Genomic DNA, 113,203 nt, shown 5'->3' with positions numbered 1-113,203 from the left:
ATAACACTGGTTTAAAATGAACAAAATTAGCTATTAATAAAGCCCACAGTTCTTGAAATGCTAAATCCAGTAATACAGTCCTGTTTACTAGAACTGGATAGTTTGTGTTACCCCGGCTTAGCGGTTGATGAGAATTCCATTTTAAAGCATTGCTTTCAAAAGCTACAAAAAACATGGCATATAGATTTGACAGACTGCTTTTGAATTTTAAAAATGCAAAAAAGTAAGAAAAAAACCTTTCAAATGTGTTCTCTTAAAACTTCTTTTACAAGCCATAATTTGCCATAATGATTACAAAATACTGAAAATTGAGAAACATTGTCTAATTTCACTTGCTGATGAACTCCCTTATTTCAAAGTTCTGAATATCCACATGCGACAAGGTTTTTGCTATTCATCTTCACACCATCACTCACGGATTTCACCATAACCTCACTTAAGCTTCCTAACACCAAGAAATAGGCACAAACAAAAAGTTAAAGCAGTAGGTTCCTGTGAGACTGTAAGACGTTATGCAGAGGATTCATTCTTTTCTCCAGGATTTCAGGGAGAAACATTGAAAGCACATATCTAGAATCCTTTAACACAAGCAACTAGAGAGAGATGTGCAACTGAAAACAACCTTTTCTTTAGAGCTGCTGAGAAGTCTGCAGGAGGGCTGTTGGGGCATTTGGAACCTTTTGGAACCACGTATCATACAACAGCAAAACACCTGTAATCCCACCTGTTCTGAGAGTCCCCTTATTTTCACCCGTTTGATGGTCCTGGGGTAGTTTATTATAACTGCTGAGTCTGATCATAGATTAACTGAATAAGCCACACCATTACTAGTATCTTAACCTACATCATCAGTGGGTAAAATCATAAGAATGTTTTTTACTTGGGTTTTTTTTTACAGCAAAAATGCTGTACATGGCACCCTTAAAAGCATACACTCTGTGTTTAACTGTTTCAGCTTGGACTGTTATTCTAGTACATAAAATCAATTGTTAGCTCTCAAAATGATAATCCTTTATAAGTCTCATCAGAATAGAGCATCTTCTTTTGTAGTTCTCCTGTACGCGCCAGGCATAACAGAAATTCAAGATCAAAGACAAATTGCTGGCTAGACCATATTGTAGAGGATTGGAGGCCGGGAAGCAGAACTCACCCCACAAGGTGTGTGTTCAAATTTCAGGGACTCCAAAGGCTTGAAAAGCAGGCATCAAACTGCTGATGAGAACAAAGGGAGTTACACCTGTGTTTTCAAAAGCATCGTAAATGGAATTGCACGCTGCCAGATGACTGCTTTGGGTTTCCCATCTTTCCCAAAGATCCTTCTGAATCCTGTTCCACTGTATTTTTCTGAGTTCATGCACAAAGCAAGTCTAATTGTCAAATGTCTTCTTTTATTAATAAAGCAAATTACATACAAATGGAGCAAAAACATAGCAGTATGGTTTGGAGTCCTGTACATTCTGCCTTCCACCACTCCTTTCTGTGAAGGTGGTGGCTTCTGGGCCAACATATCCAAAACCTTTGTAAGTGATCAAACAAGACAATTGCTCTGTCAGAGCTTCTGCAGGTGTTGGGAACACAGATGATTCCCTCCTAAACCCACAACATGCTGATGTTCAAAGTAAGAGTGGTGGTATGGCTTGCTGCCACATATTATCCCACTTCAAGCACCAGTTTAATGTCTTCTGCTGTCTCTTCACCAGCTGGCTGCCAACAAGGACATCTGTTAGTGGATCAAAACAACTGATGTGATGCTGTGTGATATGTTTTGGACCATTTTCATTCAAGAGAATGATGAGCATAGAATCTGTTGTGATCTCACACATGGCTTACTGATGCCCATATTTTAGTCAATAGAACTCAGAACCTGGACCATAAAGATGCATAACAGACATTTAGACATTCAGAACTCCACTGTACTATGTTTAAAGAAAAAAAGAAATTAAGAAGCTGAAATGCATCACAGATGAAATCTACTTTTTGCTAAGCAATGAACACCCAGCCTGCAGAGTTGGTAAGACAAGCAATACTGATGATGAAAAACAGTTGGGACAATTATCCTTCAAAAGCAAAAAAGCAGAGATTTCTTTACCACTCAATTAGTTTCAAGAATCTTAACCCCAATACAGGGTTTGGAATTAAATCTGGTTGATAGCCAACAAGGAAAACTATTGATACTGCTGAGTCAGGGATATTTGAAGATGCCATCTTCTCCTTGGAACTTCGATGTCTGGTAACATCCTTTTGCTTCCCTTAGCCTAGTTCTCTTGTTCTCACTTTACCCATTCATTGCGTAGCATGCAAAGGGCCCAGAGATCAAATACTTAGCAAATACATGCAAATCTAAGTGAACAAAGTAATGCAGTATTTCTGTCGCTTTACATATCGTCATAGCACAGTACAAACATTAGTTTCTGCTGATTAGATGTACATTAGGGTGATTTTCTTATTAAACAAACCTCCAGGACATTAGCTTTTCTTTTGCTGTAGACATTACAACACCGGTACATTCACAATTACCTGTTTTGAAAGTGTTCATTAGAAAATGTTCTCTGCTTATTCTTTATAAGTAAACTGTGATGCACTGCTTAATTGATACTTTGGTAACTGTCCATAGTTATTCACATGTATCTGTTACTTTATTTTTCTCTACTGTGGAACTTAAATAACGACGGTATAGTCTTCAACGTAACAGGTTTTTTAAGCAGTAGGCGATGTGTCTACTGCTCAGGCATGAGATCGCACTTTTGGGATTTAGCATGCAATGATGGGAACAAGTCCTGTGTGATAGTCCCAGCTTTTGGCACGAATCCATTCCGTGGCCTTTGGCCTTTACTACGCTATGGCATGATTCCCTTATTTGTACAATGTGATATAGTATCTCCAGCTTTGCAGAAGTGCACAGCACTTATTTGTTAATATTTCTTTAAACACTAAAAGAATCATGTAGGAAAGCCCATGCATTTCTGTGCGAGCTATGATTCATAGTTACAGCTAGGAAGGTTATGCAGTGCAGAAATGAGGGCTGCAAAGGTGTCTTTGGAATTCTTCTGATTCACAACCAGGCTCAGATGTGGGCCAATTTCCTAGCTGCTGGCAGGTATATGGGGCTGACAGTGTAGCCAGGAAGTAATGGGACCCCCAGAAGTTCCCCAGGTCATGCTGGTGGGTCACGGTCTATGCTGGCAGCAAGAAGGAGAGTGCTCTGCAGACCCTGGGCCCGATTCGGAGACAGGTGGGCCAGGACACTCTCACTGACCTCAGTTCTGGAGAATTAACAGATTTCTCAACAGGCATATTCAGATGACACACGATTAAGAATCCTAAAGTTAATTCCCAAATAAGAATAGGGACAATGTGAGAAACAAAATTGGCAGTTACTTGGCCAAGGTCTTTAAAATCATTTGAGTAGAGGAACCAAGTATTAAAAATGGGCAAAAATCTGCCTTTGTCCTGAAGAACTAGTACTGTTTTAGACCATCCTTAGAGAATTCCAGATTGGGCATCCAAGTCAAGGTGTGACACACTGAAGAAAGACTACAGATCTCAGTGGCCCAGGCACCAGCCAACGTTAAGCTGTGGTCTTCATCTCAGGATCCTACCTTTTAGCTACATTTTTTTCTGCTTAGTGTCTGCAGAGCTGAAAGAAATACAAATCAGGTGTGATAGTAGCTTGTTTCCAGGAGTCTGCAAACAGTTATTTATTTTGCTCTTCATGACTTATGTCCTTAGCTATTCAGCCCTGAGCCTGCCACCCTCTTCAGTAAGAGAACGTCCCCTCCTTGGAAAGAGGGGTATTGTATATGTTCAATTAGCATGAATCAAGACTCCTTTCTTTTTGATCAAGCACTGTTTCATGTTTTGATATTTAACCTAGGCTTAGGGATATCTTGGCCATCAGCGATTATCCATTTAACCAAGGACAAACGTTCCTTTAAGAAGAAAATTAAGGAGAGTTGGCAAGAGAAAATAGCCTTAAATTGTCCTTGGGTGACATGCATATGGATAAAAAGGGTTAGGGTACTTCATCTGTAAAGACCACCAAAGACCCCTGAAGAGAAGAAGGCATGCACAGAAGAATCTGAAGTGGAGCACAGAAGAGTGACTTTATGCGATTATGTGACCTATGTAGATTAGAATTAATATGTATTACATAGGTAGAATATGTATGGACTTATTGTATAAATATAATGAGGTAGCCACCTTTGGTGTGCTTGATTTGTGGAAAATCACCGAACACCCAGGCTTGCACAACTCTGACATTAATTCACAATCTCTCTCCTGTCTGTTATTATCTACTCATTGCACACTGGGCAACGAATCCACTTTGGACAAAACTTCCGGTATTTCCTATCTTTTCTAGTTACAGCCTAAACTTACTATTTCCCTTACTCCTCAGTTTGATGTTCTCCAAGTTTCCACATCCCATAGGTACTGATAAACTCTTCCCACCCCAACAAGAACAGCTGAACTTTCAACAGCAGTTGGCTTGTATTTCCAGGTATTTCCAGGCTCCTGTGCACCTCACTGGAAACGAGTTCCCAAGTATGGCCACTATGAAAACTAAAGAGAGACGTTTCTCTAGCCCTTATCTGATCCTGGATTTGACCTCCTCTTGCAGAATGGAACTCACCTTCTAGAAGACATGTAAATTTTGCCCAATTATGCGTTCTTTCTCACCACATCAAAACCAGAAAGACCTCAATAATTTTGCTTTCTCTCATGAAGTAGATGCTTTTGAACTGTATTTTGGTGTGCACTGTACCAGTGTCACAGCATGATTTTTTGCCTTGATTGTATCAGCAATACAAAATCAATACAAACATCATCAATTCATTTCTGAGACTATTGTCCTTTCCAATCTTGATTGTTTAGAGGAAGCTCTGAATTCTTGCCACTTGTGCAGGTAAAATCAAACATACTGGATCCTTACAGCTGGGGACTGTCATCACTACTTTAATATGTCAACATTTTCAAATTATTTAGTCCACTGATCCCATGCAAAGGCAATACTCCTGTAAAATCCCCAGAAGTCCTTCCCAGTGACCTGAACTAACTGGATTAGCTATAGCAGAAGGCACATATACTGAGGTAAGAATACACAAACTGTGAGGAAATCTTGCTTTCCTGTCTAGCTTGCAATCCTCTGCAGCAGCAGGCGAGATAAGCCCAGGATGAGGGAGCATTTAACCCAGGAGCTGTGGACCAATGACCTAAGAAGTACTTAGTTGATTACAAGTACTCTAGTTGATTAGAGTGCTCCTTCTCATTATGTCACAAGATAAGCACAGTCTGCGAAAAGCTGATGTAACTGCTGCTACTGTTACTAAGGGAATTATGTTCACGCTGAATGTTCAGCCCTATGTGGTTCACAATTCTCCTTTTCAGGTATAAGCATGATTCTCCGCAAACTAGGTGTGGTCCTCAGGCTTCCATCAACATGCCACTCACATTTTTTCATTGGCCAGATGTCAGCGTTGTTGGACAAGCACAGTCAGATGTTATGCTCACAACTTCAGAAGATACTTTTCTATCCCTTGTTTTCCAATTGCTCTGGTTCCCACTGCTGAATAAGTAAACACAAACTAACATTCTGTCCTTTTTATGAACCTCCCAAGATCTTGTTAAAATTTTACCATCCTAGAATTTGACAAATATGTGCCTACAGATAAGCTGGGGATTTCCATGTGTACAGTAATAGATTTTGGCTGGTGAAAGGGCAGCCAACTGCCAATAGCCAACCCTCTGACCTTTGGATGGTCTTTTAGCATGGCAATGTCTGTGCAGAACATAAATGGTGTAGATGAGTAGCTAAAAAAAGATCAAGGCCAAGTCAAAGTCATGATTAGACAGCGAGTCCCAAATAATTCCCGATTATAACAAAGAGGTGTTTTAGTGATAGTTTATACAGATTAATGTAGATATATGTATATTGTGTATATTCATAATCACAAACATACACACGTATTTTAGCTTTAGCGGTATTCTGGCTTTAAAAAATGTAGGTAGCATAAGCTTCAATATAGGCACTGTACCAGCAGGGCAGTTCCAGAAATATCTGAAGATAGCAAAAGGCAGCACTGCCACAGAGAGGCTGCTGCCCTGCCTCCCTTCATGCCTCCTTGTGCCAGCCCAAGGCTTTGCACAGCCATGTAGTGAGCAGGAAAGCTGAAAGCTGGCCAGGCTTCTTTTGGGTCAGTCTTATTGCAGATCAGTTGTCTACTCTGGTTCATCGCATGGGTGCACAAATGTTTGGGAAGAGGCGATTTGAGAGAAGGGGAAGGAGAATGCAGAGGTGAAACAAGCAGCCAGAGATGGGACTGTCTTTGTGGCCAATGTCCTTGCTTAAAATACTGGACCTGGAATGTGGAATCATTGAGCAACAGTACCTTTATGACTCTGCGATATTACGAGTAGAAGCAAACATGGGTAAATTTACTTCTCCAAGCAAAAGCAACACTTAGGAAGAAGCCTAAACTGGAGTAAACTGGACAGCTGAAGCACTGAATAAGAAGAGTTGATTCTCTCATCCCCTAGTTGCTTATTTTACTCAAGCAGAGTTGACCTAACTAGAAGCGTCATGCAATGCTGCGATGGTTAGTGTTGGCCTGAGTGAGCTGACTTTGCTTTTTGCTGTAGTTCCAACATTATGCAAGCTACATTTCCTGTATATAATCACTTGAGAGACTAATTAAATAACACTATTTTAATTATTGAAGACTCAGAAAGGGAATGTCACCTTCCTGGTAGGATGAATGCCCACAAGGTTAACATGCCACATTGCCGGGCAATAACAACCCTTGATTTAATTTCTGAGCTAGCATTTACTAAGGTTCTGACAAAGCGAGTACTTTGGAGAGGCCATCCTTGAAAAAGCAGAGAACACAGTTCAGAAGTTTTGAAAAGATAAATATTCAGCCTTTCTTTTAGGGAGAGGTTATAATGAATGTGAACTTGAGAAGTGTTTTTAATAGTAAAGTCCTGTGTCTTTAGCATCCTACATACTATTGCCTTGATTCCACTGGTATTTCTCTTGGTGAAAATCAAGGAAGGAGAATAATACCAATGTATACCAGTCAGCTCAGAAACATTTTTTAATACAAGTCAATACTGTTTGGGACATGATAATTTAAGTCTAGGTCAGCAATCAACTTAGGCAGTGATGGAATCCCAGGAAAAGAGCCATGGACTTCCTGGGTGAAGACTGCAAAATTTCTAGGAAGACATTTCAGCATTTAACCGTTCTGTTTCCTAACTGGAAAAAAGGTATTCATAGAATCGTAGAATCATTAAGGTTGGAAAAGACCTCTAGGATCATCAAGTCCAACTGTCAGCCCAACACCCCCATGGCTCCTAAACCATGTCCCCAAGTGCCACATCTACACATTTTTTGAATGCTTCCAGGGATGGTGACTCCACCACCTCCCTGGGCAGCCTGTGCCAATGCCTGACCACTCTTTCAGTAAAGACATTTTTCCTAATATCCAATCTAAAGCTCCCCTGATGCAACTTGAGGCCATTTCCTCTCGTCCTATCCCTAGTAACTTCTAACTAGCAACTTCACGTTAAGTCCTGCAACAATGACGTAGCTACATCCAGATGATGGTAATGAGAATGTAAAATATACAGCAATAAAGTGACAAAACTTTTAAGGGTGGATAAATCACTAGAGACTTGCCTGAGGTCATGCAGGATATTACTCACAGAGAGCTGAAATGCATCCTGCAGTTACTGATCAGCAGGCTAACCCCCTGAACCGTCTTTCCTCTCTGCCCTAAAAAGAATGGTTCTGACTAGAATGCATTCAACTATTGATATAATGCCTGTGACTTTGTGCTCATGACTGTGAAAAGTCATCTGCATTGACTTAGGAGTAAGTACCTCCTCTGATCTCTGTGGCTAAAAATAGATAACAGAAGTTACTTTATAGAATACAGTTTCCGGTATCTTGGTTGTAGAACAGGATGAACATTTCCTTCTTTCCTAGCTGCACCATGGTACAGATACATTGGAAGAGAGAAGAAAGGGATAAATGGACTTACGCCCCCTATGCCAAACCCTAGCACTTCCTTTTGGAAGTGCCCACGCTCCTTGGTCACGATAGTCAGGGCTGAATAGGTTCCCTCTTCTGCTTCAAGTGGCATCTGCCACTAAGTACTTCTAGCAAAACTGCATACAGATTTTTTGCAGCTCATTCATGGGGTGCTTTATGTAGTTTTGCTTTCTATCACCACTCCTTTTTACACTGCCATGATGTGTTACAGGTTAAACCAGACTGAATTTTAAGAATTATAGGATGGTTAAAGTAACCCAAGTGTTTCCTCTAGAGGTTGCTTAAGCAACACATATCAAGTGATTTAATTAACCTTACAGGTGGCCTATCTGTGCTACAGAGGTGGACCAACTCAGTCTCTGTTGAGCTACAGGCTCAGATATGTGGCCTAAACGCAGCAGTAGTATTTCTAAGGCCTTTTAGTTCTCATCTTGAAAGAGTATGTTTGATTTTGTGTGGCACAGAAGCAAAGTTAAAAAGACTTATCAAACCTAAAGCAACTCCATACAGAAGCAGTCCAACTGTCTCCTGGATGGACCTCTGTGGCTTGCAGAGATGCCAAGGTGAGCCTCCAAAGTAATATTCAGCATGTCCTGTAGCACGCATATTACTTAGGATTACCCTGGATAATGAGTACTTGACAAATCTTCCTGCCAGTACATTTCGATTCCATTTGAACAAGTCAGGTATGTACTGAGCCAAATATGTGCCTGCAGTCTGCCAAGTTTTATGACCATATTTTGCCATCAATTGCAATGAAGGGTCTTAATTGTCTCTGGGACACGTATCACTAAATGTACTAAGAGAAATGCCTGGGAGACAGTATGCTGAACTCAACAGTGAAAGAAAGACTCTGAAGGAGCCAACATCAGCCACTGCCAATACTGTGCGTCACTTTACCACATAGACAATGATTCCTAGGGAAGAAAACCACCACTCACCACCCCAACAAAAAGAGGTAGTGAGTTGCACATAGCACAATGAACCAAGCAACGCTACCTTACCTATTTCAGAAAAAAATGAACTGGGGTTCTTTTCCTATTAAATAAATGACATAAATGTTACATAACTACTGTAGAAGTGTGATGAACTACCGTCTTTGGTTGGTTTCATTTACCTAAAGCAAAACAGACAGGTCAAGCCAGTCATCCCTCCAGTCATCCCATCTAGACAAACTGGAAAGCTGGGCAATCACCAACCGTATGAAGTTTAATGAGGGCAAGGACTGGACTGTGCACATGAGGCATGGCAACGCTGGCTGTACATACAGACTGGGGCATGAGAGGCTGGAGAGCAGCTCTGCAGAGAGGGACCTGGGGGTTCTGGTCGACAGCTAGTTGAACATGAGCCAACAGTGAGCCCTGGCAGCCGAGAGGGCCAACCGTGCCCTCGGGTGCACCAAGCCCTGCATTGCAGCCGGTCGAGGGAGGGGATTGTCCCGCCCTGCTCTGCGCTGGTGCGGCCTCACCTCGAGTGCTGGGTGCAGTGTTGGGCGCCACAGTACATGAAGGATATAAAGCTATTAGGGAGCGAGCGTCCAGAGGAGGGCCACGAAGTTGGTGAAGGGTTTAGAGGAGAAGCCGTACAAGGAGCAGCTGAAGTCACTTGGTTTGTCCAGCCTGGAGGAGGCTGAGGGCAGACCTCATCGCGGCCTGCAGCTTCCTCCCAAGGGGAGGGGGAGGGGCAGGCGCTGAGCCCTTCTCTCTGGTGACCAACGACGGGACCCGAGGGAATGGCAGGAAGATGTGCCAGGGGAGGGTTGGGTTGGGCATGAGGAAAAGGTTCTTCCCCCAGAGGGTGGTGGAGCACTGGAACAGGCTCCCCAGGGAGGCAGTCACGGCGCCAACCCTGATGACATTCAAGAAGCACTTGGACAAGGCCCTCAGAGACAGGTTGTGAATTTGGGGCTGTCTCGTGCAGGGACAGGAGCTGGACTCGATGATCCTTGTCAGGACATTCTGTGATTCTATGAAGTTAGCTGCCTGTACGTGCTACCCGTTCTACCAATGCTCATTCCCTGTCAGGGACTCGGAGGCCTTTTCCCCGCGGGCAGGCTGCCTGCGAGCCGGGGTTCTGGCGGGCTCGGCCGGCGCTGCCAGGGCAGAAAGATGTCAGGCGGGGCGGTGCCCTCCGGACGGGTCTCTCCGGAGAGCCCTCGGGCCGCGGGGCAACGGCTCCGCCGCAGCAAACAGCCGCCGCCTGAGCGCCACCCACCGCCGGCTCGGCGGCGAAGCAGCAAACGCCGCTCTGCCGCCCGACGGCTCCCCGCGCCCCGCCCCGCCATCGACCTTCCCCGGGAGCGGCTCGTCCTGCCTGCCGGCAGCCCGGCTGCCCGCTGCGCCTGCGCCCGCCATCGCTCCCGTCGTCCCCGGCGCACGGCGGTGTCTGGCAGGAGCGGCGCGGCGTGGCCCGGAGCGGAGATGGCGCTGCACGTCCCCAAGGCCCCGGGCTTCGCCCAGATGCTCAAGGAGGGGGCGAAGGTGAGAGCGGCGCCGGGCAGGGGCTGTTCCCTCAGGAGGATGCCGGGGGTGTTGGCGGCGGGGAAGGGGGGCAGTCTCAGCCTGGCGGCGCGGGGAAGGTTCTGGAAGGCCGGCGGGGCTTCGCGGCTCCGCGTGCCCGCCGGGACTGGGCGGGGGCTTGAGGGGCTCCGCGGCCCTCGGCTGGGGTCCCTCGGCGGGGCGGGGATGGGCCGCGGGCACGGGGCGGTGGATGAGGAGGGCGGTGCCTGGCGCACGCGGCCTTCCAGAAAGCTCTGCCAAGGCCGGCAGCCTCTGCCCCCTCCTCCCCGCTTTCAGCTGCCCTCTCCCGCCCGGGGCCCGGCTGCCACCTCCCACCGCCTCGGGGGTCCCGCTCTGGGGGCTCCCGCCGCTGCGCGGGGCGGCGGCGGCCGGCGGTATTCGCGGCGCCGGTGCTCGCTCCCGAGCCGTGCGCCCGCCCCGTGCCCGCGCTGGGGGAGCGGCGGTCGGTGGGGGTCGGCGAAATTACACCGGGCCCTGCCGATTTAGCCGCTCAGAAGCGTCCCGCTCGCTGTGTGTGTGCTGTTGACGCTTCTCTGCTGCCCTGCCTGTAAGAAAAGTACCTTTGCCGGCACTTCTGAGTGGCGTATTATCTGTGTATGTTCCCTTTACGTAAATCCATTTTCATTGTGTTTAACGCAGTGCACATCTTGGCAGTCGTCAAGGACTGTGCCTGATAAATCAGAAGTTTTCTTTGAAAAAGTGGACAGAAAGCAAGCAGGGTTGGGTTGGGGTTTTTTAGTTTGTTTTTTTTTAGAGGAAAATAAATAAAAGAAAGTTTCTGGTTGCTGCTACTTAATAGAAAGTGACTTAATAGAAGTTAGTGACTCGGGAGGCCCTTTGTTTTTCCTTTCAGCATCTTCCTTGGAGACAAAGAATGGCATATGTCAAGGGCAGGGGGAGAGCAGGGGAACCAAGTGGCTTAGATGCTGGTTCTCTGATGGAGAATTCAAGGCCAGAATAGGGAGGGCTGTCTTTCACAGAGCAAGGGGGCAGCTGGCATTCTGAGGTGTTTGTTTTCTGTTTACTGAGTAAATATTGTGAGAGAGTATCTTTTTCTCTTCACTTGTGGGCCACGCAGTACATTTTACCCTGCTCCTAGTTAAGGCCCTTTCTGGGGATCATTCCTTTTCTTATGGCTTGCAAACCGAAGCCAGGCTGATCAGCTTCTCAAACACAAATATTCTATGAATTATTCTGCCTCTGAATTTTCAAACTGCACATGTTCAAACATAGAACTGAGTTAAATTATTTTTGTGGAATATAGAGTTGTGAGTAAAGAAGCATGTACAAAAACGCATGCTTACTAAATCCTTGCCTCTCTCCAGTCTGATATTGGTTACATTGTGTTTCCCTTTGGTATGCTACTGACTTTTTGAGTCACTGCTCAAATTTTCTGTTCAGAAACTTACTGTGCCTGCTGAGCTGCCTAGCTGAGAAGGAGTACACAGTAGTTCTTTACTGACTGTCTTTGAGTAACCTTTCATTTCTGTTTAAACTTTTAAGTGAAATACTGAATGTAAATTAATCAAAAACTTCCATGGACTCAGTAGGTTGTTGCTGCTTTGATGAGAAAGGACTGCTTCATCCTTTTCCTTTTTTTGTTAGAAAGCCTAATTCTGAGCAGAACGTTTTTTCCTTTTAGCATTATTCAGGACTCGAAGAAGCTGTCTATAGGAACATCCAGGCATGCAAAGAACTTGCTCAGACCACCCGTACAGCTTATGGACCAAATGGTAAGTAAATCCTAAAATTATTGTAATGGTTTTGGGCAAAATGTTATGTTTGAAGCCTAAACCTACCTTGACAAAGGAACAACTGTTTGTTTCTTGAAGAGACATGTTGGACTTGCTCTAGAATGCTTGTGGTTATACAGGTCAGACTTTGTTTGGTTAGCTTTTTAAGTTATGCACAATGTACCTGCCTTTGCCAGGTTTTTTAACTAGTTGCTGTGTCCTTTTTGCTGTCTTAGCGCTATATGGAAGACCGGCAAAAATTAAAGGAAAGGCAATAACTTGGTAGACAGTCATAATGAACATAAGCGCACCATGTCTGGTCAGATATACCAAAACAAAAGGTGTTCTCCAGTATTGATTAATTAAACGATGTACTAATATTTCTGAAGAGAGAACTGCTTCTTCAGAAATTATTGATTCCTCCTTAATGTAACACACTCCCAATTGTTATTTTGCAAAAATCTTTTAGGTTCTTAAATTATCAATAGGGCTAATGTTTTCATGTGTAAGATATACCTGAAAGTTATGAAAGAGTACCTGTGTACAACATTATGTTTGCCAAATGGATGATTTAAAATTTTTTTCCCCTGTTAGGAATGAACAAAATGGTTATCAATCATTTGGAGAAGCTTTTTGTTACAAATGATGCTGCTACTATCTTGAGAGAGCTAGAGGTAAGTTTTCTTGCTTCAGATGTCAGTTGTGAAATAGTGTTTCTGTTCATGAGCTGCTATGGTTCTGAATGTTAATAAGGAAATACATGTCACCCTGCCAGATGATTTACATGTGTCATTTTGTAAATCATTTCTATTTTTCACTGAATTAGAGTAAAGTCAATGGGCTGTTTCCACAGTGAGGGTGGTGAAGCAGCGTCAAGTAGTTGCAGGAGATGCTTAATTGCCTACTTTTTTTCCCCCCAAACCAGCGTAGATTTAGAAGAGGATACACCTAGAGAATAAATTGTTTGGAAAACTGAATGAAATAGCTGTTGTGTTAATATCCCAGTGTTGGTGGTTGCCATGTTCTCCCATCTGCTTAGAGTATGTTACTTGGATTTAGAAGCTGAGGATATAGCCACATCCTCCTGTGAATACAGTAAAAGTGTGGAGAGACTGACCTGTCCTAACTTTTACTATCAAATTCAAATTTGTGTCACAACACAACTAATATTTTATGGAATTCTATACTTACTGATAGAAATAATGTAAGTATTAAGTATTTATTTACTCAGTGCATTGTAGTAGTGTTCGATATAAGTAGAATAACTGGAAGTCTCAGTTATGTGTTCAAAAAATAATCTGCGGACAACTTTAATGAGTCTTGCATGTTACTTGGACAAAATGACAGCTGCTCTAATTATATTCAAGAATACAGCCTTTATTTGAAAGAAAATGAAAGTAGTACAATCTTTAAGCAGAAAACCACTAGAATTAAACTGTAATTTAGATACCTACTTTGTGTGGTACACACGAATTCAGCTTGAAGGTCTAAACTGCTTTCCTGTTGCAGAGCTTGATTGTGAAGCCACTGCACCCTGTAAAAATAGGATAGAACCAATGTCAAGGATGTCTAATTCATGTTGTAGGGGGAATGTTCAGTTCTCTTATTATTTTTTTTTCCACATGTGTTTGTACTTTTGCTTAATAGGAAAGTTAGCCAATTAAGATAATCTGTGCTGCTTCCTTTTCTTATTTTGTGCATTCTTAGTATCTTTAGATACAATTTGAAATGAGAGAGCTTATACTGGATGAACAGAAAAACCTGGAGCTGTAGTCTGTGTGGGATTTTAGTAACTGAGATGTGTAATCTCTTTTAAAGGTTCAGCATCCAGCTGCAAAAATGCTTGTGATGGCTTCCCACATGCAAGAGCAAGAAGTTGGAGATGGAACAAACTTTGTCCTTGTTTTTGCTGGAGTTCTTCTGGAGTTAGCAGAAGACCTTCTGAGAATGGGGTTATCAGTGTCAGAGGCGAGTTATGTTGTTATTACAATTCAGGTGGCTTGAATTCAGATTGCTGTTGGTCAGTATTCTTCGGTCGCAATATTGTGAATTGTCTGCTTCCTTCTGAACTAGTTCTTTAGATAGAGATGTATGAAGAAGAACAGTATGTGTTTTGATGCTTGTGATTGCTTGTTTTCCTTGTAAGCTTTTGCGTTTGTTAATGTTCTGTGACCTGTTGAAAAGGAGATATAAGCAGCATGAATGCATAGTGAAGTGGTGTAGTGAATATTTTGTTTGCTGCACAGGTGATTGAAGGATATGAAAAGGCTTGCAAAAAAGCGCTAGAAATTCTTCCAGACTTGGTGTGCTGCTCTGCAAAGAACCTTCGAGATGTTGAAGAAGTGGCATCTTTGTTGCACACTTCAGTGATGAGCAAACAATATGGCAACGAACGTTTTTTGGCAAAGCTTATTGCTCAGGCCTGTGGTAAGTGGACAGATGTGTGCATGCATCTAAAAAACTGAGTAGGTTTGCTTATGATCATTACTAATGTCTTCATGTAAGACAAGAGGTACGGTCAGTTTATCAGGTTGAATTAGATGGGATGCTTTGGCCTCTGAAATGAGTATAACTTTTTTCCTGTTGAACTCTTCATTGGCATTGTGGCTCAGAAAAGGTCTATGTTTTCTACTAAATGTTTATAGAAATAGCTTTCTAGTCTTTTTAAAGCAGAAACCCCATATTTCTTCCTCTTTTTCTTTCTTTTCTATTTCTTCCTCATTAGCACGATACATATATTACACTTCAGATAAGCTGTTACTAGTCTCAGCCACAGAACAATGGAAGCAAGACTGTAGTTGTGTTGAGTTGTTGTTTTCTCCCTTTAGGTTTCCAAGAAGAAACTTTCATGTCTAGTTTAAGTGTTTTCTCAGAATATTCTGGATCAGACTTTGCCCTTGAATTTACATGTGTAAATGGATATTTGGACTTTATTTAACCAAGCAGCCTGATAGATGTTGATTTCTGATTGTAAAAACAACATTTCAGTTTCTCTTGGTGCAGATTATAATTGCCTTGAATTTAGGCAGGCATCTTAAACCATTGAATTTTGGTACTTCAGAAAAACTCCAGGCATTATTTATGTGTTCATTGTTCTACTTTATTTATTAAGCAGCAAACTTTTTTTCCCCCCCCCTCCAAACAGTTTCTATTCTTCCTGATTCTGGTCATTTCAACGTCGATAACATCAGAGTGTGCAAAATTGTGGTAAGTTGGAAGTAGCTAGCTTTACTGTATTGTTAAGGTACATAGTTTAATGACAGTTCATTTTTAGATCTTTGAACTTTGAAAGTGCCTTTTCTGTTCTAATCTCTGTTGTATCGTGGCATGATAATAAGTTTTGGAAATTGGTCTTTACATTCCTTGTTTAATGCCCAGTAGCAGCTTTCAGAAACAGAAGTCATTAATACTGAAAGTTTATGCTATTTTAGATACATCTATTATCTATTTTAGATACGTTAACTTGATTATACACAGGGATATGGATTGCATCCTTGTTGTAGAAGCCGTCACGAGATTAGGCTAAGATGCAGGCTGGCAGAAATGGAGCGGTCTAATCTTGCATGCTTTTTGTCAGGCCTCAGTATGGTATGTAGGATTGGAACAAGTTTATATCTGCTACGAATTTCGCCCTGTGGTTTTTCCCTGCTAATAAATAAAGAACAAGTTGAGCATGGAAAATTAATGTTATGGGCCTTAACCTGGACCACCAACTAATCTGCAAGACAATGTTTGATGTTGCTAAATCAGTTTAAGTCTTACTTCTTTGTGCTGCAGTGAAAACTTACCTCTGTTTCAATGTGCCAACCTAAGGACTGATTCTTATAAAGGGTAGTGCAGCTTTCTGGCAATAAATGATCAATAATATGACTTTCCCCCTTCCACTTCTTTCCTTTCAGGGTGCTGGTATCTCTGCTTCCTCAGTACTGCATGGAATGGTTTTTAAAAAAGAAACTGAAGGAGATGTTACTTCTGTCAAAGATGCAAAAATAGCTGTGTATTCCTGCCCTTTTGATAGTATGATAACTGAAACTAAGGTATGTAGAAGCTCAAAATAAGTTTTATATCTATTTATGCTCATGTGCTCTTATTTTTAGACTTAACTATAAATATTCTTGACACTTGGTGATTGAGATATTTTTGTTGATATTGAGTTCATTAGTTTAAAAAAGTTAATGGAAAATGTCTGAACCTAATTTTGCTTTACAGGGGTTTTGGGGTTGGGGGGGTGTCGGTTTTGTTGGGTCTACGTGCTAGAATTAAAGGTTGTCTAGAAGTGCTAGAATTGCCCTTTTTTTACTTGTTTTACCCCATTGCCTGGGAGAGGTGGCAGTATTATAAAACAGGATGGCTTGGGCTTTATGGATAGGTTAGGAGGCAAAATGGTTTGTCAAAACTTTCAGGCATGTAGTTAACAGGGAATTGATAATAGTGTATGTGTTCTACTAGGGCACCGTACTTATAAAGAATGCTGAAGAACTGATGAATTTCAGTAAGGGAGAAGAAAATCTAATGGATCTGCAAGTCAAAGCTATTGCTGATAGTGGTGCAAATGTAGTAGTAACAGGTGGCAAAGTGGCAGACATGGCACTTCATTATGCCAACAAATACAATATTATGCTAGTCAGGTAAGTACTAGAAGAGCATAAAAATGTTTGATCTACCACATTTATGAACTGTACTTGCCATATTGTCTCTTGTCTCTCAAACAAATTAGAAACAAAATATTGCAGACTATTTGGTTTTCTATTGGACCAAAACCTGAGTTGCAGTTTGGTTGCTTTGTAGCCTATGTTTCTTGGTAGTATTTCATCTCTGTATGACAGGTAATTGGGGAGTAGCTTATGTGTATGGTACTGTAACTACAGTTTAAGTGCCTTTATAGCACAACTGAAATCAAGACTATCAAAATTTGTGGATCTAGTAAAGAGGGATGTGACATCAAAGGCATATAAGACTATACGTAACGGTTCCTCCTGGTCACGGTCCTGATGTGATGCTCTATCAATGATGAGATATACTTCCATGCATCACTAATGGATTGGTGGATGGAAGAACTAATTATTCGTACTTCTCTGTCATTTGTGTGGGCCTTAAATCTTCTTATCAATAAATAAAGCATGTTTGTATGTCCTTGAAATACATTCTGCAAAACAAAGCCCTCTGTGTGTGCAGCAGCACTCACCTCTCACACAAATAAATGGTCCTTTGTTGAAGGCTGTAACTTTATTGGTGGCATCCAAAAAGATTGAACTTCTGGAAATGGGGCATGATACTGTATCCCTTGTGTAACAAAGGAGGACTGTTACAGAGGTGTTGTAAAGATCAGTTCAAGTCTTAAGTACTAGAAGATGAAGTTTGATAATTTTCATGTATTTGAACTACCTACTTGTTTTTAGATTCTGAGAAACCAGTCTTTCTGTAGCATCCCTGAAAATAAATAATTACAACTGGAAAAATAGATGAGTGGATTTTATAACTTGATGCAGTAAATTTTGATAGATGTCATTAGTTTAGAAAAAGCTGCTGAGTTAAGAGCGTACTTACACAAGTGTGTGTTAACACTTGTTCTGGAAACTTGTTATTAGAAAGACTGTTTTTGTTTTTAAAGGTTGAACTCAAAGTGGGATCTGAGAAGACTCTGCAAAACTGTTGGTGCAACAGCCCTACCCAGACTGGTATGGACTTTTCAAATGAGGAGCAGAAGGGAGAGTACTGATGAGCAGGTTCACCTCTTAACTTCTGTTTTTTCTTTCCAGACTCCCCCTACTCTAGAAGAAATGGGTCACTGTGATAGTGTATATTTATCGGAGGTTGGAGATACTCAAGTTGTTGTGTTTAAGCACGGTGTGTATGTTCTGTAGAACCCTTAATGCTACAGTTCTAAAAGTACAATGTTGGTGTGTGTTTTACATCTAACAAACTGAATTCAGTAATGCGCGTGTCTGTCTGAACAGAAAAGGAGGATGGTGCCATTTCTACTATACTGATTCGTGGATCTACAGACAACCTGATGGATGACATAGAGAGAGCAGTGGATGATGGTGTAAATACTTTCAAAGTACTCACAAGGGTGAGTAACCAGAACACTTCCGTTATCAAAGCTGAGCTACGGATCAGTTTGAGGCAAGACTGGTGCTTGCTTTGTGCTCATTTGCTACAAAGGCTGTAGGAGATATTTACAGATATGAGCAGATATATGAGATTAGGAGCCTTCTTGAGATGTAGAGAAAGCTGTGTAGTATTGAGGTGTAGGGGCTGTGCAGAGAAGAGTTCTGCTGACATAAAAGATGGTGCTCAGCATGTACTGCACGCAGTTTTCCAGAAACCAGTGAGTTCTTGAAGATGGGTTAGTTTTACCACTTTCTAATGGCAGTCAGCTCGCTCTTGACTATTTCCCTAAAGGTTTTGTGGTGTTCCTTGGAAACCAGGCACAGAAGAAAAGCTAGATAGCTTTGTGTGTCACTGGGGATTGGGAGGAGCTGACTGGTTGCAAACTAAATTCTAGTTCGTCGGTGACAAGGCATGCTTCCTCCATATGCTACAGATACGCTTTATAGATGGAAGAACTCAGTTCTTCGGACTTTTTCTGAGCAGCTTTTGTGGACTTGAACACTTGAATATTTATTTTTCCTTTAATACAAAAGGAAATGTTTTTGTATTTACTTGGAAGGTAGCATGCAAAAAATGTTAAACTTCTGTTTGATGCTTAATGTCCTGCGCATGTCTTGGTGTGTACATTGGTTTGGAGTACAGAAACAGCCACAGACTCTGCGTTCATGATTGTCCCCAGGAGTGGTCATGACATAGAATTTATGATGATTACTCTTCTGTTTAAAAGACTGGGAGTTTTTAAGTGAATGCTGGTTGGCCAAAGGATACACAAAATGCTTAATCTAAAACAAAATAAAAGGCCCAACACCTTGTGATACTTGCTGACATGTTAAACATAGTGTACAGTAGATTGGTTTCCTGCATGATATTTCCTGATGAGTTAATGGAAAAAATGAGAAAATCTAGATATTCTAGTATTAGTTAGCCAAGAGCTGATTTTGTTTTAATAAACAAACCAAAAAAAAAAGGCTGAAAAAAACCCAGACTTAAACCCCACTGTATTATTATTTTGGCTTTTACAAAAGAAGCTATTTTTCTTCAAAGCCATTTGGAATGAATGAGTAAATTCTGCTAAATTTCTCTTATAGTCCATGTTTGATCTGAAGCGGATTCTTGATAAGTCTGTGTGGGATAAAGTCTGTTGCATTCTTGATAGAGGATATACATTCTAAAAAGTGAACATTAATACGATGCTTTAAGCAAAACGTGTTTTGGGATGGTCTGTTCACAGGATAAACGTCTTGTTCCTGGAGGTGGTGCAACAGAGATTGAATTAGCCAAGCAGATCACGTCTTACGGAGAGGTACAGCAAAGGGGCTTTCTGACTTTTTTTTTTTCTATACACACGCACACACGTGTATGTACTTACACATGTATTTGTGACTTATAAAAATATATTTTGGTATAAAATAATACTTATATTTGTATTAATGTATATAAATAAAAAAAAGTGAGGGGGAAAATGCCTCCCTATGTTATGGTTTTTTGAAATGCTGACATGGTTTGCATCTTCACTTTAGACTTGTCCTGGGCTTGACCAATATGCCATCAAGAAGTTTGCTGAGGCATTTGAAGCCATTCCTCGAGCACTGGCAGAAAACTCTGGAGTAAAGGCTAATGAGGTCATCTCCAAACTTTACGCTGTGCATCAGGAAGGGAACAAAAATGTTGGATTTGATATTGAGGTAAGTAGTCTCTCATATTACTTGGTGCTCTGCAGTAGAGGGTTGTGTTTAAAAGTACTTCTATCAGGGTGAAGTATTTATAGATTAATTTAAATCACTGAAGCTCTGTGTTGCGCAGTCTAGAAGTAGAACTTCTTAGAAACCACTTACTGAAGTGGTTCCATCAGCAAGTGGTTAAATTCAGCGTGGTGGAGTGGCCTTATGTAAGAGGTAAAGTGAGGTACTGAACTAATGTGATGGAGGGTAAGTCTTCAGTAATTACTTACTTTGTCTTCCTGCTAATGGATTAGGAATGAAGGTTTTCTGAAGAGAGAAGATGAGCTTAGAAAAGTGATAACTTATTCTAAACCTGTAACTTTGAAAACCCAGTAACTTGCTAGGTAGAAGCCTGAGAGAGTTTTGAATAATGGTTTGGGTTTTTTTTCCCCTGTCTGATAGGCTGAAGCTGCTGCTGTGAAGGATATGTTGGAAGCTGGGGTATTAGACACGTACCTTGGGAAATCCTGGGGTATCAAGCTAGCTACAAATGCAGCAGTAACTGTCCTAAGGGTAGATCAGGTGAGTTTACAAGTAATTTTGAGGCTGAGCTGAAACCTTTAACTCGGTGTGCAGAACACTAATGCAGAATATGTGAATCTTTTGGAAATGCAAGGCATAAAAATATTATACTTGAAAATGTGGTTTACTTCTGAAAGACAGGAAGTAGCTTGTTCAGGAGCTCTTAGTTTGGGACGTAACAGTGTTGCTGCTTCCATAGGAGCACTATTAATGTTTCTTTTTAAGATTTGACAGCTGATATTTGTATCCAGAAAGTTACCCTAACTTTTGTAGGAACAAGATTTAACACAAGAAACGTTCTATCATATATTGTTTGTACACAAAAATCCAACTTTTAGGAAAAATGGAGGTTATAATATTAATGATTTAAAAACTTCATATATATGGTGGAACTTCAGCAAAAACATATTTGCATGTAAATTTCTGTAGATTATTATGGCAAAAGCAGCAGGAGGTCCAAAAGCCCCTAAGCAGCAAGGACATTGGGATAAGGATGACTGGAAAGATGAGCCTGAAAATTAGTATGCAGTAAGCTCTGTTTCTCTAGCAGAGAGGTATCTGTGTGTGAGCGCATGCATGAGTATATTGACAAGCACATGGCAGACGGTATCTTTCTTGAGGACACAACACTGCTGTCTTCTGCGTGCTGATTGCTACATTTTGTATTTGTGCCTTTGCAAATGAATTTTACTCCTAAAACCAAATTTTCATTGGAGGGACGACAAGCGGAGTTTTAGTTTTACCTTCCTTGTCACAATAGCAAGTGCAGAAATGAGCCTTTATCGTGGTAGGACTAGTGGGCTTTACGCTTTTTAAACAGTGATGTTTAGACTCAGTAATTCAGAACAACAGCTCTGATAATTCTGCTTTCTGTTGTGTGCATCCTCTAAACCAGACACTTGCTAGCCTGTTTAAGCACTCACTTTCTGTAGACTAACTGAAGTCTTAAATTGCATGCAAAAATGAGGTAAATGCCCTTTTTTTGTGTGTATTGGGGCTCAGCTTCTGCCATTTTCAAGAAAAAAAAAAACCCTAATTTGTGAATATCTCCATTAGGTGGATAATAATATTCACTGGCTTAAGTTCAGAGTAGGGAAACTGCATGAATTTGGTGAATGTTGACAGTCACCGTTGTATGGCTGTAAGTAAGAGTGGGGTAAGGGTCTGATTCTAACCTTACCTTTTTCTACTTCCCTGTTATCTTCAAGATCATTATGGCAAAACCGGCTGGTGGCCCTAAACCTCCATCAGGAAAGAAAGACTGGGATGAAGACCAAAACGATTGAACAGTTTAACTGTACTTAAGTGACGTGATTATGTGAGGGTTTTTTTAATACTCCAGTTGGAGCCTGTCACAATGTCTTGCTCTGTTGCCTTTAAGTTATGAACTGTGTGCAATGGAGTGCAGAACTTCAATAAACATACTTGCTGTTAAAATGTTACCTGTCACTTTATTTGGACTTCGCACGGCATGGCTGTTCCTAGCAGGTGAATATGTGGGGATGGCAGTGGGGGGGCTGTAGCGGGCTGACTCTAGGTGGCTGCCAGGGGCCCCTTCCTCACCAGGGTAGAGGTGGAAAATAAGCAGAAAAAGCTCATGGGCTGAGATAAAGAGGGGGAGATCACTTACCAGTTGCCGTTTCAGGCAGAACAGATTCAACATGTGCAAAATTAATTTATTACCAATTAAAAATAAAGTTGGGGGGTGAGAAACCATGTTCCTGTGCACCTCCCCTTCTTCCCAGGCTCAGCTGTACTCCTTCACTCCTACCTCATCTACCTTTTCCTTCCCCCCCGCCTGAGTGGTGTGGGGACAGGAATGGGGGTTGTGGTCAGTCCATAGCAGCTCCTGCCTACACACACTTTTCCCTTCCTCCCCTCCTGCAGGGCCCAGTCCTTTGTGAGCTGCTTCGGCAGGGTTGTCCTCCATAGTCGCAGTCTGTCGGGGACGACTGCTCCAGGTAGCCCTCTGTGAGCTGCTGTTTCTGGCAGGAAATCCTGCCCCAGCCTGTGCTCCTTGCTGCAGGCTGCAGCTCCCTCCAAGGCATGAGCCACCTGCTCTGACTTGGGGGCCTCCACAGCTGCAGCGCAGAGGTCCAGCATGGTCCTCACCATGGGCCACGGGTAGGCCCTGCTCCAGCGTGGTCCTGCAGGGGATCCCTGCTGGTGTGCCTGCGGCTCCTCTTTCTCTCACGTGGCTGCTTGCAGGGCTGTTTGTTTCTCCCGGTTTTCCCCTCACTCCTGAGCAGTGTTTTGCCCTTTCTTATATGCCCTTTCCCCAGGGTGCTACCACCTTGGCTGCGGGACTCAGCCGTGCCCTGCGGTGGGTCTGTTGGAGTTGGCTGCAGCCAGCATCAGGCACACCTGGCCTCTCCTCACAGAGGCTGCATCTGCAGCCCAGCCCACCACCCTGACCCCAAATGAGTATCGAAATAAGTATGGCAGCAGGTCTGTGGTCCACGCCTACACTCATTTTTGTTACATGCATCTATTATTTGACCTTCACCCTTTAAAAGTCTCCACGCTCTCAAAATGGCAGCCTGACAGCAGTGAACTGCATCTCAGGCTAATGGCCTTAAAAATAAATGTTGAGCAGCAATAGCTACCATGATGCAGTGCTGGAATCTTTCAGCTGAAGACCCCTGTTAAGATTCTTCTTGGAAAGTGAACAGCTTGTGTGTCTCAGAGTAGCTTGAAAGGAGAACTGCACTTGAAATTCAAGCCACTTCAATAATTAATCCTTTCATTACTCTTGCCAGTGCTACTCTATTTCAACACCAGAAGGGAGTGGAAGGCTAAATCAAGTCTGGGACTATCTTATGCCTAAATAAGGCTGCCATACGGCAGCTACAGTAATGCTTGCTTTATAGTCATTTGCTGGTGTGGCTGAAAAATAAAGTCAGTGAGTTTTCAGGAGGACTGGCATACTTTACAGTCAGCTGCACAAGCGCTACTGCTGATGACCATAAGGATAATAGGAAAACATAAGCTGCCCATTTTCTTAGTAAGGTTGTGGTGAAAAATGCACTGAATGTAAGCAGCTGCTGCTCTTGCATGGGGGAGCCAAGATTTTGTTGATGTGAAACACCCTGTGAAGCTTAGCCTGTGGAGAACTTCAAAGTTACAAGTCACTCTGGGACTAGTTTTCTTACCCCTCCACTGCAGAGAGGCTAAGCTGGAGTCACTGTAGAGACCCCTGAGCTCTCAACCATGCCAGGATACCAGCATACGCTGCCCATGCAGAAGGATTCCTAGAGAGTTTGCAAACTGCAGGCTCTGCTGTTGGATGTAAACCAATAGTGGAAAGAGAGCTCATGCTGAATTTGTCTCAGCTCTAAGATGTGTAGGAAGAAACAGCTTCTTCCTAAAATACACATGGAGCAGATGATAGCCAAGATAACTATAGTTCAAAATCATAGCTGGTCCCTTTAAAGTGAGAGAGTTGCTGACTAAGATGTATAACACTTGCAGGAAACTAAAACTAACAGTTGCTGTCTGTGCCAACACAGAAATTACTCAAGAGAAGGTCAAAGCTGTAATTCTGGAAAAAAAAACTTTATTTATTTAAAAAGTAGTGAAAACACTGGAAAAAGTATAAGTTAACCATTTGTCAGTGGGCCTAATAAGCATAAAGTATATTCCTGCAGGTGTATACAGTGGCTCCGACATTTAACATGATTTGCTAGTCTCTGCCTTCTTTCAGACCACATGAAGAGGAAAGCATATACGAGAAGGCTTCTCAGATGAGTTACAGCAGTCGCTCATAGAAAAGGAGATAGGCTTGCGAGCTCAGCACCTTCGATGCGGACACGGCTTGTACGTGGGTATCACTGATGTGGAACCACTGTCCTTTTACTGGCTCAGTTTCTAAAGCTGTGAAAGGAAGAATTTAGGAGTAAGTGTTATTACAAAGAACGGAAGCAACAACTCTGTTACTGTTCTGCAGTAAGAAATAATTTGTAAAGTATTTCTAATTATTTACCTTGAGGAGACTGTCCTCGAAGGACAAGATCAGAGAGATGGTTGTTCATGCTTCTCATTTTAGCATAAGCAGTGTAGTGCCCAGACCTCATTGTTCCACTATGTTCCACAACTCCATAGAGAGAGTAGAGTACTTTTGTATGCCCTTCAGCCACGTTCTGTAAATGCAGAAGTTTAGGTATGTCAGTCAGGTACTGGGTTTTAAACAAGGCTAGAACGTAAACTCTTCACTTTGCTTGCTGATGAAAGGGAAGCTGATCATCATGGATTCATGCAAAAGCTACAGCTTTAATCAGCAGAAGTACACTGACTCAGGTATAAGTTGCACTTATAAGTTATCCTGTATTATCACACAAAACTGAAGTTTCTGCTAGATTCTGCTAAGCAGCTTAATTGTGAAAGGACATTACATGGGAAAGGAGAATCTGACTGTTTTCCCACTTACTTTGCATTTAACTGTACAGAAAGGAGCCAAGTCTATCACTTCTGGAAACTTGATATGCCTGTTAACCTTCCGTAGATTAAATCCAGCCTTAAACAGACAAAAGTAGAAAAAAAAAACCCGTAACATTAAAATGTAGTACATTAAACCCCTGCTTAGTTACTAAGCATTTCAGGTTAAAGTTTCAACAATACAAAATTAGTTTTACATTACACAAAATTAGGAAAAGTCAACTTTTTTCCCCTCTCCAATGCACAAGGTTTTCCAGCATTACCCCCTTGCCCCCACATGCTGAAGCGGAGGACAAGTTACAACCACTCTTTAATTCACTCTTATGATAACTTAACAGTAGCAAAAGTGGAAAAAGAATCACCTCTAACATACTTATGTAACTACGAGGACACCTCTGCTGCTCAGATACTGTAGTATGCCCGAGGGGCTAATTTTATATTGTCAAAACTGATTATAACATCTACTCCCACCTTATTCAAATAATTCTCCAGTATCAAACTGGAAAAACAAAAGGAGGTAATGACAAACGTTATTTCCTTAACCATGTTACAGTCTCTTGGAATAGGCTACACATTTCCATTTTCTCTGTGGAATTGCTTTGCACGTACTTAAAGTCACCTCCCTTATTTTTCAAGAATTTTGACTAAAATACTGAACAGCTTAAATTTAGAAGAGGCAATACTGTCTCCCATCCCCATTCCTTTCCTCTTTCTTGAAAAGCTAAAGCCCTAAATTAAAAGTTCTCCTACAACTTGGAACAAAGGTAAGCCACCTTACTTTGGTGTCTAAAACCAAGACTTAAGTTGCACTGCTTTCCATTCACCCCCCTTTTTTCTTCCCTCAGGAGGGCTCTTAATCCTCTCTCTTCCAATTCTACTGGCCTGTTTGTTACATTCATTGAGTAAGGGAACCTATTCTATCTGTACTGAAATGTAAGAGACCACGAACCGCTGTGGTAGTGAGAAACAATGCTAAGGTACTGCTTAATACAGTAAGCAATAACAATAGCGAGGGAATATATTGCAAATAAGCTCAAAAGCCAGTGTTTTTCAGGTAACTAATGGAATATTCTTTCAGGAAAAGACATCCCAACTCCTCAAAGACCACGAAAACCAACACTCCACACGAATACCTTCCAAACCTTGGGAAAAACCTAAACCAAAGCAGTCCTATAGGAAATTAAAACATGCTAACGTTAGTTTTAAGTTAAGCTAGTAGTATGTGCATATGTACATATTAATGCTATATACATACACATTTTTGAAATATCAGCCTTCTACTTACCTGCTGAAACCTCTTTAAGTGAAGAGTTAAAATTGGAGGAGCAAGAGAGATTAGCATCTGCTTTTGGGCATTAGTATAAACATACTTTTCACCTAGAGAAAAGAAAAACCACCAACGATTAACTTCAAAACAAATGTTACAGCAAGAATTTCTTTATTTTCACTATTTAGACCGTTACAGTGTCACCCCCTACAGCAACTGAGAAACTGAACATTCTCCTTTACCATGGTGAACTGTACAACAGCTGCCACCTTGCAGATGCCATACCGCAAGAGTAACTGTTCACACCACCTCTGAGCGGTGTCAGCACAAGCAGGATGATTTCTTGCTCGTTCTTTACGAATCTCTCAATCAGAAATTGCCTTTTGAGCAATGACCAACATGATTTCCCTATGACTGTCACTGCAGAATTTTCACATTTGAGGAAAAGAAGTCACCTGCTAAATAGCTACTCCCTACATTCATCCACATAACAAATTTTCAGGTTGAAATGCCCCTTCCCTCTCCCGAACCCAAACCCACTCCTCTTTGCTTACTCTCCTCTTCCAGTCCTGCAGTAATCTGTACCCAAACTGGTGAGCCCTACTATTCTGCTCAGTTAAGAACTTACTTGTATTAATCTGTGTGAAAGATGTTCACAGCATAACTTGGATCAGTTGAACTGATCAGTGGGTAAAGTTATGCAAATACCACTTTAGGGACCTCCCCCCCCCCCAAGCAGCAGATAGGGACATATTTAAAGTTTTCTTTTAAAAGATGCTTTGTCATACTTTTCATGTTCTTCTTTGGTCCATAATGTCTTTGTGTACATATTTCACAGAGTAGTTTATTGTTTTCAGTAAGTTTTTCATTACGGGTAAATTGACACAAACAGTGATGGATTGAACCTTCTTCAGGGTTCAGATCTTCCCTGTTTGCAAGAGTACAAAACGCTGTTTCTGGATCTTCAGTTGACACTTCACGCAACTTGATGGGAGCAGTCTGAAGGTCATCAAAGATATTCGTATCAGATTCAGCACTGGTATCCAAGTGTAGTTTTGAAAAGTCGGTAGTGAACTCTTCCTCATCTTCATTTTCATCATCCTCATCTTTCAAAGATGAGTTGTCAAGGCCATTGAGAAATTTTATAGGAGAATCTAAGTCTTCCATAGGGAGATCCATGAGAAACTCATTTTCTACACACTCTTGTTCTGGCTTTCCTGTATTTCCATGCATGCTCTGAACTTCTGTACTATTTCCCTGTATACTCAAGTCTTTTTGAGTTAAGCAGTGATCTTTGCAATCATTTGATGATTCTTCTTCTTGCTTCATATCAGGAGTTTCAGAGTTAATTTCTGCCTCTGATTCTTGGTTATTCTCGACATCTTTTTCTGACTGTTCAGTTGCACAGATATCTGTCAAGTGAAGCACCTTTCCTTGAAGTTTTTGCTGACGGCGCTGGCTCTGCAAATTGGAATACACAATATACAAGAATACAAAAACCAGAGCAAGGTCAAATTATTTTTAGCACTTCTTACCATATATTTACCAAAATTTTTGGAGTATGCCACAGCTGCAAAGGGCTGGGGAATATTATATCTATGATATAATGATCACAGATTATCAATTCAACCAATACTGAGTTTATCCTCACTCGGATATAGTTCCCACTGCTCCTTGTTACACAGTATCTTCAAAATACAACTAATGATCCCCTTTATATCTTCCTGATCCTTTCTTATGCCTGTATTCTAAAGTTTAGTGAATATTCTCACAATCAATGACTGGAGAACAGCTGTCTGATACAAATTAATGCTATTTCAGGCAGGTAACACGAATTCCACATTCCTCTGGATGTTAGCTTATTCCTAGCACAGCAACTCTTAGCAGAACATGTAACTTCTTAATAGCAAGGACAGATACAATTGGTCTTCAGTTGTGCATTTGAGTGAGGAGAAGTTCTAAGCTGTCTCCTTCCCCTCCATCTAAACTGAGGAAGCAAAAAGAATTTGTTTTGTTACTGAAGTGCTTGCAGCTTCTGGTAAAAGTGGAATACTTATCAAAACCAACCTTGGCTTGTTTTTTGGCCTGTTTCTTTGCTTTTTTCTGAAGGTGCTTGCTTGTACCAGGGGGCTCATCTCTCTGCTTAAGGTAACAGTCATTGTTTTTGTCCTCTTCTTCTTCAGGTGCATCTTTGGTTTTTTTAACGTTTCTCTCATTTGTAATTTTTACTTTCTACAAAAAACCAAAAAGCCACAAAACAATCACAGAAGAAGAGATGTTATTGTCCTTAATAACAAAATAGTATTCCAAAAAAAACTGTAAGGATGTTACCTGAGTTTTCAGCTCAAGATATAACATTTTAGTGACTATAACATACACCACCCTAATGCTTACAAAAGGTCTCACTCCAGGGGAGTCCATGTGAAACAATGACTTGCAGAACAAAACAGTATGGAAAAAGTAAGGCTATCAAGGGCCAAATTCTGAACCTGTAAAGGGGCAACATTACCTTTGGCTCTGAGAGATGTAAAACTCATTAAATGCACTGAAGAGTAACATTCTACACAAGTGGAGACATTTTCAGTTGAATTGCCTTCTACAGAATTTGTTTGCTTCTGGTAAAGTGAAATTTGTTTGTTGCAGAAGACATATGATCCCTTTGCCTGAGGGGGCTTCATTTCAATATTTACTCATTAGCTTTTGTGTGAGCAGTGCTACGTAACAAATCTGAAATGTTACATATGCAAATTATCAGTTTGAAACACAAAGCAAATAAAGTATTTTAAGCATCTAGAGATCGAGCAAATAAATCAATACTGATCAAATAAGTATTCACATACTACCCTAATAATGTTTCTTAACTTTATTCAATAACTTTTTTCAATAACCCGAATATTATGAGAAGTATTCTTGCACTCAGTGCAGAAAAACGGATGAAAAGAGAAAAAAAGAAAAAGCATTGAAGCAACCAGCGGGCACCCACCACTGCCATGGAATTTAGTTCAGTTTTACAGCAGTGAGGACTAATTGGGAAACATTGTTCTTTGCAACTCAGTCTTCTACAACAGTAAGACAACATTGGCACACACTAGATTATTCCCTAAGCCAACCTCTACATTAGAAACATTAACTGACAAAGCAGCAAGCTCACTAACTATCAGTGATCTTCCAGAGACAGCTGACGGGAATGACTGTAATAGTTGTATTCTCTGTCTTTCTGGGCAAATTTATAATTTTAACTTTCAAGAGACATTTAGAAAGATGCATAAATTCATTCCCTAATGATAATATAATAAAGGTGTTTTCATGTAAGTAAAAAAACAAAAAAAACTATGCCAAAAAGCAAGCATGTACTATTTCTTACCTGATCATCCAGTATGGGAAGTGACAAATCAAGGAAAGACTCATGGACCAAGGATACCTTTAAATGAAAATTTAGGAGTCCAGTTTAATTTTGTTTGGAAGCAGCTAGCTTGCTGTCAATAGGTTTATTTGTATGTACCCTTGTTTGCATTCAATGCATGCTTTCACTTGTGCATACAAATGTAAAGCTCAACTAACCTACCTTCACTAACAGCTATCCATGACCACAGAAATAGGCAAGAAATACTTTTACAAATTTTAGTTTTCTAGTAGCCTGGAGTGTGAGAACCCAACTTAGGGCCTACAAGATTATACTCTGCAATCTCTCATGACATTCACCTAGCTCACTCACTAATGCCCTGAATTACTTCGTTCTCAGGATGCATTATCCCAATAGTGCCTTCTTGCTTAACTATTCTCCTGGCAATCCCATGGTCATTCCAGTGTGGGAAAGGGGGAGAGTAGTCATCTGATGAAAAAGGAAGGGTCCCCTGGCAGCATACTGCTGGTAGCAGAGCAATTCACCCACTCTACGGTCTGTACGTCTGGAAGGTGTTTACCAGGAATCTGAGAGCAAATTCATCTGGCAAAGGCAGCTTGCTGTTGCTGACCTCTTTTTTTTAAGTCTGTTGAAAGGGACTGAAAGATTAGCTTTCTAACACAAGGGAAGAAAGATTCCAGCCAAACCATGCCCCTCTTTGAAAAGCATGCAGCTAGTCAACTCTTAGAAGTGTATTAAATGCAGGAAGCCTCTCCAGTTTCACTTCTCTACATATAGTTAACCCTGCAGATTACCTAAAATTATACTCTAGGCTATTCAGAGAAGGAAGTTTACTTACAGTTCTGCACTCCTCACACATAATCGTACTGGTTAATTCTCCACCGAAGATTCGATCTACAAAACTTTGTATTCCTTTTTTCTTTTCATATTCTGAGAATTGACAAGGTATATAGTAAAGCTGTCAATATTACAAATAATATAGTAGCAACCAACTTAGTTATGGCATTCCTATTTAAAAAAAAAAAGACTACAGCATGCAAGATGTATGATGGAACATGTTAGCCTGTTCTAGTTTCATCAGGAAATACAGCAAGATTCTTAAATTAAGATCCTTTTGTGTATCAAAGGACTGCAGAAGACAGTTTGACTGAACCAACACCTTTACCGATTTCTCAGCTCATACCCATTTCCCTGTTTTCTCATAAGTACCACATTCCAGTAACAGTTCATGTTTTCTCTCAGGACTTAACCCAGAACAACTGTCTGAATCTAAAAAACAAGCACCAACCTTTGTCTGTATAGGTGCCCTACAAACAAAACCAACTTCCTCAAGCTATATTTTCAGTGTAGCACACAGTCTGAATTTAAACTTGCTCCTTATCTTCTGACCTAAGTCATATGGAAAAAGCTTAAAAATTCTTCTGTTCACTGGTTTGTTCATACCACTGTTATGTAACAATTGACTACTAGGACTGAATAAGTCCTTACATTTGTGTGCTAATGTTTTAGTTTCTTACATATTTGAATTATTAAATACTACACAAATACATTTCAATGCATAACTTCTATAGAATCAACTTTATATTACACTGTTAAGAAGGAAACACCAAGTTCAGTCAAGACATTTAAATAGACAGACTAACACTTCTGAGCCTTATATTCCAGGTACACACATATTCAAGAGATGCCATAAAAGATACATGTTTAATTGTACAGCTTTAGGTGATACTATTAGTGTAACTTTGTGTACTTCAATGAAACAGAAGATTTTATTATCACAACATCAGTAACACATTTTACCTTTAATTTTCTTTTTAATTTCTTCTTCATTTTGTTTGTTAGAGTCAGTCAGTGCCTTCAGTATTCCAACACTTATTTGCTGAAATTTTCAAGACAAATACCCAATGTAAAGTTTCCTAAGCTAATTCAGTTAACTAGTTCATTTTACAAAATGTTCCAGATGAAGGAAAAACTTCAATCTTCACCAATTAAAAGAATCAATACAATTAACACAACCACCTGTAGAGAGATAAAATAGCTCTTGCTGATATTAAAAAAGATAACCAAACGAGAAACAAGCTTGCAGCTGTAACGCTGCAATTAGTATGTAAGAAAGTCAGTCTAAGGATGAAATACTTTCCCAAATTAAAAACTGGCAAAAAACCCCTGTGGACTTTCCACAAGTTAACTTTCAGGCATTTCAGAAATTAAGACAAAAGGACATTCTTTAGGGTGACTACAGACACTCCAAAACCCACTTTTTCCTGTAGAAGTGTTGGACAAGTCAATCTCTTTCTGAAGGACAACAACCATTGATATGTGAATTAACCAAAGACCTTTAGAGCAAGCAAAACTGAACCGTTCTACTTGATTTTATTAGAAAGGCATAGAGAACAACCAGTATACTGCTTTCCAATAAGGCAGAAAATATCATTACCTTAGAGACATAAACAATGTGTGCAATATATGTGAGATAGGCCATGAACAACTTCCTTTGAGTAGTTCTGTTAAGTGAAAATAGTAATACTTGTGGCTGCTCCTTCTCAACCCCACTGCTTAGAGGCTGCCCACTCCTACAGCACTATCGCTGCTCTGCTTCAAGCACATGCTACAGGCAGCACAAACCACTCTACGGAGGTTTGACTTATCTCAGAAAGAACATTCTTCCCTCGGCAGAGGGGAAAGTCTTGGTCTGGGGTATGAAGAAGATAGGTATGCATAACTATGAAACTAGCACTCACCTGGACCACTTCTGCTCTCATTCCATCAAGTAAGTAACGAAGCAATTCATGACTGTCTTGCTGCTGATAACCTTTAAATCTTATCGCTCTGTTAAATGAAACAATAATTGTGAAGTGTAACTGAACTTAGAGACAGACAAAGTAAAAACAATTTATACCAGACAGAAAAGAACAAAGTCTCAGGTATGTATGTTTATTAAAGCAACAAGTGTCTACATATGGTATTTTCTAAAAATATAAAGCTAGCTAATCAGAATATGTCACTGAATATCTTTCATTTTATTTCTATTTGTTTATATTTTGCTCTTCGTCTTCTTCTTTCAAAGCTAGTTAAGTATTACACAAATTTTTATATGTTGTGATGTGAGCAAAAAAAAGGAGGCAGAAAACTGACCTTTTTAAACAACTAACAAAGTTTTTGCATACTCACTATGACATGCAATTGTACAGATACTCACTTTTTACAAACCTGAGCAAAAAGTTCCTTAGGAGTAACTACCCCTTTTTTTGGCTCTTGCATTTCTGTCAGGAACTGATACATGGCTACTGTCAAAGGACCTGGCTGATCTAGTTTTATCAGCTGAGGTTCCTGTTTTAAACAAAAGCAACAAAGTTGTTTTGTCTTAATTTGGTGACAGATCCTTCTGGAGCAAGTTTTTCCTTATCTAAACACTTCAGTTCTAGAATACACAAAATTCCAAAGTGGCAGTAAGTTAACATGACCAAAAAAAAAAATTAAAAAAAAATAAATCAGTCAACACATGGATTCTCATGATATAATACCAAAACACTATGCTAAGAATCACTAATTGCTTAGTTGCAATGTTTTCTTGCCTTTATTAGGGAAAAAAAAGTACACTTTCTTAAGATGCAGAACCCTTCTTTCCCATCCAAATCCCTAACTGTAATGACAGGTATGTTATTTAAGTTAGCACTGCAGACATCCTCTAGTTTCCTATTTTGCATTTAGAGAAGTGACACTACAGCAAGAGTTACACATTTTCACCCTTTAAATAACTTATTCATAACATAAATACTCCTTTGATGACAACTAATTCTTTGAGTATTGAATCACTACTCTTTCACTTTGAACGAAAGACCTCCACTGACATCAGAAGCAGCTTTATGGAAGTCAATGGTGAAGTTCCCACTGATTTTACATCTTAATCTTGTTCACATTTAACTGAAACACCTTTAAAATCCAGACATGAGTACTGCTTATTTCTTTAACAGATTGGAAGGGTGGGGAGATACACTACGGAGATCAAAGCATACATACCATGAATAACTCAGGTGACTCAATTTTAACTGTTGTACCAGGCATTTTAACTTCTTTAACCAGCTCCCTCAGGACTGGAGTTTGTGACAAATTCTGTAAAACATAAAAGAAGGAAAAAGATTGGTAACTGGAGAACAAGAGGAAGGACAGCTGAGTTCCACTGGTCTTGGAATTAGTAGCAACCAGGTTAGCAGCAATTTATCTTTCCCAAACACAGGACCAGAGTGGTAATTACCACTCTGGAAATTCTAACAGTGTTTAACAAATAAAAGGTATTGTCCATACAGCTAATGGGACTTCCAAGTGACCTCTCTATATAGTACTTTAGATTGCAGAAACCCTTAGTGTACTATTCTTGTACTAGTAAATAGACTGTCAAAAGATCAGTCTGTATCTGCTTCTAAAAATCAAAAGGTATAATGCAGTGTGCATATTTGCTTGGTTTAAAACACCGTAAAAAAGTTCATTAAAACCTGCAAGGACAGTGGGAGTTTTGAGTAAAGCTTCAGTCACAAGAGCCAAAGAGCACAAGATTACATGTGAGTTTTAATACACATGAAAGAGCAAGTTTATTCCGTCCAAACACTCAGCTGAGCAAGACAAGATGGCAATGCAAAATGCTCATCCTGTTAATATTTACTTTTATTTGATTTCCTGTTGCTGAGAGAGACATTCTTGTTTCAGTAAACACCCACAGTCTTTGGGTATTAATTTCTTATATTTTAAGAGGTCAGCAAGGGTGATGTGCCAGACTATTTTTTTTTTACTAAATTAGGACATTGGCATGCTAGTCAACATCAATGAAAGACGCTGTCCCTCAAAGACCAGGCAGTTTGTTTTATCTTCCCTTAGAGCAAGTCTGAGCCTGCAGCTCCATTTCTTCATATTTCTCTGGGCCAACACACTATTCTTAGAATGAACCCATCATTCTTGGCAGATAAAAATCACATTCCAATTGTGTCATTATACAATACTGGGGGTGGGGTGGTTGTGCGTTGTCTGGAGATTTTTTTCTCTCTCTTTGAGAGCAGCAATGACTACCATACCTGCATCACCGCATTAAAGAAACATGTATTCCCCAAGTTACTAAGTCCTTTCACAGTCACTTCCGAATTAGTACTTGTATGAGAATTCTCTTCTTTAAGCGAGACTTCTTTTTCTTGCTCATTTTTGATGTCTTTTTCTACTTTTTTATTTTCAAATTCTTTGTTCTCTTGTTTTTCTACTGAAATAATAAAAAACATACTACATATCAATCCAGTAACAGGGAATGGGCTAGCAAAAAGTTATTATAAGCAGCAGCAATCTACAATGTTTAACACATACTGTTACAGAATTAACTATCATATGTTTAAGTGTAACACTACTGACTTAGGTTCTTAAACTGTCTAGGTAACAGGAGTTAAATTCAGAAACCCCCTGAAACGCCATTTCAGAACAGCATACAATTTAAACATGCCACTTGGCCTCCAAACCATTCATGCCAACAACCACTGAAACTCTGCATGTATTATCTGAAATTTCATTCCTGTTGCAAAATCACCTATGATAGGGCTTTATACAACACCCAACAAGATGGCACCTGACACAATATCCCTTCTGACACAGCACTGTTGTCTGAAATTAAATACACACCACTGTTAAAGCATTCTCACGTTCATTTCATGAGCCTAAACAGATGAAACTGGAAGGTTTATATTTTTCAAGAAACATTCAAGATATTTTCCCCAAAATTACTTTGGTGTATAGCTCAAAATTTTAACAACCCATTTAATAAAGCCACAAGGGAATTCCAAGTATTTTTCAGAAAAATAGCCACACTGGTTCTGCCAGTTTGGCAGTTTCCTATTGATAAGGTTTCCGATAAATAGGGCTGTGAGCCAAGATTAACTTTAAAGTAAAGTAATGCCAGCTCACAGGAAGCAAGGAAACCAGGCAATACAATCTTTGCAGATGGACAAGAAACAGACAGGTGGACAACAACAGATGGAACCCCTGAAACAGACAACAACTGCACCCGGGTATTCATCCATTTTCCAGTTCAAACCTGAGAAGAAAATTCTAGCAACCAATATGAAGTTCAAATATTAGATGTAGAGAAACTGCATATCTGGAAAAGACTGACCAAAACCAAAGATTCTGGTCCTGTGGGAAAACTTCAGCTGCTTCCTGAAAAAAAAAAGTGCTCAGAGACAGCCATTTGGCTCAGTTTAGGGGACACTGAGCAAAATCCTGATCTATTTAGGTCCACAGGATGTTACTTACGCTATCAGAATTCTGGCAAAGGGGAAAAAAAAAAAGAAAAAGCAGCTTTTTGATTTACCATAAGGTGCTTAAAAAGTTAAATCTAATTTAGTGTACATTCTTGATTTACAGTACTGCCTCCTACATTTAAGGGACTTTCTGATTTACTGTATGTATACCACAGTTACTTACCTGTACGTGATGAGTCAGCACAAACTTGTTTTCTAACATAATCCACAGTCTGACCCAATCGGGTTGAAGTGCTGTATAGGACTTCATTATCACATATGTAGCACCTGTCTCCACCCCCCCCCCCCCCCAAAGAAAAACAATTAATCCTATTTTTTCCTATTATTTAAAAATACTAAACTATTTGCTTGTTTGATGAAAATCATGACACAAATTTATAAAGTTATGGAATTTAAGATTCAGAAGTCTTAGAGAATAGTTCTATCTATTTGTGATCAAGAAAAAAGTTTAAGAGTTAGCTTTACTAACTGATTTCAGTGATTGAAGGCTGAAGTTTACAGACATAAATTAGACCCTTAGACGTGCTTAGAAGCCTAGTCTGCAAGAAAAATAAATTCAGGGAAGACACTGATACCAGGCCCTAAAGAAAGTGACTTACAAATGTTATGGCATGGAAAAATATTCTGAGTATTCTAGCCAAGCAAGTACTTCATTATATTTAAATTGGACAAGAAACAAACCAGTGTCCTCCATTAGTCCCGCATGCTCTTATTGCTCTTCTGTTGTCGATATAAATCTATTTGCCTCTTCACGAGCAAAGTGTGCAGTTAAACCACTAATCTAAAGGCTCAGGTAAGAGAAAAATTCTGCCAGAACACATAATGTCAGAGTTGTATGTACCAATTCAGTAGTTCTGCCCAATCAGCTCTTTGAAGAGGTGACAAAAAGGTATTGAAGATAATACAAATACTTCTGCAGTTTGAAACATACCCATTACAATTCTATGTATAAGTTTTAAAGCAGAGAAAATAAAGCCATTTAAAAATCATAATTTTAAAACTCATTTAAATTCACAATACTAAGTCCACTAGTTCATTAGTAATAGCTGTTATTGGTGTCCATTTCCATTCTAGAGTTCAATAAAAGTACCGACAACTGCATATGAGTGTTAAATATGATCAAGTAAAGAGATAATGTTATATGAAATTAATATAATGACAAATAAGCAGCTTTAAAAAGGTTACAAAGCAAAATGAGAACTCTTGACATAAGGCATAGTATTTCTGTATGGCACAGTTTGGAAAATTAAGGTTCCCCCTTATACAGCAACATGCTATTCCTTTAAAGAATATTCATTTCAGGAGAATGCCTTTTAAGATTAAAAAATACTACCAGAGAGATATTTGTATTGATTGATCCAGTAGCATCTTATAATTCTACAGTTGTGCTTCTTAACTATACAAATGGCATTAAGTAGTCATATTTATTGGGAAAATGAAAGCAATTAAGTTTGTCACTAACTATGCATCAGAAAGTAACTTTCACCCTTGGGAGAAGCTAAGATCTAGAGCTACATAACAACATACATTTCTACACATCAGGATAGTGACCTACTACTGACCAAGTAAAAGCAGTAAAATATGAAGTCAACAGCATTTACCAGTTGGTCAATTTCAACTTCAATTATGTATATTTCCTAGTTATAAATTTTACAATAATATTTATTCAGCAAATCTCAGCAAAGACTGCTGGGAATTTTGTGTGTGGAAATGCTTTATAAATGTCTAGAGGTAAGTCCTAGAAATCACAAAGAAAAGAAAACACAAATTATATCCCAGCCTCTGTTGCCCTCTAGCTATGTCTTCTAACTGTTGGCTGACAAACTCACCACACACTCCAGTTGTCCAAACTGAGAACCAAACAATGGGGCTCCGATCTTGGTGTTGTATAATGCTTTAAAGCATGCTGTTCTTGAGAATTTCTGCCACAGCCCTATAATGTTGATAACCATAAGTGTCACAAAATCCAACTGACTATCAATGCAACATTCATAAAGTCAGAATATAAACAAAGGATTAAAATGAAAACTGTTTAATTATGTTAACCTCAGTAGGATGACCAGATGGGTCCATATTTCTAGACACTTACTTCTCTCTCTGCAGAAATAATTTACTGGGTCCAGAATAACTACAAAGTTGCTTGGGGACCAAACATCTAATTTACAAATTCCAGTTCGAACAGCTTGAAAATGAAACAGAACAAAACCAAAAACCTCTTCAGCATCCATAGTTTAAAGTTTAATTAACTAATGTTAGCACAAGGTCTTACTGTAAAAATCACAAATTAGGAGCATTAAATGAAATTTTTATTTTCTTAGCAAAATAATTTGGACTTTCTAGGAAAATAAGTCTCCAAGACAGTGTTTTAGCCTGCTAAATTGTCTGTGCCAAGCCTCTAAGTACTTCACTGGCACTTCAGAGCAGACATTTTTTTTAATCGCACTAAAGTATATAAAATCATTTATGTTGCACCACATTTAAAATAGAAAAGAGAATATAAGAGTTTAATTAGAAGCTCTCTTGTTCCACTATATTATGAGGCATTGAAAGATATTAAGATTAATTAACAACAAAACAAAAGATACCCTATGGCCACATTTCAGACATAACCATATTGAAGGGCTTTCGTCAGTCTCCTCCTCAGATTTCTCTTGTGTCTTATTGTCTGCTTTGCAGTCCTGACAAACATGCCATTCCACGTTCAGCAGTGCCTTTTTCAGATGACCTTGCTCCAGTCCTTTACGAATATGCTTGCATACAGGTTCTACAAAATAAAAAGCACATGGAGGATGTAGGTATCATAACAAATGCAAACGTCTCTAGGCTTCAAAGACAAAGGCAGCAATCCAGAAGTTAGGACAGCCTTTCTAGAGTCAAAGAAACATTGACAATTTAGCAGACGTATCAGAAAGAAACCTTTTTTTACACTCATTCACAATCCGGGGATATTGTTGCTGTATCCTAAACTACTGCATTACTTTAAAAAAACCAAAGAAACAACAACAAAAAAACCACCTAAATCTACATCTAGTTAGAGGAGGTGGCAAAACCTTTGGATAAAAGCCTACCTACTATGCCAGGCTGTGGGCTTCTATTATTGTGGCATTATGATTCCCACACCTCCCAGGGAGCAGCCACAGCCCACTGCCATGGTTCCCCGTCACCAATGCAGCACCTGGCTGGCCTATAAGCGAGGAGATTATGGAGGTTACACTTCCAGCTGAGCTGCCCCAGTGAAATTACGCAGCAGGCTACGGTAAAAAAGAATGGTAGAGTCATCCTACCTATACCTTTATTGCTTCACACTACAATACTACACCCTACTTGGAGCTGCACCTTCTGGGCCTGGTGTGAACTGCATCTATTTAACCAAACCGCTAAAAATGGTGACACTGAGAACAGGCACCTGTTGCTAAGAGTCTTATCAGAAGTTTAATTATCTTATTTCTTTTTTGTTTCATTTTTAAGGTTGTTGGTTACTCTGTCACTTGTGCAAAGAGAAGCTGTTCGTAAGCCTAAGTCATGTACAGAGAAATGGCAGTTGCCACCCAGTGCATGTGCAAACTGATTCACCTTCTTCCAAAAAAATAATTAGGACCATATTTTTATGGGTTTTCTCCCCCCTTCTCTTTCTTTTACAGTGTAGGTTTCTAAGCCATTTAGCATCATTAGCCTACAATTCTTTGCTATCTGCAGTTACAAATGTCTACATTTGTACTATCAGATATTTAGCGCTACATTTGCTAGGAGTACCTCAAAGTCAAAAAGCACAGAGTGAACAAACCCTTGCTAAAAGAGAAACGGTGTATATACTTAATATGTTTAAAAAAAAAAAAATCACATTTTTGTGAAACTATTTGAGAAGAATTACATAGCTGTTTGTATAATTCAACTGTTTTAAGTCCTTTCCTACAGAGATATTTTTATTGCTCAGATAGCATAACAGGTCTGAATCTGTCTTTATTGAGTACCAGATGCAAGCTTAGAGCCTCAAGATAGCAAACTTTTCTTGGCATGAGCTGGAACTGGTGAAAAGTTCTGTACCTACAGTTCTGTTTCTGTCCAAGATTACAGGATTTTACCACAGTACAAACGCTAGCCAGTAAGAACCAAATACAGATATTTAGATGCATTCTTTAAGCCTTTTTAAAAAACACAACCTTCATCTACAACTTCAAAATTGTGTTTTTTAAACAAGCCTTTTATATATTGGCCACTACTATACAGTGGAATTATTCACAGTCATCAGTTTTAGTCTACATTTGTGGCTTTACAAGACTGTCAGGGTAAGCTAGCCTATTTTTAGCCAAAGAAGTGAGATGCCATCAGGAATTGCACCATAACTGATTTTTTGCCGGAGGAAAATGAGGAACAGTCATAGCAGACACCGATCTTGACTCCAGAAAAAAAAAAGATAAAAGATACTAAAAAGCCATATGGGACAGAAGCTACCACAAGACAAGGACAAGCAAGAAACCAAAGTGGAGTAGACCTGAATTTAAAATAAACAGGCTATCACACTGAACCTCTTGGCTCAAACTGCAAGCACTCTCTCTCCCAGCTAAATTAGCATGGCTCAACTTATTTCCCCAGTTGGGATCAACAAAAAAGATGGGCAAGACACAATCTGTGACTTGGTGGACAAGACAGTAGAAGAGAATGATACACAGCACAAGCTAAAGCAAGAGCTAGAATAACAAGACTAAACAGATAACAAATAAAATTTCAACACAGGGGTGAGATCCAGCTAGAAGGATAACATTTAACAAGTGGAATTTTCTCTAAAGGAACAGAAGGCAAGGAAGAACAAGAGAGTTTAATAAAAAAGCACTATGACTAGACAGCTGAGCCATCCAGGGCCACTACTAAGTTAGTTGCTAGTATAAAGACAAACAGTCTCATGGAAATACTTTAATCACAGTCTTTTTTGCTGAAGCAAGAACCTTCTGCAACAAAGCATTAGGAAAATGCTATGTAAACTTATCATGACAAGCTTAGCAGCTTACTCTATAAACCATTTATATTCTGAGGAATTTTATACGATTCAATACAACCTGTATATCAGTAGAAAACTGTCTCAGTTTCCTGAAAATCAGTTTTTTCTGGTTTTCAAGACAGATTATTTTCTAGCATACTTACAAGAGTAGCAACACTAATGTTCCTTGGTAGACTTCAGTTCCAATTATACCAACCCACTTTGTAAATGAGACCTTGAATCCAGCGACTAGCATAAAGGTCTTCTAATATTAATGAGTTTTCAAGCCCTCTTTGAGGGTAAAACAAACATTAGGATCACAAAATTCTCTGAGGAAACGTACCCGGAGTATCCAGAGACTCAGATTGTGCAGTTTTGCCTTTGATGCGTTTCTTCCCCATATTTGTAGCCTGTAATTTTTCTTACATGGAACAGTGACCTAGCAATGAAAAATAGTAAATTAGAAACTAGGTTTTGGTTTTACTTGTTCATTGCTAAATAGTAAGTTACTTCTGTGGCCAAGATGTCCCTTGAGGTGAATTATCTTGTTTCAATTTGAGATTTTCAAAAGAAAATAAATTAGTTATACTTTAACATGAAACAATTTTAACTGTTGTAGAGGCAAGATCACACTGTGAATTGTAAAAACCGAATTGTTTAAAACATTAAAAGAAAAGTATTGCACAAAAGAACAAGGTGGGAAACTTAAGTATCAAAAATCCTATAAGCCTTTAGGACTTGTACTTTAACTGATAACACAGGGATTTTAGGCAAAACAATTGGGTTTATCCCAATTAATTATTCAAGCTTCTTGCAATTACAATATTTCAGTTTTCTTTACAGCAAATTCCTTGTATCTTTGATGAAGTCTGATACAGGCAAATACTCCAACATATCTGAAATATATATAGACAACAGGAGTCCCGATTTTTCAGCTCCTTCACTGGGGAAGATTTATCATCACCTTCCAAACATATCAAGCAAATAACTCAGATGTGGTCTGTTATTTGGTAAGCCTGTAAACTCTTCCAGACAAGAGTGATCTACCACTACAGAGTCCCAAGCCAAGTGCTTGCCTTCAAAGAGTTGGCTACTGCATATATGGTAGGACATTTTTAACTTCTGGCCTGTAGCCCCTGTGCCTTATCTCAGAAAAGATAATTTAAAAAGATAATGTGAAGAAAGAAAATGATAACCAAAATGCGCTACATAGTGAAAACATGCAAGCTGAAAGGGTTCAAAATCAAGTCTCTGCAGTCTCACACAGTCTTTGCAGGTTGGCCTAACCCTGCTGTCCACCCTTCATGTAAACACGTTAGCAACACATTAAATCTGACTTGTAACATGCATCCTTTCAAACCCATTTCTTAGCTCGTACTCAGCAGCACGCCAGCCATAGGGAACAGCTGCCTGCTCGGAGCTGTCACCTTTTTTGGCTCGGAGCCAAAAAATGAAACCAGCCCAAGAGAATCTGACAGAAACTGAGCTGCAAAGAGTTTAGGCATGATACCACTGAGGGCTTTTCGTAAGAAAAACCTTTTCGAGGCATGCTTTTAGGACAGATTTCCCAGTCGTTAAATGACAGGTAAGCACCTACTTCAAGGGTGCAATGATCAACTTTTGCAACTTCACATTCAATTCGTTCAGAAAAAGAAACGACAGTTCACCCAACACACTGCCTCCACAGCGCTTTTTATTTTTGGTAAAAAAGCTACAACATTTGGTCTTTTAGGAACAACTCAAAACCGATAAATCCTTTCCAGATTGACTTTGCTCCCGCCGGGAAGGCGGGACAGCGGGCGCACGTGGAGCTCTCAGTTTAACCCTCGCTGGGTCTGGATAGACTTGTCTGACAAGCTCTTGACCAGCCTTTTCCACGGAACGGCTCGTGCGAGGAAACGAGCTGCAGAGCCCAGTAACTTAGGCAAGAAAACGACGGTTTGGGGGGTGGGTTTGTTTGTTGTTGGTTTTGGGGGTTTTTTTTGAACTACGAGAGAACGGTCTGCAAACAACAAAAAGCGCACCTGTGCCGGACGGAGACCGGGAAAAAACGCCGAGAGAGTCACGCCGGGAGGAACAACCGGGGCGTGCGGCAGGCAGCCGGCCTGGCCCCTGAGGCTCCGCCGGACACCCGTCGCCGGCGGGGAGCCGACAGCCCCCGTCCCGGAGCCAAGGAGCAGGTGTGCCCCGCGGCTCGCACAGAGCGGTTGGAGCTCGGCTCGTCCCCCAGTGTCCCCCTCGGCCCCGGGCCGGGCCGGGCCGCCCCGCCCGCTCACGGACCCACTCACTCACCACGTCCGACGCGCACCACCGCCCACGTGCCCCCGGCCCCGCCGCCGCCGCCCCGCACCTCGCGACGATGCACCGCCCCGCCTGCTTCCGATTGGCCCGCGCCCGTCTCCCGCGCCTTCACTGACAGGCGCCGCAGCCAATAGGGAAAGCCGAGTGTCCCGACGGGAGCGGAGGCTTGTGGAGCGCCGGCGGAGTGAGTCCCGGGGCGGATGGGATGAGGGCGGCCGCGGCGACGGCAGGATCGGGGTAGGTGGGTTCTGTCCCTCACCTGCCGGTGCGGCGGGATGAACAACGGAGTAACGCATGGCTCCGTCTCGGGGCAGCCAAGAAAAAGACCTCATCCCCAGGCGATTGGGCGACGGTCACCAACTGCCATAAGCGCTTCCGGCGCGGTGCATTGTGGGGCCGTGAGGGAGACGGCGGGGGGGTGGGGCAGTGAGGGGAATGGGGACGTGTCGGCGCATGCGCAGGAACCGCGTGCTTCCCCCTCCGCTGCGGCGGGGGCCCGTGAGGAGGGAGGGAGTGTGGTGACACACCGGAGCGTGCGCTCACGTCTCAGATCAACGGGGGCCTCAGGGACCGGTCACAGAGTACCTTCATGCTTCTAACCGCCCGAAATACCGGAGTTAGTTTTGATGGGCTTGGTTAGAATCACAGAATGTCCTGACTTGGGAGGGACCCACAAGGATCATCGAGTCCAGCTCCTGTCCCTGCACGAGACAGCCCCAAATTCACAACCTGCCTCTGAGGGCCTTGTCCAAGTGCTTCTTGAATGTCATCAGGGTTGGCGCCGTGACTGCCTCCCTGGGGAGCCTGTTCCAGTGCTCCACCACCCTCTGGGGGAAGAACCTTTTCCTCATGCCCAACCCAACCCTCCCCTGGCACATCTCCCTGCCATTCCCTCGGGTCCCGTCGTTGGTCACCAGAGAGAAGGGCTCAGCGCCTGCCCCTCCCCCTCCCCTTGGGAGGAAGCTGCAGGCCGCGATGAGGTCTGCCCTCAGCCTCCTCCAGGCTGGACAAACCAAGTGACTTCAGCTGCTCCTTGTACGGTTTCTCCTCTAAACCCTTCACCAACTTCGTGGCCCTCCTCTGGACGCTCGCTCCCTAATAGCTTTATATGCTTCATGTACTGTGGCGCCCAACACTGCACCCAGCACTCGAGGTGAGGCCGCACCAGCGCAGAGCAGGGCGGGACAATCCCCTCCCTCGACTGGCTGCAATGCAGGGCTTGGTGCACCCCAGGGCACGGTTGGCCCTCTCGGCTGCCAGGGCTCACTGTTGGCTCATGTTCAACTAGCTGTCGACCAGAACCCCCAGGTCCCTCTCTGCAGAGCTGCTCTCTAGCCTCTCGTTCCCTGGGATAGGGGTTGGGATGATAACTTCCCAGGTTAGGAGGATTAGTATGGTTTATGTGGAGGTAGTTAATGAACTTAGTCCCATTGCTTGCTGAAAGATTGCTTCCTATCAGTGTAGTTTACTTAGCCACTGATGTAATGTAAATTAAACGCTTTGCCATAATCTAATCCATGCAAGGACCTCTGTTACTAGTGTGAGTGAGTAAATTGCATCTGGATGAGCCTCTGTTGCATGGGAATTAAATGTTTCCAACTAGGTCAGAAATAATAGCCTGTCAGATGGGGGGTTGCTTTTTATTTGGTGGTGGGGTTTTTTTGTGGTTTTTTTTTTTTTTTGCTTTACCTTTCCTTCCTCAGTGTTTGCTCCTTGAAGCAAGGGGCCTGTTCAAGCGTGACTCTGGCAAACCAGTTGTCTGGGAATGCCTCTTTTTTTGGAGTGGATGATGAACCAGTCGTGTAATGGTACGAACAACTGGACTGGCAGCTTCCTGCTTTATTTTCAGTTTCTGCAGAAGGGAACTGTGACAAGATGTGTTGCTGAGAAAACAAAAGTGCAATGGCAGCAAGTGCTACCGCTTCAGAATGGCTTGCAAAATATTAGCTTGTTACCTTGATTTAAGGGTCCTTAAGGAGACCATAAGGTCTACCAGAGGTTAGGTTTAGGCTGGATGTGAAGAAGACATTTTTTTACAATGAGGGTGGTGAGACACTGGAACATGTTGCCCAGAGAAGCTGTGGATGCCTCATTATTGGAAGTGTTCAAGGGCAGGTTGGACAGGACTTTGAGCAACCTGGTCTAGTGCAAGATGAAAGGAGGGCTGGATTAGATGATCTCTGAAGGTCTCTTCCAACCCAAACCACTCTGTGAGTCAATATTCAAGCCCTGTTTCTCTTCCCTAATTATTTCTTTGCTTAGGAAACATCAGAAATGACTAACCGAGAAGAAGCGGAGATACAAATTTCGGAATTAGATTTACTTTCTAGCATGTTTCCTTATGAGGAAGAGTTCATTGTGACTGACCAGCTGGCTGTAGCAGAACTAAAGCACTATGTGGAAAATGAATCTGCAGAGATGCCGTCTTCAAAAGTGCAGTTTATACTGAATGTAAAGTCAGAGGTCTCTAATGCCTCTATGGTACTGTAAACACCTTTTTAAAAACATTTATTTTTATTTTGTGGGATTTTAGGGCTTCCTTGAACATTTGCTCATTTGTTTTCAGGTGGAATTCTCTATGGCCTGTGCATTACCATTTAAATATCCAACTGTTCTACCAGAAATTACTGTGAGGTATGGCATTAAAAGTACATCTAATAAAAATGTTTCGAAGCTATGGTGTACTACATAAATACAGTTAAAATAGGAAAAGCAGTCCTTTTGTAATAGTTTACTGTCAAATTAAGCCAGATGGAGAACAACATGGAAGAAAAAAAAATCTCCAAGGTTATGATTTCTCTGGTGTCCTCAGCAAATAAGTGAGAAAAATGGGAAAACTGTGGAGGAGTGCCATCTTCTGTACAGAGGGGTTACACATAGATACTGTTCATAGGTCTGATGCTCAAGAACAGAGACCTTTGTCCATTTTGACAAGGCTTTACACTAATTGAAGGAGTGAAAAGTTAGTCAGTGGGCTTATTCCTCCCCTGTCAAAATGCTGTTACTCTCAGGCTTCTGTTATTTTTTATTGTAACCTTTCTGTTTAAAGAAGTAGCCTTGCATATTACAGGAAATTAGTTCAGCCACCATACTTACTTTTCAGGTATGTTTTTCTTGACTTTGATTTACAGATTGGTAGTACTAAATGTGAACTCAAGAATTAGCACACCAATTAAATACTAATGAAGACCTTTTCATAGCTAATATGACTTAAGTATCAGTAGCAAGTGCATACCATCTAAACATGGCCATATTTTTTGGCAGCTTGAAGTAAAAGTCTTTGAGAAACATGCTAAATTGTAAGCATATTACAACTGCATTTATATTTTTCTTTTTCTTTAGGTCATCATTGTTAAGCCGCTCTCAGCAGATTCATCTGAACTCTGACCTAAAAACATATTTGATACAAAACTGCAGTGGAGAGCCCTGCATGTTGAGTGCAAGGGAATGGGTTAAAGACCATGCAGCTGCTTACATTGACAAAGAGCCTTCATCTTCCTCAGTGACAACATCAAATGCCATGCAGTCAGAAGTCATCACGTTCACTCGATTGTGGATCTATAGTCATCACATTTACAACAAGCAAAAAAGAAAGAATATTATCGACTGGGCCAAGGAGCTTTCGCTGTCAGGGTTTTGCATGCCGGGGAAGCCAGGTGTTGTTTGTGTAGAAGGTCTACAAAGTAGTTGTGAAGAGTTCTGGTCAAGGTTAGTTTTCTCCTTTGTACTCCAGTGCCATTAGTAGTTAGAATAATACATGTTTTGTATTGTACGTGTGGCCAGAAGGTGGGAAATCCAACCACCTTCCAGCCTATCAAAGTCTGCAAAGTATTTGTGTTCTTCATAACATATTCACCACTCTGAATATCCACTGTACTGTTGGTTACAGCAATCAAAGCCACTGGTATCGCACGGTGCACATTTATTTCTGTTTTACATTCCTCTGTATTTCAGGTGTATAGTGACAGACTGCAGCACCCCAGTCGTGTTAGATATGTATGCTGTTCTGTCGCTTTACGTTTGTGTTTTATTCTGCTCCCACCATTTGTATTTCTGGGTGATGCAGACTAAATGAATGAGCAAATCCAGCAGAGAGCTACCAAGATGATCAGGGGACTGGAGCATCTCCCTTATGAGGAAAGGCTGAGGGACTTGGGTTTGTTCAGCCTGGGGAAGAGAAGACTGAGGGGGGATCTTAGCAATGCTTATAAATATGTGAAGGGCAGGTGTCAAGAGGATGGGGCCGGACTCTTTCAGTGGTGCCCAACAACAGGCCAAGGGGCAATGGGCACAAGGTGGAACACAGGAAGTTCCACCTCAATATGAGGAAAAACTTCTTCACTATGCGGGTGCCAGAGCAGGGGCACAGGCTGCCCAGGGAGGCTGTGGAGTCTCCTTCTCTGGAGACATTCAAAACCCACCTGGATGCCATCCTGTGTCCCCTGCTCTGGGTGTGCCTGCTCAAGCAGGGGGGTTTGGATGAGGTGATCCCCAGAGGTCCCTTTTAACCCCTACCATTCTGTGATTCTGTGATTCTGTTGCCTTTTGATTATAACAGCTAAGAGAGCATGAGAATATGAGAGTTCTTAACACAGGTGAGACAGAAGTGGGCACTGAAATTGAAACCACATCTTCATCAATTATTTTGTGAGGAATAACGTTAGGGTTTTTGAATCCTGTGGAGATATAAAGAAACAAGCTCCTGCTTATGGGAGTGTTTACATTTGATTAGTATTTCTACGGCCAGCTAGGGAACTGTTATCTCTGCCAACATATACTTACAAATGGAATTTATTGACTTCTGTGATAATAGCTATTTCATAGTATTTTCTAAAACAGCCTTTATTTTATAGATTCGTATTTCTCCACTTGCTTTCAGAGTACGAAGATTAACGTGGAAAAGAATTCTCATTCGGCACAGAGAAGATGTTTCTTTGGAAGGTGGAGGACATGCTGAGATTCAGAAACAAAGAAAGTTCTCCACTTTGGAAGAAAAATGTTTTGATGCACATGGCACCAGAGGAAATCATATGGATTTGGGGCAGCTCTATCGGTTTCTAGAAGAAAAAGGGTGTGCTGACATTTTTCAAATGTACTTTGGGGTTGAAGGGCATTGAAGGATCCCAGTGGTGATCTTTGTAACTTAATCCTTATACCAGATTCCTTAGCTGTTCAGTTGATCAGAGAGGGAATTAATAATTTGTTATTTATGTGATGAATCCAGTTTTCAATGAAAACAAATGTCAGTGAAATACTGATTAATGAAAATGACTAAATAAATGCTTTAGTACACTTTCTGGTTTTAAGGACAGTTAGGGTGCATACCTAATTACGGTGAAAGAAAATACGTTTGATACCCTACTGGGGCAGTTACAGAATTATAGATGAATGAATACATGGAGTTATGGTGAATGAATGTATGAATAAGAAGAGACAAAAATGAAGTGTGGCTATCTCAGGAGAGGAAATGTGATGTTTACATTATTTGTTACTGTTTATGTACACTACATGAAGACTTTTTTGTAACAATCTTTTCTTCTACTTTCTACCAGAAAATATATTAAGCCCTGAGATTAATGTTTTATTAAAAAAAAAAAGAGGAGGGAGCAAGTTCACAAGCGCCTTCTTCATGCAAACAGGGTGAGCTAGGGTGCCTGCTCTAAGGCATAAGAATTGTCCATAGGTAAGTGTGTATGCAGGTAAGAGAGATACGGTGGTGGCTCCACTCCATCTGTAGCTGCGGAGCCTAGTCTGTTTACTCATGCAAAAGCAGAAGCTCACCAGGGAGTGGGCTCCCTGACAGTACACTCCAAACCAGCAAAACAGTCCTTACCCTGCTGAGTTCACAAGTTAGTTGTCCACTAATTTACAGTGCATTATGCTGAATTATGTTTTTGAGTCTGGTTTCAACAAAGTTGTATTAATGAATGCCGATTTGTTTATTTGCTTATGGATTCTGTATCTAAATCATGTACATGTAATAAAAAGCCAACATTGGTTGCTTTTGATGTTGATTAAATATTTCTGCGTAGATCCAGTAAAATTCCTAACACTCGGATCTCTGGTATGGACTTGGGACACCTTTGGTAGTGATGCTTTGCAGTGATTTCATTTGACAAGTGCAGCTTTGCCTCTGTTTGAAACTGCCAAATCATAAGTCTTTGTACGTGTACAAGAATACTGTGGCTTAATAAAGGACCCACAATACGCTTGAAGCCTCTGCGCTTTTAAGACCTATGGACGCGTACCAAGTTTAAGGATATTCCAACTAGATTAGATTGTTATATTTCACAACAACATGTTGGCAGCTATTTAAACCATCTGCAATTTTCCTGTCGGCACAGGCTCGTCTATTACAGATGTGTTCCAAGTAAGAGGGGCTGCACGGGCCACCTCTCCCTGTGGTGCCCCGGGTACTGGCACTTCCAGCAGTCCTTGCAGTGCCAGAGGACCTCCTGGCACCAGGAGGGATGGAATCCTCTTGTCCAGAAGGGGCAAGGGAATCTTCGGCAGCAGGCTGGCCAACTTGGTGAGGTGGGCTTTAAACTGAAGGACTTGGGGGGCAGGGTCCGAAGTGGCACTGCTGATGCCATCACATCCAATGGCAGAATAAGCCAGGCCAACCAGAGCAGCGACAAAGGAGCCTTAGCTGCCTCACGAGGTTACAATCAGAAGACCAACCACCTCAAGGGTGTGCATGTCTATAGTGAGTCCTCGTGCACCCCTCCAGGGGTACCTGTGTGCTCAGTTACCTCCCTAAAATACCTGTACACCAACGCATGCAGCACGGGGAATGAACAGGAGGAACTAAAGGTCTGTGTGCGGTTGCAGGGCCACAACCTCATTGCAATCACAGAGACAGGGTGGGATAGCTCCCATGACTGCAATGCTGCCATGGATGGCTACAGGCTTTTTAGGAAAGACAGGCCAACAGGACGAGCCAACAAGGTGAGGTGGGGGAGTTGCTCTTCATGTGAGGGAGCAACTGGAATGTATCGAGCTCTGCCTGGGGGTGGAGGAAGAACGAGTTGAGAGTTTATGGGTAAAAACTAAGGGGCAGGCAAATATGGGTGACACTGTTGTGGGTGTTTGCTACAGGCCACCTGATCAGGAAAAGGAAGTCAACAAGGCCTCCTACAGACAGCTGGAAGTAGCCTCACAGTTGCAGGACCTGGTTCTCATGGGGGACTTCAACCACCTGTATATTTGCTGGAAAAGCAACACAGCGAGGCGCATGCAATCCAGGAGACTGCTGCAGAGCATCAGGGGTAACTTTTTGACACAGGTGGTGGAGGAGCCAATGAGGTGAGAAGTGCTGCTCAACCTTATACTAACGAACAAGGAAGGGCTGGTTGAGAATGTGAGGGTTGGGGGTAGACTTGGCTGCAGTGACCATGAGATGGTGGAGTTCAGGATCCTGTGTGGTAGAAGCAGGGCAACAAGTAGGATTACAACCCTGGACTTCAGGAGAGCCAACTTTGGCCTCTTCAAAGTCCTGCTTAGAGGAACCCCATGGATTAGGGCTCTAAAAGGTAGCGGGGTCCAAGAGAGCTGGTCAATATTCAAGGACCACTTCCTTCAAGCTCAAGACTGGTGCATCCCTAGGAGGAAGAAGTCAAGCAAAGGAGCCAGGAGACCCGCATGGATGCACAAAGAGCTTCTAGAAAAACTCAAATGGAAGGAGGAGGTTTACACGATATGGAAAAAGGGACTGGCCACTTGGGAGGAATATAGGAACATTGTCAGGGTATGCAGAGATGCAACGAGGAAGGCCAAGGCCCACTTGGAACTAAATCTGTCAAGAGGAGTCAAAGATAACCAGGACTTGTTCAAACACATCAGTAGTAAAAGAAAGACTGGGGAATCTGTGGGCCCACTGCTGAACGAGGTGGGGGCCCTGGTGATGCAGGATGTGGAGAAGGCAGAGTTACTGAATGCCTTCTTTGCTTCTGTCTTCACTGCTAAGGCTGGCCCTCAGGCACCCCAGCCCCCAGAGGTGAGAGGGAAAATCTGGAGAAAGGAAGGCTTCCCCTTGGTTGAGGAGGACTGAGTCAGAGATCACCTAGGCAAACTGGATCCTCACAAATCCATGGGCCCTGACAGGATGCACCCATGAGTGCTGAGGGAGCTGGCGGATGCTGTCACTAAACCACTCTCCATCATCTTTGAAAGGTCATGGAGGACAGGAGAGGTGCCCGAGGACTGGAGGGTAACCAATGTCACTCCAATCTTCAAAAAGGACAAGAAGGAGGATCTGGGAAACCATAGGCCAGTCAGCCACACCTCCATCCCTGGAAAGGTGATGGAACAGTTCATTCTGGAGGTCAACTCCAGGCACATAGAGGAAAAGAAGGTTATCAGAAGTAGTCAACATGCATTCACCAAGGCAAGATCATGCTTGACCAACCTGACAGCCTTCTATGATGGCGTGACTGGCTGGGTAGATGAAAGGAAAGCAGTGGATGTTGTTTACCTCGACTTCCACAAGGCTTTTGACACTGTCTCCCATAACATCCTCACAGGTAAGCTTAGGAAGTGTGGGTTATATGAGTGGACAGTGAGGTGGTTTAAGAACTGGCTGAACAGCAGAGCTCAGAGGGTCACGATCAACAGGGCAGAGCCTGGTTGGAGGCCTGTAACTAGCGGTGTTCCCCAGGGGTCTATGCTGGGTCTGGTCCTGTTCAACATAGTCATCAGTGACCTGGATGAAGGGACAGAGTGTACCCTCAGCAAGTTGGCAGATGATATCAAACTGGGAGGAGCGGCTTATATGCCAGAAGGCTGTGCTGCCATCCAGCAAGGCCTGGGCAGGCTGGAGAGTTGGGCCGAGGGGAACCTCATGAAATTCAACAAGAGCAAGTGCAAGGTCCTGCACCTGGGGAGGAACAACCCCATGCACGGGTATTGGTTGAGGGTTGACCTGATGGAAAGCGGCTCTGTTGAGGAGGACCTGGAAGTGCTGGTGGGCAGCAGGCTAACCCTGAGTCAGCACTGTGCCCTTGTGGCCAAGAAGGCCAACAATATTCTGGGCCGCATAAAAAGGAGTGTGGCCAGCAGGTCGAGGGAGGTTATCCTCCCCCTCTACTCTGCCCTAGTAAGACCACATTTGGAGTACTGTGTCCACTTCTGGGCTCCCCAGTTGAAGAAAGACAGGGAACTACTGGAGAGAGTCCAGCGGAGAGCTACCAAGATGATCAGGGAACTGGAGCATCTCCCTTATGAGGAAAGGCTGAGGGACTTGGGTTTGTTCAGCCTGGGGAAGAGAAGACTGAGGGGGGATCTTAGCAATGCTTATAAATATGTGAAGGGCAGGTGTCAAGAGGATGGGGCTGGACCTTTTCAGTGGTGCCCAACGACAGGCCAAGGGGCAATGGGCACAAGGTGGAACACAGGAAGTTCCACTAAAACATGAGAAAAAGCTTCTTTCCTGTGCGGGTGCCAGAGCAGGGGCACAGGCTGCCCAGGGAGGGTGTGGAGTCGCCTTCCCTGGAGACGTTCAAAACCCGCCCGGACGCGTTCCTGCGTGCCTGCTTAAGCAGGGGGGCTGGATAAGATGATCTCCAGACGTCCCTCCCAAACCCTTCCGGCCACTCTGTCATTCCGTAACCCACGGCGCCCCGCAGGCTGCCTTGGGCGCCGCGCGCCTGGCCCCGCCCCCCGGAAGCGCCGCGCTCCCCCGCCCCGGCCGCGCAGCTGCCCTCTCCCGGCCGGTGCCCAACTTCTGCCGCCGCCGCCGCCATGGGGGGCAAGAACAAGCAGCGAACCAAGGGCAACCTGCGGGTGAGCGCGCCGCGCGGGTTGGGGACCGCCGCGCCCGTGGGCCCAGGTCCGCGCGGCCTCCGCCGGTGGCTCCAGCGGCGACCTTCCCGCCTCAGCGAGGCGGCGGGCGGCCGGGCCGGGGAGGACGGCGGGGCCCAGGCCTCGGGGCCGGGGCTGGCGGCACGGGCGGGCGGGTGAAGGCCGGCCTTCCCAGTGCCTTGGGACGGGGTCTGTGGGCCGCCGGAGCCCGGCCCCGCTGGGGGGCGGTGCTGCCTCGGGGTCCGGCTGCGGCGGCTGGGGCTGGGGCAGGGGCCGCCGTCGGGCTCCAGGGGCGAGCCCGGGCTGCAGCGCAGGGTGGCTGCGGCTTCCCCCAGCGTTTGTGCGCCCTTCATGGGGAGGGGCAGGGGCCGGGGGGCGTAACTCTAAAATCACCACGGGTGTAAGTTCGGCGAGGTATCGTTGAGTACGTTTAGTGCATTTTTTTCTGTGGAGATTCTTAGAGTACACCTGTCATGGTGTCTCCGTCTTGTCACCGGGCCTGAAGTGATGTGACATCTGTTGTATGTGGCACTTGCTTGGGATGTGAGAATTGTGGATGAAGTGTTGTGTTCGGGTTGCTACAGATCTCCTTTTCATGTGTTCAAAGGAGGTTGTAGTGAGGTGGGTGTTGGTCTCTCCTCCCGAGTCACTAGTGATAGGATGAGAGCAAATGGTCTCAAGTTGTGTCAGGGAAGGTTTAGATTGGATATTACAAAAAATTTCTTCACTGAAAGAGTGGTCAGGCATTGGCACAGGATGCCCAGAGAGGTGGTGGAGTCACCATCCCTGGAGGTGTTCAAAAAACCTGAAGACGTGATACTTCAGGGCATGGTTAAGGAGCCATGGGAGTGTTGGGTTGACAGTTGGACTTGATGATCCTAGAGGTCTTTTCCAACCTTAATAATTCTATGATTAGAGAAGACTAGGGAACACAAAGAAATACGTCGTTATAGTTGAGGTTTCACATGCAGAAAAAATGGCTTATCTGTAGATATAGTAGTCAGGTAAAATGTGGCTTACGTACCTGAAGAAAATCACAAAAATACAATAAATTTAGGCAAATTGTCATTACTTAATAAAAACCCCTCAAACCCCAAACTCAAACTGCAGTGGTCATTAGGAAATAAAAGGTATTTGGGCTTTAAGGTATCACAGAGAACATAACAGCATCAGCTGGTTGTGGGGTGGTGCCATGATTCAGCCCCAGTCAGCAACTGAACACCACGCAGCTGCTCGCTCACTCCCCCCACCCCTGTGGGATGGGGGAGAGAATCAGAAGAGCAAAAGCAAAAAATGGAAACTTGTGGGTTGAGATAAGAACAGTTTAATAATTAGAATAATAATGATAATATTGATTATGATAATAATAGCAATAATGATCATAAAAAAGAAAATGGAAAAAGGGAAAAAACCAGAACCACAAGTGATACAACCGCTCACCATCTTCTGACTGACGCTGCCCATCCTGGAGCCGCAATTGCTGCCTGCCCCCCCGGCCAGCTCCTCCCAGTTAACATACTGGGCATGATGTTACATGATATGGAATATCCCTTTGGCCAGTTTGAACCTGCTCTCTTAGCTGTGCCCCCTCCCCTCCCGGCTTCTTGTGCACCCGGCGGAGCGTAGAAAGCTAGGAGAGTCCTTTAATATAATAGAATATACAGATTTCATTTATCGTTCCCGTAGTCTATGGATCACCCCTGTAAAATGTATGTGAAATGTCCATTGAGTTCATTTAGTCCATGACTTTGGGTTCCATCCATTGTACGATTCTTTCAGAGAGGTGGGGTGTGTGGTGTTGGATTGTTGCATGCTGAAGTCTGTCCTTGTTCCATCACTGCTGCACTGTTAGTCCTTGTTCCATCACAGCTGCACCTTGCTTGGTTCAATGAAAGTTCATTTTTTTATTAGTTTGGGAGATTTCCACCGTGATACCATTGATACGGCATATAGCAACCATAGTAGTGATGACATACAACATTATATAGCAATTAACAGCATACCATTCAGTTCATTGGCTATTTTCACCCAAAATCAAATCCCCTTGAGGTACACACTGGACTCCTCCATCATCCCGCATCACCCACCAAGTGCACCCAGGTCCTCGACCAAAAGCAATCCCATGAATGGGTTTGCCTTTGCCTGAGGCAGGAAGAACCCAGGCTGTTTTCCCCAGCATATTTTTTCCATGCACCACAGGGACTCTATCCCCTTCCACAGTATGTAGGATTTCTGGCTGGGCAGGGTCAGCTCGATTGGTAGATCCCCTAGTGTTGACTAACCAGGTGGCTTTTGCCAAGTGTGTATCCCAGTGCTTGAATGTCCCACCCCGCATTGCTCTCAGTGTAGTCTTTAATAGTCCACTGTATCTTTCAGTTTTCCCAGAGGCTGGTGCGTGATAGGGGATGTGATACACCCACTCAATGCCGTGCTCTTTGGCCCAGGTGTCTATGAGGTTGTTTCAGAAGTGAGTCCCGTTGTCTGACTCTGTTCTCTCTGGGGTGCCATGTCGCCACAGGACTAGTTTTTCGAGACCCAGGATAGTGTTCTGGGCAGTGGCGTGGGGGACAGGATATGTTTCCAGCCAGCCAGTCGTTGTTTCTACCATTGTAAGCACATGGCGCTTGCCTTGACGGGTCTGTGGGAGTGTGATATAGTCAGTTTGCCAGGCTTCCCCATATTTATATTTCAGCCATCGTCCCCCATACCACAGAGGCTTTATCCACTTCGCTTGCTTGATTGTAGCGCATGTTTCACATTTATGGATAACCTGTGCAATAGCATCCATGGTCAAGTCAACCCCTCGATCACGAGCCCACCTGTATGTTGCATCTCTCCCTTGATGACCTGAGGTGTCATGGGCCCACCGAGCTAGAAATAGTTCATCCTTATGTTGCCAGTCCAGATCTACCTCAGCCACTTCAATCTTGGCAGCCTGATCCGCCTGCTGGTTGTTCCGATGTTCTTCCGTGGCCCGACTCTTGGGGATGTGAGCATCCACGTGATGTACTTTCACAACCAGTTTCTCTACCCGGGCAGCAATATCTTGCCACAATGTGGCAGCCCAGATGGGTTTGCCTCTGCGCTGCCAGTTGCTCTGCTTCCACTGCTGTAGCCAGCCCCACAGGGCGTTTGCCACCATCCAGGAGTCAGTATAGAGATAGAGCACTGGCCACTTTTCCCATTCAGCAATGTCTAAGGCCAGCTGGATGGCCTTTACCTCTGCAAACTGGCTCGATTCACCTTCTCCTTCAGCAGTTTCTGCTACTTGTCATGTAGGACTCCATACAGCAGCCTTCCATCTCCGGTGCTTTCCCACAAGGCGACAGGGCCCATCAGTGAACAGGGCGTATTGCTTCTCATCTTCCGGCAGTTTGTTATAGAGTGGGGCTTCTTCAGCACGTGTCACCTCCTCCTCTGGTGATAATCCAAAGTCTTTACCTTTTGGCCAGTCCATAATCACTTCCAAGATTCCTGGGCGACTGGGGTTTCCTACTTGAGCCCGCTGGGTAATCAGTGCAACCCATTTACTCCACGTAGCATCAGTTGCATGGTGCATAGAGGAGACCCTCCGTTTGAACATCCAGCCCAGCACTGGAAGTTGGGGTACCAGGAGGAGCTGTGCTTCAGTACCAACCACTTCTGAAGCAGCTCGAACCCCTTCATATGCTGCCAATATCTCTTTTTCAGTTGGAGTATAGCGGGCTTCGGACCCTCTGTATCCCCGACTCCAAAACCCTGGGGGTCAACCCTGGGTCTCCCCTGGTGCTTTCTGCCAGAGGCTCCAGGTAGGGCCATTCTCCCCGGCTGCGGTGTAGAGCACATTCTTTACATCTTGTCCTGCCCGGACTGGCCAAGGGCTACTGCATGAACTATCTTCTGTTTAATCTGTTCAAAGGCTTGTTGTTGCTCACAGCCCCATTTGAAATCATTCTTCTTCCGGGTCACTTGATAGAGAGGTCTTACAGTCAGACTGTAATTTGGCATATGCGTTCTCCAAAACCCCACAACGCCCAAGAAATCTTGTGTTTCCTTTTTGCTAATTGGTGGAGACATGGCTGCTATTTTGTTGATCACATCCATTTGGATCTGACGACATCCATCTTGCCATTTGATTCCTAAGAACTGGATCTCTTGTGCGGGTCCCTTAACTTTACTTTGTTTTATGGCAAAACCGGCTTTCAGAAGGAATTGGACTATTTTCTTCCCTTTCTCAAAAACTTGTTCTGCTGTATTGCCCCACACGATGATGTCATCAATGTATTGAAGGTGTTCCAGAGCTCCATCTTGTTCCAAAGCATTATGGATCAGTCCATGGCAAATGGTAGGACTGTGTTTCCACGCCTGGGGCAGTTGATTCCAGGTGTACTGGACACCCCTCCATGTGAAAGCAAACTGTGGCCTGCACTCTGCTGCCAGAGGGATTGAGAAGAATGCATTAGCGATATCAGTTGTGGCATACCACTTGGCTGCCTTGGACTCCAGTTCATATTGAAGTTCTAGCATGTCTGGCACAGCAGCACTCAGTGGTGGTGTGACTTTGTTCAGGCCATGATAGTCTACTGTTAGCCTCCACTCTCCATTAGACTTCCGGACTGGTCATATGGGACTGTTAAGGGGTGAGTGGGTCTTACTGATGACTCCTTGGCTTTCTAGTCGTTGAATAAGCTCATGGATGAGAATCAGGGAATCTCTGTTGGTGCGATATTGCTGCCAGTGCACTGTTGTGATGGCGATTGGCACCTGTTGTTTTTTGACCTTCAGCAACCCCATAGCAGAAGGGTCCTTCGAGAGGCCAGGCAAGGTAGACAGCTATTTAATTCTCTCCGAATCCAAGGCATTAAAATCACTATAGGATAAGGGAATGCTCATTCTATAGAGAAGAATAATTTTCCAGGTCAAACTTTAAAGCATAAGTGGCCTTTTTTTGTGAGACTTTGTTTTAAATAAGACGTTAATTATACAATATAAATAGGATCATTATTTCAAACGCATGATTTGTGCAAAATGACAAAATGACAAAAATGACTGAAATAGATCACTGACTTCTGTCCCTGTTTTTTTGTTAGCCTTCTAGCAGTGGCCGAGCTGCAGAGCTCCTCGCCAAAGAACGTGGAACAGTGCCTGGGTTTATTGGCTTTGGAACATCTCAGAGTGATCTAGGATATGTTCCTGCAGTACAAGGAGCAGAGGAAATAGACAGCCTTGTGGATGCTGATTTTCGAATGGTGTTGCGAAAACTTTCTAAAAGGGATATCACAACAAAATTAAAAGTAGGTGTCTCCTTCGTCCCGCATAACTTTTTTAATTGGAAAACAATACATTTTTTTTTAAGGATGGAAGATGAATATATCTAGGTAGCTGGAACTGCAGTCCATCACACAATGCTGGCAGAGCAAAATTAACTCTATAGATGCTCAGTTGCAAGACAGCAGCTGATTTTTGAAAAAGAGGATTGCAGTATCTGGTAGGAGCTGGTAAATTACAGAACGTATCTATCTTCTTAAATAATGCTCTTGATATCTTGGTTTTAGGCTATGCAAGAATTTGGGACAATGTGCAAAGAGAGAGAAGCAGAAGTTGTTAAAGGTGTTCTTCCTTACTGGCCAAGAATTTATTGTAAGATCTCACTAGTAAGTATTAAAGTATCAAAATGAAAAACTTAGCTGGATACTTCCTGTGAAAACCTCTAAGGCAGTCTTTATTGATATACCTAACTTTGTTGGAATTACTGACTTACTCTAGGAAAAACATGAAGTTGAAGGAAAGTAGTGTTCTTTATTCTGGAGCTGTTTCAGTATTGGCAGTGGGTGGAATCTTGAACTGCTGATACCTGGGCTGTACTTGCTGGGTAGAGATAGCTGTTTGTTAGACCTTTATGTTGAAAACGTGACAAGATATTTCTTCTCATGAAAAGTTATTTTATGTAGATTCTAGAAGAGCTGAAGAGAATGTAGTGTTCAGTTAATATAATTATAAATCTTTTTGATCTTGGACTAATACTGGACCTGACAATATTTTTTTTAAAAAAAGCAAACAGAAAAAAAAAACCACAAAAACCCCCTCCGAACATGAAAAGACCATGCGTAGCCAGATAATCCATAATTTTCTGATCTATTTATATTTAATGTATCTCCAAACTATCTGGACTGGCTACTGTTAGAAACGTGGTATTGGATAAAATGAATCACTGTTCTGATCAGTTGGAGCGATTCCCAGTGTTTCTTTCAGGAGCCAAGAGCATAGAAAATCATGATGATGTAAATTCATATGCAAATAATGGATAATGAACTTGTGTAGGCTTATGGTCATTTTAATCCAAAAAGAGTCTTCAGGGCTTCCTGTTCCTTTTGCCTCTTGTCTTTCTGTTAAATGTTTGTATAAAATGCAAATAGGAACTCTAGTTAGGAATGTCAGGAAAAGGTTATCATTTTCAATGTACAACATGTCAGGAATATGCTGCTAAGTTAGGACTCTCTCCGTTATCTAGGGATACCAAGACTTTTTATTGTCGTTGTTGTTGTGTATTTTCAGATCTATATAGCCCAATTAATTGCAAAAATGGCTAAACTGAGAGACAGCTTTTTTTTTTGATCATCACTTCTGATCATCAAATGATCTTACTGATGATGACCAATCTCACCAATTCTGATCACAGCCAGCATCAGAGGTACATTTCTTAAAACAATAAACCTTCATCTTTTTTTTTCCTTCCTTTATTTTTTCTTAAACAGGATCATGATCGCCGTGTGCGAGAAGCAACTCAGCAATCTTTTGAGCAACTGATTCTCAAAGTAAAGAAACACTTAGCTCCTTACCTAAAAAGTATCATGGGATACTGGCTGATTGCTCAATGTGACACTTACTCCCCTGCTGCTTCTGCTGCAAAAGTAGCTTTTGAAAAAGCTTTTCCTTCAAGCAAACAACCTGAAGCCTTAGCATTCTGTAAAGATGAAATTCTTAATGTGAGTTTATACTTATGTATTTCTTTAAGGCTTTGTGTTGAATGTATGTCAAATTTTATTACAAGTTTAAAACTCATCCTGCCCCTATCTATTCTTCATGGTTAAATTTCTTTCTCACCTGATGCTTTGCTCCTGCTCATGTGAAGAGGAGACTGAGGCAAAGACACATCCTCTGCTGTTTTGACTTGCAGTTAGAATGACTAAAACCAGAGGAATGAATATGAAGTGAATTTTCTTGTATGCATTTCTGCGTAATGATGCTCAGTCATCACGTAATGTTGCTGACAGATGGAATAATGATGCTGGAGTAGTTTAGCTGCAGTGGTGGAGGATTAAAGAATGCTGAGCCGTGTTTCAGAGAGCCTCTACGAGTTTACTTCTGTCCAAGGTTAATGCTTTTCTGCTAGCCATATATGAAACTGAATTGACTGAATTTAAGAAGGTGAAAGTTTGCATTGCTGGCCCGCCATATGCAAACTTAACCGTTTTGTTTTGTTTCAGTTTGGCTTCTTTTTACCAGAAGCCTGATGTCATGGAAATGCAACTTACAAAGTATTATGAAGTTTTGATTTAAACAGTACCACAGCTACTATGTTCAGCTGGAGTCAATTAAATTATGTTATCGTTCACTAGCATGTCTAAAATGTGTTTAAAAGACTCAGCTCAGAGGTTGTGAAGGTTTACTGTACAGCTGTTTCTGAATAATATATAGACTATATCATTCACATATAAATATTGGATTCTCATGTGTGTATATGTATTTTTTTTCCCCTAGGTACTTCAGGATCACCTTCTGAAAGAAACACCTGATACGCTCAGTGATCCCCAGTATGTTAGCCTGCTTTAACGTGCATGGTTTAAGTCTTGGTCTGTACTAGGTTGTCTGTCCCTAGAGGTAGTGAATTTAGTTTTGTTTCAAGAGACAGAATAGTTATTTGAGTCTAGATCCCAGCAACTCCCTTTGGGACTAAGTATAAATCCTTTTGAAAGTGTTATCAGTTGTCTAGTTCTTGTTTCAGCTCTTCTGCTGGAAGATGAGATGACTTGAAACTCTTTTTCTAACAGTTCATAATGTAATCTGTTGGCATTAGAACCTATGGAAAGTTTACATGTTTACATTGCTGGCATCTGAAATCAAAAGAACACAGAAAAGCTGAAGAACGTTTAGTTTAGAAAAGCTTGAGAAGCCTACTGATTTATTTATGGTTCACTTTTTTTGTTTTGTTTCTTTTTTGTTTCTGAGAACTGTACCAGAGGAAGAAAGGGAGGCCAAATTTTTCCGGATTCTGACCTGTTCCTTGTTAGCTTTAAAAAAGTTGCTTAGCATGTTGCCAAAGAAAGAGATGCATTCACTGGAGGAAAAGTTAATGTTACTTCTGTCCCAAAACAAATTTTGGAAATACAGCAAACACAGCATACCACAGGTGACTTTTTAATTTCTTCTTTGTTTTGGTTGTTTTTAGTTAAAGGTAATACGCTGAACCTAAGCAAGTATTAGTTACTTGTATCCTACAGGGATGACCTTTGTACTTTGCTGAATTACGTTTGAAACGGCCTTCAAATTTCTAGGCCTTAAATAGGTAATATTGCTCTAAAATTTGCCCACTAGGCTAATTTGTTGCTTCCGTGTCACCATCATCTACTTCTTGGAAATCTGCTGTCATTTCAAATTCATGTGAAAGACACAAACTGTGTCAGCTTGCTGCATGTGATTTTGGTTTTTCATTTTTTTAAACGATTTCGTTGGTCTTTGGTCTGCTAAGACCAGTAGTGCATAGAGCGATGAATTGGTTCTGGTAGTATTTTGTTAAAAGTTTTAAGCTGCTCCTGGGAAAACATGCCTTTTGAGAAGTAAATTAAAATAAATTTTTTGATAAGCATTTTATCACTAAGCAAATTATTTAAAATATTAATCAGGCTTATTGAATACTTTATTTTCCTTTATTTTTAATAATATTTAAGCCTTTGCTGATGTGATAAAATATGGGGACTGCATGTTGTAAGTTATGGTGACTTCAAAAGGAATGTTATAAACAACATGTAGTGTCAAAGTGTTGTCATTTGACTAAAATTTTGTTTTTCTGTGGCCAATGTCAGGTTCGCTCAGCTTTCTTTGAGCTGGCTTCTGCTTTTTGCCAGTACTTGCCTGAGCTGGTGAAAACTGAAGCACCAAGAGTTTGTCCTGCTGTTCTTCTCAGTATTGACGACAGTGATGCAGTGGTGTGTCCTGCTCTTTGGGAAGCTGTACTTTATGCTATCGCCACTATTGAGGTAATGCAGGAAACCTAAGGGGCAGATATTTCGCTCGGATTTAGCTTTTCATCAAGTGCCATTGTTCTCCGTGTAGCATTAGGAAGAACAGCTTGACTGGGTTTTCTCTATGATTAATAACATGAACTTATCAATGCTACATGCTCCCTCTTCCTTCAGGTTTTAGCGTAACTTTCAAATATATTGTGTCCAGCATGTGTCCAGGGTTGGTTTATAAGTTTTACTAAATTAATCTGAATCCCTTTGATTAAAAATAGTTATAAGTAAAATAATACTGAAAAACCTTTTCTTGGTTAAAGACAGTTACAAAAATAATGTGCAGTGCATTTTTGGTTGGTTTGTTTCACCTTCTACTTAAATGCTTGGTTCTGTAATTTTTTTTTTCTTTTTAAGTTTGAAGTAAAAGACCAGCTTTGAATTTATTAGCAGGATGAGTGGTGTTGCCATAGACTGGGATTCTTTGAGGGTTTAATGCTGCAGATCTCTTTTGTAACTGTGGGTATAAACAGTAACAGTTTATGGGGGGAAAAAAAGATCTTTGTTCAACTTGCTATAAATATAGGTATCTGGAACTATGAAAAATCTGATTAGATGACAAAAAATTTTGGGGTGTGAGGGGAACATGCCAAGGTATTTTGTAACGATCAGAATATTTTTTGAGGGGAGTTTTGAAGTTAGTGATGCTTCTAAAGTTAGGATTTTGAAATCATTGCATATTCTTGATAATAAGAACTCAGAATTAAATAGCGGACCAGTTACAATGAAGATTTTTGTAAAGTATCCTTAGAGTGGTATTAAAGAGAAGCTTTTAATTGCAGTTTGCTAACAAAGAAGGTCCATTGACCTTAAACAATACAAAAACAGTTTTATCATGTTAACTTAAATTCACAAGCTGAAATAGGGAGAAAGTAATATTTAAAAATACTGGCAAGTGAATTTAAACTTTACAGCAACTTGTTTCAGCTACACCTTATGGAGGTAAATGTTTAGCTTGGGAGTTCCTCCTAGGCAACATTTAATTTACAAAAAATGTATTTGTTTCTGTAGGACTGTTGGAGTCATGTAAATGCCAAAAAGGGAGTTCTGCCAAAGCTGTGGACAGTGCTTCGAGAAGGCGGACGAGGGCTAGCTACTGTTATATACCCAAATCTCTTGCCGTTCATTAGCAAGGTACCTCCTGGCATTGCAGAACCAAAGCTGGAATATTTCAGAACTTTTTTCAGCAATATGATTCAAGGGTATGAACCACAAGTATGTTTGTTTATTTATTTGAAATAGGTCTCTTTTACATTTGGAAATAGGAGAAATTAAGAGCAGCTTTGAAGATACCAGGCTCTTCTCACCAGTATGTAATTACTACAGAGATTATTGGGGATTAGCATTGTGATTGTGGTTTGTGAAACTTCCTATATGCAGGAACTTTAATTCTTATGATACTGATTTTTAAAGGTTTAAAACTGGTATAATTTTTTGCCTTTAAAATACATCAAAACCAACTTTCTACCAAATCTGTTTTAAATAGATGCATGTGCATTGTGTACTCAAAAGCATACGAAAGTTATTTTATGAAAGACTAAAATGTAACTTAAACAAAAATCAATTCTCGATTGATGTTGGCGTGGCCATTAGCAGAGCTCTTGGAGAAGAGACTTATATATGGGTTGGTTTTGAAGAGTATACAGAATTTTATTGTAAGTAGTAAAACAGTTGTAATATTTGTATGGTGATTTGTGTGGTCTAATTTTCATTAAAAAACAAACAAATCACAGTTGCTTAGACACAAACTGGCTATGGTGGAACTGTCTTTTGGTGGGTTTTTCTGTGGTTTTTTTTTTTTTTTCTTTAATGTCAGAAAGTGACGCCTTCTAAACCTCTGGTGTGTGTAAAAAAAAAAAAAAAAAAAAAAAAAAAAACCAACAACAAAGACAAGGAGTTTTGACAAACAGCTGAAACAGTAGACAGTATTCTTCACTGGATATGTTTCCTCTAATTACATAGATATTTTTGATGAATGCTAAAACTGGATGAAAAAATTATTTTAATATAAGTTATATTAAATGCCTAGATTGATTGTTTTGACTCTTTGAATATGTCCTATTGAACTGGTTTTGATCTGACTCCTATCAATGATTTTATTATTCTGTATTCTCATATTGGTGTTGTCTGGATAAGAACAACACAATCAAGGTTACATTCTTTACGTATGTACTGGGTTTCTCAGAAGCACAGGTGACTGAGCGTGCCCTGCCTTTGATGTTGCCTTTCAATAGGTTGTCAAGTGAGCGAGTGATAGCCAGCCCTTCAGAAAGTTCAGCAATTATAACTGCATTTATGGAATGTCTGCGCTTTGCCATACTACAGAAAACAGACAAAGAAGATGACCAAAGGCAAATTCATCAAATGCTTATATGTGACCAGGTATATATTAGAGTTACTTAATATTGTTATGTGTACACTCAATAATTCAAAGTTAAAGAAAAACATCAATTTCCGTGAGGATTTACTTCTCTGTTGAAAGTCTCACTAGTTTTTATGGAAAAAAAAAAACACAACCAAAACCAACCCAACTTACTGAATTTAGTAATTTTTTTTCCTTCCTATAAAATCATCCCTTTTAATGTGCCATTTAAATTGTATTAAGAAAACCCCAAACCAACCAATACAAAACTAAAACCCAAACATCCTACCCTGTATATTTTTATTAAGTATTCAAGCATGAGTAATTCCGATGTTTTCGGAATTGCTTCTGTAACGTTCTTCAAAATTATTGAATTTCCAAGTATTATAAAGAATAGAATTATAATCTAGTGGGATTACTGTACTTTAATATTTTTTTGTCTTTATAGCTAATTCCCCTTACCGATGCTGTACTTAAGGAGCCCAGGTTACAAAATGGACTGTTATTCTATCAAATAGCAGAAACGCTGAGCTCCTGGGAAGCTAAAGCAGAACTTTCCAATGATGACGGCACAGATGAAGTTTTCCAGAAACTGTTGTCATATTTTTGGGACCATCTTTTAAAAATGTGTATACTTCATGTCGATAAGTTGGACGCTCATGAGAAATCATTGTTTGCTATATCTGGTATGCTAGAAATTATTCAGAATCCAAAGAGTGCTACAAAACCAAATAGCAGAAGATCTCTCAAAATCAGATTTACTGATGAGGATGAATCTGAAAGAAACACAGAGAATGGAAAGCTCACGGAAGTGAGAAACAGTGACTCTGAAATACAGTCTGACTTGCAGCATTATTCACTTCTGAGGAAAGAGCCTTTAGAAAATTTAGTCTGCAGCCTTGCTGAACTAAGTATTGTGTATGTCAATGAACAGAAGTCAGAACAGCATTTGAAATTTCTCTCTGCCCTGCTCAAATCGTTTTCTTCAAATAGAGTTTTTCAAGTACTTTTAGAGCAGGGAAATGATGCAAGCTCTGGTCAGGCTGAATCCCGAAAGGAAATGAAAGCTCACCATGAAAGTCCATCTGTACAGTTTCTGTATATGAATTTAATAACTTGGCTGAAAGAAGACTGGCGGAAAGACACCCATTTTCTGGTTGATATTTTGTACAGTGTGCTTGATTGTTGCAACGGTAATGGTGAGAGGAAAATCGTTCTTGATGATTTAACGAAGGTATGACTCTTCTACGTTTTGTTATTAGTTTTTATCAAAGTGACCACTCTTCTTGTGGGCTGTGGTTGGTTATTCGTTTTATTCTGGGGCTGTGAAATGGAAGATCTTCTACATGACCTTGGATAAGTTCAGCGTAAGGTCAGTAGATTTAGGAAAGGTTGACATGGCACTGTTGGGGTGAAAGGTTATGACATGTCCCTTTCTATATGGTATAAATCATTAATAAGGTAACATCAGAATTTATCTGTTCTTGCTCCTTCGTACAGCGTGCTTTTATACTAGTCATTGGTGGCCTTTCTTATAAATACAGTCCCTTGTTGACATGTGTGGTAGAGAAACACTTGGAAGCCAAAAATAATATAATAAATAATTTTGTTACTGAAACTTAGCAACTTTTGCTGATCCCCTGCAGAAAATAAAGTTGTAAAATAATAAAGAGTTAAAATTATATTAAATGCTTCCTACTCAGCAAAGAATGTGTTAAATACTGTGGAATTTTGTTTTTCTTTTCAGATGGATCTGAAATGGATTATTTTTCTGCAGATAATTGAAAAGGTACCTGTAAAGACTTTGTGTTTTGCATGTTTTTGATTATTTCCTTGGTGTTAGCTTTGAGAATTACATGTGTTTGAATTACTTCTTTTTTAATTATTATTATTTAAGTAGTGATCATTTCCATAGTTTTAAAATCTTGTAGTAATAGTTTCAGAGTGTTGTTTGTTTTAACTGCATTTAATCTGGGGACAGTCTTAGAAATGAAATGATGATACCAAAACAAAAGCATCTTTGTCCCTTATTTTTGGTCAGTTTGCTTTTTGAGCCAGGGGGATTCCTGATTTGTTTCTGGTCATCCCTTCTAAGCTAGAGAGAATGGGGCTGGGTATTAGACCAATAATTTAAATGATTATTTGTATCATCATGCTAACAAGGAGAAGACAGTATACCATTTTTTCACACGGGATATTGAGAGACTGACATTTAAGTGATTGCCTGGGATGAAGTATGAACTGTATTACAAATTTTTGGACAAGAACTTATAGCACTTGGCTTACAATCCAGTGCATTGACCATAATATCTTTCCTCACAGATACTGTGTATTTTAGGAATCCTCAGTTTTTATGGTTTTGTAACTTAAAATGGCTTATCTACTGTTTTTCTGATTTGTGACCTTCCATTTCTTTTTAGAAAAATTCAGATACTGTAAATAGATTTTATGTTGTAAATATATTTTATTTCAGACAACCTTGTCATCCAATGTAAGCATTCCACAGGCTCTATAGTTGGAGAAAAGGAAAACGAAGAGCTTTCAGAAGGTCTGATCTAGCCATAAGTTGCTGTCTCTGACCAAAAAGAAAGTTGGGGGGATTGTTGGCAGACATAAACACCTGAGTCTTATTGTTTATGACAGATTATATGATTACCACTCTGTGTGCAGCTTTGACAAATTGATCTTATGCTTAGTTAGTAATAAAAGTTAATACTCTCAAAAGGTTATTGGAATTATTTTCTTGTGGCTCAGGCATGCTCAAGCTCAACAAAACTTTCCTTAGTCTCTGACTGGCTGAAAGGAGATACACTTGGAGAAAGACTTGTAATGCTGGCAGATGACCTCTGTCATCTGGGTTTAAAACCTATAGCCGCCTCATCAGAATCATCCCCTTCAGAAAGGTGGACCCTCCTCAGCTTAGTGTTGTCACAACACATTAAAAATGGTAAGTGTATTTATTCCTTTGAGTTTGTGAAGTGTAAATACCGCACTGATGCTTTGTAGAAGGTTGAAAGGAATTTGAGGTCATCCAGAACACTTAATTTGTAACATCTAGGCTTTTTTTTTCCTTACCTACCCCAATTAACCATGTCCAGTTTAATTTTGTAAACACTAACTTGCAGCAGTGACATTGCGATTTTTTTGGTCTGTGTTGCTAAAAAAGGTCAGTGTTTAAAGAACAGATTCAGATTTGTTAGGAAAATTTGAGGAACATTAAGTAAGTTTGTTTTATTAGCTAATGTGCTGCAAAATAATACTAATTTTTAAACCGTACTGTCTGTAATTTACCATCAAAACTAGAATATCAACAATCAACAGTTGTGGACCCGTGTGTGTGTTGGTAATGCCTTGTTACAGGATCTGTGAATTGCTTTGAGCCATTTTCAGTTTGATTAATGTATTTCAAAAACAGTGTGTGTGTACTTATGCTGTATATGTAATGTATTTTTTATTAATAACATCCTATTTCATTTCTTCCTTGTGTTTTGTGGTATCTGATATGACTTCTAGTGGCATGGGATTTTCTTGGTGTTTTCCATGTAAACTTGCCATTGGTGTTTTGTTAAACTCAGCACTTGCTTTGATCCCTGAGGTAACATACTTAAGTTTATCTGAACGCCGGTCACATTGTGGTGCTTTGAGGTTTCAAGATGCACACAAGTTGACTGCAGTGGATGTTCTTAGATAGTGCGTGCTGAGGGTGTTGTAAGATTGTGATTTCTGTTACTGGAACTTTTGATGTAGAGAAGCATCAGGAAAAGCTGTTCCTTCCCTCCAGAGAGAGTTCAACAAACTTGCTCACTTGTGAGTCAGTGGTGCCCTAGGGCTGATTGCTCAGAGACTTTGATTTTTGGCTTCAGAGCTGGAGGTATTGCTGAGCTGCTGAGCTCAGGTATTTGTTTTGTGCTGGGTGCTGGGTGATCTGTTTTTAATGAATGTTGGATGAAGTCTAAGAGATCTTCCAGAACTATGGTGGTTCTTGACTTAGTGATTTAGGCCAAAATAGAGTATGTGGACTTTCAAAAAGATTTTTGATGAGACCTCATGTCTAAGTTTCTCAAGGTAAACTGTCATGGAGTAAATGGAAGGGCCTTTCAATGATCAGTAACCTATCAGATGATAGGAATTAAAGAGGGAAAAAGGATAAATACTAAAAGCATGATAATTGTTTTTGATTAAGTTATTCAGAGCCATCAAAACTGAAGTTTCCAGGAGCTGTAGCAGTGTGTTGTGATACTGAATGATTAACTCATACAATTACAAATGAATTTCAAAGCCAATAAATGTCAAAAGTATACATGGGAAGAAAACAGTCGTAACTGTATGTGTTCAATGGTAGGCTCTGAGCTGTTAGAATTCAGAAGAGAGATCTTCAGTCATTGTGATGGTTCCCTGTAAGTGGCAAGTTGGTGCTCCACAGTAAAAAGGGAATACAGGTGTTGTGGTTTAGCCCCAGTCAGCAACTGAGCACCACACAGCTGCCTGCTCACTCCCCCACCCCGTGGGGGAGAGAATTGGAAGAGCAAAAGCAAGAAAACTCGTGGGTTGAGATAAGAACAGTTTAATAATTAAAATAAAATAGTAACAGCAATAATGGTAATGATAATGATTAGGATAATAACAACAACAATAATAATGATAATATAATGGAAAGGAAAATAAAAAGAAAGAGAAATGAAACCTGGTGGGGGAAAAACAAGTGATGAAGCCACTCATCACCTGCCAACTGATGCCGCCAGTCCCTGAGCCATGATCACTGCTTCCCCCAGCCAACTCCCCCAGTTGATGTACGGTGCATGATGTCATATGATATGGAATATCTCTTTGGCCAGTTTGGATCAGCTGTCTTGGCTGTGCCCCCTCCTTTCCCAGCTTCTTGTGCACCTGGCAGAGCACGGGGAGCTGGAAGAATCCTCGACTAGTAGAAGCACTACCCAGCAACAACTAAAACATCGGTGTGTTATCAACATCATTTTCATACTAAGTCCAAAACACAGCACTGTGCCAGCTGCAGTGAAGAAAATTAACTCTATCCCAGCTAAAACTGTGACAACAGGTTATTAAGAGCTGCTGTGTAAAGAACGGAGGACAAATGAAAATTGTTATAGCATTGGTGTGTCAATATCTTGAATACTGCCTGTAGTTTTGGTCACTACAATATTCTTGTTCACTTATATGCTTCGAAAAAAAGGTGTGATAGAATTAGTGTATGCCCATAGAAAGATGGCGGGGATGGTAAAGAAAGATGGCAAATACAATGGCTTCTGCTTATAGAAGCAATAAACAGACTAGAATATTTTATCTTGCAGTGAAAGTGATTGGGGATGGGGTTGTGGTAAAGAGGCATAAAATCATAATTTGTATGGAAAAAGCAAATAGGAAGAAATCTTTCATTGTTTCTTTAAACGGAAGAGCCTGAGGTTGCTTACAGATGCTTAGATAACAGGCTTGAGGAAAGAGAAAAGTGTACTTCTTCATATAGTTCATAATTAAATAATGGGACTCATTGCCACAGGATGCTGTGGAGTTTGAGGATAAATGGGATAAGCCTACTTCAGTCCAGTGAGAAAGGGACTAAGCATATTCATGGAAGATTGGTCTGGCTGGGTTAATTATATACAGAGGTCCAGGTGTAATCTCCGGCTCACAATTGATTGTCAGAAGTGAAGAAGGCATAAAAGGGAAAGGGTTCATTCTGCACTTGCTCTTTTATATACCTTTTGTCTAAGCTGCTTCAGCTGGTTTAGAGAAGGGATGCTTGGCAATATGAAACTTTGGCTGGGTGATCCTAGATGGCTGTGGAATAAGAAAGAGGACTTAGGTGTATACGTTAAACTGAAACTACTTTGCCCTTTATTTTGCATTCAAAATTAGTAAAGGAAAACCAAATCAGTACATGGCAATCTGATGCCTTTGAATGATCATGTTTATCAGGTAGCCAAAGCATGCTATCTTTTTCCTTTCCCCAACAGAGTCTTTGATTGGGGAAACTTTTGTTGAAAGGATTATTGATAAACTTCAGGCAGCTCTGTCTAAAGCTAAGGATCTTTCTGAAGCTGGAAATACTGAACCGTCAGTATCTTTTATCTGCGATGTAGCCTCAAGCTTTTTCAGCTCAGTTAAAGGGTGTTTACTGATGCCATCCTCAGAAGACTTGCTGCTTACCATCTTCCAGTTGTGTGCTCAGAAGCAGGATGCTACGCACTTAACAGGTAATTTGGAAAAAGCACAAACTTTTTGTGCTTGATTACATCTAAATTTTTCTTTTTCATGAAAGAGATTCAATATATAAAATAATATTGAGTTCACAGCTGTTAACAGACATGAAAACTTGTGCTTTAATTTGCAATGCCAGTAGTTACTACTAAACGTCAAGTCCTGTACCTCTTTACAAGGATTTTAAACTTCTTTGATGTTAGTGTCCCTGTCCTTCAGCTATCTTTGATGCTGTGATATTTCACACTTCCTAGAGTGTTACATAAATTATTTAAAGTAATGAAGTACAAAGAATGAACAATATTTTTTGTTTATTCTGTAATGTGAGGTTCCTATGAAAAGATGTGTGCAATTACTTCATTAAAGATATATATATTCTGAAACCATTTATATTGGACAAGTTGCTCTGACAAATTGTGACGCATTTCTGTCTCCACCAGCGTCTCATTTTCAGACTGAGATCCTGATTTATATTCTTTGAACGCAGAATTTGAGAGTGATAAATGATATATGCATCTACTGCTGTAGGTATAAGGGAAGAAATGCTGCAGTGTTGTCATAGAAGTGAAGTAGGACAATAATAACCTGAAAACCACTGCTGCTTTGCAAATGGTGGTTGACGTTGTGAATGTTCAGTATTTCAGTATTTTAAAAAGTTCTGCGGTTTTGACGACCTTATGTGCATATTGTGGTAGAAAACAGGAACATCACTCTTTTTCTCAAAGCATTACCTGTGTGTCAGAGTTAATTTGAAGTTGCTCTGCAAGAACCTGTATATTTGCTCTCAATAGTTACTGCATGTAACCACATAAAAAAGAGAATTCTTTTCCTGCTCTAGGACCTTTAGATATGTGTGGTTGTTGCTGTATGCTGTAGGTTGCAATTTGGGCTTACCTGTTTGTGGTAGTTTTGCTTGTCTGTGTGCTGGGGGCTTTTTTTGGTGTTTTGTTTTTCTTTTCTTTTCCCTACAATAGATTTACTTGTATGTAAGTTAAAACACACTTGGATGTCTGGTGTGAATTCACTTGTGCATCAGCTTCGGAGTGTGCAGAAACAGAGTACCTTTTTGCATAAATCGGCACTGTGGGTCAAGAATCAAATTCAGTCATCGTCTTTGGATGTTAAAAGGTAATTGTGATGTACATGTCCATTTCATAATATGTTGTTCTCCAAAACAAACTAAGATTGGTACTATACTATTTTTTTCATTTAATTGGTATCTGTGTTGCTGAGAGTTTTTTCAGCCTGTCAGAGGTGGGAACTGTGGCACAGAGCATAACTTAAAATGCCATCGGTATGGCATGTATATAGCATTGATACAATGTACATAGCATTGTATCAATGTAAAATAAAGCAGCTTGCTTTTACTGGGTCATGCCAAACTTGTTTGCAGCATTTTTTTCTTTTTTTCAGCCTTCAGATTTTGATCTCTGCAGTTAGTGATTTGTTGTCTAAGCTTATGGAAGCTGACGGACCGTCTGGATATCTTGTGGGAGCTTATGTTGAGCATGTCACGCCAAACAAAACTGAGTGGGGGAAATTGCATGAGTCACTATCCACTGAGGTACGAAAATGATAATGGACTTGCATGCAGTAGTCGATCTTACCTCAAGTCTGTGTCCTTTCGGGCGATAAGCATTCTTTATTTTGACATCACACTGCAGTTATGAATACGCATATGTCTGTGTAAAGGTTCTTAGCAGCCTCTGTCCATGACAGAGGACAAAATCTATATGTTTATGGCCCCATGCAGTACTACTGGAGAAAATAAAAATCTGTAAAATTACCCTTTTCTGCATGGAACACCAGCAACTTCCTTTACAGTTCAGGAATTTTGTCTGACAGAATATACATCATGAAGATGTTCTTATAGATGAATTAACTTAAAGATAAGATTAATTTTGTGAAAGACGCTGATATCTGCAGAGGAACATGATACACTGACTATCAACAAAATGGTGACATGTATAGAGTGGAGAGTGGGGAAGGAAATAAATTTCCTGTTTGACCACCAATATTCAGTAACCCTAGTATTTCTTGTAAAATATAGAGTTCTAAAGATAGATATTTATTTCTGAGGCAGCAGTGTAGTTCCAAGCTACTGCTGTGCATTTAGGTTTTTTAATATGCTGGAGCAGATCAGCCTCACTGTTGTGCTTTTAGTGTTAATTTGTATCTTTCATGGTTATTTTTTAATAATTCTGAATTTTCAAGGTTAAACAGATCATAGCTCTTCTATGCATCATTAAAATGTCAATTATTTACTCATACTCTCTTTATGCACCTATTACAGTGGATGCACAAACCTCTTTTGGAAGGAAGGCTTAGTATGAATTGTGAACCTTTGGGATCCTGTGTCAGGCTGTGTGGCACAACTAAACTTCCAGGCCATCTGTGTACTTCAGCCTTAATAAGTAAAATGGTACTACTTGTATTGGAAAATGGTATAGTCCATGGAAATGATGATGCTGAAAGAAAGAAAATTGACAATATAAGTAAGTTACAATGGTAAAACTTGAAGGAATTTCATTTTATAGTAGCTGTAAATTAACCTGAATCGGTAATTAGAAATGAATAGTTGAAGTTTGGCATATAGGTATAAGAAATCATCCTTTTATCTTCTGTTGTTTTTTTTTTCTTCTCTTTTAAAAGTATAAGTACAGACAAGTGTAGTCTTTAAATTTCTAGAACCTTTTGTGATTATATACATGCTATTGCAGCAGAATGTTGAAGTTCATCGTAAATTCAAACTTCTCCCAATTCAGAGGTGCTCATTGCCAAAACACATGGTGCATTGGCATGACTGGACAGTGAACTGTATCCATGCCATCAAATAAACGCCCTGAGTGTTTAGCCAAAATGTAAAGGTATTTTGAGGCAGCAATTTCTCTTAATTCCACCAGGTGGAATCTTGTTTCTTTTTAATTATAGAATGCTCAGATTAGAGCCAGTGTTATCAAATTAACAATTCTATCGCCAAAAGTCTCATTACGATGAGAAGTGTTATTGTTCAGTGTGGGTCTTTTTAAGCTAATGAAGAAACCGCATGCTAACTATTAGCATCAAATTTGTTTTGTGTTTTTTTTCTTTTGCCGGACTTAGATCTTGATTGCCCTGTCTGCAAGAAATACACATTTAAAAAAAAAAAGACAGACAATAGAGGGGAGTTAGAATTCTTCTCAAGTTTGATTTGCTTTAAAATTTTCCTGAGCATCTGGAATAGGTTATTGTAGCCTTTTCTTCTCTTGGATTTTATGGTGCAATGGCAAATATGCAGTTCATGCTCTGAAGCACCTGAGATTGCTTGTAAATGTCATCTTCTTAATGCATTAAAAACATACTTAAAAAACCCAACAAAATCTTGACCTGAAACTTCTTGCTGATGCACTGAGTATATTCAGCAGTTGTTTGTAAACAACAACCTTTATTTAATTAGTTGCAGAGCTGTTGTACTCATTACAGTGGATTGAAGAATTGGAGAATCCTCCTTATCTGCTTCTGGAATACGTTCATATGTTAGAAGAAATGCACATCACATATGAGAAGTTCAGTACACTTAGTAATACAACTAGCCTTCAGCAAACAATATTTGATAGGTACGTAGGAACAAGTAAAACAACCCTTAACCCTGTCTTCATGTTTTGCATTGTATAAAGTACAAAACTTCATCCAAATGTTTTTGTTGTGAACTGTGCATCTGTATAAATTAACCATGGTCTGTCTTCTTATTTGAAGATCAGAAGCACACGGAAGACTCTGGTCCTTAACCATGGCTAAAGTGATTCATGTGGAAAACACTGTATCCTGTGAGATGAAACAACTTTTTAAGACAACAGAAGGGTACCTTAATACTGCTGCCTTTGGTCTTTTAGTTTGTTGCAAATGTTGATAAAGTTAAATGATACTGATTCTGATGATTGACAACTGAAGTCTGAAAGTTTGATAATACTTGTGTATGGAATGTAAAAGTGAGACTCAGTGTGTGAGATTAGTTACATCATAGGATATTAGATCATTACGAATCAATTGACATTTTGTTTGCTAGTTAAATTTTTGGGTTTGTTTCATTCTTGATGTTTTGTTTGTATGAATAGGTTTCTGCCATTAACAGAGGGCAGACTGCATACGCTTCAGTGTCTATCACCTTTTTTAATTGAGGAAGAGAAGAAAGAACTTGTCTTCCACTGTGTGGCCAAACTTATGACATGCGCACAGGCGGAGCTTTCCAGCACTGATGGTGAGTATATTCTTACCTCAGTCCACTTCATTAGAATTTAAGAACATTATTTTGTAATAATGTTTGCTTTTAGATAAAATGTGTTAACTATAATAATATTGTCTTTCCTAGAAAGAAATGTATTCTCAGTTTGCATATTTCTTCTAGACTGTTTGGCGTAGTAGTTTTCTGCCTTATTAAGGAAGTGCAAGCTATACTGCCTGATAGAACGTTAGAACTAAGTTTAGGCTGATACTGTTAAAGGAGCTTTGATATCACCATACCTCTTGTTTGGTCTACCTGACTTACACATCTGTAAATATCAAGGTTTTCAGTTAATCATTTAGGCTTTACACAGCATACAAAAATATTACTCTCATCAACTGGTAGTGTCATGATTGTCTGTAGATGCTTTAGCAAGAACTCTTTCACAGCTTATGTATAATTCCTGAGTAGTTCTTCCAGTGCATGGGATATAGTGTGCTGAGTCAGAACTGCTGTATATACACTTTCAGCAGCTTTTGAAAAACTACTTAGATGTGATTGAGGTGTATTATAATATCGTTTTGGATATCCTTTAGAAAACTTTGATATTTTCAGAAACTTCTTGTTTTTCAAGAAAATTTAAAGGAAGAAACTTTCTCTTTTTTCCTCAATACTGCTTTTGTGCTTTCTTGCACATGCTCTTACTGATCAGTATGTATAAAAACTTGAAAGTTGATTTTGTATTTTTTAACAGGACTGTGCTTACTTAAATTGGAAAGTTGTCTTTGGTGACTTTAAACTGTGGACATCTGTCTGACCCTTAGCAGTGTCCTCAGGATTTCAGATGACATCCTTTAAATGGACATCGTCAAAGTGTGAAAATTCTCAGTGTTAGTGCCATGCAGTGATTGAGAGGAATCTTGAATTTTTCTACTGTGGTAGTTTCCCTAACTCTTACTCTTTGGACTTAGTTAAGCTTTCCTGGCTTTCTGAGTGAACTGGTGAACCAACCAAATGTGGCTGTGAAACTTTAAACAGAAAATGGGAAAAAGAGTCCTCACTCCTCCCCTGCTGTGGAGTGCTCATGTTTGTAATGCTGGTCTGCGTTTTCCTTTCTGCTGCTTCTCATTTTTCTAGAGATTCCTGCGCAGACGATATTTTCCCATTAAGTGTGATGTAGGTTGTAGGCCTACCATTCAACTCTTAATTCTTTTTTTTTTCAGATCAGCAAAGTGCTGGTAAAGTTCTTGTAAATCATTGCACTGCTGCTTAAGTGAAGTGGGTTTTTTGTTTGTTTTTGCTGTGCGTAAATGGTACTTTAACTCTGTCATCATGCTTGTAAGAAATTTTCTCCAAGACATCTAGATACATGCAGTTTTCCGTAAAAATGGAGAACAGTATTAATGCAACAGTAGTACTTCACTCAAGAAGTAAAAATTAACACTCTTAAAACAATACTGGAATTCACAACTCTCAGTTACATTTACTTAATTATCTGGCCAAATTATTGCTTAGCATACTCATTTTTAGTAACACTAGTAGATTTAAATCTTAGCAGGTATTTTCCCTTTTTGTTAATTGTACAAACCAACAGTTAATCTTATAGGAGTTTTTGGTTGGTTTGAGGGCTTTTTGGTTTTGTTTTTAGGTTTGGGTTGGGTATAGTATTTTTGATTTAACAATGGCATCTCTGGAATAAGTGTTGAAATAAGAAAGCTTAGGTATTATCCAAACTAACTTACAGTATGAATGTTAAGTTCAGATAAAACGATCCAGTTAATTGAAAAACACTCTAATGTTTGTTTTTTGTCTTGATGATTAAGACCTCTTGGGTATGATATTTTTATTATGTTATAGGAGCATTTGGGTGTCTTTCCATTTTGAACTCCTGCTTGAATGATAGAAGTATTGATTGTGATCACCTACTACCTGGAATACTAAAAATCATAATGTCCTGGAAAAATGATAATGAGGACAGCTTTCTCTTTAGCTGGTGGGTGCAACTTTGAGATAATTTGACTTTTTTTTATTTATTTATTTCTAAAACAAGAGTTTAAAAATACGAAGTGGTTATTAACTCAAAGAAAATAAATTTCTAAGTTACAGCTGCTACCCAGTGCTCTAATATTACATTTTTAAGCCTTTGTAGAACTGAATCCCTCAGTTTAATGTGCCTGTCTTTAAGTATCTAATAACTCACGCTGAAGAAAATTACGTAGGTGGTTGAAGGCTGGCAAACTAGGAGCTTTTTTAGTGCACCTAGATGTCAGCTGTTTTCAAAAGTATTCAAAACTGGCCAACTTCTGTACATGTTGCTGGATATTTAGTTCTAAATTCTGATTGCTTATTTAGGTAGCAGAAACCAAACTTGGATACCAAACTTAGGTGTCTGTTTTTTTAAAATTGGGACCTGAAAGTGTAACTTGTAAAGCTTCCAGCAAGGAGTGTGAAAATATACTGAGGTTTATTTGTCTTGAGTATAGTGAGAAAAATCCAGGCAACAAAGTCTCAAAATAATGTACACTATTTGGACACTTGAGGGCTTATATTTTATTTTTAAGATTAGTAACTTAAATGATTATTTTTCTTGCATTGATTTTAGTTAAAATTGCAAATTTCATAGTTTAGGTAAGTATATTGCCAGAGTGAATATGTACATTGTACAATTTTAGGAATCTGTATAACATGCAAATGGGCAAGTAGCTGCGATAGGCTATTTTGTACCTGTGGAATGATTTATTTAGACCTGGCAGCTAATGTAGTATTCTAACTTTGAAAGACAAGCGTATCAAGAGCACACAGGGCAGAGCCTGGCACAAGACTAATTTGTCCTAAGAGGAGGAGTGAAGGCAAGAATATAAGCAGTCGTATCTGCAACATGAAGATAAGTAAGCTTTACTTGTATTTTTATTGCAGCAATCTGAAAGAAACAAGTGCTCAGTTGCTTGGTTTCAACATAGAGATGATCCGTTACCTTCCCTTGTTGCTGAAGTATTCCACAGCTCCTTTGGCCGATAATGAATGGGACTTTATCATGTGTTCCATGCTGGCTTGGTTAGAGGTAATGTGAAAGGGCCTATTACCTACTATTGCATTGCAGCTTTTCTTGGGATCCTCCTGATGTCCTCTGAAACTACTGGGCTGATGAGGGAGCGTGGGGTTAAAAAACAGGCTATGAAGTAACTAAATTTTTATTATCTTACTGGGCTGGCTGATGGACATTTCCGCCTAAATCTTTGAAAGCTGTATGTTAAAAGTTCACCTTTGTATTTACGAAGTGGAAAGTTGGGTATCAGGAGGATGAAACACTGTAGAAGCTATGCCACACAGAAATTAAATTTGAACAAAGACGCATGAAGATTGTCAAGAGGAATGGAAATCAGAGTGCTAATGGCTCTTACTTAGAGTTTACAGCATAATGGTCTTAAGAGCTTTAACTTTGTTTTGTCTAATCTGTGTGTTAACTTTCTAGTACTTTAGTGTAATGATCAATATTAATAGCTGGGTACTCAGCTCTTCAAAGATGACTTAGTCTAAAAAGCATCTCAATTGAAATATGAAACTAAGAAAATAAACTTTACCTACTCCATGAGTGCAAATGTTCTGTCTCCAGTTTTGATGTACTTACCTTTTTTAGATTATTCTGTGGATGTGGCAGGCACAAAGTTGTCTCAGCTTACTAAATATTTGACACAGTGTTAAAAAGAATTGCACAAAATCCTTTCTGCATTGAACTTTGGCAAAGGTCATGTGTGGCTTAAAAGCACAAGCAATGCTGTACCTTGTGTTTCTTTTTGTATATGGAGATGAAATTACCTCCCCCTCAAAGTAATATATTGTTTAGTAGTGGCATTGGTAATTGAAGAATAATTTCAAAATGTGTCTGCCCTAGGTCTCTGTTGAAAAATAATACCCCTTTAAGACCAAAGTCTAACACAGCATAAAAATTAAGTGAATGAAAAGCAAGATCAGCATTTCGATATCTAAATGATCCCATGAAACATCAAAATTATATTTTAATGCTGTTAGAAAACAGGTCAGAGTGAACAGCTGACTACTACTTTATTTATCAAATAAAGATATGGAATCTCTCACCCTCTAGCTTATTCTTATTTTTTTATGTATAGCTCACGCTGTCACTACACACAAGGGCAGGCTGGAAACATCCATGTGGAGTTCCTTGGTCTCAGGATTAATCTTCTTACCTATGTTGTATGTCCCTCAAAACTGTAATTTTTTTCTTAAATTTTAAAATAACCCAAACTGCAAACCTGTATGAAAAACTTGTTGCTTAGATTAAGTGTTTGGGAATATTTTTATATTCAATGATATTCCTTTTTTGGGGAAACTAGTAAGAATAAAAATAAAAAGAAGGAATGGTGGTGTGGGAGAGGAAATATTCTCCTGATTGCCACTTCAGTAATTTCCAGTTTACAATAGTGTATTGCCAATTTCCTTCTGCAATTTAGAAGTATAAACATGATGTTAGGACGGCTTTTATGGCTGGGAGAGAAACGTGAGAGCACTTCACATACCAATACTTGGTGGCAGTTTCTTTCTGTCATTATAAAGATGGCCATATAAGGGAGGTAATCCAGGATTCTAAATGTTGATGAGACTTGGAAATAATTTTCAGCAAGTCTTACTAAAACACAGATTATATTTTTAAACTTTTTTCTTTTTCCCCCCAAATAATTTTAAAATGGTATTTGCAATTGGGTCTTCTTTGAAATGACTCTTTCTGGTATAGACAGGGAATGTGAAACAGATATTTTAAAGCAAATTTATAGTCACGAAATATTCTTTTTTTTTTTTTTCCCCCTCCTAGACAACAAGTGAAAATCGTTCACTTTATCATGTCCCGCTCGTGCAGATTTTTGCTTGTGTTAGTTGTGACTTGGCATCTGCCCTTAGCGCTTACTTTGAAGCTGCAACTCCTGAAACTACTGAAAACCTTCCTGCGAACTTGATCAGTGAATGGAAGGAATTCTTTTCTGAAGGAATTCACAATTTGCTGTTACCTTTGTTGGTGAAAATCACAGGCAAGTATATGGCAAGGAGGATAATAGTGGTGCCTGTCAGGCTATTCTGAAATAGAACCTGATGGGCCTAATTTTTTAATTTATAGGAATATTATGTCAACACATCTTATTGAACACTTATATGGTAATTAGTAAAGTAATTGCACTTAACATTGTGTCTTTTAAGATGAGATTTTGATAAGCAGAGTCTGAGTTGTTTCTAGTAATGCTTGTTTATGATCTCATCCATACCTTCTGCATCACAGCTTGTCTTCCTCTATTTTAAATAGGAGAAACCAAAAATGCATCTGAAGGCTCCTTTCAGAACTCTGTGTTAACATCTTTGGGTGAAGCTCTAACGTACATCTCGAAGGACCAGTTGTTAAACCATAAATTGCCAGCGAAGTTTGTTGCAGGCCAGAAAACAAATCTTCCAGATAAACTCCAGACTCTACTAAATACGTTATCTCCATTGTTGCTTTTCCGGGCTAGACCTGTACAGATTTCTGTCTACCATATGCTGTATAAGTAAGAATCAATTAATTTCTTGCTCCCTTCACCTCCCCTTACCCCCCCCCCCCCCTTCTTTTTAAAAATCTGCTGTAGAATATGCAGCTATAGATGTGTTTAACAAAGTTGTGTTCCGTTATGGGAGAAAATTCTTAACTGGGCGGTGTGTTCTGGATTGGAGAACATATAAAGCTATGAATGCTAAATTTAATTGTAAAAGTAGACTAAATGTATGCTGAGAAATTTTACTGCAGTACATGAAGATACAGTTTTATTTTCTGTACCATAGTTAGATAGATATCAGTATCATAACTATAAAGTTATTTATTTTTAGCTCCTATTTTAACAATCTGAGAATCCTGAAATATAAACTAAAATATTCCAGGTTTGATCTGGGTCTGACAGTATCTTTAAATAGTGTCACCTTTTTATTTTCACTAGTTTAGAAAAGAAAATGAAGAAAGTGCATAAGAACATGGAGTATTCTTGTGAACTTTTTGGATATCTCCAATACCAAAAGAGAGAATACAGAATTTGAAAAACAGTATGTGCATCTGACTGCTCAAAGTGCAGATTGTGAGGCAGATGGCTTAAGCATAAGAAGCTACCATTATCTTTCACTTATACTGAGGCATAAAGTTGCAAGAGCTTTATTCAGAGATAGACAAGTTTCTTTTAGTGTGACTTAGGAAGTGTAAAAGGTCTGGAAAATAACTGAGCAAAGCTACTTGCTCGTTGGCTGTCAGTCAGGAACCAACTTTGCAATGGTGACATGTCTCTTAAAGATTCTGTGTTAACTGATGAGCAAAGAACTGTGGATCACAGATATTAAAATAGTAAAAATTAAATCTGATTTCCTTTCCATATTTCTATAGATTAATGCCTGAATTGCCTAAATTTGATGACGAAGATCTCAAATCTTATGGTGATGAAGAGGAGGAATTGGCACTGTGTGTATTTTTTCTTCATGTTATTTTACAACTGTTTTCTGTATCTTTAAAATGCGTTACAAGAGTTGAAATTAGCAGCAAATAGTCATCTGTCAGGAGATGGTAAAAGAAAAAAAAAAAGACGTAGCTATGACAGTAGGTTCATAAATATTGAAAATATTCAATATAATTGGTGAAGTCTGTGCTAAAACTGGAAACAATATTTGCAGTTGTTTTCTAGGTACAGTTACTAGAGTAAGTGCAACATATATGCTCTATATTGTAAAATCTTGACAGATTTTTACTAGACTGCTGTATTCAGAATGTGTCCAGCTGCACAGGTCACTTGAGTTTCTTAAACCTCCAAAATTGACCTGGGTGTTTTATACAGCTTGAACCTGCATAAAGTCAGCAGTTCAAAGAGGGAATACAGTAACCGTTTTTCAGCCCAATGGTTAATACCTTTTTTTACTGTGGAGCTGCAAAAGGCTTTTTAATTCATTGCGAAAGCCCAAACCCTACACATCCAGTGATTAGGAGATCCGGTGTTCAGTCGCTCCTTTGTTGCTGTGACTTGACAAGCAAAGCAAGCAAGCAGGCCAGCTGTCCGTGATGTAGGTTAAATCAGCTCCGCCATAGACCACTTCCAGATTGAGTGATCAGCATTCAGTTTATATTCAACTTGCAAGATGAATATAACTGTCCATTTTGGGGTGGGGGGTAAAAAAAGAAATCTTAAAATCTAGCACTAATGTGTGAAATTGAAAGTCAATTTTCCTGTAATAGAAAGTGCCTTTTATGTTCTACATACCTGGCTTTACTCACAGGTTTCTAGTAAAGCTGTGAATATAAATTCAGTTAATGCTGTGCTCAAGATTTGAGTTTACTATGCCAGATAACATTTTTCCATAGATCACCTCCAGCAGCTCTTATGTCTGTCCTGGCCACTCAAGAACTCTTGCTAGAAAACATCCTGGAATGCATTCCAGTTGGAGAATTTGCAGTTATTCAGCCCCTCAGCGATGAGTTCTGCCTTGTTCTAGGGTATCTTCTCACTTGGAAGTTAACATTAGCTTTCTTCAGAGCAGCTTCTTCTCAGGTATATGTTCAGAGTCTTTTAACTGAATTTCTTACCGTGCTTATTTGCTTTGAATCTTGAAGTTTCATCTGGTCTTTGTATTCTTTTAATTATGTATCTTCCTGCGTCTTGTTTCTGTGGACTTAGTGGAATTCTGGAAGCATCAATAGACTTAGATTATTGCACTGCAATATTAAGGCTGATACTATTAGAGTAATAAAGAATTAAGATTCATTAATAGATGATTCTTTCTGGCATGTAGCAGCCTTTTTGAACATTTTATGATTTTCTAATCATTCACAACATTGCAGAGAACTAAATCACTCTTCTAAACACTTGTTTTGAATCAGTCTTGTTTTTTTTCTCTACAGGAACGTATTTGTATTATTTACAGAGTAAGCTATATTTGTTAAGTCTCATCTGTATTGTGTGTGTGTCTTATTTTCTTTCTTAACACCATCAGCTGCGAGTTCTCTACTCACAATACCTTAGAAGAACTAAAAGCTTGAATAAACTGCTTTATCACTTGTTCAGGCTTATGCCTGAAAACCCAGTCTTTTCTGGGCCAACTTCAGAAGTTCCAAATAAGGACACAAAAACCTTCTTTACCGAAGAGCTTCATTTGGATGTCAAAGGTTAGTAAAAATTGTATTTGTGCATCTGAGAGAGTTTTGACATTGCTGAAGTTTAAATATGCTTCTCTGCTTAAAAATATTTATTTAGAAAACCTTATCTGAAAAACAGGTACTTTAGAGAGACAGGGACGCAGACAGATACATACATGCGTTTAAAAATCTTTGGCTAACACTCCCCATTTGAAGCTTAACCAAAGTTGTAATGTTTATCGGAAAAATCAAGAAAATGGAAAACCAAACCAGGATATGCTCAGGTTATTCACTTAGGGCAGAAATAATACACTGCTACTATCTAAATCATGAATGTATTCAAAGATTGCTAAACAGTAAAAATGTGTGATCTATTCTGGGACTTCTCTGTTGCTTCTAGATATTTTTTCATGCTAAATGGGATTTCTTTTTTTTTTCTTCTATTTTAATACATAAATAAAAACAAATTATATTTTAGTATATTTTTTTAAATGTTTGAGATATTAAATTATTTTTGCCACACTGTTCAGAAGACCCAGTTAATGAACCATGATGAGAGAAGATATACTGTTTTTTTAGCTGAGAAACATGAAAAAGAGACTTAGTTTTGAAAGTTGCTGCACTGAAACTGTTATTTTACGTACACGCGTAGATGTAAGCAAAGATACTGAGTTTTCACTTCTTAGTTTTTTACCGGAACGTCACTGTACATTGCAGGACAATTTATATGGATGACAGTAAGAAAGAATTACTAATATGACATTTCAAGAGAAAGATTTCCCTTATCTCTTTATGCACTTCTGTAGGACACTGCAAACTTCAAACGTGCTCCAAACATCTTAGTTTGGAGTTCACTCCAAGGTGAGAATTTTGTCACATCTAGAATATAAAATTATTCTTGATTTCTGGTAGTCCACCTAGAGTTCATCTCAAAATTAGAGGATGAATTCCCAGTTGTGAAGTGTTAGTCTAAAGACAAAGAAACCAGGCTGGTGGAGAAAGGCAGAGTCAAACAAGCACTTGGACTAGCAAGTATAGAAGGAGCACGTACATGAAATTCCGGTTACCACAGTTACGTTGGTATCAAAATTTTTGTGCGTGGTGTGGAGGAACCAACATCTGTGACTAATGTGTTAGAGTAGTTCAACACCCTTTCTTTCCCTCCCAGGGACAGGAGTCCTGTCATCCCAGATTCCGCACTTGGCCTGCTCTGTGTACCACATAACGCTGAAGGACTTGCCAGCCATGGTCAGGCTTTGGTGGAATAGCTGTGAGAAACGTGTCTTCAGCGTTGTAGACAAATTTACAAGCAAATATGTCAGCAGCGTGCTTTCTTCCCAGGAAATATCTTCTGTTCAAACTAGCACACAGTTATTTAATGGCATGACGGTTAGTAAGGCTTTTTGTCCTCTCTTTGATTTACTTCAGGTTTTTTGCAAACGTTTTAAGAAATGTTACTTCTCAGGAGCAGACTGCATTGCGGTGTTCGATAAGATTGCATTTTTGTTGTTCTAAATGACTGATAAAAGCATAATTTATCTTGGTATCGATATATTAAGTTGATGTTTATTAATAATTGTTTGTGGAAAAAAAAGAATGGGTTTTATGATGTCGGAGAAGTTGAGGAGGTAAGTAGAAGCTGCTGCTATCGATATACTTTTTTAGTTTGTCAAGAAATGTTATCAATCAGTAGACTGAAAAATGCCTGGCAATTTGGTTTTGGTTTGCCAAGATATGAGCGGACTTTTTTCTTTGAGCAAAGTGTTTTCCTGGTCTAAGAAAATCACTTAATGTGTGTAGTAAAGCACTTATGGTTTATGTATGTATAAAATACCTACAGATGGCGCATGCCTCTCTGGAGTTTTTTAATATGTGCATTTTTTTCATAGGTAAAAGCTCGGTCTGCGGCACGGGAAGTCATTGCTACCTATTCAGTTGATGATATATTTATTGAACTAATAATACAGCTTCCATCAAATTACCCACTGGGATCCATAACAGTTGAGAGTGGAAAGAGGGTTGGAGTGGCTGTGCAGCAATGGCGCAACTGGATGCTACAGTTAAGCACATATCTTACACATCAGGTGAGTTTAGAGAAAGCCCATAGTTTTGAAAACTTAAGAGTCCTGATAATAAAATATTCCTAGTAATGTAATATTATTTAGATTTGTGTAGTGGATTTCATCAGTAGATCGCAAAGAACTTAATAGAATTGATCACTCTTACTATCTTCTTTGCCCCAGGTGGTGAAACAGAGAGGTAAAATTACCTGCCTAATAAGTCCTGTTAAAGCCATAACCAAAATTGAAAATTTATATCTCTTAAGACATGGGCCAGTGTTCGCCCCATGTGGCAATGCTATCTCAACTATAATTAGGAATAAAAATTTCCAAAAAAAAAAAAAAAAACCAAAACCCCTGAAAACCCAGTACATTAAATTCCCTAAAAGATAGTGGTTGCTAAGTTCCATCATCTGTGGTTAGAACAAAATAAAACAGTGACCGACAATTCTAAAATGCCTGTTTAAGTGCTCCTAAGTTTTTTTTTTGTTTCGATAAACGCTTGCATTTCTATAGACTGTCATCTGGATTTCATACGTGGGCCATATAAATTATTTACTGCATAAATTGCATATAATTTCAGATTATAAAGCCTTCAGACTTTGTTTCCTTCATGTGCTTATGAATGACAGTAAGAATATTCTGAAGGATTTCTACAGTATTAAAATCAGCTTTTTCCCTCTGTTAGAATGGAAGTATTATGGAAGGCTTATCTTTGTGGAAAAATAACGTGGATAAACGTTTTGAGGGCGTTGAAGATTGCATGATCTGTTTCTCAGTCATTCATGGTTCCAACTATTCTCTTCCCAAAAAAGCTTGCAGAACATGCAAGAAAAAGTTTCATTCAGCTTGCTTGGTAAGTACGCAGACTGATTTTTTTTAAAAATAGGCAAATTACTCATTTCTGGTTCGAACCAGGAACTTCTATTGTAATACCATCAATTCTCCATTATGTTGTTGGAGCACCTGGGTTTAACTGAACTCATAAATTGTATGTATGGATTTTATACTGCCTGTCAGGGCACATAACGAGAGAGGAGTTGCTATGCTTCACAGATGATAACTATCCGTTTCGTGTTCACTAAGATATAAGCCATTACATCTGTGTCAGGTGCAGCAGCAGCATCTTGTTGTTATCAGCTCAGATACAAGAATAGAAAAGGTTAAATTTACATTTATGCAGCGTGCTCTCTAGTAAACTCTGCTGATCAGGATAATTAACATGGAAGTATATCCGAGTCATCATAGGCATTGGTTGTACAGTCACAGAGTCGACTGGAACACGTTGGCATCTGTATGGCCATACAATGGAGGGATTATTGCTGCTTTAAAAACACTATCTTTTTATTCTAAAATGAGACTGGATGAGAATTCCTTTGTGTCAGGGTTTTTAGAATAAAACCTCAGTACTATGTGTGTATATATATGGATACATACACAAGTGGAAAGGGTTTTTTTACTGTTGCTTGTTTTTTTTTAAAGTGTAGTTAATGCTTTGATAGTTATATTCATTGGCAAATAATGGTTATTTTTGGTGATAAACCAGCGTTCCTGATATTCAGCTTGCATTTGCATATTAAACACTTTTATTTCTCTTTCAGTACAAATGGTTCACATCCAGCAACAAATCCACCTGTCCACTCTGTCGAGAGACATTTTTCTGAAATAAAATGGTCTTTCTTCTCTCTGTGAGCTAAGTAGTAAATGAAGAGGAGGCAATAAACTGTATGTTGAAAGAAGCTAACCTGGAATAATGTCAGTTACTTTAGATTCTTGACTAGTGGGATATGACATATTTACCTCTGGACTGTTTTTTGTAAGTTTTAAGATTCTTCTTTGATATAAAGAAATATATAAGAATAATTTATTTTCATTTGTATATTTTTAAAGTCTTGATATATTAAAAATTCAGAAATAATGCCAAGTTATGTCTGAAAAGTGGTGTTTAAGCCACAGCATAGTTGATTAAAATCTCTTGTTTTAGGTATATTCTTAACATGGTGTTATACACTTAACCCGCATTATGGCTCTTAATATAATAGCAGAATTTAACATAGATGGTATAAAGACTTGATTTTTTATTATAGTGCGGTTCATAATATTCCCTCTTAAGGGGAAAAAAAGAATGTTGTTGCTGTTAGACATGAAGGCATGGAACTAAGCTGATAAAATGTTATGCTTTAACAGAAGGTTAAACATAGCGTGCTCTAAATTAACGTTTATAAACCAAGCTTTCACCTTGAACAGTCTCATTTTCCCAGAAAACCTCAGCCACCCAGCACCCTAAACCCATGGAGACTTGGAAGCCCAAGCAAGTAGAGAGGGTACAATCATTCCTGCATGACAGTGAAAAACAATGCCTATTTATTGATAATTGGATTTTAAAGAGAAGGCATGCACACTCACTGAATGTACACTGTACTTCCCATCCCATATAGCAAGGACTCTTAGGTGAACACGACAGATGTATCAGAACTTAATATTGTCTTCAACTATACATTTTTTCATGCTTTTTTAACAGCAGTAGCATACGAACATGTTCAAACTTGGATGGTATTTGTGGTGGACTTGTTTAAAAAGTCCATAAAAGGGGAGGAATAAAGGACTTTTGTCAATATTTGTAGTCTCTGGATTGCTGTCTCTTCCTCTGTGTGATAAACTTTCAGAAATTAATAGCACACATTTTCAGATGCCAAGTTTATAGCATACGCAATTGGCTGTACCTCAACAGCTGGTTTTTTTTTAGATCCTGTATGTTTTCTCAAAGTTGGTCCCTTTTGAGGTGATAACCCTGGAAATGATTTTGGCTGTTGATAACTTAAGTATATATTTTAAACAGGTAACACTGGGCTTCCAGAAGATAAATTTCCTGACATTTTTTGAGAAAGAGAGAAGGGAAAGGATTTAAAACTGGTATTGAAAAGGTCTAACTGAAAACACAGATTAAGGAGCAAGCTTTATTGTTTTTGTGATTACTGATACTAAACCTCCAGGTGTGTCTCCGTTGCATCACTTTGTTTCAGACACGACTGGCTATTCTAAACGATTTATGTGCAAGTTCAATAACCGATCTGAAGGCTAGTTGTGGTTAACCAGGTATTGTTTGAAAAGAGACATCTTAAACTCTTCTAGCAGACTCTAACTTGCAAATTGTCTACTAGGAACAGCCTGGGGAGAGCTTTTGTCTTGGTTCTGGTAGAAAAAAGAAGTGCAGGTGCTTGCAAAAGCAGCAGTGTGTCTTTTGACGCCGGTACTGGCTGACAGAGCAGTGCTTAGGGGCCTCGGGGAGCAGGATTTTTGCTTGCTTCTGGTTAAGTTGAACACTACATAGGAAGTCTCTGTCTACCATGTGGCTTATTCTCACGTGCACTGAATGCAGCCGTACGCCCCCCAGAACTCTCCAGAAGCAGTGCTGTGTTCTTTGGTCTTCTAGGAGAAGGGAACAGGTATGCCCTGGCAAATATTAGGTCATGCAGAGTGTGTAGGCATAGTTAGTTTTAAAAACAAACACACACACAAAAAAAACCCAAAACAAATAAACCAACCCCGAAACAAACCAGAAAAACCAACCAAACAAAAACCACCTGCCTGGCCTGTCAGTAGTTCCCAGTCCTCATGAGGTTGATGGCAGCATTAATAGGAATAGGTTCTTGCAGAAGTCACCTCTGTTCTTATGTGGATTGCATTTTGAGAAGTGCTTCCACTACAGTTGCAGCAGGCAGCAATACAGTGTGGCCGAGAGAATTGACTCATGATTTATTAAAGTAGACACATTTTTTTTGTCTAAATACCCAGCTGTTAGACAGTCCAGTGCAATCATTTTTTGGTGAAAGCATGTAATATTTTATTACACTTTCTGTTCTGATTTTCTTTATGCTGTCCTTTATAATTTAACACTGCCTACACCATTGAGCATTGTGATCTACTGCACCAGATGACTGCTCTTTTTTAATCTCTGATTACCGCTTTCAAAACTCTTACAACTAAAAGCTAGTTGTTAACTAAAAATTCCTTTTGTTAAACTTGTAGTCAAACCATGTAATAGAATCAAACTATATCTTAAAATTGTCTTTTGATGTTGTGATTCTTGCTCAGCAACCGAACTTTGTTAGCTAAAGTGGTTAACGCCCCAAAACTCCTGGGGCGGTCTAAGGATGACAACATTTTGGTTCATTCAAACAGCCCTCTGGCTGTAACCATTACCTCAACACCCATGACTCTGCATAAAAGCAAAATTGCTAAGCATAAAATCTCCTCTCCTTACAGTTTTGTAAGTGAAAACTGAACAACAAGAAAAGTGTAGCTTTGCAAAGGGTCCGCCATCAAGTCAGAAGTAGGAGGCAGTCAAATTGAAATATGACTTCTCAGAAGCGACTAGCTGGTAGGCTGCAAGAGCAAAGCTTTGCTTAAATTCTTTGATGGAAAACTGGAAACGCGTTATTTCATAGATGGCCACAATGTTCCCTCTCAGTTTCCCAACTTTGACATTCCTTAGACAAGTTATTCAGAAGGCAAGAATCAACAAAGGCCTGTGTGTAGTCTCACTTTGGTCAGTGAAACACAGGTCTTTTAGACTCAGTAGTTTCAAGTACTAGAATTTCTTGTATATAGCATAAATATCAAGTAACATCCTTAACATGACTGAGTCTATTAAAAAAGTTTGATGACACTCTCTAGGACAGAGAGGCCCTGCAGAGAGATCTGGACAGACTGGAGAGCAGGGCAGTCACCAACCATATGAAGTTTAACAAGGGAAAGTGCTGGATTTTGCACCCGGGGCACGGCAACCCTGGCTGTACATACAGATGGGGAAACGAGGGCCTGGAGAGCAGCCCTGAGGAGAGGGATGTGGGGGTTCTGGTCGACAGCTAGCTGAACATGAGCCAACAGTGAGCCCTGGCAGCCGAGAGGGCCAACCGTGCCCTGGGGTGCACCAAGCCCTGCATTGCAGCCGGTCGAGGGAGGGGATTGTCCCGCCCTGCTCTGCGCTGGTGCGGCCTCACCTCGAGTGCTGGGTGCAGTGTTGGGCGTCACAGTACATGAAGGATATAAAGCTATTAGGGAGCGAGCGTCCAGAGGAGGGCCACGAAGTTGGTGAAGGGTTTAGAGGAGAAACCGTACGAGGAGCAGCTGAAGTCACTTGGTTTGTCCAGCCTGGAGGAGGCTGAGGGCAGACCTCATCGCGGCCTGCAGCTTCCTCCCAAGGGGAGGGGGAGGGGCAGGCGCTGAGCCCTTCTCTCTGGTGACCAACGCCAGGACCCGAGGGAATGGCAGGGAGATGTGCCAGGGGAGGGTTGGGTTGGGCATGAGGAAAAGGTTCTTCCCCCAGAGGGTGGTGGAGCACTGGAACAGGCTCCCCAGGGAGGCAGTCACGGCGCCAACCCTGATGACATTCAAGAAGCACTTGGACAAGGCCCTCAGAGACAGGTTGTGAATTTGGGGCTGTCTCGTGCAGGGACAGGAGCTGGACTCGATGATCCTTGTGGGTCCCTCCCAAGTCAGGACATTCTATGATTCTGTGGGTCTTCCCTCTAAATGCCACTACCCCATATTTGTCTTCATATTCATGTTTATCTATATAAAAATAAATGAATAGAGAAGTTACTGAAGGAGGTCTAGTAGCTTTGTTTGAATTGTTGTACGGAATTGCAGTGTTGGTCTTCAATAGTCTTCTAATCTGTGGAATGGTGACTCCTAGGATGTAAAACAATCAGCACTGCACACTTCCTGCTATCCAATCCTTTCTGTGTTTTCTTCAGGGTAGTATACGGAACAACTTTTATGCGACCACTGTAAGTTGACTTTTGACCTGTATCAGTCAAAAGCAGTTTCTTGCATTCCGTTGTGGTGAGATACCTCAAATGGTCTAGCTAGGTTTGCAGTCACGCAGTTCTGCAGACAGTACCTACCCTTCTTACGTGTTATTCTGCCTGTCCAAAACCTTTTCAATCTCCTAGAGAAGTTTTTTGGGTGTTCAGATCAAAACATGGAAGCTTTTAATGTTTGTATAGGCTGGGTAAGTTCAGCGTCATAAGTTTAGCTCTGAAGTCTTAAATGAAATAGTATTTTCTGTGCCTCAGCATCCTACAAAAAAAGCCCTTGGGCATTAGTCCCCAAAAAGAGCTAGCTAATGGTTCGCCATAACTGTTGGCACAAACCCTTAAGGGTCAGTGTCTTTGAAAGCATTCTCCCAGACAGGGCTAGCAGTGCTGCATACCTGAATGGTCTCTACCTTTGTGCTGCACGTGAGCACAGCACCTTCCTCTGAGGGGTGTGCTGCACAGCACAGGTCTCTCAGCACCACTGGGACAATGCGGGGTTAGGACCTTCTGTGGGCACGGGGACGGGGAGGCAGCTGCCGAGGAAAGCTCTTTGGCAGGGTCTGGTGGTCAGGAAATAGTTTCCGGTTTTGTATAGTGATTTTGAAAGACCTTTGTCCCACTTCTCTGCTTACAGCCATTGTTTACAGCTACCTAGCCTTTTTAATGGCATATGCTTTTCTTCCCCTTTAATACCTTTTCATGGGTGAGAACTCTTCATCTAAGCTACATTGCCATAGTAGTACCTTCCTTGTAAAATGGCATGAAAGGGAGCACAATCACCCCACTATTTTGCCCAGAAGACTTCAGGAGAATAGCTTGCCTTTGCCCCAGCTCCTGAGATACACTTACTGCATCTTTCTATTCAGAAGTACGCTACTTCCTTACTATAGAAACAAACTCAGTAATTGCCCTTAGACACAAGTGCCTGGTACTATATCAAAACGAGTAATGCCGATTCCAAATATTCATTTAAACCCAGCATAGGTATAACTAGCTATTAAAACAGGACAATTCTATCAAGTACATTATTTTTATAGGCCACAATGACAAATATACAAATACCTCTTTATAGAGGAAAGTCTTCAGTGCTTAAGTGCAAATGCAACAAGGTAGGGTATTTCATGGTTCCCCCCCAACTGTCCTGCAGATAACCAGAGGATGACTCTACCTCTGACAACAGGCAATAGCTGGTTAACATCCGGGATAAAAGTAGTCTTGAGCAGTTTCACTGCAGTAATCGGGAAGTGAGGATATACCTTAAGCGGGTGAAAGTCTTGGCTTAAAAATTCATTTGACAGCTTCAGTACTCTGTTCAACTTTCTGCACGCCTAGTATCTCGAAGGTTAAGAGCAGTTATTGATGCTTCCTGAATTTGAGGATAGTAAGCATCTCTTGTCCTGCTTGCCTGGAAAGTACTCGTGTGCCTTCTAAGCCACATTTCTTCATCGTTTCCACAATTTCATCTGTAATTGAAAGTGCAGTGTTAGAACTGAATTTAGATGGACGGTGGCTGCAAGAGGCAGTGCTAAAGCAGCTACCAAACATAAGCTGTAAAACAAAGATTATAAACTGCGTGCTCTTACTCTTTTAGATCGTAATTTTTACGCAAAGTGGTCTTCCACCAAGAACAAAGAAAGTTTACAATTTACTAACTGAAGTTCTGTATTTTGATATTATTAATAGCAATGAACAATTCAGTTATGAAGTTCATTTGTAGGAGAAACTGAAATTTGTAGCACCTTCTCCTAAAAGCTGTCTGATCAATCAGGTGTGAAAGAATAATCTTTCTTCTTGAAACTACCTGACATTAAGCATTAGAGCAAGTCAGAATCTTTTCTCTACATGTCAAAATGAAAGACCTCATATTTCCAACTAAGGGCTTTTACCTTTTAACTTTACAATGCCATCCTCCTTCATGAAAAAGGCTGGCCTGGCTTTGTTACTTAGTTCAGAAGATTTACGGTCACCTTTAAGACTTGGAATTGAAGTCTTGCAGAGCTGCTGGGCTCAGGGCCTCCATATTACCATTTTCCAAACTAGCCTAGAGAGTTCTTAGTTTTGTTAAACTTGCTTGTGTTTTTGTTCTAGCTCACCATGCACTGGTTGCACAAGGCACAAATTCAGAAAAAGGATTCCAGGAGGCATCAGGTTACATGAAAGTCCCTCTGTAGATTAGACACCCACACCAACTTGAAAGATGAGAAGCACAAGAGTCCGCAGAGATGCCACGGTTCATAGGAAGCATGCAGATAGAGTGTATCTGTAGTATTTCTAAAAAATGACCTAGAACACCTATACGAATTTCAGTACGTGCTGTCAGTCTTCAATTAGTTGCTATCACCACGTGTTAGAATCAACTGATGTTATGTACTACTTTTTCTTGTTTAGTGAAGTCTAATAACCTACAGATCATTGCTGTGATCAACATTTTGGTTAATACAGTGTTAAATCTGGTTTGGGACATTTAAGGGTCCAAGGAAAGTGATCACCTGGATCATTTTCTTTAATTGTGACCAAGTAGAATAATCCTCCTGGTGAAAGTAGGTCTGGTACTAATGGGAAAACTCGATCCATTACTTCTCTGCCCTTTTTGCCACCAGCCCAGGATGCCTCTATTCCATGGCTTCCCACCTAGGAAGAATGAAAGCAGAGATTGTCTTAATACAGAATGACAGAGGTGTCAGTTGCAAGAGAAACATCACCATAATCTCTGCCTTTAGGTGTCTGCCATTAGAAATCTGACAACTTTGGTTCTGCAGATGAGTTTAGGCAGCAAAATTACTTCAAAACTACTTCCTACATGACGAACGTTCTGCTTGGGTTTCAAGTTCTGTTCTTCAACTAAATTGAGAGCTACATTTTGTCACATGCTTTGTGTGTATTTTCTTGTAATGTTTTATGAGCACGTTTGCCAAACGGAAGGTGGCCAGTAAACCCTTTAAGTGTTCCTGGGTCCAAGTCTCAGAGTCTGAGTCTGTGGAAGCAGAGAATATTTATTTTGCAGGGAACAAATGCATCTTCCATTGAAAGTCTTCCTTAAGAATACCTTAGCGTGCCTAGCAGGAGTCTTACATGGTTTATACTTGATGAAGAAACTAGGTATTGAGAAGCAGCAGCAAGCAGTCCTTATCCCCATGTAGTCTCTATAACCAGCTCTAGTAAACCATTTTCACTAAAAAAGCACTGTTAGAAGTGCCATTATAACAGTGCTGCTCCTACAATGTCCTTTGCTATTTAAAAAAACCCCTGAAGTTCTCATACCAGAGCTTATATGATTTGCCATCTCTCCTCTGACAGCAGAAATACCATTTTTATTGTGTATTTCAGATTTTTCCTACCTCTTCAGAAGGTGTTACCACATACGGTGGATTAAATAGCAGTAGATCAACCTTCCCATTTAATCTCGGAGACAGTCCTTTGACCTGTAGATGAAGTTGATGATTCTTTTGGTTTTGTTTTTTTTTTTTTTGAAATGTGAAGAATGCAAACATTCTGTAAACAGAGTTGCACAGAGCAGGATATTCTGAGCATTTCAGCCTGACTCAGTTATACTAAACTTTACTTTCCATGTGCAAGAGAAGCATCAAGAAGTACCCTTGCCTAGCAGAACATTTTCAATAGTCTTAAGATTATGTTATGTATGGGATGTTGAAGAGCGAGAGACACATATGCAAGCACAAAGGTAGTACTTCATTCTTGCTCAGTTCAGAACTTAAAGTTAGATATAAAAGAATTTTGTATTTATCATTGGTTAACATTTGTTACCCAAAATGACCAATCCGTGACAACTGCAGTTCAGTTCTCAGGTATGAGCAGCTGTTTATTTTAAATCACATTTATTGTTGCCTATCTTCATCACCTTTTATAATCATATATATTCCGGGTATCTTAAACAAATATCTTGCTAAAGAGATGAGAAACTTAAGCTTTTCTCCATACCAAATTTTGTAAGAAACAAAAAGTAATAACATACACAGTTCCTAATTAAATCCAAAAGAGCTGAGAACTAAGAACTGCATAGCGCTAGAGGAAGGGCTATGGTAATGCCAGGTCACTGCAGAGTTCCTGGTGCAGCATTTTCCATATATCTATGTAAGCTTGGGGGTTTTTTTCCAATTAATTCAATGAATTTTTAAAGCTTCAAATTGAATTTTAGAGCTTGAGTAGTTTGTTTTTCCCTTCTTTCAGAAACACTCTGGCATTTTGTTGTTTTCTGTTTTTCATCCGTGCATACTAAGGATGTTTGTTCTAGACTTTATGGTTACTTTCAGTGTCTCCAATAAGTATTAAAAAACCACAAAAACTGTAAAGAAGTTACTACTGAAACATCTGTCTTACCAAGTCAGTAATGACTGGCTGAAGGTGAACATTGTTAAGCAGAGCTGTCTCCAGTGTACAGTAAGATGCCATCGGGTTGATATCTGTACATCTAAAAGCAAAGTGTAAGTTCCTGGCAACTGCATCTGGAAGTTTAAACCTCTGAACCACATGCTAATTTATGTACTCTCAATGAAAATATCTGTTCCAGCATCCTTTCCTTTGCAAGTAAATGGCAAAAATAGCCAGTAAAAGACAAGTGAGGTATCAGCAACTAAATCACTCAACACTACAGTGGAAGTTTTAATGACTGTCTGAAAGCTGAAGGATAGGATTTCTTTTTCAATGCTAGCTCTGTGTAAGTATACATCCATACAAGTCTCTCAATAAAATTCAGTTACTACCAAAACCCAGGTAACTGATGTTATGTCATCAGACCTCAGTAAGACTAGTCAGTGTCTAAAATTTAGGATTTAACCCAGCAAACACAAGTGTAAGCTGAGCAATTTGTCAGAGAAGTGGGGAAATGGAATTTAGTCACACAACTGCTTAATTGTTACTGAACCTGAAGTAAATAGTTTAGGGTCTCTTTCATTTCCACGTCTGTAGAATTGAGCTAATATTTCTTTGTGAAATGAATCGTTTTTAAAACATGAAAATGAAAAGTATATATGTAAGGGCTATGGATTCTTTATTACTGCATGCAACAGTTTAAGTGCTATTATACTTACATGTACAGTGCATTGGAGCCAATAATGGAAGAAGCTAGAAATGTTGAAACCACACCAGATCCAGATCCTATTTCAAGGCAGATGTCAACTCTAAAGAGAGAAAACTCTGCATGACTTTGATTTGTGACATATAAGAGCACCTGCAACAGACACAGAATTAGTCAAGGCAACATTATGAAAGTGGCTGCTGAAGTGCTCCTCTCCCAAGTAGGCTGAAATACTTGCTGATCATACCACCCTTGAAGCCCACATTATGTCACCTGCTGCATAAATGGCTGCCAGGTCTACTTGTGCCCATACAGACGGTTCCTGGTTATCACAAGCCACTTTAGGAAAGTTTCCATTAACTACACAATCTCAACAGTACAGGCTATGTTCCTACAGCATTTATTACAAATTTATTGCACCAAGATTGAACTCCAATGGAAGTTATGGAAGATCACCATGAAGCCACACAATGAAAACAGAAATGCAGAATACCCCAGAAGAGTTTCAGCTAGCTCTGAACAAACAGCATTGGCAGACAGTTTCAAAGTAATCACACAAAAGATTAACTCCCTGGGCAATTCCCATAGTGTTTATTGCTACACTGGCAGCTCTGCAGATGACAGCCAGTGATACTGGATGGTGACCCAAGCAGCTATGCAACTCTGACAAGAGGAAATGGCCTCAGATTGCATCAGGGGAGGTTTAGATTGGATATTAGGAAAAAATGTCTTCACAGAAAGAGTGGTCAGGCATTGGCACAGGCTGCCCAGAGAGGTGGTGGGGTCACCATCCCTGGAGGTGTTCGAAAAACCTGTAGATGTGGCACCTCTGGGCATGGTTTAGGAGGCCTGGGGGTGTTGGGTTGACAGTTGGACTCGATGATCCTAGAAGTCTTTTCCAACCTTAACGATTCTATGATTCTTGTAGCTTCTTCAGGGCTGAGACACGGACCTTTTACGACATTCAAGCGCGTGCTGCTGCCAACAAGGCAGGTACCGGCCCTCAGCGCAGCTGCCCTCCAGCCCACCGCCCGCCAGCGGGGCCGGAGCCCCCCTGAGGAGACGAGCGCAGAGCAGAGCAGCAGGTCCCGAGCCGCCGCGCTCCCCTCAGCGGCTCCCTCCCCGCGCGGGGAACCGTTAGCTTCGCCCCCCCGCCGCGCCTACCGAGCCTCCCTCAGGCGGGCCGCGTCCCGCTCCAGAGCGTCCAGCAGCAGGAAGGTGTCCTCGGCCGGCCGGTACACATCCCGGAACGGCCCCGGCCGCCCGACGTGCTCGTACCGCGGCGTGGGGAGCGACGGCGCCGCCATACCCGCCGGCCCCGCGCATGCGTGGGCACGTCCCTCCGCCCCGCCCCGCCCTTCCCCGCCCCGCCCGGCGCGCGGGGGAAGGGGGCGGGGTCGCTGTCGCTGAGGTTCTAGCGTCAACTTCCGGGGAAAACAGCCGCTTTCAGCGGAATCCCGCCGTCGGGTGTCGTCGAGCCGATGTAAGCGACCCGCGCCGCAATCTTCGCTCGTCGGGAAGGGCCAGCGTAGGTGAGCGTGGCGGTCCCCGCGGTAGGTGACCGGGCCGTCCCCGGGGGTTGGTGCGGAAGGGGCCTGCTGCTGCTTACATAATTAGCGTCAGCTAATTAACGGTTACGTCGGCTCCCCAAATTAATTGCTTTTCCATCGTGAGAAGTGCTGTCTTTGCACGGCAGGTTAGCGGGATGCCAAACGAAAGAGGTGCTGGGGAAGTTTCTCAGTGGCAGTTCTACAGCAAAGCATGTAGGGGGAAGGAATCGGTACTCAAACAAATCCCTTTTTCCCCAGTTATGAACAAATATGTTTCTGTGATTCTTTGCCAGCGACACTCGACAGCATCCGTAGGTCCAAACCTGTGAACTCCCAAATTCAAAGGAAAATGAGGCTCTGCAAAAGTGAGAATTGAGAGGAAATTCCGAAGGAAAGATCAGATTAATAATCCGCCTCTGCACAATAAAACAGAAATGAACAAAAAAATTCAAATCAAAAGCAGGAGAGAGGCGGGCTATGAGCTCTAATTCCCATGAAATGTCTGTGTTCAGTTATGATGGCACTGAACACTCAAATTCTGAGCAAGATAAATGGCTAGGTCAATGAAGGAAAAGGGTGATGCTAATAAACAGGCCAGAATCTTAAAAGATTATTTTAATAGTAATTTCAAAGAACATCAGTTTTGGGAAAAGAAGGAAAAAAAATTCCCATGACTAATCCAGTAGATTAATCTTTGTGGCCTTAAGTACATTTAAGGGTTGAGGTGTGTCTTGTTTCCTAGCCTCCATTTTTGGTTCTGGAACTAGGGAAAGATAACTAATTTCCATTTTTTACTTGCAACTGTAAATGCCTTCTGTAAATCAGAGGGTGTCTTCCATTCCTGCAGAAGAAGAACTTGATTTTTGAGCAGCTCATAGTTCATAAATGCAGCTAACTTATTTTGAAGCTAGATTTATTCTGTTTATTTCTGTATCCACCATAGGTCAGCTTTTCACAGGAATACAGGACAACACAGAGAGGGAGTTCTGGCTTCGTGGCCATTACCAAGAACTGTGAAATAGATACTTTGTCCTGAAAGTTTATAGAACATCTACTCCACATACCCATGTGAGGAAAAAAAGATGTCATCAATATACTTAGTCCTTGTGGTAACAAGAAATTTGTTTGGGTAAACTCTTAGAGACAGGACTATGCCTGCACACTACAGACAAAACAGATCCTCAAACGCTGAATCTCCGTGACCCATACAGCAGGGGACAATTCTATTCTGACTGCAGATGTGGCGGCTGGTATTACCTGACCCGAGTGCTGGGCACCAGCTCGCCAGCCAGGTATCTGCAAGAGTGAGCTGAAAATTCCGTGTTAGTGCATCTTGCCTTCCAGCTGCCTTTAGCTGTGGCCCACCTTCAACGTTTCCAAGCAAAATCAACATGCTACTCTGTAGCCTCAAAGCCAGTGTCTTTTCAAGTAGCCAACAGAAATTATGGAGAATCATAATATACAAGAAAGGCATGCAAAGAATTATGATCAGCCAGTAGTAAGAAAGTGTCCTGTATGTCCAACCTCTTAGGGTAAGTCAATGCAATCAGATATCCAGAGTTTAATAAGCAGTGATCCAAAAAGGATATTTTAACTTGGGGATCACAGAAATGAAACCAACAAGTTTTATCTGAAAACAGTTTAGGTTCCTTGTTCCACTGTCCAGCATGTAAAGCAAGTCTAGAGACACAGAGGTTCAGAAGACTTCAATTTCTGGAGTAAATTTATTCAGGGACATGATCTTGTACTAGTATTACCTTTCAGTTTGAAAAGTTATCTTCTTTTAATTTATTCCCCCATATGAAGTGTCATAACCCATCTCAACCTTCACTGTGACACAAAATTAACCATTGTTGCCCCCTAATTTGGGTCCTTATCGTGCTCTTTCCTGAACCTGTTCTCGTAGGGGTTACTCTGCCTTTCAACATGGTGTTTGCATACAGACTAAACGAGATCTTTGCCCGTGAGAAGACACTAATTGTTTCCTTTACTGGAAATCCCGTGGCTGATGCAGAGTAGGATTATCACTTTTGTGTCGGAATAGTGGGTTCTGACAGAGGTTAACAACGTCTGCTCTTCCTAAATTACCTCCATCATCAGTGGAGCAAGATAGGCTGCTTCAGGGGGCAGTAGTGAGCTGAAGCCTGGCTGGAAACAATAGCATTTTTTTAATGCAAAAGGAAACCCAGTGGATACTCTTGTCATTTCATCTGTCTTCCCACTGATTTTCTTCTGCACCAGAGGAACAAGTACTTGTAAAACATATTAAGTTTGCATAAAATTCCATTACTTTGGCAAAATGAAGTCATGTTAAGAGACAGAATTTTGCACTGTGCCCATATTAGGAAAATTAATTCTTTGGATATATTTTTTTAATCTCTACAGGTGGTCAGGTTTTGGAGTGCGGTAGAAGAAATGACTTCACCATCTTCAGCTGTACTGGTAGTTATTTTTGGCTGTTTCGTACTTCATGAAATCTGGTTAATTATTATTGGTTTTTGTAATACTCATAAGTCCTTCTGGGTGAATTTTATAAAACATTTATTTTTATTGCTTATATAACTACCTAAAATGTTTTTCTTGGTAGACAACTCTACTGTTTTTGCCAAAACAGATTCTATTTCAATTTTGGGAAATTGTTGGAAAGCTAATATTCCTGTTTTCAGTGGTGCCTGTGCCATGTTATTAAACTAGGCTTTATGGAGATGAAAAATTGTTCTTGACAGGAATCATAACCATTTGTTTACACTAAGTAAGCTGTATGGCTCTATCCCATTTGGAATTCAGTGCTGTTCCTCTCATACAGCGATACTTAACCCATAACTTCCTAGCTGCCTGTCAGCCCTCGGAGGTCTCCACTGTAAACTTCTCAAACATTTCATGGCTGTGTCTGGCCCTCAGCGTCATGGAAGAAGCATAGGCCTGTGCTGGACCCACAAATACTCCTTTTTCAGAGCATCTGGGGAAGTGGAGCCACCAGGATGACTGCAAGGACAGAACTGCTGAGAAAGGTCTGGAAGAAATATCTTTACCTATGTAGTCCAGCAGGCAACCACATCATATCATCTCTTTCTTAAACTGAGCAAGTATCTTCCTAAAAGGAGCTGGGTTTCTTGCCATCAATATTTCTAATGGAAAGCTATTATAAAACTTAGTGCTGTAATCATTAGAAACCTTGTAATTCTCTGCCTAAATGCTGTGGTGATAGGTTTTATGCTCGCTTATTCTTCTGGCAAGTATGTGAGCTTAAGCAGTTCTTTTCAGAGCTTTTGCTTGATGCATTTGGAGACGAAGGAAGGTCCTCGTCAGCCTTTGCTTTGCCTGACTAAATAAGACCTGCTTTTATAAGTTTCCTGTAATAACACATTCTTTTAATTTCTTTTACCATCTTCAGGCTTTCCACATATGGTATCAAGTCTGACTTCACCCCGAATATGACTGTTACAAAATACTCCAGGTAACGCCTTACTGATGCTTTGCAGAATTTACTGGCTTCATTGTCTCTCCTGGAACTTTTCTGGTACATCTCAGGATCGTGTTTGCATTTTCTTCACAAAAGCGGTTTCTTACCATTTTGTGATCAGCTGGTTTTCCTCAGTTCTTCCTCAATGAGTTCCAAATAACTGACTGTAAAGTGAGAGTTCTGTAGTGTTTTGTTGCTTTTACTAGTCCACTTTGCATGCCTGTTGCTCATGTTCTGGTCATTTTGTTGCCCCTGCGTGATGTCTCCTGACTTCATGTTGTTGTCAGAGTGATAGTCAAGGATACTGATAAAAACACTAAGTAAAACCAGCCCCAAGATTGATCTTTCAGGAAGTCACAACTAGTGACTGACTTTTAACCTGATACTATTCCTTTTCAGTATGATATATGACTGTCTAACCTTTATTCAGTTTCTTGTTCACCTCATGTTTCCTCTGCCGGTTCCATCATCTCCAGCTTAGTTCCTACTTTTCCACATGACATCACATCAAAAGCTGCATGGAAGTCTGAGTACATTCACTGTGCTTCATTTTTCTTTAAAAATGGAGACAGATGCTGCAGTAATGTAGCAAGATGCACTGCCTTTGCCATCATGGCCAAAATCATCACCCACCTGTTGTTTTTAATCGTTATCCCAAGTTAACGGTACAGGGGTCCTGCTGCTTTCCTTCTTGTCTTTTTGAACACACATGCAACACTTTTTGCTCTGTGTTTTAGTATCTTCCTTAAGACTATTTCAAATTGATTTTAACAATTCTTATGTTACATTGTATTTTCTAGCTTCTAAGACACAACTTTATGTGCAGATCAGTCTTTTTCTTCTGTATTTTTTGACACCGCATATTCATAATATCTTGCTTAGATGGTTATTTAACCAAGGAGGTTTGAAGCTTATTCCTGCATGCATTCATTCCCATGCTTCTGCCTTTAACCACAATCAAATCTTTTCATCCCCATTTGAACTGAATTAAGACCTCTTTCACATTCATATCCTGAAATCCCTTCCATAGTTTGATTTATTTCAATTAGTCTCTTAATTATTACAGCTTGTTATTTTAGAATAGTAAGTTTTAGTTACAGACCTGTTTTTGTTTATCCTTTGTTTAATTATATTAAATTATTCCATGGTCAGTCATGTAAGGTTATTTTCCTTGACATCCTTGAAATAACATACTCATTACTTAGCTAAGTCAAAAGTAGTATCATCTTTTTACTGCTTCCCTGACTATTAAGTGAAGAACTATGCTACCGTTGATGTGAAGAATGCTTGGACGTTTCTCATTTCTGGTCTTTGGATAATTAACTACTTTTTCCAAGTGCCACATTTCCCACTTACATTTCCCTTTCTAATCATATTACTGAGTTCCCTAACCGTACCAAAAGCCAAACCTTGGAGTTTATACTCCAAAAAAACTTTTCGACTCCCTGTTCTCCATAGATACTCTTGGATGAGTCAGTGCTGGCTTTTATGCACAGTTCTTTCTTTCGTATTTCTAAGGTGAGTAGACTGAATCTTTTTTCACTTCCTTGCTTCCTTACTGACGGATGAAAATTCTTGCCCTTACATCATGACATGGCTTCAATACACCATGGCATGGTAATACTTAATCACAGCTGTGGAATTTTTAGACCTGCTAAGGAAAGGTCCAGGGATGACATACTAGAGAGTACGAGTGATGGATACTTGTTTATAGCCCTTCCTGAAAAGATCCCAGAGTGCATGTTAAACTTTACGAACCAATTACAAACTATTCTATTGAAGGAATTACATCACTCATCACTGAACTGCAGCTACCTTAGGGAGAAGGCAAGGAACTTCTTAATAGTGTACAGAAGTATTTCAACACTTCAGGAGAGAAAATGAATAATACCATAATCAACTGAGCGGAAAGAGAATGTTTAGGTAAGTAGTCACATATAGTTGTTTTAACTGGATGTAGGCCAGAAACCTAGGAGAAACCTACTGCTAATGCAAAAAAAATGGAACTGGGATTTTTAAGTCACAAATGATCAAGTCCTTTGGTTCACATTTACATCTTAAAACATAACACCTCAAGCAGCAGCGTCGTAGCAGAGCTTTCTTTTATAACTGGGTTACCAACATTGCCTCCTTCAGTGGGTGGGAATGATGCCTGATTTCCCCGAGAACCTGCAACGATGTGCCTGCAGGCAGATTGGCTCCTTCAGCTATTTTCAGGGCACTTCTGCTTTTTCTTGCCATTTTAAACTGTTAGTTTTTAGAGGTAAATAAGGCTACAAGATGTTTTATTGCATTGGTTTCTGACAAAAAAACTAGCAAGATAAGAGATACCTTTACTTCATGCCTGCTGCAATCCTGAAGAGAAGTCTGTATCATGACTGCTACTTTGGAGTCTGCTTTCTTGTTTTGTCTCCAAAGGCTTTGAATGGAAAATTCAGAGAGAAAGAGAAAAAACGGGAAAATTATGTGCAGTCACAAGGCAGTATTCCTTCTTGACAGTTATAAAAGATCAGGAGTCCTTTTTAAAAAGGTCAAAAATAATGTGGATTATTCTAATCACCGTGTTAGTCTGTCAGCAGCACTCGTTGTAGTATAAAATGTAGTTGTAGTTGAACATTTTAGTTAGAACCATTACCTACAGGAAGATGTAAGGGGTTGTTCTAGAATCTCTTACAAATAGCAAAATTGTAGTGCAGTCAGGCTTGATAGGATCATGTCAAGGAGTTTACCAAAGAAATAGCTGTTTTCAATGTAGGCATACATAATACAGAGACTTTTATTGGTTTTTAATTACATTATTAGTGAAGTGTATATATCTGCAGGTAGCAGTGTGGCACAGGAGAAAAACATACTGGCTAGAAGGACATTTCTCCCAAGGCTGTATACAATAGAAGAAAAATCTTCTAGGATAGATGTTCAGCAAACACATTCTAAAACAGATGAAAAATCTCCTGTTTCAGAACTCTAGCTGGACTGGCATTTTCATTACATGGATAATGGATGATTTCTATATTTGTCAGTCCTCTGGAACTGGAGTGAAACAGAACTTACTGAACAGCTAAGCAGAAGTGACTGAATAAATGCAGAAGTTATCCTGAGACGGACAGTTTTTCCTGCATCTCCTTAAGAAAGCTCTTTGGTTGCTAAATCTTTCTCTCCTCATTTCATAAAACATTAAAGTCTCTGGGCTAGCCGGAGATAACACCTTCTTTTTTGGTTTAGAGAAGGTTTAAGAGGGAAATCAAAGAATACATGCTCAATTTCCAGGATAAAGCCAGGTTGACAAATTACTCAAATTGTCTGAAATAGTTCTGACATTGTACAGGACTGTGTAGAGAAGCAGCAACACTACAGTCAGTCATTTAAATTAGTCAGTATTAGAGAAAACTATAATAAACACCAATCTTGTCTTATAAGCGTCTGAGTAGGTATAAATACAGCAGGTTAAATCTCTACCTCTCTCTACCTATTTTAAATTATTATAACTATATTGACTTCAGCAGAGTCATAGCTACTCTAGTGTTTCATAAACAGAGGATAGAAAAACTGGACAGAACAGTTATAATTGTCCATATACGTTTCAGAGTAAATTTGTTGTCACTCTTCAGAAAATTGATCACTGTCATGGAAAATCAGTGAAGAACTTTAACAAATGCAACAGATAACATAGAAATAGCTTAGGTTAGAATATGAGAGAAAATAAAATCGGAAATATTATAATAATGTTTTATGTACTGGGGTTGATGTATATAAGCATATATATATTTATAATGGCATTATATAAAAATGGTATTGTATATACACAGTACTCTACCTGATGATACGTACTTTTTAATATACATATATAATCATATTTATTTTATATTGGTTCTGTAAGTAGGTTCATAAATGGGTGATGGAAAGATTTTGAAGCCAGGGAAAGACTCTGACTTTCTGGAGAAGAGTAAGAATAAAATGTGATTGAAGCTTTTACAGCAGTGAATGCTGAAAAGTACATTATAGGAATTGAAGAAATTGAAACTTTGAGTTCTCAGGAACCCATAAAACTTAAAGGTCAGAAATATATATTTTTCACGCCATATAATTAAGTAATAGAACTAATTTTCAAACTATGTAAATGAAGCCAACGGTTTGAAGCCATTTATTTAAGGAACAGGCAATAAATGACACAAACCCTTTTGCTTCAAATAAAAAGCAGCTGTCCGCAAAAGAGCATTTAGAGTAAGATTTATTAAACAGTCAGGTTATTCAAACACTATGCACTTAGTTTTGATTCTGATAGGGTCACTCTACAGTAAGAGTGACAACTGAGAGTTGTTAGCAGAAAAAATGTCATTTTCTGTTGACTCGTTGAAGCAGGTTATACCAGGAGTACCAGGAGAAACTCACTAAGCAAAGTGATTCTGTTTGAACTGAGTGGTCTTTAAGGACTGTTCCCTAAGAACGACCAAACATTGTGTGAAAGTTTGAGCTGATTTTTTAAATAATCTTACTATTTCTATTAAAAAGCCTCTAATTATAGGATCAAAGAGTCACTCAGGCGGGAAGGGGCTTCAAGAGGTCTTTGGTCCAACCCAAGCAGGGCCACCTCTGGGATCAGACCAGGCTGCTCAGGGCTTTCTCCAGGCCGGTCTTTAGACCCTCTGAAGATGGAGCCTGCTGAACCTCACGGGTTCCACTGCTTGACTGTCCTCAGGGTGAGAATCTTTGTATCTAGCCTGAACCTCTCTTGTTTCAGCTTGTGTCCACTGCTTCTTGTCCTTCTACCAGAGAACTGGTCCTCCCAGTTGTTACCTGAAAACTTGCTTGGGAGTCCTTTATTACACGGCACACTTGTAAAAATGTGAGGGGAGACACCCACCCACCCTGCAGAAGATTTTGCGTGCCATGTCCTGGCTGACACTGCCAGACACTGATTACACTGACACTGATGCTCAGTCTGGCAGGCTGTGGTTCTTGCATTTGTAAATGTTATGTCTCACTTTCTCTTTTTGTTTGGTTATATTATGAACATTTTGCCAGCACGTTCTTGTCTATATTATTTCCTGGACAATTTTAATGTGTTCATATAGTCAGTAAAGGAAAGCGTGACTATAAAGAAACTAAACAAAATCTGCATGTAATTATGTTTTGGGTGGCAGTTTTCCCTGTGTGTATTTTAGTGTGAAAATCTAATAAAGAGATATTAAAGAGATATTAAAACGGATTTTCATTTCCAAACAACCTTGAAATGTCTTTCATAATGACATTTTATACTCCATTACAGTTATGCTTCAAAAGCGGGGGGGTTAGGCAGCTGTCTACCAAAACACTGGATGTTGATGTAACAAGCTTAGTAGGTACTGGATAGAATAGGTCATCGGGCACCTCAGAGGAAAGGTTTTCTTGAGGGTTATATAAACAAAGCATCTTGACAGATACAGGAAAAAGATACTAATGTTATGCAAAATATATGTTGTCTATAGCTGTATATATTGTAGATGGTTGATGAGTACACATTGAGTTCACGCCATAGGTATGCATGTAAGGCTATTTTAGTAGAATCATTTCTGAAATCATATGTTGTTCAGTCAAAAAAAGAATACCAAAATTTGGCCTATAATGAAGGACGTTGTCACAGTACAAGACAGTGAAGATAAGACTGCCACCAAGTAGCCTGACTTAATGCTAAGGACTGTGGATGGGAGTCCACATTTGCTATGGCTTTCCACAGCAAGAAACATTTGCTAGTACTTAATGAATAATGAAGCAATCCTGTATTTCATGGGTTATGCAGGTTTTCAAATAACTTCACATCAGGACTTTTCTTTAAATACGTTTCCTAGTTTTTTTAAGGAAAACTAGAAGGAGAAGATGCAAAAAAAAGCATGACTGAAAGAAGAAACTAAATATATTGCAGAAGGAGCCTGAAGATTAGCTTCTTTCCAGCTGAGTTAGCCTGATCTACAGTCAGAATGTGAGATTTGGGGAACTTTTTTTTTTTGGCTTGTAAGGCTACAAAATGTAACATTTTCATTGGACTGCACTCAAATTGAGGCTTTGTTCAGCAACAGCAACCTCCATAAGCTGCCCGTTTTTCACATGCACACCTGTTAATATATTTTAAAGGAAATACTAAAAATATGTTACAGATAGAGACATAACATATGTCAGTAAGAATAAATGAGGTGATTTAGAACTGTATTAAAATCTTCAAGGTGCCTGGTTGGTGAGCCGTGCTCTAAAGCGTTGCAGATTGACCTCAGCTGGAAATAGGATATAGCCGAGCAAGCAAAATTGCTGCAATGGATCCTTGTCACTCCTACTCTCTCACATTCATCTCTTAGTGTAGAGCTAAAGTTTGTAAGAAACGTTGGAAAATATTTTGTGATCGCTGGTGAGTTAGGACGAACGTAGTGACAGCTCTATAGATCTGCATCCATTGGACCATTGCATGCAAACCTGGAGGACTCAACTCAAAGATCCATGTGGTCCTTTCAGCAGCAAATCCCCAGCTGGGAGCCAAGAGGGAAATAAGAGTGGAGATTTAAAGCTGGACAGGCTGAGAGATTGAGGAGGAGCTCACAGGGGCAAATTCCTAGCAAGAAGAAACATTGTAAAACAAAAGGCAGGCTCCATCCTGAGACAAGGGAAAATGTTATTTTCTTTAGAAAGATCTAAATATTTCTTGTATTTTATAGGATAAATTGCTATTTGTTTTTCTTTTGCTGAGTCTGTACGTGTTTTCTTCCACTGTCACCTATATCAATGGTAAACTGAAATGTGCCAGAAGAGTTGGGGGATGTTTGATCTCCTGGGGTACCCTTGGTGCCCAGACACAAGGACTAGCAGCTCCTGGTTTTTTTGAGACTTATTTCAGGAAAGTATGGGGGGGAGTCTGCCCTCGCGAAGCATGCTGCTGGGCTGACGGCTGGATCCTTCCTAATCAGGGAGAATCTAAAGTCTTTTAAGCCCAGCATATGCGTATGGACATAGGAATAGGATGAATAGCTACAGAAAGGATTAATTGGCAGTGTCAATTTAAATACTAGATGGCCATAAATGCAAATAAGAGTATTAGTTAGGTATCAAAATTGCCATTTTATTTTTCTTCTGAAGGGAGTACTGCTTTCTAAAGGGATCGAATGCTCCCTGAATTGTAGACACTGTCTAGTTATCCGCAATACCCTCACTTTACAAACAACAATCTTTTGAAACATCACTTTCAAAACTCTCATAACTTGGACAGATGTTCAGTCAAACCAATATTTTATGAGAGATGTCAGTAAGCTCTAGGAGATAAAATTTGGGATGGAAATCAAAACTTGTAAATAGATACATAAACAAGGCCAATATTTAATAGGTCCACAGCAATTGCACATGGGAGAAGAATGTTATAAATCCTTTCTGCCTGTCATAGTCCAGTCCAGATGTTAAAGAAAGCAAAACTAATCAAGCACTGAAGGGTGGGCTGGTGGTCTGATTAGCTAATGTAATTCTCCCAAATAAAATTAATTTTCTAAAATATGTTAGGTGTTACAGTGAAACCTATCAAATAAAAATTCATATGGCCACGTTTTTTTCATTTCCAGCTTAAAATAACAATACTGACCTTGGCACAAGGTAAATTCTTGAGATTAATGACCAGCTTGGGTTAATGATCCTTGGCTGTGCTGCTGACCTTCATCTCCTCCTAGCCGGTCATTAATCTCCAGGAAATTTACTGCACCTTGATTGTTATTACTTACACAGCCCATGTACAAACTTCAGGAGCTGTGGCAAATATGTAAGTGGTACTTTGCATTGGGAACTCTTACAGCAGAAAACAAAGGAAAATCAGCTTGGAAACTTTAAAAAATCAGAAAGGCAAATGATATGACTTTGATCAAAGTATTAGTAACCGCCTTTGTTGTGCGCCGTTTTCTCTGTATGAGTCTTGGAGCAATTATTGAAGAATATTACAGAATATGAAAAATGTAGCGTTTGGCATTGACTGTCTGTTTCAGGCATTTCTAAAACAGCTATCAACTTTGAATTTAAATGCCAAATACAATATTTTGCCTTGATGTAATTCTTCAAAGTACCATCCATTCTCCTTTCACTGGAAATGGTGCAAATCAGAACAATGCTTTTACGAAGTTATAAAAACAGTGGGAAGGTTTTTGCTCATGAATTACTTTTCCCTACCCACCTGTCAGATAGCTAGCTCTTGCACCTAGCTACAGCTTAGAAATTGAGATAACAAGGCAGAGAGAAGATGTGATTTGCCTAAGACATTACTAATAGCCATGTATGGAGTTATAATTGGAAGACGAGATTTTTTCTGGTTAATGCCGATGTTAGTGTTCAGTCCTGAAGACCATTTTTCCGTCTCTGTCTGTGCTAAGGATGTGATGATGTTTGTACACCTGATGACAGTATAGGGGCCTGAGTTGCCTTTCCCAGCACTAAGAACTTCATGAGAGTTCCAGATATAGAAACAAATAGGAAGAAAAATAAGTTATATGATACTGCTTTCTGCAGCTGTTTGAACAGGCAGTTCTGGAAAAATAAAGAAACAACACAAAAACCATGGCTGAAGTCAGACATAAATACTTCACGGTGTCAAAGGTCTTACTGTTAAATTTGGATCTAACTAAACTTTCTTTTCCCTCCAAAAATGAACAAACAAGAAAGCAGGAGTTTGAGTAGAAAGGCATCCAAGAATACTTTAGCCATGGAAGTTAATGTCTGTAGAATTTATTTAAGCAATGACACTTTTCTTTGCAAATAAAGGGCTTTAATGGCCAAAGACGCTAATTATTATAGTACAGGCCACCGTCCTGTAGAACAGGAGCTATATAACCTCAAATAGGGTATATGGAACATCCTTTATAAAAATGCCTGTTTGATTTGCAGACTGCTTCCTGCCTTGCATGCGGTGCTTGGCAAGAACATGGCGTGCAGCAGCGTGCCCTAGGGAGGGGCATGGGAATGAAGTGGGTCATTTCTCGGGTGAAACTCAGCGCTGGCAGCATACAAACTGCACGAGTTTACACTCATCTTTGAAGAAGTCCAGCTTGGTCTCTTGGGCACACATAGCAGGGACATGGCACTGCTCCCGCGGGGCCACCCATAGGGCAGCAGGAAGGATGGCCACCCCACCAACCGGCTGGGCAGCCCTGGACCTCGCCCAGGCCCGCAGGTGCCCACCATGCCAGGGGTACACCGGAGTAGAGGGAAAAGGTCTCAAGCCCTAGCCTGCGTTCATCCTCCTGAAACCGCTCACAAAGAGATAGCTGTCTGTGACCCATCTTATTTAAAGATAAATTTTAAATGTATCCTGCTGCTAATGCTGCCATAAGGAGTCATACCTGGGCTCATTCTCCATCCATCCGTGAGCATCTCCAGCCCTCCATAGCAGGGGGAGTAGGAAAAGATGATTTCCCCTCTCAGCAACAGGCTGAATAATGTCAGCCCGGCTCTGTGTCGTGCTGGTAGCAGTCAGAGGCCAGGCTTGGCATGGTTTGCTTCTACTGTGGAGCCCTGGCTCCACCTGAGATGGTGGCAGACTCCCTGCAGGACTTCTGAAGCTGGCTGCTCTTCACTCAGAAATGATGGGACACTTACTAGAATAGGAAAAAAAAACCCAAACCCAACCCCCCCATTGTGTTCTTAACCCATAGTCATTACTGGCAAGTTTGTAAATGGTTTTGCTAAGGAGACAAGATCTTATTTAATTTAAAATTAGGCAGCATCCTCCATCCTCTTCCATTCTTTGTGACTTTCTCATTTCAGTTTTCTACAAACCTAGGCCCTGCATTGCCTACCAGCACTGTTCTGGCTAAGGAAAATTGTATGAGGAGCTGTGGAACTGCTGTATTTTAACCACCCAGGAAGAGAAACATTTAAAAATGTAAGGCATTTTTTTCCCCATAAACAATTGATCACAATGTCTTCCCAGTGTTCCCAGGTCTGCCAGTCTGAGACGCAAAAAACCCCAGGAACAGAAATAAAACAGCTACTGAATGTTTTATTTCCAGTGTAATTTCTGGCTCTGTGTGGATGCGGACAGAGCAAGTGAAGGAGTGGTTTTCCCAAGAGGAGAAAAGCATCGAAATACAGTTACTTTATAAGGACTGCTATTATGGCAAAAGCACTTTTGAATGAGAAGGAGAAGAGTCATCTTTCTTCACACACTATATATAACTTTATAAACCCTCCCTTTGAACTATTTGTGTGCAACATAAGCTGCATCCAGAAATCCATGAAAGTCTTTAAAAAGTTTACTTCTTAGTAAAAGTTTCCCTACCACATTTTCATAAAACAAAAGCACAAACAATTTTATTTTCCTCTAGGTCTGAGATAAAACGAGAAGAAGTTCAGAAGTTAGTCAGAAGTCTGGCTTTAGCGCAAACGTAGTATCTTGTAATGGAGGGGAAGAAGGAAGAGAACAGGTCAGAAACTGACAGCGAGTTTGTCTTTTGAAGCCCTGTGGCGTGATGAGGTAAAGATGGAAATCTTCAGTCAGCAGCAAGATGTTCGGAAAAACAGCTGAATTCAGCTGAGGACTTGTTTTCTGGGGACGTCGGTGGATGCTGGAGGTGGCAGCTGGTTGCCATAACAAGGGACAAGAGGCTGAAGATTTCCAGGGGTGAGCCAACCTGGCTGCTGGGAAAGGTAGAAGAGTGAGTGGATGAATAATGAAGGAAGGAATGGACACTCTCCATCTCAAATAGCCTGCAACACCGTTTTAATATACCAAGCAGCTTGATGTACATCTTGCATTACCAGCTAAGATGCAGATTTACTTATTTTCAGGGAGACTGAAAGAATATTAATAAGAAAATGTGCAAGTAACAGAACTTCATTGTTTTGGCCAATCCATAACATGAACTGAAATGTTTTTTCCTTCGTATCTCTTTTGACCTGATAACATGAAGTTTATCTAAAAATTCTTTTTCAAATATTTTTTCTAATGCCACACTGACATTGGAATAGGAGTGGTATTTGTAGAAATGTCAGCAGCACAGGTAATAAACATTAGTGATGTACCTAAAAGTAAAAAAAACATGCATGGCTCATCACCCTTTCAGCCCTTTTCCAGCTCTGTCTCAATACTCCATACCTGAAGCAAACATCCTCAAATATTTGGTTATTGATTGACAGCAGCTAACTTGAAAAGACTTCTAGAAATGGAGAGCTATTTAGACGAACAGGCAATGAAATGTACAGTTTTGGTATCTCGACAGAGGTTTCTTATTTCATCCTGGCAGAAAATGAATATATTAATGAAGAGCTGAGCTTACTGAATATGCATGACATGTGTACATTTAGCAGAGACAGAAGTAGCTTAGTGCCAACTGAGATTTTCCAAAGTCCCTGCAAATCCTTGCTCAAAGGATTATTATGTATAATTATGTATTAATGGCAGCAATTTGGTGATTTTTGTTAAAAAACACATTGAAGGAAGAAGATGCAGAAGACAGAATAACTGTCCATTTAATAGATTAACAAGGAGATTGAATTAAAATTGCCTAGGTGAATTTAAATTTTATATTACTTAACTTTTGAATGCCTTCACTTTACAACCACAATTTTATTTCAGTGTAGTTAAAATGCATAATGCGTGTGTAAAGGAAGAAGAAGAAGAAGCACTAAGTCAATATACTCTAAAATCACCAAAACCCTGCCATAGAAGTAGTGGATATCTCTGCAATAAAAGCAGTTTGTCTGGAGGTCTTCATGTTAATAGTTTTCTTCATTGTTAATGGTAATGTTTAACGGCTTCTGACAGCCTGCTCCAAACAGTACAGATAAATTTCGTGTTATCATCTTGCTTAGCATGTTCTGCTGTGAGGAAGTCACAGAAAGAAAAAGCAAAGGTATGACAGGAAACAAGATTCAAAGGAATAAAAAAGAATCTCACCTGACATTTGTGCATAAAGGCTACATCTACGCTACCAATTTATTCTGGACCTGTAGAGGGGTTTGAAAACAAAATGCTTGGCTCTGTTTTGCCATGCA

General features: G+C 40.3%; 5 protein-coding genes across 11 annotated transcripts; 3 read left to right on the top strand and 2 right to left on the bottom strand.

Moving 5' to 3' along the window:
* Positions 1-10,373: 10,373 nt before the first annotated feature.
* Positions 10,374-22,096, top strand: CCT8 (chaperonin containing TCP1 subunit 8). Of its 2 annotated transcripts, XM_064470395.1 has the most exons (16): positions 10,374-10,530; positions 12,212-12,302; positions 12,897-12,976; positions 14,121-14,270; positions 14,549-14,729; positions 15,448-15,509; positions 16,202-16,339; positions 16,752-16,930; positions 17,914-17,980; positions 18,062-18,149; positions 18,260-18,375; positions 19,648-19,719; positions 19,937-20,101; positions 20,540-20,659; positions 21,089-21,187; positions 21,868-22,096. In XM_064470395.1, the coding sequence occupies exons 1-15, from the start codon at positions 10,471-10,473 to the stop codon at positions 21,179-21,181; spliced, it is 1,662 nt and encodes a 553-aa protein (XP_064326465.1). In that variant the 5' UTR covers positions 10,374-10,470; the 3' UTR covers positions 21,182-21,187; positions 21,868-22,096. The 2 variants fall into 2 exon arrangements, with proteins under 2 accessions (XP_064326465.1, XP_064326472.1); XM_064470402.1 differs by lacking the exon at positions 21,089-21,187 and having other exon boundaries at positions 10,377-10,530.
* A 2,110-nt stretch (positions 22,097-24,206) lies between these two features.
* USP16 (ubiquitin specific peptidase 16) lies at positions 24,207-43,688 on the bottom strand. Of its 3 annotated transcripts, none has more exons than XM_064470335.1 (18): positions 43,553-43,688; positions 41,336-41,431; positions 38,603-38,781; positions 37,847-37,950; positions 36,181-36,284; positions 34,791-34,969; positions 33,745-33,837; positions 32,924-33,054; positions 32,466-32,553; positions 31,525-31,603; positions 30,563-30,654; positions 29,725-29,781; positions 28,428-28,592; positions 27,149-27,821; positions 26,379-26,470; positions 25,086-25,172; positions 24,642-24,798; positions 24,207-24,532 (listed from the first exon to the last, which is right to left on the bottom strand). In XM_064470335.1, exons 2-18 carry the CDS (start codon positions 41,391-41,393, stop codon positions 24,408-24,410), a joined length of 2,463 nt encoding a protein of 820 aa, XP_064326405.1. In that variant the 5' UTR covers positions 41,394-41,431; positions 43,553-43,688; the 3' UTR covers positions 24,207-24,407. The 3 variants fall into 3 exon arrangements, with proteins under 3 accessions (XP_064326405.1, XP_064326423.1, XP_064326415.1); XM_064470353.1 differs by having other exon boundaries at positions 34,791-34,966; XM_064470345.1 differs by lacking the exon at positions 43,553-43,688 and adding an exon at positions 43,285-43,365.
* On the top strand, positions 43,402-49,301 carry RWDD2B (RWD domain containing 2B). 3 transcript variants are annotated; one of them, XM_064470377.1, is made up of 5 exons: positions 43,402-43,477; positions 45,556-45,774; positions 45,860-45,927; positions 46,636-47,001; positions 48,173-49,301. In XM_064470377.1, exons 2-5 carry the CDS (start codon positions 45,568-45,570, stop codon positions 48,408-48,410), a joined length of 879 nt encoding a protein of 292 aa, XP_064326447.1. In that variant the 5' UTR covers positions 43,402-43,477; positions 45,556-45,567; the 3' UTR covers positions 48,411-49,301. The 3 variants fall into 3 exon arrangements, with proteins under 3 accessions (XP_064326447.1, XP_064326454.1, XP_064326437.1); XM_064470384.1 differs by having other exon boundaries at positions 43,459-43,530; XM_064470367.1 differs by having other exon boundaries at positions 43,460-43,534.
* Positions 49,302-52,931: 3,630 nt separating this feature from the next.
* Positions 52,932-87,965, top strand: LTN1 (listerin E3 ubiquitin protein ligase 1). Its single transcript, XM_064470302.1, has 30 exons — positions 52,932-53,073; positions 58,161-58,364; positions 58,626-58,724; positions 59,826-60,056; positions 60,832-60,884; positions 61,300-61,480; positions 62,154-62,327; positions 63,375-63,565; positions 64,598-64,745; positions 65,174-65,959; positions 66,473-66,514; positions 67,480-67,672; positions 70,701-70,940; positions 71,919-72,072; positions 72,358-72,508; positions 73,238-73,439; positions 74,381-74,540; positions 74,680-74,784; positions 75,039-75,181; positions 77,003-77,138; positions 78,062-78,206; positions 79,974-80,187; positions 80,457-80,694; positions 81,552-81,626; positions 82,518-82,704; positions 83,147-83,318; positions 84,457-84,677; positions 85,178-85,372; positions 86,037-86,204; positions 86,950-87,965. The coding sequence occupies exons 1-30, from the start codon at positions 53,032-53,034 to the stop codon at positions 87,010-87,012; spliced, it is 5,313 nt and encodes a 1,770-aa protein (XP_064326372.1). The 5' UTR covers positions 52,932-53,031; the 3' UTR covers positions 87,013-87,965.
* On the bottom strand, positions 87,812-97,549 carry N6AMT1 (N-6 adenine-specific DNA methyltransferase 1). 2 transcript variants are annotated; one of them, XM_064470313.1, is made up of 7 exons: positions 97,370-97,549; positions 96,219-96,308; positions 95,509-95,599; positions 94,509-94,592; positions 93,660-93,801; positions 92,233-92,633; positions 87,812-90,922 (listed from the first exon to the last, which is right to left on the bottom strand). In XM_064470313.1, the coding sequence occupies exons 1-6, from the start codon at positions 97,510-97,512 to the stop codon at positions 92,524-92,526; spliced, it is 660 nt and encodes a 219-aa protein (XP_064326383.1). In that variant the 5' UTR covers positions 97,513-97,549; the 3' UTR covers positions 87,812-90,922; positions 92,233-92,523. The 2 variants fall into 2 exon arrangements, with proteins under 2 accessions (XP_064326383.1, XP_064326392.1); XM_064470322.1 differs by having other exon boundaries at positions 92,427-92,633.
* Between the last annotated feature and the right edge of the window lie 15,654 nt (positions 97,550-113,203).

Source organism: Phalacrocorax carbo, chromosome 1 (assembly GCF_963921805.1).
Source record: "Phalacrocorax carbo chromosome 1, bPhaCar2.1, whole genome shotgun sequence".
Taxonomy (NCBI): Eukaryota; Metazoa; Chordata; class Aves; order Suliformes; family Phalacrocoracidae; genus Phalacrocorax; species Phalacrocorax carbo.
Note: the sequence above shows the minus strand (reverse complement) of the source record. Positions and strands in the feature narration are given on the sequence as shown.

Coding starts and splice junctions, on each gene's coding strand:
- CCT8 (XM_064470395.1), top strand. CDS start 10,471: ATGGCGCTGCACGTCCCCAAGGCCCCGGGCTTCGCCCAGATGCTCAAG. Junction 12,303..12,896: donor TACAGCTTATGGACCAAATG/GTAAGTAAATCC, acceptor TTCCCCTGTTAG/GAATGAACAAAATGGTTATC. Junction 18,150..18,259: donor AGTTGTTGTGTTTAAGCACG/GTGTGTATGTTC, acceptor CTGTCTGAACAG/AAAAGGAGGATGGTGCCATT.
- USP16 (XM_064470335.1), bottom strand. CDS start 41,393: ATGGGGAAGAAACGCATCAAAGGCAAAACTGCACAATCTGAGTCTCTG. Junction 38,782..41,335: donor TGAGTCTCTGGATACTCCGG/GTACGTTTCCTC, acceptor TTTATTTTGTAG/AACCTGTATGCAAGCATATT. Junction 30,655..31,524: donor AATTAAAAAGAAAATTAAAG/GTAAAATGTGTT, acceptor GTCAATTCTCAG/AATATGAAAAGAAAAAAGGA.
- LTN1 (XM_064470302.1), top strand. CDS start 53,032: ATGGGGGGCAAGAACAAGCAGCGAACCAAGGGCAACCTGCGG. Junction 81,627..82,517: donor GAAGAGGAGGAATTGGCACT/GTGTGTATTTTT, acceptor ATTTTTCCATAG/ATCACCTCCAGCAGCTCTTA. Junction 85,373..86,036: donor GCACATATCTTACACATCAG/GTGAGTTTAGAG, acceptor TCCCTCTGTTAG/AATGGAAGTATTATGGAAGG.
- RWDD2B (XM_064470377.1), top strand. CDS start 45,568: ATGACTAACCGAGAAGAAGCGGAGATACAAATTTCGGAATTAGATTTA. Junction 45,775..45,859: donor AGGTCTCTAATGCCTCTATG/GTACTGTAAACA, acceptor ATTTGTTTTCAG/GTGGAATTCTCTATGGCCTG. Junction 45,928..46,635: donor CTACCAGAAATTACTGTGAG/GTATGGCATTAA, acceptor CTTTTTCTTTAG/GTCATCATTGTTAAGCCGCT.
- N6AMT1 (XM_064470313.1), bottom strand. CDS start 97,512: ATGGCGGCGCCGTCGCTCCCCACGCCGCGGTACGAGCACGTCGGGCGG. Junction 96,309..97,369: donor GCCCGCCTGAGGGAGGCTCG/GTAGGCGCGGCG, acceptor TTCTCTCTTTAG/AGTTGACATCTGCCTTGAAA. Junction 94,593..95,508: donor AGCCAGTCATTACTGACTTG/GTAAGACAGATG, acceptor CTTCATCTACAG/GTCAAAGGACTGTCTCCGAG.